This window comes from Salmo trutta, chromosome 20 (genome assembly GCF_901001165.1).
Source record: "Salmo trutta chromosome 20, fSalTru1.1, whole genome shotgun sequence".
NCBI lineage: Eukaryota > Metazoa > Chordata > Actinopteri > Salmoniformes > Salmonidae > Salmo > Salmo trutta.
Window position 1 is genome coordinate 31676934 of NC_042976.1, and position 144179 is coordinate 31821112.

General features: G+C 42.2%; 5 protein-coding genes and 2 long non-coding RNA genes across 9 annotated transcripts in view; 4 read left to right on the top strand and 3 right to left on the bottom strand.

The window, feature by feature from the left end:
- Positions 1 to 5679: 5679 nt before the first annotated feature.
- Positions 5680 to 11579, top strand: LOC115156362 (mucin-5AC-like). The gene is made up of 12 exons (XM_029703839.1): positions 5680 to 5882; positions 6210 to 6280; positions 6617 to 6743; positions 6959 to 7091; positions 7279 to 7443; positions 7660 to 7728; positions 7831 to 8067; positions 8250 to 8990; positions 9024 to 9543; positions 9859 to 10958; positions 11046 to 11166; positions 11321 to 11579. Exons 2-12 carry the CDS (start codon positions 6229 to 6231, stop codon positions 11524 to 11526), a joined length of 3471 nt encoding a protein of 1156 aa, XP_029559699.1. The 5' UTR covers positions 5680 to 5882; positions 6210 to 6228; the 3' UTR covers positions 11527 to 11579.
- Positions 11580 to 12486: 907 nt separating this feature from the next.
- LOC115155870 (cellular repressor of E1A-stimulated genes 2) lies at positions 12487 to 14694 on the top strand. Its single transcript, XM_029702873.1, has 4 exons — positions 12487 to 13028; positions 13202 to 13371; positions 13503 to 13616; positions 13762 to 14694. Exons 1-4 carry the CDS (start codon positions 12594 to 12596, stop codon positions 13901 to 13903), a joined length of 861 nt encoding a protein of 286 aa, XP_029558733.1. The 5' UTR covers positions 12487 to 12593; the 3' UTR covers positions 13904 to 14694.
- A 427-nt stretch (positions 14695 to 15121) lies between these two features.
- On the top strand, positions 15122 to 75490 carry LOC115155869 (alpha-1,3-mannosyl-glycoprotein 4-beta-N-acetylglucosaminyltransferase A). The gene is made up of 17 exons (XM_029702872.1): positions 15122 to 15277; positions 15785 to 16363; positions 56513 to 56680; positions 57238 to 57378; positions 62528 to 62661; positions 64236 to 64282; positions 64391 to 64504; positions 65298 to 65373; positions 66790 to 66904; positions 67260 to 67390; positions 67478 to 67585; positions 67802 to 67876; positions 69512 to 69630; positions 70519 to 70597; positions 70864 to 70924; positions 71098 to 71210; positions 71345 to 75490. The coding sequence occupies exons 2-17, from the start codon at positions 16270 to 16272 to the stop codon at positions 71369 to 71371; spliced, it is 1602 nt and encodes a 533-aa protein (XP_029558732.1). The 5' UTR covers positions 15122 to 15277; positions 15785 to 16269; the 3' UTR covers positions 71372 to 75490.
- LOC115155871 (uncharacterized) lies at positions 72496 to 83341 on the bottom strand. The gene is made up of 2 exons (XR_003868161.1): positions 83065 to 83341; positions 72496 to 72697 (listed from the first exon to the last, which is right to left on the bottom strand). It is a non-coding gene; the product is annotated as an uncharacterized LOC115155871 (long non-coding RNA).
- LOC115155872 (uncharacterized) lies at positions 75593 to 81189 on the top strand. Its single transcript, XR_003868162.1, has 3 exons — positions 75593 to 76039; positions 79505 to 79689; positions 79814 to 81189. It is a non-coding gene; the product is annotated as an uncharacterized LOC115155872 (long non-coding RNA).
- A 2286-nt stretch (positions 83342 to 85627) lies between the features above and the next one.
- si:dkey-4e7.3 (nuc_hydro_CeIAG domain-containing protein) lies at positions 85628 to 93775 on the bottom strand. The gene is made up of 7 exons (XM_029702874.1): positions 93649 to 93775; positions 91196 to 91293; positions 89997 to 90187; positions 86819 to 86998; positions 86636 to 86747; positions 86387 to 86523; positions 85628 to 86294 (listed from the first exon to the last, which is right to left on the bottom strand). The coding sequence occupies exons 1-7, from the start codon at positions 93744 to 93746 to the stop codon at positions 85947 to 85949; spliced, it is 1164 nt and encodes a 387-aa protein (XP_029558734.1). The 5' UTR covers positions 93747 to 93775; the 3' UTR covers positions 85628 to 85946.
- Positions 93776 to 102918: 9143 nt separating this feature from the next.
- The window catches only part of LOC115155874 (type I inositol 3,4-bisphosphate 4-phosphatase), a 47315-nt gene continuing 6054 nt past the window's right edge, over positions 102919 to 144179 (bottom strand). Inside the window, exons 2-24 of one of the 3 annotated variants that reach the window (XM_029702876.1) lie at positions 132481 to 132790; positions 132296 to 132340; positions 128880 to 128998; positions 128318 to 128434; positions 128124 to 128203; positions 127889 to 127997; positions 127413 to 127503; positions 123766 to 123913; positions 118712 to 118842; positions 116382 to 116486; positions 115205 to 115313; positions 114319 to 114502; positions 113532 to 113822; positions 113248 to 113398; positions 112626 to 112781; positions 112451 to 112489; positions 112118 to 112290; positions 106700 to 106823; positions 106219 to 106486; positions 104055 to 104152; positions 103832 to 103944; positions 103484 to 103638; positions 102919 to 103153 (exon numbers count right to left, since the gene is read on the bottom strand). In XM_029702876.1, coding sequence (XP_029558736.1) covers positions 103021 to 103153; positions 103484 to 103638; positions 103832 to 103944; positions 104055 to 104152; positions 106219 to 106486; positions 106700 to 106823; positions 112118 to 112290; positions 112451 to 112489; positions 112626 to 112781; positions 113248 to 113398; positions 113532 to 113822; positions 114319 to 114502; positions 115205 to 115313; positions 116382 to 116486; positions 118712 to 118842; positions 123766 to 123913; positions 127413 to 127503; positions 127889 to 127997; positions 128124 to 128203; positions 128318 to 128434; positions 128880 to 128998; positions 132296 to 132340; positions 132481 to 132586 — 3045 coding nt within the window. In that variant the 5' untranslated portion in view covers positions 132587 to 132790 and the 3' untranslated portion in view covers positions 102919 to 103020. Of the gene's footprint in view, positions 103154 to 103483; positions 103639 to 103831; positions 103945 to 104054; positions 104153 to 106218; positions 106487 to 106699; positions 106824 to 112117; positions 112291 to 112450; positions 112490 to 112625; positions 112782 to 113247; positions 113399 to 113531; positions 113823 to 114318; positions 114506 to 114807; positions 114826 to 115204; positions 115314 to 116381; positions 116487 to 118711; positions 118843 to 123765; positions 123914 to 127412; positions 127504 to 127888; positions 127998 to 128123; positions 128204 to 128317; positions 128435 to 128879; positions 128999 to 132295; positions 132341 to 132480; positions 132791 to 144179 lie in introns of all 3 variants that reach the window. The other 2 variants (XM_029702875.1, XM_029702877.1) reach the window with 2 other exon arrangements.

The window sequence follows — 144179 nt, forward strand, 5'->3', positions numbered from 1 at the left end:
TTCTTAAATCTTTTCTTTTACTTTTAGATTTGTGTGAATTGTTGTGCATTGTTAGCTACAGTTGAAGTCGGAAATTTACATACGCTTAGGTTGGCGTCATTAAAACTCGTTTTTCAACCACTCCACAAATTTCTTGTTAACAAACTATAGTTTTGGCAAGTCGGTAAGGACACCTACTTTGTGCATGACACAAGTAATTTTTCAAACAATTGTTTACAGACAGATTATTTCACGTATAATACACTGTATCACAATTCCAGTGGGCCAGAAGTTTACATACACAAAGTTGACTGTGCCTTTAAACAGCTTGGAAAATTCCAGAAAATTATGTCATGGCGTTAGAAGCTTCTGACAAGCAATTTATTATTGTTTTTTACCTTTATTTAACTTGTCAAGTCAGTTAAGAACAAATTCTTATTTTCAATGACAGCCTAGGTTCAAACAATAGTACGCAAGTATAAACACCATGTGACCACGCAACCGTCATACGGCTCAGGAAGGAGACGCGTTCTGTCTCCTAGAGATGAAAAGTGCAAATCAATGCCAGAACAACAGCAAAGGACCTTGTGAAGATGCTGGAGGAAACAGATACAAAAGTATCTATATCCACAGTAAAACGAGTCCTATATCGACATAACCTGAAAGCCCACTCAGCAAGGAAGAAAAACCACCATAAAAAAGCCAGACTACGGTTTGCAACTGCACATGGGGACAAAGATCGTACTTTTTGGAGAAATGTCCTCTGGTCTGATGAAACAAAAATAGAACTGTTTGGCCATAATGACCATTGTTATGTTTGGAGAAAAAATGGGGAGGCTTGCAAGCCGAAGAATACCATCCCAACCGTGAAGCACAAGGGTGGCAACATCATGTTGTGGGGGTGCTTTGCTGCAGGAGGGACTGGTGCACTTCACAAAATAGATGGCATCATGAGGGAGGAAAATGATGTGGATATATTGAAGCAACATCTCAAGACATCGGTCAGGAAGTTAAAGCTTGGTTGCAATGGGTCTTCCAAATGGACAATGACCCCAAGCATACTTCCAAAGTTGTGGCAAAATGGCTTAAGGACAACAAAGTAAAGGTATCGGAGTGGCCATCACAAAGCCCTGACCTCAATCCTATAGAAAATTTGTGGGCGGAACTGAAAAGGCATGTGCGAGCAAGGAGGCCTACAATCCTGACTCAGTTACACCAGCTCTGCCAGGAGGAATGGGCCAAAATTCACCCAACTTATTGTAGGAAGCTTGTGGAAGGCTATCCATAACGTTTGACCCAAGTTAAACAATTTAAAGGCAATGCTACCGAATACTAATTGAGTGTATGTTAACTTCTGAACCACTGGGAATGTGATGAAAGAAATTAAATCTGAAATAAATCATTCTCTCTACTATTATTCTGACATTTCACATTCTTAAAATAAAGTGGTGATCCTAACTGACCTAAGACAGGGAATGTTTACTAGGATTAAATATCAGGAATTGTGAAAAACTGAGTATAAATGTACTTGGCTAAAGTGTATGCAAACTTCCGACTTCAACTGTATTACAGCACTGTTGGAGCTAGGAACACAAACATTTTTGCTACACCCGCAATAACATCTGGTAAATATGTTTATGCTAATATTTTGGGGGATTTGATTTTGATTTGCTTGATGTGCAATCAGGTGAATGCATTAACATGTTTATCTCACAATACCAGAAGGATGACGCAAGTGAAGATTAGTCTAGTGCTGTAGGTTGGTTATCTTTGAATGCAGTAGGTAATCATTGGCATGTCTATCAGTTCAGTTTTTATAGCCCTGGTGTGATATGGTGCTATGGTGCGTGGCCGACTTTGAATCATTCTCAAATTCATTAGAGAATATCAATCTGAGTCAATCTGGTTAATGGTTCATGAGGAGAAGATTTTAAAGTATTTTTATCGTTAGCGTATGTGCTAAAGTGCATCTATAGGTACAGTGCGGAAATATTTGAATACAGCAACTATTTCTTCTCAAAACCATTAAAGAATGCTGAAATGAGTCTAAATACAAAATCTGTAGTGAATCTGACGTATGGTTAATGAGGAGAAGATGATCACAGATGATTATGAGCATTAGCATTACATAGGCAAAGAATTAGTTGCTAATAGCTTGTTTTTTGAGATATCAATACCAAATTCAGTGTGATTAATCTTATGGACATCCATGATAGTGTTGACAAGTGCCAAGTTGATAGGCCACTGTAAAGTGGATTCACAGTGGTATAAATAGACATGTAAAATCTGATTTTTGATTTGTCAGTAACTCAGCCATCTGACCAATCCCTTAGATTTTCTTAAACTAAGTTAAGACATATATCATGTGCCTACATTCCAGATTTGGTGTCATTTGGTCCTATGGTTCATGTAAGGAAGATTTTTAAAGTATTTTTTGCATATTTTTAGCTTTGAATACATCACTGTTATTTTCACAAACACTTTAGAGACTATTGTGATGAGTCCAAACTTGGAGTGAATCTGACTTTTAGTCCATGAGAAGAAGCTTGTTATGATTATTTTAAGTGTTAGCTTTACATAGTCAAAATAGTGAATGCTTAATAGTTTCCTTATTTGTTAAGATATCAATGCCAAACGTAACATGGTTCCTCATGGTAATGTCTCTGATGACCCTAAAATGTTTCAAGTTGATAGGCCATTGTGGAGAGGATTTACAAAGGATTTCAATGGACACGTAAATTAAACTGAGTTAAGAGATGTACCATGGAACAACTGTACATACTGAATTTTGTGTTGTTTGTACTTATGGTTCATGAGAAGTTTTCCAAAAGATGGAGGGAAATCTATCCTCACGTACCTTATCGGTCCGTGGGGCAAATTTGTTCAGCATGAGGAAAGACACCTATAGTTGAAGTCGGAAGTGTATGTAAACTTCTGACCCACTGGGAATGTGATGAAAGAAATAAAAGCTGAAATGAATCATTCTCTCTACTATTATTCTGACATTTCACATTCTTAAAATAAAGTGGTGATCCTGACTGACCTAAGACATGGCATTTTTACTAGGATTAAATGTCAGGAATTGTGAAACTGAGTTTAAATATATTTGGCTAAGGTGTATGTAATCTTCCGACTTCAACTGTACATACAACGTTTCAAGTCTCTAGGTCAAACAGTGTGGCGGATATGAGGGTTTAAGTGAGACACCTTATAACAGTGCCACCTATAGGCCAATTGGTGCCATTATTTTTTACTACGTTTTTTTACTCATGGCCTCAAGTTTCTGTGTGCCAAATTAGAAAAACATAGGGCTGAGGGAACATAGGGCTGAGGGAACATAGGGCTGAGGGAACATAGGGCTGAGGGAACATAGGGCTGAGGGAACATAGGGCCGAGGGAACATAGGTTGGGGGAACATAGGTCTGAGGGAGCATAGGGCTGAGGGAACATAGGTTGGGGGAACATAGGTCTGAGGGAACATAGGGCTGAGGGATCATAGGGCTGAGGGAACATAGGTTGGGGGAACATAGGGCTGAGGCAACATAGGGTGGACCTCCCCTCTTCTCTCCTCCCAACACAGTGGCTTGGCCACAACACTGATATGGACTGTGCTTACTGTAACTGTAAATAACTAAACTGTTTTATCAGGTCTGAAAGATCATGCAAAAGCTCTGAGCGATTGACGCGTGGACATGCAAATCCCCAGCGCCTCTATTTATTGTCCTAGCTATGACAACAGTTCAGTAGGTTAAATCTCCTACAGGCTCAATTGGAGTTCATTTTAAATTGACGCACCTGTAGAAGTTAAGTCAATAGCCCTTGGCAAATGAAGTGGAAAAGTACGGGCTCCAGGTGTTGATGACGCTAGCCCAAGGAGGGAACTTTAAACTCAGCTGAAAGCTTCTCATTGTTAACTGTTAACAGCACAGGGCTTCCCTGAAGCCTTTAACAACACACACACACACACACACACACACACACACACACACACACACACACACACACACACACACACACACACACACACACACACACACGCACTCACTCTATTTTTCTTCAAATCACACCCCTGTGTCTGTCTACGTTTGGCCCAGCCAACCCCAGTGCATTGTGGTCTTGTGGTGGTAATGTGTAAATGTACTATTTCCGTCTGCAGCTTTATTTTTTTCTCCCTCTCCTCATTTCTGGGCCTAAAATCAGGTTAGTGTTTCATAAGGAGCTTAGCGCAGTGGGCCACAGTGTGCTACTAATGTAATAGTCTCTGGCTTCTCTCTTGCTCTCTCGGTCACTCTCTCTCTCTCTCTCTCTCTCTCTCTCTCTCTCTCTCGCTCTCTCTCTCTCTCTCTCTCATTCTCTCTCTCTCATTCTCTCTCTCTCACTCTCTCTCCCCCCGCTCTGTCCTCTTGTCTCCTTTTCTGCATATGCTGCCCTCGGCATAGCTTGACCTTCTCTGTCCCTGCCTTTCTCTCTGTCTTTATTCTTTCTCTTACTCACTCTCTCTTTTACTTGCTCTCTCCTTTCACTCCGTCCTTATTCTCAGTCTCTCCCTCCCTCTATCTGCAGGTGTGGAGGACCGCAGCCTGAGGCTTTAAAGAAGGACAAAGCCTCTGCTGAGGGTGAGAACACAACGCTGTGGGAGAGAGTAGAGGAGAGAAGGAAGAGAAGGAGAGAGGGAGGGATAGATACAGTGCAGTAAGGGAGCCTGGTAGAACTGGGTAAGTAAACACAGGAATGTTAGACCCTGAGGAGATTTGGTGTAACAATGTAACATTATTTCAAGGATAAGTACTTTTAGATAGAGATGCATTATTAAATGCACTTATATTTGAGAATGGGCTTATGTTGCCCCATCAAATTGACTTTGGCTTACCGTGTCTAATTGCCAAGGTACAGCATGTGTACAGTGTACAGTATGCAGTACATTATGTACATCATGAGTTCAAATACTAGCCAATATTCTATGTGTGGGTTTGTGTACGACTGTGCGTGAGTCTGTGTCTGTGTGCTTGTATGATCAATGCATCTCTGCTAAGTTTTGTGTCGCTGGTTCTGGGACGTTGAACGTTGGGGATTCATCTACTGTTGTGGAATTGTGGGGTTGTGAAATCGTAGGGATCTCTATGCAATGTCAATAATCCTGCAGATTATCTTGATTTTCTGGTGCTGCTTTCCTTGGGCTCATTAGACGGCTCTCTGAGGATCTGTATGGTTTCTTTTGACCATATTTCTCAGGGGCCTTGTGGTATAGCGAGTTGTTCCACTTTTTAATCAAACTCCATTTTACACAGTGTATGCAGGCAGCAGCTGTTACATTGGCGGTCTGTGAAAATACTGAATATCAACCTATTCTCTAAAGCATATTCAATGTTATATTTGGGACATAGCCTCCCCCGTAGCCTCTCCTTTGACTATGCAACAGTAGTGTTTTTCAACTTGACCCATAGGTCAACTGAGCTCATGAAGACTCCCTGAGTCTCAATGGGGACTCAGGAGCAGTTTGAACTTTGCATGTTACTTCATAGCTTCATGCTGTCTGTCTTATCAGCCTCTGGCCATCGACCAGCAGCTCACACTGTGTAGACTTCAATACTTCACTAGAGAGCCAGGTTATAGGCCTCTAATACCAACATAGAGGGTGTGTTACCTGGGTCATCACAGACTGTACTTCACTGACACATGTGTGTCTGTCTGTGTGCCTGCGTGTGTGTGTGTGTGTTTGCATTTGTACGTGTGGTGGGTTTTGTGTGTGTGCACCTGTGTGTGTTAACTTAATAGATTTTTCCATCCCCATCTATTAGAGTTCCATTAACCATTTGTCCATCTGCTATACGTTATAAACAGTGATTCATCCAGGTATGGAGAAGTAGAGTGTGTTCTCACCCCACCTTCCTGACTAGCTGAAGGTAAAGTCTAAGTGCCAATAAACCTTTGCGCTCAGGTGGAGTGAGAGATAGTGTCCTGTTTGGGTGTGTTCTATCAGACTCATACATGTGCAGCATAGAAGCGTGTTCACAGAGACTAAAGCATGGCCAGAGAGTACTGAGTCTGAGCATTCACTCCATGGTAGAAAGGACATTCTGTATGTTACAACATCTCCGCGTCGCTCTTTCTTCTCTGACTGCTGGCTTCTCTGGCTATCTCTGCTTCCATTTGTTGGTCTGTCTGTCTCTCTGTTTCCTTGTTTTCTCTATTGATCCCTTTCTTTCTCTCTCTATATATTCCTCCTGCAGTGGTTGAAAGGAAAGAGCGATGGAGTCTTTTGCAGGAGATGCGGAGGGCAGCGCTGATGACCTTACAGGAGGTGAGGCACTGGAAAACATGGATAATGTTCAGAAAGCATGTAAAAGCTCAGTTAGTGTACATGTGTATCTATCTCTGTTATAAACATCTATTCGAGTGGGTTGGACTGAGTGTGTGTGTAGGAGTGTGAGTAGAGTGTATCTAACTAGGCACATGTTAGTGTGTGTGAGAGTGTGTCTGTATCTGTTACGTTATCTGTATTGGAGTGGGCGAGTCAGAGTGTGTGTCTGCATGAGTGTAGACAATGTGTCTGTATCTGTAGTGGTAAAAGCATGGATGAGTATCAATGAGAATGCATCTGTATGTGTGCGTCATGACCAAGGCCTGTATCCTCCAGGAAAGAGGAAGTCCAAGCTGAAGACCCTGAAGACACGTCTGTTTGGGAGATCCAAAAGAGAGACCAAACTCAGCCAGTCTACTGGTGATGTCACTGAGGCGGAGGGGCTGGGCTCAGCTGAGCATCTGTAAGTGTGTGTGTGTGTGTGTGTGTGTGTGTGTGTGTGTGTGTGTGTGTGTGTGTGTGTGTGTGTGTGTGTGTGTGTGTGTGTGTGTGTGTGTGTGTGTGTGTGTGTGTGTGTGTGTGCGTGCGTGCGTGTGCGTGCGTGTGTGTGTGTATATTTACAAATGTATGATTGATTCCATGACATTCATATTCCCTCCTCTCTCTGTCCTCTACCAGGTGTTCAGGCGTGTTGGGATCACGGGCGTTGTCACATGACAGTATCTTCTTGGCCGACCAGGATCTGTCTAATCCGGAGCAGCCCAGGGTTCTATCCCAGGAGAACGTCCAAGGCAGGATCAAAGAACTCCAGGTGAGTCTTCTTTCCGTGGTGTACCCTGGATCTAGACACATGCATGTGCATTTAAAGGCCCAACCCCCATTCAAAAGGAATCCCACACCTCATGAACCCTCGTCTTTCTGTGTAAATCAGGAATTGACGTCAATGGGTTACCAAGCAGATCTCAAGGTAGGTTTCTATATTATTTCTGATTGGCCAGATGAAGCTCCAGCAGCAGAACATGCGTCTAGGCCCGTCCCCAATGGTCCTGCCAATCAAACGTCCAGAGGACCTGGGGGGCAGCTCAGAGGATGATGGTCTGCCCCACAGCCCTCCCGAAATCTCCATGGGCGACAACAGACACCCCCGGGGGGCATCTTACAAGGTGAGCCTTTGTGCACCGCATCCTCAGGTACTGTCTTCATACTCTCTCCAACCTCCACCCTCAACAAACTCCTGCATAAAACCCTCCATACCTCCATTTTCTCTCAATGAGTCGGTATGTAACTGTATGTTTGCATTCCAGCAGTGCCAGTAGTTGAACTTTGCATTCCTCATCAGCCATTGTGTGTCAACCAAACCCTTCCCCATTCCTCCACAGTTCCCTGCCCCGCCCAGGCACCATAGCTCTCTGAGTTTAGCAGGAACAGGAAGTGAGGAGGAAGAGCAGGTAATACTGATTCCTGTTTGCGGGTCAGTCACTATATCACTTGATATCAACTATGAGTCGTTATAGATCCAAATCTTTATTCTGTGTTTTCTTTGTTCATAGGCCACCTCCCAACCCTTGTCCCATCCCCTCTCTCCCATGCCCAAACCTCCTCTTACCAGCTTTGTGCACCCCACCCCATCTGCCCCCCTCTCTGCCTTCTCCCCTGCCTCTCCTGCCTTGGATTTCAGCACTCCAGCCCAGTTCACCCCCTCCCTGGATAACTCTGCCGCCCGCCACCGTATGTCCATCAAGCCCAGGAACCAGAGGGCCAGTGCCAAGAACAAAAGGCTGACCATAGTGAGTCCTGCCTGGGCATACCAACTACACATGGGGCCCTTGCCTCTGGAACTCACACATAGAGGAAGGCTCAGGAAAGATCAAAATACTGGATACACTATTGCTCAATTATCTGTCTGTCTCTCTGTCTGTCTCTCTGTCTTGCTCTTTCTTTCTCTCTCTCTCTCTTTCGCTCTCTTCAGACTGAATCGAGACCACGCTCAGAGAGTCTTAACAACTTTGATCGGCCCTTGACAGAGGAGGAAGAGGACGGGCCTGCTATTACCGGGGGTAAAACACGTTTACGTTCTCACTCTACCCTGATCCAAAAGTTGGAGCAAGGGGGATTGACCACCCCCACTGCACCCCCAGAGCTGACATCCCTTAAGTCTGGTCCCATAGAGGCTGAGGGGTGCCCAAAAACCTCCACCTCCACCCCAACCCTGCCCTGCAAGCCCTCTCCACAGGAGCAACCCCATCCTGGGGTTGCTCTGAGACCAGTGGAAATTGTGCCAGGCAAACAGCCACAGTCCTCCTCTGTGACCACAGTACAGGACCTGAGATACACTTCACAACAGCAGACCCTGAAACTGTCCCTGGGAGACCCCAAGCCCTCAGCCCCGTCCCAAATCAAGAGGGACGTCCTGAGCAAGAGTGGTGTGAAAGATTCAACCCCCAGCACCGAGGGTAGCCTCAAAGAAAACCCAGTCCCGGCCGCCCAGCCCGCAGCTAGCCTGGCCTCAGTGGTGGATCTCAGAACATCCTCTCTGAGGTGGAAACCAGAGGCTTTGGCTGCTGGTCAGGGTACCACAGAGCCACCTGCTGGGCAGGAGGACGCAGGTCAGACAGAGCCAAGTCCAGTCTCTGGATCCTTCCGCTTCTCCATCAACTCTGCCAGGGAGCGGGAGAGACCCAGGACGGGAAGTGGTGGTTTCTTGGGAGTGGTGGAGCAGGCTGGGGCTGGGGCTGGGGCGAAGAGGGAGGGGAGGGAGAAGGGGACAGAGGTGAAGTTGATCTCCTCAAACGCCAGCCAGAGGGGGCAGGAGCAGCATGGGGGCAGGCAAGAGGGAGCCAAGCCCAAAGAAGAGGAGTTGACTGCCAACGATATCGGGGAGAAAGTCTCGGAAGGGGAGGAGGTGGAGGAGGAGAGCAGGGAGGGAGTGGAGGAGGCAGTGGAAGCAAAGGAGGAGGCACAGGAAGAGGAGGAAGAGGAGAAATCGGCATTTGGCGTGAAGCTTCGCTCCACCTATCTCTCTCTGAGGGTCCGGGCGGAGTCAGCCACCAGCCAATCAGATCTTAAGATTAACCGTGAAAGTCAGGAGGTGGGTGCTCTCCCTCTTACCCCTTACACCCTTTCCTCAAAACCCACCGGGCTTGAGGAGCTACAGGACACCCCGCCAACCAACTCAATGCCCAAAAAGCTCCATACAAACACCTGGGATGCCCCAACAACACTGTCTTCACCCAGGGGGAGAGCTGGCTCCCTCAGAGAACCAGGTGAGACTCCCTCTCTGAAAAGGATGAATATTCAGCCATGTGGGTAAATAATGAACATAATATACAGTATGTCATGCATTTACTGGATAGGGATGTCAGTGCTGGACTTTGTCTCCAAGCTACACTTATACAGAATATATCATCTCTATGTTATCAAGGGCGTTAACCAATGAAGGAGATATGCTACACTAGAATAAAAATGACAGGTTACACCAGAATGATAGACTTATTTCTCTGAGGGAACGTTGTGCTTGTTGTAACACCATGACAGTACTATGTGTCATCATGTGAATGTGTCTAACCCCATGTCTACAGTAACCTCAGCCCAGCCTACCCCATCACCTCTCACTAAAGAGGTCCAAACCACCCCAGCTATCCCTAAGGTGGTCCAAACTACCCCTGTCCCAGCCATGGAAGCCCACACTACCTCTTCAGCCACTCAGGACCCCACGACTGGCCCCCAGGCACCCCCCAAGGCTACCGTATCCTGGATGAGCATGGCATGGGGGAAGACCAGGGGCCTCCAGCAGCTCTTCACCAGCAGTCTACCCAGAGAGTTCACCGGCATGCAGTCCCCAACTCAACCGCAATGTCAGACTACAACACAACCACAGACGTCGTCACTGGCTCAGATCATGACACAAACTCAGAGACAGAATGCAACACAACCACAGACACAGACGACAATGCCACCACAGGCTCAGACCGCAGCACAACCACAATCACAGACCCCAATGCAACCCCTGACTGCTAAACTACTGCAGTCACATAATTCAGCACAACCACCACAGACAGCCGCACAAACACCCACACAGACCACAAAACAACAGCAGACTGACAAAACACCACAGACACAGAACACAACACAACCACAGACAGTGACCCAACCATCAACACAGAACACAAAACCATCAACACATGTGTCAAACCAAACCAACACTCGGGCAGCACAACCAACCACCGCCCCTCAACCGCTAGCACAATCTACCCTAAGTTCTGTGTCTCGGGTGACCTCACCATCCAACCTACGAGCAACCCAGCACCCCCTGCGCTCCACTCCACAGACCCAAGCCCAAGCCACACTACGATCTGCCCCAATAGGTGCCACTTCCACTCAGCCCCTGGCCTCGTCTTCCCTCTCTTCAAGCCCAAGCTCCACACCCAGCCAGCCCCCCTGGAGCACACGAGGTCACAACCCTACCCCTCAGCCCAAACCAGCCTTAGCCCCAACAACAACCGCAGCCCCAGTCCAAGCCACAGTCCCAGCACTAGGGAGAGGTGAGAGGAGTGAGAAGAGTGAGGAGGCGGCTGTGCCAACAGAGAAGTGGGTGGACCGGGACAGGCCAGGGACTGTGGGAGGGAAGGCAGCCTTTCTGGAGAAACGGGCGGAGTGGACCCCTCTTGCTGGGAGCAAGGTAACCACTTCTCTCACACATCATCTGACAACAGAGGTGTCAATCAAACAGAGTTTAATTTCACTCTCACTCTCCTCCCCCATACAGGTGGAGCTCAGGAGAACGAGGACCCCACCTGAGTCTCAGCCCACAGCTGAATCTGCTGCTCCTTCCAAAACGCCACCCACTCACAGAGACACTAAAGTTGCTAAACTTGATGGGAGGCCAGGTACAGAGATGTTAATTAAATTGGATAGGTTGAAAAAACGACTGAATTATATGTTATAGTTACAACATTTTATAAATGTTGCTACGGTTGTGTATAGTTAAGATCTTGTTAATTTCTATGGTCATTACCGTCTCTCTATGTCTTCCTCTCTCAGAATCAAGCCCAACCAAAGTGGTAGGCAGGCTTGCAGACAGAGAGCACAAATGGCTGAGAAAGAACATGGCAACGTCGTCATCTCCTTCATCATCACCTTCGTCATCATCCCCCCTGCAGACCATCTCTGACAGCGGGGGGCAGCCATCTTGGATGGAATTGGCCAAGAGGAAGTCAATGGCCTGGAATGACAAGACCATGGACTGATAGAATGAGAAAGAAAGAAAGAAAGAAAGAAAGAAAGAAAGAAAGAAAGAAAGGGGAGAGGGATAAGGAGAGAGAGAGGGAGCGTTAGGTGGGGGGGAATATAGAGATAGGGAGAGATACAGAAAGAGAGGGGGAGTTCCTTATTTTAATGCACTTATTGTTAGTTGCTATAGACAAGAGTGTCTGCTAAAATGACTCAATTGCAAGTTGTGAGAGTGGTAGAGACGGAGCAAGACAGAGGGAGAGAAACAGCAACAACAGTAGTGATGGGAATGTAGAGCGAGTGAAGGACAAAGTGAGATGTTGAGGTCATTGAAGTGGAATTGAATTGACCTTGGAAGCAAAAGCTATAGGTTAGCTGTAAAATCTGCTTCCCTTGAATGTACAGGCTTGCTTTGTTTGTGATTTTTTTGTATTGTATGTTTGCGTATGGGATGACCATGATGTAGAATGGTTCACTATCTTTGAATTCTTACGTTTTCTGTCTCTCTTGGTTTTGATCCAAACATATTTTTGTCCCAAACACTGGGCTTATGTTAGAGATGGGAAAAATATTATTGATATATTGTTTGAATAATATTTTAATTATATCTCAGAAATAAATAATGTATAAGATATTTATGAAATTAATAAATGCTTATGTATGTGACTAAATGCCCCAGTGTTGTTCTAACTATTTATCTGTAATTGTTTATGATGAATAATAAAATTACAAATGTTTTCTGTCAATGCACAGAAATATGAAATTTGCCAAACCAAATTTAAAGCAGCATGTATGACTCTTGTTCAATGTCTATTGCAAAATACCATAGAGGGGGAGTAGGATAGTAATAGTTCTGGCCTGAGAGAATTTCTCAATCCAGAAAGGAGGGCAACATTCCCCCTGTTATTCCTTGGCGTGCCAGAGGGTGGCGCTGTGGCAATTCTCGTCTACCAATGTTGTACCTTGTGGCTCCGCCCATTCCTCTCCTTGTGTTATGAAAACACCACAGACACACGTGAGTCAGTAAACACAAACATAGACAGAAGGACGAACTGGAGAAGGAAAGTAGATATCCAGCAGTTTGATGAAGTCACATCATCTTTCCCTGGCATTATTTGCCGCGCTACTGTGCCTTTGTGAGAGCTACACTCTCAGAAACTCAGTATCTTGGGCTGTCGCCTCCAACGATGTCGTGGTGGAGGGAGAGCTGGACGCCGTTTCCGAGGAGGAGGTCGCCCCCGCTTTGCTAGTGGACAACAGCGGGCTGTGGAAACAGGCATACCCGCCCTCCGTGTTACGAAATGGTGCGGAGAAGCCCAAAGAAACCGTCAAATCGAAAAAGGAGGATGCAGCGCCCGTGTCATCTGCGTCCAGGGTGTTCTCCTATCGGATGGAGGGAGTGAAAGCGCCCGCCAGTGCCCCCTCACCTCCCCCGCATCAGGAGACGGCGAGAACCGCCAGATACATGGCCCACTACAGCGACTGGGGACATCTCGCCACCATTTCCACTCAAGACAAGGTACAGTAAAGCTTGTAGACCTACTTAAAGTGCCCTCTCCTCAGCATTGCAATTGCTCCATGAAGCACGTTAGCACTCAATGTACTATTAAGCCTTGTTTTCAGACCACAGCCAGGTAGTCTGAAGCCTGTATGTATGTACCTGTGTATAACAACTTTATTTTGTATCCTCAGATTAAGGGCCTTCCTTTCGGGAATATATTCTCGGTCAGTGATGGCCCAATGGACAACAGTACAGGAGTTGTCTACTTCTACGTCACTCTGATGGACAACTCTGTAGCAGACCTGAGAAGCTTCCCATTCGCCTCCCTCACCTTTTCAGAGGCAGAGGGAGACTTCTGCAGGTAGGACTGAGTGTCACCCACCTCCTTTTCTTGGGTGGGTAATCTTGGATCCCCACCCAGTGCTAGGTTGAAGTGGCACATTTCAAGTCTTGCTGTGTGTGACGGTTACACATTGTGCTCTGTTCCCACAGGCAGCAGGTGTATGATCCTGAGGACCCACGCTGTGCCAGACTGACCCTGACAGGCAAGATGGTGGAAGTGGGCCCAGAGGAGGTGGAGTTTGCCCAGGAGGCCATGTTCTCTAGGTGTGTGCATGTTAATCACTCATCCTCCCTGAACATGTTCTGTGTGTGTTTGGCTGTCCAATTGTCTCTCGCCAGTAAGGAAGTCAGGGATTACACATATCCTGCATGTTTAGTGTGTGTGTATAATGCTGTCCTCTCCCCCCAGACACCCTGTAATGAGGAAATGGCCAGTGGGACACAACTGGTTCTTTATGAAGCTGGAGATCAAACAGGTCTGGCTCCAGGATTGGGTTGGAGGGGTGTCACTCATTCCCCTGGAAGACTACTTTAAAGCCACACCCTACTGAGAGGAACTTCATCCACAGTTTATATTCATTTACGGCACAGTGCCAAATATGACACGTGTACCAATACAAGACAGGGTGTTAGCATCTCTAGGTGCCACAACAGCTGTCCTCTGACCATATTCATCACCACTCAAACACATAACAGAAAGGTAGGATCTAAAAGCTCTAGTTCTGGAATATTTTGAAGAGAAATGGGGGGGTGGGGGTGTTCAGTTCTAGATCTTCTCTAGGCTGAGTGTGTGTGGTCTAACCATGGTGCATGTAGAGGTAACAACTAAATGTAAGATGTCCCCCATATCAACCAGTTTGCATTAACTGATTAAAGTGCTTCCACAATGTCAAGGGAAAGCTTCAACAGAATGTGAATATAAAGACCAGTAGCTATAGATGACTATAAGCAGACACTGGAGATTGTTCCTCTTTATGTAAAGATGTTGAATGTACAGAATGATTTATTTGCTTTGAACATGTTTTTCCAATGCTACCACCAAGCTTTCTCACCATCTTCTGTTCAACAGCTAGACAATGACAAATCAACAATCCACTTAAAGTAGACTCATCTGGTGGACAATAGATCTTGACTTTGATATTGAATGTTGTTGAGTGCCGCACACTGTCAAGTCACATTTCTATTTTATGCTGAGTCTGAAGAAAACAGCTTTTAAAATGTAAGTGTCAATGACATTGTGCATGATCTAAAGCAGAAGTTTAATTAATGATACATTGATATAGATTGTAAAACTGAGTACATGCAATGTTGGGAACATAATACAAATGATTTGGTCAAATAATTGAAATGTCTTCAGTCTTTCACTCGCTGTATTTTTGAAGCATTGTGTGTCTTGGTGCTTATGTGTTTTCTACCAGTAAAGCTGATAGTGTTCTATTTTTTTAATCATTAGGTCACTTAATTTAGGTATGCTCTGCATAATTATGCATATTTCTCTAGCAGCTGTAGAATGATCGTATGAACGCAAGGTGGCGCTCTTTAGACATAAAAAAAACGATAATCCACAAAATAAACGCTGGACCCATCAGTCCTGAAGTAGTGCTTCATATATTTAGTTATAAAAAAGGTCGCGTTTTTTTTACCAACGGTATATTTTCACATGTTGATGCTGAAGAGAGGCGTGTGTTTTACTCGCGCATCCCATGAATTCTGTGCTGCGCAAGTTTGCGGTGTGTTGATACTCCGCAACAAACGGCGCCTCGAGTGGGCGGCGCCTCGTGCATTGGCAGACGGTTGGCGTCGCCTGACAGAATGTTTTGTAGATAAAGGAGTTTCCCCCCTAACCAATGATTATTCGTGACAAAACACGAATTTGGTCAACTTCGAGTATACACATATTTCAGACTGCAACAGTGTACCAGAGGGTAAGTGTAGCAAACGTCGTTTTTAATTGTTAAACTGCCATTTAGCAATGTATCACGTAGCTAACGTTAGCTAACCATTTCATGTTCAAGAAGCGTCAATAGTATAACCAGCGTGGGGGTCTTATCAGACAGGTAACTTAGCTAGCTATGTATTAGCCTGCCAGCCGCTCGTGTAGGTGTAATTTAGTCAGTGTCTTAATGAATCTATTTAACCTTATCTTGGATAAGAGCGCCTTCTAAATGACTCAAATGTAAATACGATACTAGTTTAAGGTCTATGGAGAAGCCCAGCCACCACATTGGTCTGGTTCCTAGAAAAGACTAGCCCTAACTCTTACCCTCTAGCTTCTAAATGTGCCAGCTACAGTAACGAGAGAACGTTAGTTTTTTTTCTTCAGTGTTTGCGGCTTGTTAACTTTGATAAGTGGAAAAGAACGATATCTAGATGAATGCAGATGTTCTCTTAGTTTCAAACCAGTTGATTCTGCTTACTCTTGCCATCCCCAGAATCACCAGAGTGCAGAAGTTCAAGGAGGCGTATCGTCAACATTAAGGTTCAGGATATTTAATCTTCCGTTTCTCCATCATTTGGACTGCCAGAGTGGAGGTGAATAAGCATACCGCCCGACCATGCTCACATCACGGGGAGATTCAGATTGTAGAACGAGCAGAAGCCTCGGTGTAGGAAGGGTTGCCTCGTGACTGACCACCCCCAAGCGAGAGGGAACGATAGCTCGACAAGTCACTCACTCACCGAGACTGCACTGTGAGTGTGGACTCATTGCGACAGACCGGGAACGATTAGGAAAGACATCATCCACCTTTAAAGCTAGCCCAGCTGCTCAAACCTCCTCCGTTCCTCTCCCCGTTCCTACCCGAGGCGAGGTACTGTATGTACGCACCTCTGCCTGGATTGAAAACCCTGAAGGCAGTGAGAGAGGCACGCCGGCCCCGGGGTCCCCGCGCTTCGTTGAGAGAATCGCTGAAATGAGATGAGGCTCAGAAATGGAACGGTTGCCACTGCTATCATTTTCTTCACGTCGTTTCTCAGCCTGTCTTGGTACACAGCCTGGCAGAATGGCAAAGGTAAGCAAGCGAATGCTGTTGTGTTAACAGCTAGTGGCTAGCTACCACTGGATTACTGTAAGTCAATAACTGACAGCTGGCTAACCTAGCTAGCTAACGTTTTTGACAGCTGTTTATGACTGGTAGATGGAAAGCAGGCTGGCTAGCTAGCAACACATTTTATAACTGAACTTACTGCAGTGACAGAGATGGATAGACGGACGAACAGACAGGCACGTCATATGAGGGTCTTGTTGGCTGTCAAAAAAATGTTTAGGTGGTTTGAGGGTATTTTATGTTTTTTAATAATTAGTTATACATTTACAAGTAGTGCGTGACTCTAAGGTGTCCACATACTTTTGGTCATGTACTGTATGTGGACACATGCTTGTGGAACATCTCATTCCAAAATCATGGGCATTTAATATAGAGTTTGGCCCCCCCTTTGCTGCTATAACAGCATCCACTCTTCTGGGAATGTTTTCCACTACATTTCTTTTATTTTATTTTTTTATTTAACCAGGTAGGCCAGTTGAACAAGTTCTCATTTACAACTGCGACCTGGCCAAGCGAAAGTAAAGCATTGTGACAAAAACAACACAGAGTTACACATGGGATAAACAAACGTACAGTCAATAACACAATAGAATAAATCTATGTACAGTGTGTGCAAATGTACGAAATAATTACAATTTAGCATTAACACTGGAGTGAAGGATGTGCAAGTAGAGATACTGGGGATCAAAAGAGCATAAGATCACAATATGGGGATGAGGTAGATGGGTGGGCTATTTACAGATTGTCTGTGTACAGTGATCGGTAAGCTGCTCTGACAGCTGATGCTTAAAGTTAGAGAGGGAGATATAAGACTCCAGCTTCAGTGCTGTTTGCAATTCGTTCCAGTCATTTGCAGCAGAGAACTGGAAGGAAAGGCAGCCAAAGGAGGTGTTGGCTTTGGAGATGACCAGTTAAATATACCTGCTGGAACGTGTGCTACGGGTGGGTGTTGCTATGGTGACCAGTGAGCTGAGAAGGTTTGGCTTTACCTAGCAAAGACTTATAGATGACCTGGATGACCAGTGGGTTTGGCGACGAATATGTAGCGAGGGCCAGCCAACGAGAGCATACAGGTCGCAGTGGTGGGTAGTATATGGGGCTTTGGTGACAAAACGGATGGCACTGTGATAGACTACGTCCAATATGCTGAGTAGAGCGTTGGAGGCAATTTTGTAAATTACATCACCGAAGTCAAGGATCGGTTGGATAGTCAGTTTTACCAGAGTATGTTTGACAGCATGAGTGAAGGAGGTTTTGTTGTGAAATAGGAAGCCGATTCTATATTTAATTTTGGATTGGAGATGCTTATTGTGAGTCTGGAAGGAGAGTTTAATCTAACCAGACGCCTAGGTATTTGTAGTTGTCCACATTCTAATTCAGAACCGTCCAGGGTAGTGATTGTAGTCAGGCGGGCAGGTGCGGGCATCAATCGGTTGAAGAGCATGCATTTAGTTTTACTAGCGTTTAAAAGCAGTTGGAGGCCACGGAAGGAGTGTTGTATGGCATTGAAGCTTGTTTGGAGGTTTAAGTGTCCAAAGAAGGGCCAGATGTATACAGAATGGTGTCGTCTGCGTAGAGGTGGATCAGAGAATCACCAGCAGCAAGAGCGACATCATTGATATATACAGAGAAAAGAGATGTTGGCACATTGGTGCAGAGACTTGCATCCATTCAGCTACAAGGGCATTAGTGAGGTTGGACAATGATGTTGGGTGATCTGGAAAGCTTGTGTGGCCTACCGCTAAGCCATTGTTGCTTTAGATGTTGCCACTTCACAATAACAGTTCTTACAGTTGGCAGGGTAGAAATTTGACAAACAGACTTATTGGAAAGGTGGCATCCTATGACTGTGCCAAGTCTTTGAGCTCTTCAGTAAGACCATTCTACTGCCAGTGTTTGTCTATGGAGTTTGCATGGCTGTGTGCTATTTTAAACTTTTTTTTATATATACCTGTCAGCAACGGGTGTGGCGGAAATAGCCAAATCCTAGAATTTGAAGAGGTGTCCACATACCTTTGTGTATTCAGTGCCCTCGGAAAGTATTCAGACCCCTTGACTTTTTCCACATTTTGTTACGCTATAGCCTTATTCTAAAATTGATAATTATTTCCCCCCCCACAATCTACTCACAGTACTCTGTAATGACAAAGCAAAAACATGTTTTTCGATTTCTTTTGCAAATTTATAGAAAATATAAATCTTAAATATACAATTTTCTCAGTACTTTGTTGACGCACCTTTGGCAGCGATTACAGCCTAGAGTCTTCTTGGGTATGGCACTATAAGCTTGGCACACCTGTATTTGGGGAGTTTCTCCCATTCTCTGCAGATTCTCTCAAGCTCTGTCAGGTTGGATGGGGAGCTTTGCTGCAAAGCTATTTTCAGGTCGAGTTCAAGTCCGGGCTCTGGCTGGGCCACTCAAGGACATTCAGAGACTTGTCCCGAAGACACTCCTATGTTGTCCTGTTGGAAGGTGAACCTTCACCCCCAGTCTGAGGTCCTGAGCAGGTTTTCATCAATGATCTCTCTGTACTTTGCTCTGTTCATTTGTCCCTCATTCTTGACTAGTCTCCCAGTCCCTGCCGCTGAAAAACATCCCCACAGCATGATGCTGCCACCACCATGCTTCAATGTAGGACTGGTGCCAGATTCCTCCAGATGTGACGCTTGGCAATCAGGTCAAAGAGTTCAGTTTTTGCTTCATCAGACCATAGAATCTTGTTTCTCATGGTCTGAGAGTCCTGTAGGTGCCTTTTAGCAAACTCCAAGCAGGGGAGTCATGTGCCTTTTACTGAGGAGTGGCTTCCATCTGGCCACTACCATAAAGGCCTGATTGGTGGAGTGCTGCAGAGATGGTTGTTCTTCTGGAAGTTTCTCCCATCTCCACAGAGGAACTCTAGAGCTCTGTCAGTGACCATTAGGTTCTTGGGCACCTCCCTAACCAAGGCCCTTCTCCCCCTCTAGGAAGAGTCTTGGTGGTTCCTAACTTAATGCATTTAAGAATGGAGGCCACTGGGTCTGAATACTTATCTAAATAAGATTTTTCTGTTTTTTATTTGTAATACATTTGCCACATTTCTAAACCGGTTTTCACTTTGTCATTGTTGGGTGTTGTCTAGATTGAGAAGGAAAGGTTTTTATTTGATACATTTTAGAATAAGACTGTAATGTAACAATGTGTAAAAAGGAAAGGCGTCTGAATACTTTCCGAATTCACTGTGTATAGTGTACATTCTAAGTAATTTCAATGGTCTTTCTCCATTCTGATTTGTTTTTGGTTGAATTGAACAGTGTAAAACATTTCCTGCACTAATTTGAGATCATTTCCACACTGCCATGTAGGGCTGCACGACATGGGCAAACAATCTAGGCTTTATTCTTTTACTAATTGTTGCAATTGTGATTTTTGCTTTCAATTTAGAGCGAAACACTTGGGTAAATTGTTGGAATCATGGAGATATACTGAACAAAAATATAAACTTAACATGCAACAGTTTCAAACATGTTACTGAGTTCATAGAAGGAAATCAGTCAATTTAAATAAATTAATTTGGCCCTACTCAATGGATTTCACATGACTGGGCAGGGGTGCAGCCATGGGTGAGCCTTGGAGAGTGTAGGCCCACCCACTTGGCAGCCATGCCCAGCCTATCAGTCAGTTTTTAACCACAAAAGGGCTTTACAGACAGAAATATTGTGGATGTCTTGGGCTGGCGTGGTTACACGTGGTCTGCAGTTGTTAGGCCAGTTGGATGTCAAATTCTTTAAAATTACTTTGAAGGCAGCTTAGGGTAGAGAAATGAACATTAAATTCTCAGGCAAGAGCTCTGGTAGACATTTGTGCAGTCAGCATGCCAATTGCACACTCCCTCAACTTGAGACATCTGTGTCATTGTGTTGTGTGGCGCAACTTCATGTTTTAGTGGCCTTTTATTGCCCCCAGTACAAGGTGCACCTGTGTAATGATCATGCTGTTTAATCAGCTTTTTGATATGCCACACCTGTCAGGTGAATGGATAATCTTGGCAAAGGAGAAATGCTCACTAACAGGGATGTAAAGAAATTGGTGCGCAAATTGAGAAACTTTTTGTGCGTATGGAACATTTCTCGGATTTTTTTAATTTCAGCTCATGAAACACGGGATCAACTCTTGTACATGGTACGTTTATTTTTGTTCAGTGTAGAATGATTATTTTAATTCTATAATAAGGATATAATAGTGAGTAGAGGTCAACCGATTATAATTTTTCGATACCGATTATTGGAGGACCAAAAAAAGCAGATACTGATAAATCGGACAATTAATTTTTTAAAATATATATTTGTAATAATGACAATACTGAATTAACACTTTATTTTAACTTAATATAATACATCAATAAAATCAATTTAGTCTCAAATAAATAATGAAACATGTTCAATTTGGTTTAAATAATGGAAAAACAAACTGTTGGAGAAGAAAGTAAAAGTGCAATATTTGCCATGTAAAAAAGCTAACGTTTAAGTTCCTTGCTCAGAACATGAGAGCATATGAAAGCTGGTGGTTCCTTTTAACATGAGTCTTCAATATTCCCAGCTAAGAAGTTTTAGGTTGTAGTTATTATAGGACTATTTCTCTCTCTACCAATTGTATTTCATATACCTTTTGACTGTAGGATGTTCTAATAGGTACTTTAGTATTGCCAGCCTAATCTCGGGAGTTGATAGGCTTGAAGTCATGAAGAGCTGCTGTCCAACGCAGTAAAGTGCTGTTTGAATGAATGCTTACGAGCCTGCTGCTGCCTGCCACCGCTCAGTCAGACTGCTTTATCAAATCATGGACCTAATTATAATATAATAACACACAGAAATATGAGACTTAGTTTCCGGATTTAACCATATTAATGACCTATCATTTCAAAAACAAAATGTTTATTCTTTCAGTGAAATACGGAACCATTCGGTATTTTATCTAACGGGTGGCATCCATAAGTCTAAATATTTCTGTTACATTGCACAACCTTATGTCATAATTATGGCAAATTAGTTCGCAACGAGCCAGGCGGCCCAAACTGTTGCATATAGCCTGACTCTGCGTGCAATGAATGCAAGAGAAGTGACACAATTTCCCTAGTTTAATATTGCCTGAACATGAATTTCTTAACTAAATATGCAGGTTTAAAAAATATACTTCTGTGTATTGATTTTAAGAAACTAATTGATATTTATGGTTGGGTACATTTGTGCAACGATTGTGCTTTTTTTCGCAAATGCGCTTTTGTTAAATCATCCCCCGTTTGGCGAAGTCGGCTGTCTTTGTTAGGAAGAAATGGTCTTCACACAGTTCGCAACGAGCCAGGTGGCCCAAACTGCTGCATATACCCTGACTCTGTTGCACAGAACGCAAGAGAAGTGACACAATTTCCCTAGTTAAAAGAAATTCATGTTAGCAGGCAATATTAACTAAATATGGAGGTTAAAAAAATATACTTGTGTATTGATTTTAAGAAAGGCATTGATGTTTGTGGTTAGGTACATTGGTGCACCGACAGTGCTTTTTTTTTCATGAATGCGCTTGTTAAATCACCCGTTTGGCGAAGTAGGCTGTGATTCGATGATGAATTAACAGGCACCGTATCGATTTATATGCAACGCAGGACAAGCTAGATAAACTAGTAATATCATCAACCATGTGTAGTTAACTAGTGATTATGTTAAGATTGATTGTTTTTTATAAGATAAGTTTAATGCTAGCTAGCACCTTACCTTGGCTCCTTGCTGCACTCGCATAACAGGTAGTCAGCCTGCCACGCAGTCTCCTCGTGGAGTGCAATGTAATCAGCCATAATCGGTGTCCAAAAATGCCAATTACCGATTTGTTATGAAAACTTGAAATCGTCCCTAATTAATCTGTCGACCTCCTGATAGTGGGTGTTTTGAATAGTGTTTTTCATTACAATGAATGAAAAAAATGTCAGGGAGGAGTTATTGTGACAGGGTAGAAACCTAAGTGTTCCCTAGGGAACCCTGTAATCTTTGGCTGCGTTGAATGTTTTCTCTTAGCTACTTCATGTAGCTAACATATTCATGCTTCCCGTATTCCTCTTTGATTTAGAAGGTACTGTTGCATAAACAACGTGCTGATTTCGGTCTACAACATCACTGGTTTTATCAGGCTTTATAGCTAGTTACGTTTGCTCTGATTCAGTACATTTTATTAGCTACTTAGCTAGCCAGCTAACTAGCGATTTGCATTGGCGTCTAACAAGATTTAGGCCCAACTTGCTAAGAGAAGACAAACTAGCCATTTTTTGTAGATGTAAGAAACAAACTAGTGTAATTATAGAAAGCTAGTGGATTTATATTCAGAAGTGAAACCAGCATCGCTGTCATCAACATTGTTGTTTGTGCTGCATTGACCATGTGGACTGAATGCAAGTGTCTCGTGGTCAAGCAACAGAGGTCCTTGAGTGATGGGACGGGGCTACGTCTGTGTGGAAAGCGGCATGGAGAGAGGGATGACAAACGTAGCGGAGTGAAGAATAAAAATGGACTTTACACACGGCATATCACATTTAACAAATCGAACATTAAAAGACCATTTAAAGAAGGTAAAGTAAAACCCGAAACTGGTCCGTGCATCAATACCGGTATATTGTAAAATACGGTATACCACCCAGCCCTATTCAAAACTGGATATTGACACAGATGGCTATGTAACAGGTTCCTCTTTGTGCAAGGGCTATAAATGGCAACCATCCCTATACTATCACACGGGGGACATAGCCAGTCAGACGCGATCATTTCTATGGATAGCTGTGTAAGAATAGCAGGTTATTCAAGCCAGATACAGCAAAGCTATGAAAATCCACAGCCATTGAGTTTTGCATGCAAGCTAGCGTGCTGGGGACAAAATCAATGCTCATGTATTTTGACAGATTATCATTCAGCAGTCAATTATTTCCTGGTTTGACTCGTCTATTTATTGATTAGAAGCAATTTTACATGCTCCGCCATGACTGCTTGCTGCTCATTAAAAGTGTGTTTGGTGTGTGTGTGTTTGTGAAAATGTAGCTGGAATCTTAACATACTACGTCTTCTGTTTCCCCCTCCCTTCTCTTTTGCTTCACTCTCTCTTTTCGCAAATAACGAAAGCAACGTGGTTCATAGGGGTGTTCCTTCCAACTAAATGCTTCTGTGGTTACTCATCACAAAACTCAGTTACAGAAACACACACACACACACATCCAATACTGTAATATGTATCTGGTCCAAGGTTAACTCAGTCCAGTGTGGGAACTGAAAACGGTTATATGGGTGGCAGCGGCTTGTTATCAGCAGAGTGTAAATTTAATTTTGACCTTTTTAGATAAATTCCAAGGCCTCACAGTGATTTAGTTTTTTTTTATAAGCTCAATGGTATCATAGCTACACAGCTCTCGAGGGAATCAAGTGCTTTTACTGCCTTAGCTAGGTCAGGCCAGCAGTGTTTCATCGCTTGGATCAAAATGAAGGACAAATTGGGTGTGTAGTGTACCAAAGCAAGGATGTAGGCTAATACTAAGGATTCTTATGTACAAGGAAGGATTGTACATCATAAAGCACCACTCCTCTTTTCATGCTTCTGTTGGTACCACCCTAACTGTTTAAATTAAGCTTGTATGGAGAGGGCAGGCTATTCCAAATCGCGTGTATGAGAGGTGTGGCTCATTGTGAAACCAAATACGGTTTGTTTTGTAAATGGGTTGTTCCGTTTAATTTCAATCTCCTTATGACTGTACCCCTTTTTAGATTTAAACAACCATTTTAAAGCTTTCAAACAGTTAAACTATTTTATAATTTATTGAAGAAACTAAATGATGATTTTCACAGTACATGACCAAAAGTATGTGGACACCTGCTCGTCAACCATCTCATTCCAAAATCATGGTCATTATTTTGGAGCCCCCCCCCCCCCCCCCCTTCTGCCATAACAGCCTCCACTCTTCTGGGATGGCTTTTCACTAGATGTTGGAACATTGCTGTGGGGACTTGCTTCCTTAAAGCCACGAGCATTTGTGAGGTCGGGCACTGATGTTGGGCGATTAGGCCTGGCTCACAGTCGGTGTTCCAATTCCTCCCAAAGGTGTTCGATGGGGTTGAGGTCAGGGCTCTGTGCAGGCCAGTCAAGTTCTTCCACATCGATCTCGACAAACTATTTCTGTATGGACCTCACTTTGCGCATGAAGGCATTGTCATACTGAAAAAGGGAAGGGCCTTCCCCAAACTGTTGCCACAAAGTTGGAAGCACAGAATCACCTATAATGTCATTTGTATGCTGTAGCGCTAAGATTTCCCTTTACTGGAAATGAGGTGCCAAACCATGAATTATAATTTTTTTTTAAATCCCCAGACAATTATTACTTCTCTACCAGACTTTACAGTTGACACTAAGCATTGGGGCAGATGGCTTCTTTCCTTGCATCTGGCAAACCCAGATTCGTCTGTTGGCCTGCCAGATGGTGAAGCGTGATTCATCGCTCCAGAGACTGTTTCCGCTGCTCCAGAGTGCAATGGCGGCAAGCTTCACACCACTCCAGCCGACGCTTGGCATTGTGCATGGTGATCTTAGGCTTGTGTGCTGCTGCTCAGCCATGGAAACCCATTTCATGAAGCTCCCGACGAACAGCTCTTGTGCTGACGTTGCTTCCAGAGGCACTTTCCAGAGGGAAGAAAATGTAGCATTTTTAAAGCTAATTTCCCGCAATTCTACACATTTTGCATGGGGCAGAGATTTTTTGTTGTTGCTGTTTTAAAGCAATTCTATGCCTTCTTCCATGTCTTGTGTGTTTGATACCAGGGGTCAAAGCCCAAAATATGTACAAAAAAATATATATTACACACACGGTACCAGTCAAAAGTTTGGACACCTACTCCGAAGGTTTAAAAAAAAATAGTACAAATATTTTCTACATTGTAGAATAATAGTGAAGACATCAAAACTATGAAATAAGACTCATTTAGTAACCAAAAAAGTGTTAAACAAATCAAAATAGCTACCCTTTGTCTTGACAGATTTGCACACTCTTGGCATTCTCTCAACCAGCTTCACCTGGAATGCTTTTCCAACAGTCTTAAAGGACTTTCCACATTTTTGGGAGGTTACTCCATGATTCCATATGTGTTTAGATATCTTCACTATTATTCTAGTGTGTGTGTGTGTGTGTTGATATAAATATTCTTTTTTTCCCGGGACCTGCGCTCTGTATTGATCCCGTTCTGGGTACAGATCTGGTCCATGGTCCACCAGTTGAGTATGGAGAATCTTAAGGTGTTTGTTGTGCCCGCCATCAGTTGAGACACGGCATACTCTTAAATACAGGGTGGGTGTCTTTTCAATCATAGAAATAGAATCAGACCACTGCAGTTTAGCTGGTACCAGGGTTGGGCGGTATCCAGATTTTCATATGGTCATACCGTCTTTCTCTCAACCCCTGATTTACAGTATTACTGGCTTAGTACGTAAGGTGGTGCCAAAACATGCAAAAAAAACACCCTTTGGGCTTCTATTACCAGAATGCTAACAAAATAAGCACACGTAATAGCATATTTCCATGGAGGCTGCTATCTAAATATGCTAACGATTGCAAACTGTTAATTTTTAGCAAAGAAAGGCAGTACAACTCATAAAGTTGTGCGTGTATACACTACCGTTCAAAAGTTTGGGGTCACTTAGAAATGTCTTTGTTTTTGAAAGGAAAGCACTTTTTTTTTGTCCATTTTTAAAATAACATCAAATTGATCAGAAATGCAGTGTGGACAATGTTGTAAATGACTATTGTAGCGGCAGATTAATACAAATTTAAAAAATAAATAAAAAAAAAAAGGAATATCTTCATAGGTGTGCAGAGGCCCATTATCAGAAACCATCACTCCTGTGTTCCAATGGCACGTTGTGTTTGCTAATCCAAGTTTATCATTTTAAAAGGCTAATTGATCACTAGAATACCCTATTGCAATTATGCTAGCACAGCTGAAAACTGTTGTGCTTTTCCCCGAATAAGAACAGACTGCCGAGTTTCAGAAGAAAGTTATTTTCTGTCCATTTTGAGCCAGTAATCAAACTCACAAATGCTGAAGCTCCAGATACTAAACTAGTCTGAAGAAGGCCAGTTTTATTGCTTCTTTAATCAGCATAACTGTTTTCAGCTGTGCTAACATAATTGCAAAAGGGTTTTCTAATGATCAATTAGCCTTTTAAAATGATAAACTTGGATTAGCAAACACAACGTGCAAATTGGAACACAGGAGTGATGGTTGCTGATAATGGGCCTCTGGACGCCTATGTAGATATTCCATTAAAAATCAGCCGTTTCCACTACAATAGTCATTTACAACACTGACAATGTCTACTCTGTATTTCTGATCAATTTGATATTTTAATGGACAAAATTGCTTTTCAAAAACAAGGACATTTCTAAGTGTCCCCAAACTTTTGAACGGTAGTGTCTATAGATAGGAGCTACCAAATTTCATTTTTGGTGAGTTTGAACATGTATAACGTGACCCCTGTCAATAAACAGTTGGACTCACCTGTTCCCACTTTCTCCAGTTATGCTCTTTACAAACATGTGACTGGCTCATCTGTTCTGGGGAACTACGGTAAGCTTCATAATGTGACCGGTGAATTGAAGAACAGTCTGCTTTATCTTAACGTATTGCACAAGTTGACTGCAGGTATTTACTTAGAAAGGAGCTGCACATTATAATAGTTATGACGGTATTGGTCAAAACCATTCATGGCAATTTCCAAATACCCCGGTATACCGCCGAAGTCCAGCTGGTATGTCACTGAAATATTGAATTGAACTTCCAATTATTAACACCATAATGGCTGCTGGTTTACCCTCTGTCAAAGTTTTATTTAAGTAGGAATATCTATAATTTTATATTTCTATGATTTCAATAGGTTTAATATAGAGGATTGACAGTATAATTTAAAACGGATATTCACATTCAATTCAACATTGTGTGGACTCAACCATCTTTGATACCATTTGAAAGTTTACAATTATCATCCAAAGCGAGACACCAAGCCTGTATTCAAGAGTATGCTGTGTCTCAACCAAGGGCGGGCACAACACAAACACATCAGATTATGTAAAATAGGGTCTAGGCCACAACATATTTGAAAATAAAAGTTTGTGTTTACGCGGTAGGGTATGCGAACAGCAGGTCTGGGACAAGGTAGCACGTCCGGTGAACAGGTCAGGGTTCTATAGCCGCAGGCAGAACAGCAGAAACTGGATTAGCAGCATGACCAGGTGGACAGGGACAGACACGAGTTATCAGGCCAGATGGTCGAGAGAGAGAGGGACAGACACGAGTTATCAGGCCAGATGGGAGAGAGAGAGAGAGAGAGAGAGAGAGAGAGAGAGAGAGAGAGAGAGAGAGAGAGAGAGAGAGAGAGAGAGAGAGAGAGAGAGAGAGAGAGAGAGAGAGAGAGAGAGAGAGAGAGAGAGAGAGAGAGAGAGAGAGAGAGAGAGAGAGAGAGAGAGAGAGAGAGAGAGAGAGAGAGAGAGAGAGAGAGAGAGAGAGAGAGAGAGAGAGAGAGAGAGAGAGAGAGAGAGAGAGAGAGAGAGAGAGAGAGAGAGAGAGAGAGAGAGAGAGAGAGAGAGGAGAGAGAGAGAGAGAGAGAGAGAGAGAGAGAGAGAGAGAGAGAGAGAGGAGAGAGAGAGAAGGAGAGAGAGAGAGAGAGAGAGAGAGAGAGAGAGAGAGAGAGAGAGAGAGAGAGAGAGAGAGAGAGAGAGAGAGAGAGAGAGAGAGAGAGAGAGAGAGAGAGAGAGAGAGAGAGAGAGAGAGGGAGAGAGAGAGAGAGAGAGAGAGAGAGAGAGAGAGATAGAGAAATAGAGAGAGAGAGATGAGAGCCTAAATCAACCATGATTCACCATAGGACAGGCTATTAGCCCAAACAATGGGCTTATTGCAGATGATGTGGGGGGGGGGGGGGGGGTGGGGGGGGGGGGGGGGGGGGTGGGGGGGGGGGGGGGGGGGGGGGGGGGGGGGGGGGGTTCGGGTGACACTGTGGACCTGTCCAAAGTTACTCCCGGACAGGGCCAACCCAGTCAGGATATAGCCCTACCCACTTTTCCAAAGCATAGCCCCCACACTACCAAAGGGATATCAACAGACCACTAACTTACTACCCAGAGACAAGGCCAAGTATAGCCCATGAATATATCCACCACTGTACAAGCCCGAGGGGGTGCAAAACTGGACAGACAGGAAGATAACGTCAGTGACTCAACCCACTCAAGTCGTGTATAGTGAAGAAGAGAAAAAAAAATAAAAAAGCCTGCTACAACATGGGAGAGTGAGCAAGCCTGTGACTAAGCCCCTGTAATGGGATCAGAGGCAGAGAATCCCAGTGGGGAGAGAGGAGCCTGTTGTTGCAACCGTTGTCATGGTAACCTGACAGCTGCATGTTCTAAATTCCTCAATTTTAAAGGGTAGGAAGCATGTTTTTATTCCAAGTAGCAACAGTGTGGTCAAAGAAAGACTTAGGTAACCAGATCGTTACTGTTACTACGCACATGGTTATGTTTTATTTTTTTAAACATATTTATTCATTCATTTCCGGGTATCTTTGGAACTACCCACAATCCACTATTTCTACTTTATGCTACCTAGTTTCTATGCTAGCTCAAGCTGTCTAACATTAGCCACACCTCATGCTCCTCAGACTTTGTGCCTATGTTATCTAGTGTGAACCCCGGGATGCTCTGTGGCCTTCTTGCCGTGGGCTCAAAACGAAATAAAATTATACCTTCTTGATCTAATTGTGTAATGGTGGTCCCTCGTTTGCTCCTTTTGTTTTGTCAACTTTTCGGCATGTTCTCTGAAGTAGGCTTGGAGTTTTGTAACTTTTCCCACCTTGGCTTCCACCTATAATGGCAAAGCGAAAACTTAATTGTTTTAGTGTGTGTGTGTGTGTGTGTGTGTAAATATTTTTTAATAATATGTAAGTATTCAGACCCTTTGCTATGAGACTCAAAATTGAGCTCAGGTTCATCCTGTTTCCATTGATCATCCTTGATGTTTCTACAACTTTATTGGAATCCACCCGTGGTAAATGTATTGATTGGACATGATTTGGAAAGGCACACATCTGTCTATATAAGGTCCCACAGTTGACGGTGCATGTCCGAGCAAAAACCAAGCCAAGCTTCGGAATTGTCCGTAGAGCTCCGAGACAGGATTGTGTCAAGGCACAGATCTGGGGAAGGGTACCAAAAAATGTCTGCAGCATTGAAGGTCTCCAAGAACACAGTGGCCTCCATAAATATTAAATGGATTAAGTTTGGAACCACCAAGACTCTTCCTAGAGCTGGCTGCCCATTCCTCTGTGGAGATGGGAGAAACTTCCAGAACAACCCTCTCTGCAGATTGCCCAGACGGAAGCCACTCCTCAGTAAAAGGCACATAACAGCCCACTTGGAGTTTGCTGAAAGGCACTTAAAGGACTCTGACCATGAGAAACAAGATTCTCTGGTCCAATTAAACCAAGATTGAATTCTTTGCTCTGAATGCCAAGCGTTACGTCTGGTGGAAACCTGGCACCATCCCTACGGTGAAACATGGTGGTGGCAGCATCATGCTGTGGAGATGTTTTTCAGGGACTTGGAGACTAGTCAAGATCGAGGGAAAGATGAACGGAGCAAAGTACAGAGAGATCCTTGATGAAAACCTGCTCAGGACCTCAGACTGGGGGTGAAGGTTCACCTTCCAACAGGACAACAACCCTAAGCAGACAACCAAGATGACACAGGAGTTGCTTCGGGACACTTTTCCCTGATTTTGGTTTAAATTGAAGTTATACAATTATTTCTGTTGCATTTTACATTTTGGGGAATAGACTGGCTTGCCGGGTATCCTATTTTATTACACCACCCCATTTTCCCACATGACTTCGGCGTTCTGATCAGGAGCAAAAACAATTGAAAAGTGAGGTAACTTTGCATTGGGACTTGATGCGTATGCTAATCCATATGTTATGTTTATGCTACCTACCATTTTAAATTCAGACCTTCCACTGCTTTAATTTCTTCACATTCACAACAGGAAGTTAGCTGCAACAGGAAGCAGCTTGCCATAGCCTACTTGTAAATTTACGTTTTCCTTTTACTGTGAATAAAAAGTTTGCTTCTCAAAACGTTGTCAGATATGTTCTGGTAATTATATGAGCTGACTAGACGTCCGTTGTTTATACAGGTCCTAAGAAACATTAAGACTAATCAAATGTATTTTCAAAAGAATAGAATAGCATATTTTGAGTTTGATCCATGTTGGATGTGGTCACCATCGGGCGCTTTCTTGTCTTTCAAACTCCAACATTTATTTTGGCTGAAGACGGCCTACTAGTGAAAGTTAAACGTATGCACATTAAGCAATTTATTAGCTAAATATAAGGGCCTTTAATTATTTACCTAATCAATAAAAAAATATTAAATAGCAGTGTGCTACACTGCATTCCCCCAGGCTAAATGCCAAAGCATTTTTGTGACAATGGACAAGAACCGCTCAAGGACAGAACTACTTAAATTTTAAATTGAGAGAGTAAATGTAGCTCATTTCTGTGACGCTTTGTGGTTGCCGAGGACAAGTTTGATGTCAGACAACAATAGAATGTAAATTTAATTAATGCGTGCCAAAGACGTTAAGGTGAAAGGCAACGTTTATACTGAGGGGTTGGCAGGACTTCTAAATACATTACCGCAATCATGACTAAGTTGGTTGGCGGAAATAAAAGTATTAAGAAAAGGCAGGAAAGTTGGCGGAATGGTAAAATTGTCCGAAGAATGTCATAGTATTAAAGTTATAAAGTAAGTTACTTTCTTACCACTTCTACCATAGGCAAATGGGTCTTGACAGTTTTTTGTTTTTAAATCAAAAGGGATGCCAAAAAGTGGAACGATCCTAATGTCAACCTGCTGTAGGCCTAAGTGCTGTGCTCCCATTGAGAAGACACAACCCACGCATGATGTGCTGTAGCTTATGTTATGACGTGTCACTAAAAATAGACATTCTCTAACAGCAGGAAACCTAATTTAACACGGTTTTTCTGACTTATCGTGATCACAGTCAGTTAGTGTCAGTGAGGTGTTACGAATTGTTTAGGCTGATTTGTTGGTATGATACATGGAAGTAGAATGAGACTGTATTAATGTCTGTGGTATGCTAGTGTATTTCCTTGTTCTGGAATGTTTTTGCAGTCCTAGAAGAGAAAGTATCTACCAGGCATTGATTCAGTGGGTTAAGATCAGAGAACGGGCAAACGTTAATTTCCATCTAAAACACCATCTTTGAGGAAGAGGTTTGTGAAGACATCTATTGACACAAGCTCTGGGGTTCAGACACTCCCTTCAGTAGAAACTTAACTGTTGTTCATTCTTTACTCTGTAATGTTACATGGTGCTGTTCTGAAATATTGAAGGGATTCCACACAAATATCAGAAATCCTCACAAATTAAGAGTGAGACACCCAGGAATAGGCCTCAATCATGCACTGCATTTTGTTTTAAAATATTTGGTTGTCATAGTTACTGGAATGAGGAATGATTATAAAACTGCATTACTGCATGCATTCTTCCACTCAAGCACCCAACCTCGTGCGTGCATGGCATGCGTGGGTTTACTGTTTGTTTGTCTGCGTTTCAGAAGGAGGAACACAGACGGGCAGGCAGATAAACGTCTCCCCAAATGTCAGCCAGCGGGACGTTGAAGAGCAGCGTTGTGGCACAAAGCTTTGCATTCATAAACACTCGCTGGCTGCTCCCGTTGGCCCAACAGTCAGAATCCATAGCAAAGCTGTGCTTTGGATCAGTGTCTCTTGTGTATCTCACATTCAGACCAGTGAGGGCTGTTGCTTTGGTACTACAGTAGTGTTGCTCATCCTGCCCAGCACCACTCCCCGGGATTTTATTTTTATTTTACCTTTATTTAACTAGGCAAGTCAGTTAAGAACTAATTCTTATTTTCAATGACGGCCTTTGAACAGTGGGTTAACTGCCTTGTTCAGGGGCAGAACGACAGATTTTTACCTTGTCAGCTCGGGGATTCGATCTTGCAACCTTTCGGTTACAAGTCCAACGCTCTAACCACTAGGTTACCTGCTGCCCCAATGTTGCTGACCTGTCCCTCAGATGGGTCACTGACATCCATTTAGTTTCAAGTTCTTTTGAAATGCTAGTTTTAATGGAAGCGGCCGGTCCTCCAAGGTGGAAGAACCATAGCGTGGCTGTCCCTGGTATGCGTAAGGTTAGCAGACCTAAAATGTACACCTGCCAAATGCGGGTAGATTTTGGCATTGGCGGGTAGGCTGTCTATTTCACAAGCCACGTTGGCAGGTGGTCAGGGCTCCACAGTGAGACAATTTCACTCGCATTGTGAATAAAATGGTTACGTACGATCACATTTAGTAAAATAAATGCTGCAGTAAATGTTTTCAAAGTATTTCTGCCATTTTTGTTTCATAGCTGGTAAATTAATCGCACAGTCAAAGAATTACAAATCCTATATTACCCTATTCCACTTGCGCTGCAACATTGCCTGGCTGGAGGTTGTGCACACATGAAGAGCTGCGCACAGGCAGAAAAGTTGGTCTAATTTACTTGAAATGAAAGTCTACTGAAGTGAGACTTTGTCCTTGTGTTTCTTGGCTCTTTGTACTAAACAAGAATGTAAACGCAACATGTAAAGTGTCAGTACCATGTTTTATGAGCTGAAATAAAAGATCCCAGAAATGTTCCATACGCACAAAAAAAATTATTTCTCGCAAATGTTGTGTACAAACTTGTTCACATCCTTGTTGGTGCGCATTTCTCCTTTGCCAAGATAATCCATCCACCTGACAGGTATGGCATATCAAGAAGCTGATTTAAAAAGCATGATAATTACACAGGTGCACCTTGTGCTGGGGACAAAAGGCCACTTAACTGGTATATTTTGACACCAATAAACCCATCCATTAAAAAAATGAATTTAATATATGTCAATCTAGCAAACCAGGCAACTAAAACCAACTTTATAAACAACTAGGTTCAATGATAAGATAGCTAACATTAGACTATAACTGTCAATGCAAATGGAACTGAGATATAAATTACGTTAGTACACAGATCATACACTTAACGTTATCTAGCTAACAGTATGCTTTAACTTGGATGAGCGCTTCTCTCCCTCTGTCATGGATGCCATGGTTGCCCTTGGTTTTAAGATGTAATCCCGAGACAGGCGTTTTATACAACAGCCTTCTGTGTTTTCTTTTCGACTCCCTCATATTTGCAGTCAAACACCAGCATTTTCTCCATATCCTTAACTATCATACTCTGCTTCCACCAGGCATTCCACTGATTTCAAAACTCGGTCCTCCAGAAAGTGGAGAGCAAGAGTTGTGGAGTTCATGATATCTTTAAAAAGAGCAGCATTAGAAAGTATTACCTACACATGCTGAGCAGCTCATGTTATAGACAGAAGCGTGCTACATGGCAGACCAATCCAAACTCATCTCTCAGCATGTCTAGCCCACTCATTATCTCAGCCAATCATAGCTAGCGGGAAGGTTCCTGTATTTTTCCGTGGCTAAACCAACTAGACTCATTTTAACAATTGCATTCATATTTGCAGATGGCATACAATTTTGTTATTAAGGCACATGAAAGTTCACATTCCAGAAGGCATTTCTGCCCAAAAATTCATTTTTTTTGTAATTTCTTTTTTACGTTCAAATGCCTCCTGTGAAGTGACGTACGACACATGCCTAGTTTCTTGAACCGAGTCACATTTTATGGCGTGAAGGGTAGATACACGGAGTATCCAAGTAAGCCTAAAGAGTTTGTTTTACGATGCATCCCTTCTTCTTTTACTCTCACACCCCTTCCTGTCTTTGAACACGAGGTTTATAGAGACAATCTTTTTTCTCTGCCGAATCTTGCCCTCTTTTGCTAGTCTTCGACTTCATCCCCCTCAAGGTCTGCCTCCATCACTCTATCTTCATCTCAAGGCCTCCTCTTTCCTCTATCTAGTGTCTTTCATCCTCCCCCTCTCTCTCTCTCTCTCTCACTCAGGGTGCTACTTTCTGTCATTTCCGTTTCAGTGTGGGTGTTCAGTCAGCCACAGGCAATGAGTCACTCTGAAAGTGAAGTGTTTGAATGGTCAGTGTTAGTGCATGCAGAGAACACTGTGGGAATGGTGTGGATAGACCTTGATGCTAACTGTGTCTGTATGCGTGGCTTTAGGCCTATGTTTCTTGGATTTTTGGGGGGGACTATGTTTTTTAGTGTTTTGTGTGTAAGCATTTTGGTGACTGCTGATTTTGTGTGTGTCGGTAATTGCAATCAGAATTGGCTGTCTAAGTAGTCAAGCAGCCTACTGGATGACCCTCAAGAATGTGCACTTCTCAGTGCAAGATCTCTGAATGTAGGACTGCAAGATCTCTAACAGAAGTTCTTCTCAGCAGTTTGCTGCTCTATTGATTGGTCTCTTATTGTGTAGGAAGAGACCTTGCCAATGGAGGTCAGTGCAGAACATATGGGTGAACAAGTGCTCGGTGGGAACAGGTCTGAGTGCTGATATCTGGGGTCTGTGCTTAGAGTTGGCTGGGAGACAGGAGGCTCTTGTCAAGACCTTTGTCCTTCAGTAAAGAGTGTCAGGAAGGAAAACATCACTATTATGCTTATCAACACATTTGAGGATAAAAAGGAATCGTGTTGAAATAAATCCCCTCCCGCTCTGCCTTTCTACCTTTCTACCTCCATTCTCTCCTCTTTCTTGTCTCTCTCTCGCCGTCTGTGGGCATGTTTCTCTTAGCAGCGCTGCTCTGTCGTTCTTTCGTCAGTTCATTGCAAACACAATGGTCCCAAAATAGCCGGAGAAAGGCGTGGTTATGGTAAACGAATGCTACTGACTCGGGAGATAGTGTGGGGGGGGGGGGGGGGGGCAGGAATTGTGCTGCCCTTGGAAAGAGGCAGAGACGGAATGAGAGAGCATTGTGTATCTCTTTTTGTACTTTTGTGGTCTGTAATGGGTTGTGTGGTGTATTTTCTGACTGAGGGAGAGGGACTCTTGCCAGAAACTTCTAAGATGGACCAAATGCAGAGGAAGCGCGAGAGAGACAGTGATGAGAAGGGCCCAGAATATAGGAGGGAGAGAAGGAGAGGGAAGGATTGCGAGGGGGAAGAGTGCTGACCGGAGCCTTGGTCCTGAGACACTGGTGAAGTGTTTGCCTTGCTCTTTAGGATGAGGGTAGACCCAGACACACCAGGTTTTTTTTTTCTGGATCAATATGAGGCTTAAGTGGTGGGCCGGCCCATCGGTGCAGCTTGATACATTTTTGGGGGGGATCATTTTAGAGGTGTAAAGTGGTTTTCTTGGGGGGGGATATTGATGACAATTTCCTGCAATTCTACAAATTTCTCCATGAAGATGAGAGAAAATGTTGCAGTTTTAAAACTAATTTCCTGCAGTTCTTTGCATTTTGCCATGGCTAACGCAGTGTTATTTTGCTTAAGCATAATAACAATCAATACTGCTAAATTCATTTTCAATTCTCCCTGACCAGGGCCAGCGCGCCCATTTCTTTAGCTCTAGGCAAGATCAACATATGCCTCCCCTGTGTCATGCATGGCATGGCAGCGCAGAACGTGCGCGACACGTAATAAAGATTTGGAATGGATTGATAGACTAGAATGTGTATCATGAGCAAATGGTGCATTTCAGTTGAACATACTTATTCAGTAGCACTTGGGTTGCCAACTATTCACATTGGAGAGTTACAATGTTGCAACCGCTAGGCAGCCAACTGCCTATAGTAAGAAACAGTTGTAACTAATTATAAGCCACGTATAGCCACAACACCACGATTGTTCAAGTTTCAAAAATCAGATTGATTGACATAATTTAATATTCCAGTACAACTGTAAAAAGAGTGCGATATCATTTGAGCTTTGGAAACAAGTGTTTTGATAAATGCATGGCGGGCCTCATTTTTCTGGAGAATTGTAAAAGAAGCTTAGGCCCTATTCCTGCTGCGAGATATGAAGGGGAGTCTGAGGAGTGGGGTGGTGAGAAATTCTACTTTTCAATTCACATTAGGTCCCTGCCTTTCGCTGTGGCTGGCAACATGACATTCTTGATCAGCAGTAAGCACAAACTGTTAAATGACAACCCTTCTAAAACACAGTACACTATTGAATAACGCAACCAAACCATATTACTCTTGAATAATGCAACAAATCACAAGCATGTATGTGCAGACAATTAAAGGGTTTATTTTCTGTCTATGCTCATTACATTTTAGCTTCAAGACAAAAGCACAGTTTGTTGCTATAACAGCATAGCTGTGTTCGAATATCCAAACTAACATATACAGTGGGGGGGGGGGGGGGGGGAGTATTTGATCCCCTGCTGATTTTGTACGTTTGCCCACTGACAAAGAAAGGATGTCTATAATTTTAATGGTAGGTTTATTTGAACAGTGAGAGACAGAATAACAACAAAAATATCCAGAAAAACGCATGTCAAAAATGTTATAAATTGATTTGCATTTTAACCTGTTAGGGCTAGGGGGCAGTATTTACACGGCCGGATAAAAAACGTACCCGATTTAATCTGGTTACTACTCCTGCCCAGTAACTAGAATATGCATATTATTGGCTTTGGATAGAAAACATCCTAAAGTTTCTAAAACTGTTTGAATGGTGTCTGTGAGTATAACAGAACTCATATGGCAGGCAAAAACCTGAGAAGATTTCATGCAGGAAGTGGCCTGTCTGACAAGTTGTTGGTATTCTTGCCTCTGTTTATTGAAGACTGAGGATCTTTGCTGTAACGTGACACTTCCTACGGCTCCCATAGGCTCTCAGAGCCCGGGAAAAAGCTGAACGATATCGAGGCAGCCCCAGGCTGAAACACATTATCGCTTTTGACAAGTGGCCGATCAGAGGACAAAGGGCTCAGGCGCGTGCCCGAGTCGACCCCATGCTTTATTTTCTTTCGTCTGTTTACCTAATTGCAGATTCCCGGTCGGAATATTATCGCTTTTTTACGAGAAAAATTGCATAAAAATTGATTTTAAACAGCGGTTGACATGCTTCGAAGTACGGTAATGGAATATTTCGATTTTTTTTTTTGTCACGAAATGCGCCGTGCGCGTGACCCTTATTTACCATTCGGATAGTGTCTTGAACGCACGAACAAAACGCCGCTGTTGGAACATAACTATGGATTATTTGGGACCAAACCAACATTTGTTATTGAAGTAGAAGTCCTGGGAGTGCATTCTGACGAAGAACACCAAAGGTAATCAAACTTTTCTAATAGTAAATCGGAGTTTGGTGAATGCTAAACTTGCTGGGTGTCTAAATAGCAAGCCCTGTGATGCCGGGCTATCTACTTAGAATATTGCAAAATGTGCTTTCACCGAAAAGCTATTTTAAAATCGGACATATTGAGTGCATAGAGGAGTTCTGTATCTATAATTCTTAAAATAATTGTTCTGCTTTTTGTGAACGTTTATCGTGAGTAATTTAGTAAATTGTTAGTAAATTCGCCGGAAGTTTGCGGGGGGTATGCTAGTTCTGAACATCACATGCTAATGTATAAAGCTGGTTTTTGATATAAATATGAACTTGATTGAACAAAACATGCATGTATTGTATAACATAATGTCCTAGGGTTGTCATCTGATGAAGATCATCAAAGGTTAGTGCTGCATTTAGCTGTCTTCTGGGTTTATGTGACATTATATGCTAGCTTGAAAAATGGGTGTCTGATTATTTCTGGCTGGGTACTCTGCTGACATAATCTAATGTTTTGCTTTCGTTGTAAAGCCTTTTTGAAATCGGACAGTGTGGTTAGATTAACGAGAGTCTTGTCTTTAAAATGCTGTAAAATAGTCATATGTTTGAGAAATTGAAGTAATAGCATTTCTAAGGTATTTGAATAACGCGCCACAGGATTCCACTGGGTGTTACGTAGGTGGGACGATTTGGTGCCACCTACCCTAGAGAGGTTAATGAGGGAAATAAGTATTTGACCCCCTCTCAATCAGAAAGATTTCTGGCTCCCAGGTGTCTTTTATATAGGTAACGAGCTGAGATTAGGAGCACACTCTTAAAGGGAGTGCTCCTAACCGCAGCTTGTTACCTGTAAAAAAGACACCTGTCCACAGAAACAATCAATCAATCAGATTCCAATCTCTCCACCATGGCCAAGACCAAAGAGCTCTCTAAGGATGTCAGGGACAAGATTGTAGACCTACACAAGGCTGGAATGGGCTACAAGACCATCGCCAAGCAGCTTGGTGAGAAGGTGACAACATTTGGTGAGATTATTTGCAAATGGAAGAAACACAAAAGAACTGTCAATATCCCTCGGCCTGGGGCTCCATGCAAGATCTCACCTCGTGGAGTTGCAATGATCATGAGAACGGTGAGGAATCAGCCCAGAACTACACGGGAGGATCTTGTCAATGATCTCAAGGCAGCTGGGACCATAGTCACCAAGAAAACAATTGGTAACACACTACGCCGTGAAGGACTGAAATCCTGCAGCGCCCGCAAGGTCCCCCTGCTCAAGAATACATATACATGCCCGTCTGAAGTTTGCCAATGAACATCTGAATGATTCAGAGGACAACTGGGTGAAAGTGTTGTGGTCAGATGAGAACAAAATGGAGTTCTTTGACATCAACTCAACTCACCGTGTTTGGAGAAGGAGGAATGCTGCCTATGACCCCAAGAACATTCCCTGTGGCTCAGTTGGTTGAGCATGGTGTGTGCAACGCCAGGGTTGTGGGTTCGATTCCCACGGGGTGCCAGTACAAAAAAATATATATAATAATAAATGAATGAAATGTATGCATTGACTACTGTAAGTTGCTCTGGATAGGAGCGTCTGTTAAAATGTAAAATGTAACCATCTCCACCGTCAAACATGGAGGTGGAAACATTATACTTTGGGGGTGTTTTCTGCTAAGGGGACAGGACAACTTCACCGCATCAAAGGGACGATGGACGAGGCCATGTACCGTCAAATCTTGGGTGAGAACCTCCTTCCCTCAGCCAGGGCATTGAAAATGGGTCGTGGATGGGTATTCCAGCATGACAATGACCAAAACACATGGCCAAGGCAACAAAGGTTTAATGTGCTTCTCAAGAAGAAGCACATTAAGGTCCTGGAGTGGCCTAGCCAGTCTCCAGACCTTAATCCCATAGAAAATCTGTGGAGGGAGCTGAAGGTTCTAGTTGCCAAACGTCAGCCTCGAAACCTTAATGACTTGGAGCAGATCTGCAAAGATGAGTGGGACAAACTCTCTCCTGAGATCCAATTTGTAAGTCGCTCTGGATAAGAGCGTCTGCTAAATTACTTAAATGTAAAATGTAAATGAGATGTGTGCAAACCTGGTGGCCAACTACAAGAAACGTCTGACCTCTGATTGCCAACAAGGGTTTTGCCACCAAGTACTAAGTCATGTTTTGCAGAGGGGTCAAATACTTATTTCCCTCATTAAAATGCAAATCATTTTATAACATTTTTGACATGCGTTTTTCTAGATTTTTTTGTCGTTATTCTGTCTCTCACTGTTCAAATAAACCTACTATTAAAATGATAGACTGATCATTTCTTTGTAAGTGGGCAAACGTACAAGATCAAATACTTTTTTCCCCCACTGTACTGTATACTACGTAGTATATACTATTAGGTCATTTTAGTGTACTGTAGACAAACGGTATCCTTTCAGTTGAGCGTGTCTACCAGAAGTTGATGTTGTTGCTATGCAACCGCTTGCTTGTTAGCATAACAAATGACTACCTAAATGTTAGAGGTCGACCGATTTTTTTATTTTTATTTTTTTATTACATTTTTTTAATTGGCATGGCCAATTAATTAGGGCCGATTTTTCAAAATCGAAAATTAGCCTTTTTGGACGCCGATTACATTGCAATCCACGAGGAAACTGCATGGCAGGCTGACCACCTGTTACGCGAGTGCAGCATCAAAAGGACCTTGTGGCTGCAAGGAGCCAAGATAAGTTGCTAGCTAGTTCTGATTGGTTTTTTTTATAAGATAACTAGTGATTATGTGAAGATTAAACTTACCTACACATGGTTGATATTACTAGGTTAACTAGCTTGTCCTGCGTTGCATATAATCAATGCGGTGCCTGTTAATTTATCATCAAATCACAGCCTACTTCAACTTCGCCAAATGGGTGATTTAACAAAAGCGCATTCGTGAAAAATGTACCTAACCCTAAACATCAATGCCTTTTCTTAAAATATTTTTTTGTAACCTGCATATTTAGTTAATATTACCTGCTAACATTAATTTCTTTTAACTATGGAAATTGTCATTTCTCTTGCATTCAGTGCAAGCAGAGTCAGGGTATATGCAATAGTTTGGGCCGCCTGGCTCGTTGCGACCTGTGAACTAATTTGCCAGAATTTTGCATAATTATTACATAACGTTGACGGTTGTGCAATGTAACAGCAATATTTAGACTTAGGGTTGCCACCCGTTTGATAAGATACGGGACGGTTCCATATTTCACTGGTGGAATAAACATTTTGTTTTCAAAATTATAGTTTACGGATTTGACCATATTAATGACCTAAGGCTCGTATTTTTGTGTTTTTTATTATGATTAAGTCTATGATTTGATAGAGCAGTCTGACTGAGCGGTGGTAGGCAGCAGCAGGCTCGTAAGCATTCATTCAAACAGCACTTTACTGCGTTGGCCAGCAGCTCTTCCCAATGCTTGAAGCACAGCGCTGTTTATGACTTCAAGCCTATCAACTCCCGAGATTAGGCTGGCAATACTAAAGTACCTATTAGAACATCCTATAGTCAAAGGTATATGAAATACAATTGGTATAGAGAGAAATAGTCCTATAATTTCTATAATAAGTTTTAGGTTGTAGTGAACTGGGAATATTGAACCACCAGCTTTCATGTGTTCTTATGTTCTGAGCAAGGAACTTTAACGTTAGCTTTCTTACATGGCACATATTGCACTTTTACTTTCTTCTCCAACACTGTTTTTGCCTTATTTAAACAACTGAACAGGTTTAATTATTTATTTGAGACTAAATGGATATTTATTTATGTATTATATTAAGTAAAAATAAGTGTTCATCGTTCATTCAGTATTGTTGTAATTTTTTTAATATATATATATATATATATATATATATATATATATATATATATATATATATAAATATATATATATAAATATAAAAGAGAAATTTGCCTTTTTTAATTTTTACATTTTGTATTTTTTATTAAATATTTTAGCGTTTTCAAAAATGTTTTATTGTATTTTAATTTTACTCCTTTTTCTACTTTTAAAATACATTTTTTATTTTTTCAATTTCTTAAATTTTTTAAAAGTTTTTTTAGAATGTATTTATTAATTTTTTTTAATCGGCATCGGCGTTAAAATCATAATTGGTTGACCTCTACTAAGACATCTTACGAATTCAATCTGGGGTGCCAGAGGGCGCTCTGGGCATTTGTAAATGCCTTTTGGGCAACTCCAAGCGGGCTGTCATGTGCCTTTTACTGAGGAGTGGTTTCTGTCTGGCCACTCTACCATGAAGGCCTGATTGGTGGAGTGCTGCAGAGATGGTTGTTCTTCTGGAAGTTTTATCCATCTCCAGAGGAACTCTGGAGCTCTGTCAGTGACCATCTGGTTCTTCAAATTGTATTGGTCACATACACGTGTTTAGCAGATGTTATTGTGGGTGTAGCGAAATGCTTGTGCTTCTAGCTCTGACAGTGCAGTAATATCTAACCGTTTCACAACACATACCCCAAAAAAACATGTAAATATAAGTTGGATAATTCATCCATTCCTATCTATCAGAGCGGCATTGGACTAAGAGAGTACAGTATATCCATGTATGAGATGGGTGATGCAATATTTACAAACAATTAAAGTGACTAAGATACTGTAGAATAGTTTACAGTACAGTTTACACACATGAGATGAGAATGCAAGATATGGAGACATTATTGTGGCCAGTGATTCCTAATCTGTCTATAGGCAGCAGCCTCTGATGTGCTGGAGATGGCTGTTTAACTGTCTGGTGTAGTATAGAATACAATATATACACAATTTTTTAAAAAGTGACTTAAGATACTGTAGAATAGTGTGGAGTGCAGTTTATACATATGAGATGAGTAATGCTAGACACGAAACATTGTTAAAGTGGCTAGTGATCCATTTCTAAAAGTGGCCAGTGATTCCTAATCTATGTCTATAGGCAGCTGCCTCTGATGTGCTAGTGATGGCTATTTAAGTCTGGTGACCTTGATGGAAGCTGTTTTTCAGTCTCAGTCCCAGCTTTGATGCACCTGTACTTACCTCGCCTTCTGGATGATAGCGGGGTGAACAGGCAGTGGCTTGCGTGGTTGTTGTCCTTGATTGTCATTTTGGCCTTCCTGTGACATCGGGTGCTGTAGGTGTCCAGGAGGGCAGGAAGTTTACCACCGACCAACTTCTGGAGAGCTTTGCGGTTGTGGGCGGTGCAGTTGCCGTACCAGAAGGTGATACAGCCCGACAGGATGCTCAATTGTGCATCTGTAAAAGTTTTAGGTTTTAAGCCAAATTTCTTTAGCCTCGTGAGGTTGAAGAGGCGCTGTTGCGCACACTGTCTGTGTGGGTGGACCATTTCAGTTTGTCAGTGATGTGTACGCCGAGGAACTTGAAGCTTTCCACCTTCTCCACAGCAGTCCCATCGACGTGGATGGTGGGTACTCCCTCTGCTGTTTCTTGAAGTCCACAATCATCTCCTTTAGTTTTGTTGACGTTAAGAGCAGTTACTTTCCTGGCACCACACTCCCAGGGCCCTCACCAACTCCCTATAGGCTGTTCCATTGTTGGTAATCAAGCCTACTACTGTTGTCGTCTGCAAACTTGATGATTGAGTTGGAGGTGTGCTTGGCCACGCAGTCATGGGTGAACAGGGAGTACAGGAGGGGGCTGAGCATGCACCCCTGTGGGGCCCCAGTGTTAAGAATCAGTGAAGTGAAGGTGTTGTTTCCTACCTTCACCACCTGGGCAACCCGTCAGGAAGTCCAGGACCCAGTTGAACACTGCAGGAGTCAAACCCAGGGATTCAAGCTTGATGATGAGCTTGAAAGGTACTATTGTGTTGAATGCTGAGCTATAGTCAATGAACAGCATTCTTACATAGGTATGCCTCTTGCCCAGATGGGACAGGGCAGTGTGGTGGCGATTACATCGTCTGTGGATCTAAGACATCGGTGTCCGCCACGTGGCTGGTTTTCCCTTTATAATCCGTTATTGTCTTTAGACCCTGCCACATGCGTCTCGTGTCTGAGCTGTTGAACTGGGACTCAACTTTGTCCCTATACCGATGTTTAGCCTACTTGATTGCTTAGCGGAGGGAATAACTACACTGTTTGTAGTCTTCTAGCCCTGGTTAAATGCAGTGGTTTGTGCTTTCAGTTTTGCGGGAATGCTCCCTTTTATCCACGGTTTCTGTTTGGTAGGTTTTAATAGTCACAGTGGGTACAACATCTCTTATGCACTTCCTGAAACTCGACTAGTCCTCATATTAGGCCCTCCCCCACCTTCCTGTTTGAATTTCTGCCTATAGGAGAGGAGGAGCAAGATGGAATTGTTGTCCGATTTGCCGAATGGAGGGCGGGGGAAGGCCTTCTGGAAGGTAGTATAGTAATGGTCGGGGGTTTTAGCAGCGCCGACGGAGATGGCAGCATCGCGACTAGTTCTTAAGGTTCTTGGTCACCTCCCTGACCAAGGCCCTTCTCCTCCGATTGCTCAGTTTTGCCGGGTTGCCAGCTCTAGGAAGTCTTGGTGGTTCCAAGCTTCTTCCATTTTTAAGAATGATTGAGGCCACTGTGTTCTTAGGGACATTTTTTTGGTACCCTTCTCCAGATCTGTGCCTCGACACAATCCGGGTTTCGGAGCTCTACGGACAATTCCTTTGACCTCATGGTTTTGCACTGACATGCACTGTCAACTGTGAGACTTTTATATAGACAGGTGTGTGCCTTTCCAAATCATGTCCAATCAATTGAATTTACCACAGGTGGACTCCAATCAAGTTGTAGAAACACCTCAAGGATGATCAATGGAAACAAGATGCACCTGAGCTCAATTTCGGTGTCTTAATACTTTTGTAAATAAAGTGTTTCTGTTTTTATTTTTAATACATTTGCATGGGGTATTGTGTGTAGATTGAGGAAAACATTTAATCCATTTTAGAGTAAGGCTGTAACATTGTGTAGGCTAGGCTACCTAGGCCTTTTTAATCCCATATTATTGACTGGAATTAACCACTGTATTATCTTTTTAATTACAGATGCAATGGCCAACACGATGCAACCCTACATACAGCAAGCTCAGCCCAGTTAGTGTTTGTCCAATAGCATTTGTCTGTTTGTGTAAAGGGGTTTCATCCTCTCTTGGGCCAAGAGTTTATTTCATTATTTTGTTATTTTTTAACCATCTGACCTGATTAGGAAACATAATCTGTTCCCATCATAGCCCATATATATATATATATATGGGCTATTTTTTTTTTGCTGATTTATTGCTACAACTACGGTCTGGAGTTAGGTTATCCTACTACCAGATAAGGAAAAAACTCTATGCCCCAGGAACAATTCCCCCCCCACCACATGGTGGGGATGGGCTTCCATAGTTTTAGGAGGCTCGGTGCAGTCGGCAGCTACTGCGACAATTTAAGAATGTATCTTCGACATTGTAGCAAATCTCTACAGATTACTTTTAGCTGGATCCACTAGCTAGCCGAACCTTTTTTAACCTACTTCCTACGAAAAACTAAAGCAGGAATTGGGGGCTGTGTATACCACACCAGGTAGAGCCTGTGATTGGCTGACCAGGGAACACATGACACTAGCCAGGTGAGCGTTGCCCCTAGCAAGATAGGTGTGAATTGCCCTCTGCAGTAGGAATAGTCAGGGGGTGGCATCAGTGCTCACCTACAGTGCCTTGAGAAATATCTCATTTATGTAATCATTCACACCCCTGAGTCGATACATGTTAGAATCCCCTTTAGCAGCGATTACAGCTGTAACTCTTTCTGGCTAAGTCAGAGTTTTGCACGCCTGGATTGTACAACATATGCACATTATTCTTTTGAAAATTCCAGCTCTATTAAGTTGGTTTTTGATCATTGCCAGGCACCCATTTTCAAGTCTTGCCATAGATTTTCAAGCCGTTTAAGTCAAAACTGTAACTAGACAACTCGAACATTCAATGTTGTCTTGGTAAGCAACTCCTGTGTACATTTGGCCTTGTGTTTTAGGTTATTGTCCAGGTTTTCCTCTAGGATTTTGCCTGTCCTTAGCTCAATTCCATTGATTTTATCCTAAAACTCATTAGCAATGTTCCCTCTAATTTTTACTGGCACTGAGCAAATTTCAGGTCTGCTGAGCGTACACTTGACCATTGTGAAAGTGATGTGCAACTTCCAGCATGTGTTTACTGTCGACACTGAGGCTGTACCCGCTTTAAGTTAGTTTTAACAGTGGCTTAGTAGGCTACTGTAGCGATTTGATCATAATGTATGCCTACCAGAGTCGCCTACCATCAAAAACAATGGAGAAAATCCATGGAAATAGCTGTTCTATCGTTCAGCCTACAGTAACAACCAATGTGTGGTGTTCAAAGTAGACCTGCATTCCATGAGACTTTTGAAACAGACACGCAGGGCTTGACATGCACATGTTTTTCCACAGGTCCTTCACACAAGGTGACTGAGTACTGTTGTGGTGTTTGATGCAAGAAACCACTTTGCAAAATAAAATGCTTTATTGTTCTCAAACCATTTCAGAGAATCAGACAAATGATGCTACCATTTGCCTATTGGCTACTTAGCTTATTCAAGACTGTCTCAAAGTACAACACTGCCTCTTTATGATAAAACAAAAGCTTTTTACTTGACCTGCTTTACAAAGATGTCTAGAATCAATTTTTATTTGTCTCATGCGCCGAATACAAGTGTAAATCAAATCAAATCATCAAATCAAATTTATTTATATAGCCCTTCGTATATCAGCTGAAATCTCAAAGTGCTGTTCAGAAACCCAGCCTAAAACCCCAAACAGCAAGCAATGCATGTGAAAGAGGCACGGTGGCTAGGAAAAACTCCCTAGGAAAAACTCCCTAGAAAGGCCAAAAACCTAGGAAGAAACCTAGAGAGGAACCAGGCTATGAGGGGTGGCCAGTCCTCTTCTGGCTGTGCCGGGTGGATATTATAACAGAACATGGTCAAGATGTTAAAATGTTCATAAATGACCAGCATGGTCAAATAATAATAATCATTGTAGTTGTCGAGGGTGCAACAAGCACGTCCGGTGAACAGGTCAGGGTTCCGTAGCCGCAGGCAGAACAGTTGAAACTGGAGCAGCAGCATGGCCAGGTGGACTGGGGACAGCAAGGAGTCATCATGCCAGGTAGTCCCGAGGCATGGTCCTAGGGCTCAGGTCCTCCGAGAGAAAGAAAGAAAGAAAGAGAGAGAGAGAGAGAGAATTAGAGAGAGCATATTTAAATTCACACAGGACACCGGATAAGACAAGAGAATACTCCAGATGAAACAGACTGACCCTAGCCCCCCGGCACATAAACTACTGCAGCATAAATACTGGAGGCTGAGACAGGAGGGATCAGAAGACACTGTGGCCCCATCCGATGATACCCCCGGACAGGGCCAAACGGGCAGGATATAACCCCACCCACTTTGCCAAAGCACAGCCCCCACACCACTAGAGGGATGTCTACAACCACCAACTTACCGTCCGAAGACAAGGCCGAGTATAGCCCACAAAAATCTCCGCCATGGCACAACCCAAGGGGGGGGCGCCAACCCAGACAGGAAGACCACGTCAGTGACTCAACCCACTCAAGTGACGCACCCCTCCCATGGACGGCATGGAAGAACACCAGTAAGTCAGTGACTCAGCCCCTGTAATAGGGTTAGAGGCAGAGAATCCCAGTGGAAAGAGGGGAACCGGCAAGGCAGAGACAGCAAGGGCGGTTCGTTGCTCCAGCCTTTCCGTTCACCTTCACACTCCTGGGCCAGACTACACTTAATCATAGGACCTACTGAAGAGATAAGTCTTCAGTAAAGACTTAAAGGTTGAGACTGAGACTGAGTCTGCGTCTCTCACATGGGTAGGCAGACTATTCCATAAAAATGGAGCTCTATAGGAGAAAGCCCTACCTCCAGCCGTTTGCTTAGAAATTCTAGGGACAATTAGGAGGCCTGCGTCTTGTGACCGTAGCGTACGTGTAGGTATGTACGGCAGGACCAAATCGGAAAGATAGGTAGGAGCAAGCCCATGTAATGCTTTGTAGGTTAGCAGTAAAACCTTGAAATCAGCCCTTGCCTTAACAGGAAGCCAGTGTAGGGAGGCTAGCACTGGAGTAATATGATCAAATTTTTTGGTTCTAGTCAGGATTCTAGCAGCCGTATTTAGCACTAACTGAAGTTTGTTTAGTGCTTTATCCGGGTAGCCGGAAAGTAGAGCATTGCAGTAGTCCAGCCTAGAAGTAACAAAAGCATGGATTAATTTTTCTGTGTCATTTTTGGACAGAAAGTTTCTGATTTTTGCAATGTTACGTAGATGGAAGAAAGCTGTCCTTGAAACAGTCTTGATATGTTCTTCAAAAGAGAGATCAGGGTCCAGAGTAACACCGAGGTCCTTCACAGTTTTATTTGAGACGACTGTACAACCATCCAGATTAATTGTCAGATTGAACAGAAGATCTCTTTGTTTCTTGGGACCTAGAACAAGCATCTCTGTTTTGTCCGAGTTTAAAAGTAGAAAGTTTGCAGCCATCCACTTCCTTATGTCTGAAACACAGGCTTCTAGCGAGGGCAATTTTGGAGCTTCACCATGTTTCATTGAAATGTACAGCTGTGTGTCGTCCGCATAGCAGTGAAATTTAACATTATGTTTTCGAATGACATCCCCAAGAGGTAAAATATATAGTGAAAACAATAGTGGTCCTAAAACGGAACCTTGAGGAACACCGAAATTTACAATTGATTTGTCAGAGGACAAACCATTCACAGAGACAAACTGATATCTTTCCGACAGATAAGATCTAAACCAGGCCAGAACTTGTCCATGTAGACCAATTTGGGTTTCCAATCTCTCCAAAAGAATGTGGTGATCGATGGTATCAAAAGCGGCACTAAGATCTAGGAGCACGAGGACAGATGCAGAGCCTCGGTCTGACGTCATTTAAAGGTCATTTACCACCTTCACAAGTGCAGTCTCAGTGCTATGATGGGGTGTAAGTGTAGACCTTACAGTGAAATACATACATACATGCATGCATACAAGCCCTTAAACGACAATGCAGTTTTAAGAAAAATAAGTGTTTAAATAATTAAAGAGCAGCAGTAAAATAACAGTAGCGAGGCTATATACAGGGGATACTGGTACAATGTGCAGTGGCACAGGGTAGTCGAGGTAATTGAGTTAATATGTACAAGTAGGTAGTTATTAAAGTGATTATGCATAGATAAACAGAGTAGCAGCAGTGTAAAATAGGGAGGGGAACAATGCAAATAGTCTGGGTAGCCATTTGATTAGCTGTTCAGGAGTCTTATGGCTTGGGGGTAGAAGTTGTTAAGAAGCTTTATGGACCTAGACTTGGCGCTCTGTTAGTGCTTGCCGTGCGGTAGGAGAGTGCACAGTCTATGACTAGGGTTGCTGAAGTCTTTGACCTTCCTGCCATTGTCCAGGATGGCAGGAAGCTTGGCCCCGGTGATGTACTGGGCCATACGCACTACCCTCTGTAGTGCCTTGCGGTCGGAGGCCGAGCAGTTGCCATACCAGGCAGTGATGCAACCAGTCAGGATGCTCTCGATGGTGCAGCTGTAGAAATCTTTGAGGACCCATGCCAAATATTTTCAGTCTTCTGATTGGAAATAGACTTTGTTGTGCCCTCTTCACGACTGACTTGGTCTGTATTGGACCATCATAGTTTGTTGATGTGGACACCAAGGAACTTGAAGCTCAACCTGCTCCACTACAGCCCCGTAGATGAGAATGGGGGCGTGCTCGGTCCTCCTTTTCCTTTAGTCCACAATCATCTCTTTTGTCTTGGATCACATTGAGGGAGAGGTTGTTATCCTGGCACCACACGGCCAGGTCGCTGACGACCTCTATAGGCTGTCTCATTGTTGGTGATCAGGCCGACCACTGTTGTCATCGGCAAAATTAAGGATGGTGTTGGAGTCGTGCCTGGCCATGCAGTCATAAGTGAACAGGGTTGTCGGGAACAGCTGATGCTCTCATAAATGCTTCAGTGTTGCTTGTCTCGAAGCGAGCATAGAAGTAATTTAGCTCGTTGGGGTATGTACGTACAGTCACTGTGGGGACGAAGCCAGTGACTGATGTGGTGTACTCCTCAATGCCATCGGAAAGAACCCCGGAACATATTCCAGTCTCTGCTAGCAAAACATTCCTGTAGCTTAGCATCGTGTCATCTGACTACTTCTTTATTGACCGAGTCACTGGTGCTTCCTGCTTTGGTGTTTGCTTGTCCACTTACCAACCTGAAGATCATTGACATCATGATTTTTCAGTTGTCTTGAAAGCACCATAAGTCGGTCGCGTGAACTATCCCTTGTTATAACATCTTTGGTCTGACAGACACTTACGTGACAACCAGAATGCATTGTATGATATCAACAAGCATGGTGCCACACATGGCTGTTAAATAATTTAGCATTAGCTCATCATAATCATTACAACATTAAAAAAAAAAGTGTTTTACACACGTGTCCTGTGTCCACTGCAATCTATGCAAGAATCGGAATGCATGTTTTGTCATCAGTACTTGAAAAGGTGAATAACACAGTTCATACATGCATACATACATGCATACAACATACGTGTGTGCTACAGCAGAAACGACAACACGATACACAGAAAATAAGCCACTTACTTTGATAGGATTGCACACGTGTTCAAAGTCCAATTTGTAAGGAAAACAACTCTGAAGGCAATGTGGGCGCCAGCCAGAAAATGTGCTGGGGGAAAATGTTTGCAAGGCCTGTTCTGCCTAGAGATGCGCAATGTCTTCATACTTGATCTGGGGAAACACTAGCGAAGTGCTTTGGCTCTCATTGAAGAGAAGTTTTCCATTTCAGTAAAGCCTCAAACGTAAATTGTCCGCAACGGTGAAATGGGCTACTTATGTGAATTAACGAGAAGGTGGAACATACCTCAATTCAAACTGTTAGAAAATATTTTTAAATTGAGAAGTTGAAACAGCCTATAGATAATTAGCAGGCAGTGTGCCTTGGTTTGAGGGCAGCATGGGTTAACTGTCCTGTTGCATAACAGTCATATTTTGGAACAGTGAGAGCATTCTGACATCACGCGCATGAGAACTCACACAGGGGTGGCGGTTAGAGATATTTTTGGAACTTGTGCATGAAAAGGTTAAAATCAAGTTAAATATTATTATTGCACACAGTCAATGCAACTAATTTGACTTGTTAAGCAAGTTTTTACTCCTGAACTTATTTAAGCTTGCCATAACGAAGGGGTTGAATACGTATTGACTGAAGACATTTCAGCTTTTCATTTTTTAAATGAATTTCAAAAAATATAATTCCAGTGACACACTTTCTATTCAATCCATTTTGAAATTCAGGCTGAAACACAACAAAATGTAGAGAAAGTCAAGGGGTGTGAATACTTTCTGAAGGCACTGTACTTTATATCTGGTTTAATTCGTTTTAAGTTTAGACTGAGTGTGGTTTTTTTTATTTTTACATGCACTGGTCTCAAATCTTGATGAACAAGTGTCCACAGTCCCTCAGCCTAACTAACGCTCCATTTTCTCATGATCTTCCTCTTCCCAGGTTGTCTGCTCTTCATTCTTCTCTCCTGTTCCCATTTGCCTCTGCATTCCCCACTAACAGGACAATTGTCACAGTTTTAGGGTTTTTCTTGTCCCCTGCTGACTACATGGGCAGCATTGGACACACACACCACCACCACTTTCCTTTAATGCTGCTCCCTGACTGAACTGTCAATGTTTCCTACTGCTCTCTTTCTGTCTTATTTAGCCTGTCTCTGATCTTACTCAATCAGCAATATGGACCTGCCTTGCCTCATAGTGATGTAGTAATTTCCTCTCACTCATGGTCACGCCTGGGTGATGTTCATTTTATAGTGCACAAGTCCATTGGCTGGTATAGCGTTTGTTTGTGGATGAAGGGAGATGTAAGATGGGGACAGAGAGCAGGGTGAGAAGTGTAGAAGGAGCAGGGACAGATGGAGGGCTACTGAGTGTGTTTGTGTGTGCGCCAGCCTTGAAAGGGCAAATGATTTTGGCATGGTGACACGAGAGGGCATTACTGGCACACGCCAACCATGTCACATCTATGGGGGGATTAGAGGGAGAGATGGAGTGAGTGCGAAGTAGAGCTGGGACAATATACCGAAAAATTGCTAAATAACAGTTCTGCAGATGTCTTTGTTCTAAAACCATTATTCGGTCAACAGTAATAGCCTATGCATTATGTTGATTCCTGCTATAAAATGATCTGCCTGTCTTCATTTCGCTGTTGGCTGCTGTGTGAGCGAGCCACTCTCACTTCCTCTTCCCACTGTGCGCACGGAGGAGGGGGAGAGATTCTGAGAAGCTCAACCATTTGACCATTGCTCAAAATGTTTTCAAAACAACTGCTGAGAAAGATGGGCATGTGAGGGCTCACGATATGGGCAAAATATCATGTCACAGAATTCTTTGACTTTTTTAAATGTTTTTGAATAATAAAAGTTCGGAATTTGCTTTGAGTAGTGTGTGATTTTGTTTTAAACTGTTCAATTCAACCCCCCCCCCCAAAAAAAAAAAAAATCTTCATTTTCTGCACTCATTTGAGAGCATTTCCACACTGCCACATAAATTCACTCTGGCTATCTACTCCGATTTCAGAGCACTCTTGTCTGAGTGTACCAGAGCGCAGAATAAGTTATGAATTTACGAACACACAACCTGGTTAGATATGACCGGTGCCAGTAAAGGTTGGTAAAAAAAAACATAATTAAATTGTAACGTAAGTTAGTCACCAATGCTCTAGATAACAGTTGATATTTAAGGGGAAAACCAGAGGGAGGTGGTAAGCAGTTGGAGTACATGGTAAGTAAAATGGTCCGTGAGGTGTACTCTCATTCTGGAAGTAGCTAGCCAACTTTAGCCAGTTAGCTTGGGTGCTTGACTGCCCTTGTTAGGTCAGAACACTCGGATCAACCCTACTCCTCGGCCAGAGCGTCCAGTGTGTGCTCTGAACGATCCGAGAGCAAAATGCTTCGAATTTACGCACTCTGGCATTCCAGAGTGAATATACAAACACACCCTTGGGTGAACTGTTGTTGTCATGGAAATAGAACGTTAATTCTACACTTAATGTATGTATGTATGTATGTATGTGTGTGTGTACACACGCACGTTTAAGTGTTTGACATGACAACGAATCAAAATGCCAGGGAGAAGTTATTGTGACAGGTTAGGAACCAAAGTAAGGGTGTGTTTCCTAAGGGACCCTGTAATCTTTAGCTACATTAAATTTATTTTCAAGTAGCCAACATATTCATGCTTCGCCTATTCCTCTTTTGATTTAGAAGATACCGTTGTACAAACATGCTGATTTAGGCCTACACCAGCACTGGTTTCAGGCTATATTAGCTAGATACGTTTGCTCTGACTCAGTACATTTATTAGCTAACATGATTTAGCCAAAACTTGCTAAGAGAATACAAAATAGCTGTTTGCAGATGTAAGAAACAAACTAGTGTAATTATAGAAGCTAGTGGATTTATGTTAAGAAGCGAAGTGGAAACAGCATTGTTGTCATCAACATTATTGCTTGTGCTGCATTGACCATGTAGACTGAATGCAAGCGTCTCGTGTTAAAGCAACAACAACAGAGGTCCTTGAGTGATGGGACGGGGCTACGTCTGTGTGGAAAGCGGCATGGAGAGAGGGATGACTAACGTAGTGGAGTGAACAATAAAAATGGACGTTACACACGGCATATCACATTTAACAAATCGAACATTAAAATACCGTTAAAGGTAAAGTAGAAACCCAAATCGGTCCATGCATCAATACCGGTAGATTGTACAATACGGTATACCGCCCAGCACTAGGTGAGAGAAAGATTTAGGGCTGTGGTTTAAGCTCTGTCAGGAGTCTTGTTCTTGGAGGCTGAAACAGTAGAGGTGTGTGTGTGTGTGGTGGGGGTGGGGGGGGGGGGGGGGTGATTCTCTGTGGCAGCGTGTATAGGCTGTATCACTTATAGCGTCAGAAGATCAGCCCGCACTGGATCGACACACCTCTACACTCAGGGGAACACGGTCAGAGATCAATAACCACAACTACTGCAGTGTGTGTGACGTGTGTCTTCTGTGCGAGTTTTGCAACGGCAACCTGTTCATGCTGTGTGTTTTAACCTCAGAGGGATTGACTGACCCGTTGTGCTGTCGGTCAGTTGATTTAGCTTTCACCTCCACATCAGATGAGATGGAGACATTCCATTATATTAACCTGGGGATAAGTGGCTTTGAGACTGATTTGACTGCTCTTCTGTGTTCAGCATTCTCTCTCTAGATTTCTGTCTCCTCCCTCTGAAATGACTGACCTACTTTAAGAAAATAGCTTAGGAACGTGTTGCCGTGCTCCAGGGAGAAAGATCACAGCCGCAAGGCATTGTGGCATGGCAAGGAGGTTGTAGGTGCACCTCAACTGGGAGACAGTCACTCAGACGTGCGTCACGTCAACTGCTTTCCCCTTCACACATTCTCCATTTTTACTCTATAATGGGTATGACCCACCAAAAAAAGCAATAATGGATGTGTTGATAGATTTTTATTTATTTTTATTGTGCCAGTCTCAACGTGTTGTATGGGAACTCCTGTCCATATACAGGGTGTTGCTGTGAAGGCTAAGATGAGATATTTGGAGAGGGGGTGTAAAATGGTTTGAGAATCAATTGACCTGATGAGAACTTTGGTGAGATGCCTGGTTCTCAAGATGAAGGACACTTGGAGAGAGGGATAGTGAGAACATTTCAGCGTGAAGTTAACTCGGCCACCCACATAAATACTGTCCCACACACTAAAACTGCACAAGTACCTCATCAGCACTCATGAACACACCGTCAGCAGCATAAATCAGTGAGGGGTATGGAGGTCACACACACACACACACACGAGGTCAGTGTCACAGTAGGAAGTAGGTGCGCAAAGTAAGCAACGGCATTTTGGGAGTGTGTGGTTCATGTTGCTAGTAGCCTATGTGTGGTAGTGATTTTGACTGCACATCATAAAGCCTGGTATTTTTTATATATTTTTTCTTCTCTTCACTGCCAACAAAGAGGTGTGGGGTTGTGTTATTGATCCTATCAGAGACTGAATAACTCCAGGAGACTGAGTGACTTGATCCTGTCTGTTAGGGTGGTGTGTTCTCTCATTGTGTGCTCCGTCTCAGAACTGGCAGTTTCTTCAGCATTTCCTCCTTAGCGATTCCACTTACTGTTGATCCTGGGTGGCCCCCTGTGCATGCTTCCTCTCTGGGGTTAAAGGGGGACAACCGGCCAGGGAGGGGAAGGAGGGAGGACGAGAGGGAGGTAGAGCGAGGGTTGTGGAGTGAGTTTGGGTGTGAGACCAGATACACACAGCAATGTCATGAATCTAGACTAATTGTGTACTGTAAAACTTTCACTAATAGCCCAGGCGTTTTATATGCTTCAATCACTGAACACAACCGGCTATAAACACAACTGGAGTTTATTAGAGATCGGCTTCTATTTGAGCCAGGCGTCTGTTTCCTTAATGCACACAACTTTAGTCAATAAAATGTTGAAAGACTACCACACTGTTTATTGTGACTGGTATAAACATAACAACAAATCCATTGCAGATCAGACTTGCAAAGACTAGGCTGCCTATCATACACCCTCGATTTTGTGCTTCAGCACCATAGTCTCTCGTTCTGCCTTGTATCCCCTGTTGCAGCAAGATCAAAGCAGATAGACTTCAGTATTCAATGTTAGTCCTGGTCCCCAGGATGTCGGGGGATGTCTTTAATACCACCCACTAGGGGCAAGCTAACCACGTTTTACTTTATGCTTAACATCAAGTTTTTTCCTGTTTTAACAACCTTAGGTAGAGGGGGAAAGAGAGCTGGATAGATGGAGTACTAGGAGGAGTGAGAAGGAGAGTGAGGTAGAAGAGAACACGAACACACTTGTGTAGGCACGCACAAATAACTACTGTACATTGAGACGTTCACATTTCCTCATTGCCGTGTGTGATCTAGATTCTTGAATGAATTCTGTAAGAGCGTTGTCTTAGTGGAGCTAATCCTCCTCGCGTGTTGCTTAGGAAGGTTGAGGTGCACACTTGCATTTACGCACACATACATATGTGTGACCCGTTTTCAGGAAACTAGGCGCATGTCACAAGTCGCGACTTCACAGGAGAGACGTTTTGAACGTAAGCATTTTTTTAAAATCAAAATGAGTTTTGTGGCAGAAAGGCTTTCTCGAACATGTGAACTTTCTTGTGCCTTAATAACAAACTTTATATTAATGCACACTTTTGTGTATGCACGCAAACAAAGACAGTGTGTAACAGGCTGGTTTCTCAGTAAAACCCAGGCATGAGCACTGCATCATTAACCTCTAACAGCAGAGGTTAATTCCAGTAAAATTACCCCTCTCAATCTCCTCCTTTCAACCACAACCTCCCTCAATTTCCTCATAACATCCCCCTTCCTCCCTCTCACCAGTCCAGATAACAGTACCAGGAACAGGGTTTCTCATAACACCTCAGTATTTCCTAGAAATGACACCACTGTCTACTACCACAGCACTAAGGGGGATGTATACTGCCCCCACAGTTTGTAAAGAGTCTTACAACACTTAATGCTCTATTTTGTATTAGAAATTGTTACATGACTATTAGCCTACACTGGGACACAGTGAGATTTAATGTTGGAATAAAGAGCAGAAAACTAATCTTTCCCCCCTCTCTCTGTCCCTATAGAGAAGTTGGTAGCGTACCAGAGGGAGTTCCATGCCCTGAAAGAGCGCCTCCGTGTGGCCGAGCACCGGACCCTGCAGCGCTCCTCAGAGCTCAACAACATTCTGGAGCAGTTCAGACGGGCCATCGCTGAGACCAACGGCAGCAAGGACGCTCTCATCAACTTCTCAGGTAGATGTATACACACACCCAATATATTTTACTATCCTTGTGGGGATCTAAAATTGATTTCCATTAGAAATCCTATTTTCCCTAACTTTAACCCTGAACCTAACCCCTAAGCTTAAAATAGCCTTTGCCCTCGTGGGGATGTGGGAGATGTCCCCACGAGGGAGAATTTTCCTTGTTTTAGTATCCTTGTGGGGACTTTGGGGGATTTCCGATTCCCACAAAGATAATAATACAAGCACACACAACACACACAGGATGGATCTACATTCACTAGTTTCAAGTCACTGATCACAATATACTCCCACATCAAGAAACATGCAAGCCGAATCCCCCCCCTTTTCTTAATTGGGAACTCGGTTTGAGTAGACTGGATCATTCAGTTCTCTTATCGAATAGTATCTGTCCCCTCACTCTGACTGCTGCCCTCTGGCTGTGGTCCACCTCCATCCTACCCAGCCCTTTAGTAATGCTGGACTAGAAGTAACATGAACCTCTAACCACCCCACCACCAACAACTATTCTACCAACTCTGATTCCTTCTTGTATTGTTATGACAGATGAGACGCAGAAGTTGCTGAAGGAGCTGGCCAGTAGGAAGCCCCTTCAGGTGCCGAACATCTACCACCACATGCCTCACCTGCTCAACAATGAGGGCAGCCTGCACCCCGCTGTCCAGGTGGGCATGGGCCGCACTGGAGGTGAGACACACACACACACATATATACAGGCGCATACACATTTGCTCGCTCACATACAGTACCAGTCAGAAGTTTGGACACACCTACTGAAATCCTTAGATCAGAGAAAGCCTGCAGGTCCTGATCTTTTGGATCCCTGCTTTTTAAATCTGGCAGCTGATTTCATAGCTGAACCACTTACATATCTGTTCAATCTAACCCTGGAATGTAATGAAATTCCAAAGATCTGGAAATCAGCATTTGTCCTACCACTTTTAAAAGGGGGAGATCCAACTCTGTTAAATAATTATAGGCCAATCTCAAAGCTGTCACCCCTGGTGAAAATACTTGAAACCCTTGTGAGTGAACAGCTAAAAGTTTTTATTTACTAACTGTATTTTATCAATGTATCAATCGGGCTTCAGGAAGAAGCATAGCACAATTACAGCAGCCATGAAGGTTTTAAATGATATCACTGAAGCCCTTGACAAAAAACAGCACTGTCTCACTTTTTATTGATCTCTAAGGCTTTTACATTTACATAGGCTTTTGATATAGTTGATCATGATATACTGAGGCAGAGATTGTCGAGTGTAGGTCTTTCAGAGCATGCAGTTGCATGGTTTGCTAACTATCTGTCTGATAGATCTCAGTGCACTCAATTTGATGGGCTCATGTCTGTTTGTAATGGTGTGCCCCAAGGCTCTGTACTTGGTCCTCTCTTATTCACTATTTATATAAATAATTTAGACAAATGTCCAAAATGCGCAACTTCATTTTTATGCTGATGACACTGTTATTTACTGTTGTGCCTCGTCTCTTACAAAAGCTTTCCAGAACTTGCAAACTGCTTTTTATACTGTTCAACATACCTTGTGTCAATTGAAGCTTATCCTCAATACTGACAACTAAACTAATGGTGTTTTCTAAAGCAAGAAATAGACCTCTGAACTTTTCACCTATTATTACCTGTCAGGGCATTGAGATTGAGACTGTAACCACATATATATATATATATCTTGGAATTTTAATTGATGACGGCCTCTCTTTTAAATTGCATATTCAACAACTTACAAAAAAAATTGAAGCTGAAATTGGGATTTTATTTTAGGAATAAGGCCTGTTTTTCTTTTGAAGCCAGAAGGAGGCTAGTATCAGCTACATTTATGCCTTTACTAGACTATGGGGATATTTTATATATGAATGCTTCCGCTCAGTGTTTGAGATCAATTGACACCCTTTACCATGGCACTTTGAGATTTATTTTAAACTGCAAAACCCTTTGTATACCAGGGTTGGCTGGCCTTCTCTAGTCACTCGTAGGCTCAGTCACTGGTATACTTTTATTTACAGAGCCATTTTGGGTTTACTACCATTTTATTTGGGCATTTTTATTGTTCAGAAATGTGGTGGGTACTCTCTTCATTCGCTGGACTTTATCCTGCTAACTGTTCCAAATGTCCGAACTGAGTTTGGTGAAAGGGCTTTTATGTACTCTGCGCCATCGTCTTGGAACGCCTTACAAAATACTTTTAAACTGGAAGAACTTGTCCCGATTTGGTGTTTTTAAATCACTGATGAATGATCTTGAGACTGATTCCCTGACCTGTCAATGTTTTTCATTTGCTGTTTTTGATTTTGTTATACTCTTGTGAATTCTATGGTTTTTACTAGATTATTTGTAGTTTTTCATGTTTGTCTGTAATTTTTGTAATGACTTGGTGCTGCCTATCTTGATCAGGACGCTCTTGAAAAATATATTTTTATATCTCATTGAGCCCTTGCTGGTTAAAGGTTTAATAATAAATTCAATGGGTTTTTTTTCTTTATTTTTACTGTTTTCTACATTGTAGAATAATAGTGAAGACAAACTATGGAATCATGTAGTAACCAAAAAAGTGTTAAACAAATCAAAATCTATTTTAGATTTTTCAAAGTAGCCACCCTTTGCCTTTGACAGCTTTGCACACTCTTGGCATTCTCTCAACCAGCTTCACCTGGAATGCTTTTCCAACAATCTTGAAGGAGTTCCCACATATGCTGAGCACTTGTTGGCTGCTTTTCCCTCACTCTGCGGTCCAACTCATACCAAGCCATCTCAATTGGGTTGAGGTTGGGTGATTGTGGAGGCCAGGTCATCTGATGCAGCACTCGATCACTCTCCTTGGTCAAATAGCTCTTACGCAGCCTGGAGGTGCGTAAGAGCTATTGATACGCCATCCCATCTGCTTTGCTCTTAGTAGGACTATCGCTGCAGAATGCTCTGGTAGCCATGCTCCTTAAGAGTGCCTTGAATTCTAAATAAATCACAGACAGTGTCACCAGAAAAGCACCATCACACCACCTCCTCCATCCTTCCCGGTGGGAACCACACATGCTGAGATCATCTGTTCACCTACTCTGCCTCTCACAAAGAGAGGCAGAGGAACCAGGCAGTTGGAACCAAAAATCTAAAATTTGGACTCGTCAGACCAAAGGACAGATTTCCACCGGTCTAATGTCCATTGCTCGTGTGTCTTGTCTCTTCTTATTATTGGTGTCCTTTAGTGGTTTCTTTTCAGCAATTCGACCATAAAGGCCTGATTCACGCGGTCTCCTCTGAACAGCTGATGTTGTGTCTTCCTTTCCTGTGGCTGTCCTCATGAGAGCCAGTTTCATCATAGCTCTTAGTTTTTTTGTGACTGCACTTGAAACTTTCAAAGTTCTTGACATTTTCCTTATCAACTGACCTTCATGTCAAAGTAATGATGGACTGTTGTTTCTCTTTGCTTATTTGAGCGCTTCTTGTACTTAGCTCGATTTGGTAAAATACAATTTTCTTCGCCTCCACAAGTCCTCAACTGGCAGCTTCATTAAATAGTACCCGCAAAACACCAGTCTCAACGTCAACAGTGAAGAGGTGACTCAGGGATGCACTTGCTGGCAGTTTGGAACAAACACACAACACTATTTTGTTTCTCCTTTGTCTCATCAAAGCCCAGTGACGGACTCGGAGACAGAGGAAGACAACAGTTTTTTGGTGTTGTGTGTGTAACCTGTGTGTCCTCTGTGGATGCAGACAGGTCTTTATGAAGGCTTGTTGTCTGGTTTGTCTCTGAGGTAGAGGCTCTGATCCTCTCAGACTGTCTGTTGAGATACTGTTCTTTTGTTGCTGTTATTTGCTGATTTTAGTTTAGGGTCAGAGTTGTTTATATGTCTGTGTTCTGGCGTGGTGTGTGTGTAGGGGGGGGTCATAATGCATGGAAACTTGTTGCTCTGCGGCTGCTCTCCTGACAAATCAAATTTTATTGGTCACATACACGTATTTAGCAGATGTTGCGGGTGTAGTGAAACGCTTGTGTTCCTAGCTCCGGCCGGCAGTGCAGTAGTATCTAACAATTCAGTTAGTATCTAACAAGTGAACAATAACTTGGTTTAGGGTCAAGAGCGCCCTACCTGCCGCCCTCTCTCAATCTCCCCCTCTCTCAGTAAGTCTTTTTAATTTTCTATCCTTCCTCATTCGCTTTCTGTTTTCTTCCTCAATTTCTCTCTTTGTGAGGGTGTGGGACATTAAGGTTATTTATAGCAGTGCAAATTGGGACATCAGAGAGCGAGAAGGAGAGAGATCATATCTGAGAATGGGAGTAGGAGTGACTCTCTCTCCAGCCTGTCTTTTAGGCATGACTCATAGGGAACATCTATTCATAAGTGTTCAGGTTTTATTTTGGTAAATTTGTCTATCGTTTTGTATAATTGTGTGGGAATGAGTGATTGCCATGTAGCGGCCCACGGGTGGGTTTTATTTTGTCCCCTAAGTTGTCTTAGTTCCAAAAATGAAATGTTCAGGCCCCATGACCATCCGCTTAAGAAAGAAATTGTCCCGTGGCTGAATCTAGTTGATGAACCCTTGTCTAGGATCTAAACTCAAACGCATCACTCCTCTCTCTACCAGGCCTTACTATACACCCATGGACACACTGCCCCCCCCCCCCCCCCCCCCCCCCCCCAATTCTGTCTCTGCGCAGACGTCAGCTCACCAATCACCATTTACTTCTCTGTCAGAGGAGCTGAGGCCCAGATGAATGTGATGATCAGGGTTCTGTTCAGGGGGGTTGAGTGATGGCATGAGAAGAAAGAACTGGAGGGATGGTTTGTGTTTCCCCTCCCTCATTGTCCCTTTAGCTTCCCTTTGCACTTGTGTCCTCCCTCTCACCATCACCTCTCTCTCTCTCTCTGCCTCGCACTCTTTTCTAGGTCTTTTTTCCTCTCCCTCCCACTCTCTCTCCTTTCATCTTCAACCTACTTTCCTGGTCCTGTGTGTGTCTGTGCTGTTCTCTGCTGTGTGGAGCGACACAAAGCAAAATGAGGATTGATTCGCCACGCTGCATGGATCAGTCCACCACTCTTTCATCTCAGTGTCTCTGTGTATTGTCTTCCCCGACCGTTCCCCCTTATTTTCCCATGTTTGCCCTAGAGCTGCTCTCCATATTAGCCCCATAATAGAGATGGGAACACCCACACACTGTAGGCATGTGAGGCTCTGTACCATAGTGCTACAGTCACTGTTTGTTACTCCCTGTTCTCATTCTCACTCCTGGTGCAAATGGATATTGTTTTGGGGAGAAAGAATACATGTGAATGTTTTCCTTTTTTTCTGCCCCACAATTTGAATATTTGGAAGGCGAACATCCCACGCTCTCCAGTCTAAAATAAGAAAGAGGGTGGGAGCGAGGGAGTACATTTAATGTGGTCCTCAGTGAGAATGAAGAGCGGAGTGCTATCGAGTACCACATACACACACCCCTGTTTCCCAGCGAAAGGGATCCCTGGGCCTATTGTGTCTGTGGCACAAATAGAGTGATATGTCTGTACTACAGTCTTCCATTCCAGTGTGGTTTTCAGTGAATCTCCCTGTCTAAGGTACAGAACCGTCTCTATTCCCCATTTAGGACACATACAATAGGACTGATAGCCAGGATAATAACAATCTGCTGTTTCACCCATCTCCCTTGCTCTCTCTGTCGCTTTCCTTAGTTGAACTTCTGCCCTCCATGAATTGAAAATGTTTGTCTTCTTGTAATACAATGTGACTTAGGAGTTACCACATTTAACACGTCCTGTTCTCTGCCTGTGTGTTTCTTCCTCTATGGTCTGACCCTGTTCTTACCCGGGGCCTCTCATATCTGCCTAGTCTCCATGGTGATGGGTATTCCTACCGTAAAGCGGAAAGTGAAGTCGTACCTGGCCGAGACTCTGCACTCGCTCATCGACAAGCTCTCACCTGAGGAGAAACTCGACTGTGTCATCATAGTCTTCGTTGGAGAGGTGTGGGGAAACGCATTCTCACACTCGCAACTCACTATATATATTGTGCATGACACAATTTTTTCAACAATTGTTTACAGGCGGATTTTTTTCACTTATAATTCACTATCATAATTCCAGTGGGTCAGAGGTTTACATACACTAAGTTGACTGTGCCTTTTTATACAGCTTGGAAAATTCCAGAAATGTCATGGCTTTAAGCTTCTGATAGACTAATTGACATAATTTGAGTCAATTGGAGGTGTACCTGTAGATGTATTTCAGTGCCCCTTTGCTTGACATCATTGGAAAACCAAGACCTCAGGAAAAAAATGGTAGACCTCCACAAGTCTGGTTCATCCTTGCGAGCAATTTCCAAATGCGTAAAGGTGCCACGTTCATCTGTACAAACAATAGTATTTAAGTATAAACACCATGGGACCACGCAGCCGTCATACCGCTCAGGAAGGAGACGCGTTCTGTCTCCTAGAGATGAACGTACTTTGGTGCGAAAAGTGCAAATCAATCCCAGAACCGCATCATTGGACCTTGTGAAGATGCTGGAGGAAACGGGTACAAAAGTATCAATATCCACAGTAAAACGAGTCCTATATCAACATAACCTGAAAGGCTGCTCAGCAAGGAAGAAGCCACTGCTCCAAAACAGCCATAAAAAAGCCAGACTACGGTTTGCAACTGCACATGGGTACAAAGATCATACTTTTTGGAGAAATGCCCTCTGGTCTGATGAAACAAAATAGAACAGTTTGGCCATAATGACCATCGTTATGTTTGGAGGAAAAAGGGGGAGGCTTGCAGGCTGAAGAACACCATCCCAACCATGAAGCATGGAGGTGGCAACATGTTGTGGGGGTGCTTTGCTGCAGGAGGGACTGGTGCACTTCACAAAATAGATGGCATCATGAGGAAAGAAAATTATGTGGATATATTGAAGCAACATCTCAAGACATCAGTCATGACGTTAAAGCTTGGTCACAAATTGGACTTCCAAATGGACAATGACCCCAAGCATACTTCTAAAGTTGTGGCAAAATGGCTTAAAGACAACAAAGTCAAGGTATTGGAGTGGCCTTGACCTCAATCCTATAGAAAATGTATGGGCAGAACTGAAAAAGCGTGTGTGAGCAAGGAGGCCTACAAACCTGACTTACACCAGCTCTGTCAGGAGGAATGGGCCAAAATGTACCCAACTTATTGTGGGAAGCTTGTGGAAGGCTACCTGAAACGTTTGACCCAAGTTAAACAATTTAAAGGCAATGCTCTCAATACACTCAAATTGTATGTGAACTTCTGACCCACTGGGAATGTGATGAAAGAAATAAAAGCTGAAATAAATCATTCTCTACTATTATTCTGACATTTCACATTCTTAAAATAGTGGGAATTTTTACTAGGATTAAATGTCAGGAATTGTGATGAACTGAGTTTAATTGTATTTGGCTAAGGTGTATGTAAACTTACGACGTCAACTGTATGTATGTATGTGTCAGTGTTTGTTTATTTATTTATTTATTTATATACATATATATATAAACACTGTGACATGCAAATAATATTATATTCTGTCTTTGCAGATGGACACGGAATACGTCCAAAGCGTGGTTACTGGACTGGAGAAAGAGTGAGTGACATCACTTCCTGTCTTTGTGATGTTTCCTGTCTGATAATCCCACTGGCGGTTTAGTGAGAACAGAAGTAGGATGACAACGTGTGCATGTGTCTATCCCAGGTTTTCTACAGAATTCAGTTCAGGTCTGTTGGAGCTGATCTCTCCTCCTGCCAGCTACTACCCAGATCTCAAAGAACTCAAGGAGACTTTTGGAGACTCCAGAGAGCGGGTCAGGTGAGAAAACACACAAAGTAAAACAATCAACATTTCATTCTGTAAAGAATCCATATAAGTTCATCTTCAATTTGTGACAAACGTTGGCAAACGGTCAAATAACAGCCGCATGCTGTCACGTCTGTACCTCTTCAGCCGCTCTCCACTGCTCACACCCCAAAATTGATTTGTTCTGGTTATTTGTCGTTGATATGCCACGTCCGGTGGGCATTGCCATTGACAATACGGGGAGAAGGAGAGAGGAGAGGGGGATGAGCTGTAAGGGGTGGGCCAGGTACTCAGTATTCCACAGGCATCCCTCAAAGTGAGCTCAAGGTCGACTGCACCCCTCCCTATCTCCTTCCCTTCTCCCTGCCTCCCCCTTCCCCCCCACCCTCCTACATTGACTGTGCTGTGGAAACCTCTTTCTCCATCTCTCTCTATTGTTGCTCTCTCTGCCGCACGGCTCGCTCTCGCGTGTGGGGGTTGATGAAGAGCTGATGTTTTGGAGAGTAAACAATCTTTGAATTTGGTCTGATGTGTGCTTGTTGTGTGCTGCCCTTTGTTAGCGCTTGATTATATTTTTGCGGGCTCATTGAATATTTATGAGAAGCTCACTGGAATCCCTGCTGCTGAGGTGGAATGAAGAACAATGCAACTCATTAGCGTGGGTGTGTGTGTGTTTGTATGCGCTTATGCTGGTCCCAACACCGTTCGTCAGGCAGTGATGTGCGCAGACCTGCTCCCTCCAGTCACCAGTTATTTAGTAACCGGGTATGAGGAAATTATTCATCATTGTGTGTTTGTGTTGTAGATGGCGGACCAAGCAGAATCTGGACTATTCCTTCCTCATGATGTATGCTGTGAGCAAAGGAGTCTACTATGTCCAGGTGTGTACGTCCTTGGAACACAGACACATTCTGCCCCTACTAAACCTGCGTTCCCATGGCAACCTGTTGGAACGTGCCCGGCAGGAGCGGTGTTTGTCTGGGGCAGAGCTGTAGTACACCTTGTACCAACACACTTCAGCATCATAGGGTTTGTTACCACGGAAACACTGGTGAGCCGGCAGTTTGGAACAGGGTGTGCCCAATTTGGACGTGTTCTTTACATTGCACGAGGCCATTTGCCAGTCTGTGTTGGTACAAGGTGTACATACTGTGTCTGTGAGAGTTGGGTAGCCCTTTTCCCTTAATGAATGTAAAGATCAGACATACTGTACAGGTTGTTGTATGTCTTCTATCATACCATCTGCTGCTCCCTTCCTCTCTCCCATTGATGACAAACACACATACACTGAGTGTACAAAACATGAACAACATCTTCCTAATATTTTGCCCTCCGAACAGCCTCAATTCGTCGGGGCATGGACTCTACAAGGTGTTGAAAGCGTTCCACAGGGATGCTGGCCCATGTAGACTCCAATGCTGCCCACATTTGCGTCAAGTTGGCTGGATGTCCTTTGGGAGGTGGACCGTTCTTGATACACACAGGAAACTGTTGAGTGTGAAAAAGCCAGCAGTGTTGCAGTTCTTGATACTCAAACTGGTGCACCTGGCACCTACTACCATACCCCATTTGAAAGGCACTTAAATATTTTGTCTTGCCCAATCACCCTCGGAATGGCACACAGACAATCCATGTCTCAAGGCTTAAAAATTGTTCTTTAACCGGTCTCCTCCCCTTCATCTACACTGATTTGAAGTGGATTTAACAAGTGACATCAATAAGGGATCATAGTATTCACCTGGTCAGTCTGTCATGGAAAGGTGTTACATTTACATTTTTACATTTTAGTAATTTAGCAGACACTCTTATCCAGAGCGACTTACAGTAGTGAATGCATACATTTCATCCATTTTGATGTATTTTATTATTATTTTTTTTCATACTGGCCCCCCGTGGGAATCGAACCCACAACCCTGGCGTTGCAAACACCATGCTCTACCAACTGAGCCACAGGGAAGGCCTGTGTTCCTAATGTTTTGTACACTCAGTGTATAATGAATCAACACGTTGGATCTCATCCTCTATTAACCCCTTCTGTCGTCCTTCTGTTTTGGTTGTTTTCATTTTCCATCATGTGTTCTCCACTCGGGAGGAGTGGGCAGAGGTACTGAATGCTGTCAATGACAGTGTAGTTCAGTCTATTGTAGGCCGTAGACATCATACATCATATAGAAAGTAGCTTAGTGAGAGACTTGTGTGGTGTTCCATGTTTGTCAGCTGTTTGTGTGATTAGTAGATGACTAGATGTGATGGCCGAACCCCTGCTCACCAGCCCCCCCCCCCCCCTCTCCCTCCAGTTGGAGGATGACATTGTGGCCAAGCCCAACTACTTTGCCACCATGAAGAACTTTGCCTTGCAGCTCTCCTCCGAGGACTGGATGATCCTCGAGTTCTCCCAGCTCGGCTTCATCGGTAACACGCACGCACACACAAACAAACTCTGGGCATTTAGCAACCCTCTAACAAGCTATTAGTCAGCAATTAATGGTCCTTAACGAACGGTCACTGAAGCTTAACGAGGAATCCTTGACCCTTAACGAACACTGACTGTCAGTTAAAAATGAAAAAAAGTCAACAAACATCAGGAGACTTTTGGAGTGTAAAAAAAAAAAAAACTGAGCAAGGTTTGAATAGCCAGCCCACTGGTTTTCCTTCTCTCTCTCCCTCCTTCCCCTCTTTTTCACCTTCCTTTCCCTCGATCTCCATTCCCCATACCCCCCCTCCTCTTTCCACTCTCCCTCCCCATCTACCTTTCTCCTTCTCTCAGGTAAGATGTTCCAGGCTCCAGATCTCAATCTGATCGTAGAGTTTATCTTCATGTTCTATAAGGAGAAGCCCATTGATTGGCTACTGGACCACATCCTCTGGGTCAAAGTGTGTAACCCGGAGAAAGACGCAGTACGTACACACCCTGTTTGGTTGTTTGTGTGTGTGGTATCTTAATCAACTCTTGACTCTCTCTCCATCTTCCCTTTCTCCCTACAGAAGCACTGTGAGCGGCAGAAGTCGAGTCTGCGTGTGCGGTTCAGGCCCTCTCTCTTTCAACATGTGGGGCTGCATTCCTCTCTGGCCGGAAAGATCCAGAAACTCACTGTGGGTCATAAACCTCTATCACACTCCCTCTAGATCACTCGCCCTGCATCAGCCTTTGATCAAATTTCCTGTACCATATTTCCTAAATACCCCCAATCACTACCCTGATATGTCCTCAACCGACCAACTCACGGCCATTATACTAGGCCATGCTGACTTCCCCCCCTGGTATGACCACTTCCTGTCATCTCTGCTGGTGTCTCTCTTCCTGTTTAGGATAAGGACTTCCTGAAACCCTTGCTCCATAAAATCCACGTGAACCCGCCTGCTGAGGTGTCCACGTCTCTCAAGGTACATCACCTTTAACCTCTATGGGCTACGTGGGACGCTAGCGTCCCACCCGCGGTACACACTATCAACAGCCAGTGAAATATCAGGGCGGCAAATTCAAAACAACAAAATGTCATAATTCATATTTCTCAAACATAGAACTATTTTACACCATTTTAAAGATACACTTCTCCTTAATCCAACCACATTGTCCGATTTTCAAAAAGGCTTTACGGCAAAAGCATGAAGTTAGATTATGTTAGGACAGAGCCTAAACAAGAAAAACCACAGCCATTTTCCAAGCAGGAGAGGCGTCACAAAAACCAGAAATACAGCTAACCTTTGACGATCTTCATCAGATGACACTCCTAGGACTCAATGTTACACACTACATGTATGTTTTGTTCGATAAAGTTAATATTTATTTCCAAAAACCCCATTTTACATTGACGCGTGATGTTCAGAAAATATTTTGCCTCACACTTCCGGTGAATGAGCACAACAATTTATACTCATCATAAACATTGATAAAATATTAAACTGTTATTCAAAGAATTATAGATAAACATCTCCTTAATGCAACCGCTGTGACAGATTTCAAAAAAGCTTCACGGGGAAAGCACACTTTGCAATAGTCTGAGTACAGCGCTCAGAAAACCAAACCAGCAATACAGATACCCGCATTTTGGAGTAATCTAAAAATCATAAATGGCATTATAAATATTCACGTACCTTTTTGATCTTCATCAGAATGCACTCTCAGGTATCCCAGGTCTACAATAAATGTTGTATTGTTCGATAAAGTCCATAATTTATGTCCAAATACCTCCTTGTTGTTTGCGCGTTCAGTAAGCTACTCCAAATGTAGGAAGCGCGACGGAAAGTCAAAAAAAGTTATATTTACGTTTGTAGAAACATGTCAAACGTTGTATAGCATCAATCTTTAGGGCCTTTTTAACATAACTTCAATAATATTCCAACCGGACGATTTCAATGTCTTGAAAAATGTTATGGAACACAGCTACCTCATCACGTGAATGCGCGCCACTGAACTCATGTCATTTTCTGAGTCACCAACTTCCCGGCCTTCTTGTTCACTCTCTGTTCACTGCAAAAGCCTGAAACAAGGTTCTAGACTGTTGACATCTAGTGGAAGCCTTAGGAAGTGCAAAATTAACCCTAAGTCACTGGGTGTTAGATAGGCAATGACTTGAAAAGACTACAAGAATCAGATTTCCCACTTCCTGGTTGGATTTTTCTCAGGTTTTTGCCTGCCATATGAGTTCTGTTATACTCAGACATCATTCAAACAGTTTTAGAAACTTCAGAGTGTTTGCTATCCAAATCTACTAATAATATGCAAATATTTGACTTGGGCCCGAGTATTAGGCAGTTTACTCTGGGCACGATTTTCATCCGAAAGTGAAAATACTGCCCCCTATACCTTAAGTTAAAACACAAATGTCTACCTTGGCCTTATGAGTTGAAAAATGTATATTGTTTTAACGCCTGTTTCATTATTGGCTTTTTATTTCAATAAGGTAGTATGTCCGGTATTGAGTGTTTGGAATGTGTTTTAAAAGTTTGATTTGTATAATTATTTGCAAAGTGTACTGAAAGGTTTTGAGTGCATTTAGCTAATGTTGTGCTGTGTAGGTGTACCAGGGCCACACGCTAGACAAGACCTACTTAGGAGAAGACTTCTTCTGGGCCATCAACCCTACTGTTGGAGACTACGTCCTCTTCAAGTTCGACAGGCCCGTCAGCATAGAGAGGTGAGGAGGGAGTTTGTGTGCACGCACGCTTTGTGTGTGTCATTTCTGAGAGGGAAAAGGGAGGGCGTGCCCCACACACTCTTCCACAAGCTTTAGCGTGCCTGTCTCTCTGGGGCTCAGTGTGCTAATGAGTGTTCTAAAATAAGAATTCCCAGGACTGCCGCGTAGGAGAGGGAGAGAGATTCACGGAAAGAAAGAGCGGAATGGTTTGGAGGGTGAAAGGAAGGGCTAAGAAAGGGATGTGGAAGAAAGGGCTAGGTGAGGGGATGTGGAAGAAAGGGCTAGGTGAGGGGATGTGGAAGAAAGGGCTAGGTGAGGGGATGTGGAAGAAAGGGCTAGGTGAGGGGATGTGGAAGAAAGGGCTAGGTGAGGGGATGTGGAAGAAAGGGCTAGGTGAGGGGGTGTGGAAGAAAGGGCTAGGTGAGGGGATGTGGAAGAAAGGGCTAGGTGAGGGGGTGTGGAGGAAGGGGCTGGGTGAGGGGGTGTGGAAGGGATGAATGAGAAGAAAGAGGCAATAGAGGTGTTAGAAGTCAGGGAGTTTCAGAGAGACAGAAGGAGAGACCAACTCATCACTGTTTCATGTGTAGTGTTTCTGTTCACAGCAGTCCGTGACCTCTCTCCAGTGTTGGTGTCTGGGCTTGATTTGCACCTGTTAGCCATGTGATGTGTGACAAGATTCATTAACAGCTTAAGTGGAGGGGTGGATGTGTGTGTGCCCGTGTGCTATTGCTACCTCAGGCTAGTTTAGACTTGTCACATGTGTCGTTCTAAAAGCACAGCACATTGTGTGACAGGACGGTGTTGCGTGTAAGGAAGGTGTGAGTATGCGTATTCATGAGTGTGCCATGGGACGTGAATATGCATTAATAGGTGTTGTGTGATTGGCAGGTTCCTGTTCCGCAGTGGGAACCAGGAACACCCTGGGGACAGGATAGAGAACACCACCGTAGAGATACTGCCCTTCTTGGTAAGACGACAACATTCAGATGACGGTGTGCAATGATGTGTAAACAGAGGCAGGGCACTTGTCTGATTTGGTTTATTGACCGATCACTCAATGTGTATCGATTTAGTTATTGACAAGATCATGAGCATTGCCTGCTCCAATCAATATCAGTGCAGGAGGCGGGAGATGAGCACAGTGTGTAGTTTTCTGTATGTTAGCGTTAACAAGGCTCTCTACCTAGTGTATGCAGAACATTACACAAATAATCCCAAAATGTCTGCCTGAAGGAAACTGGACCAAAGACCAAAGAGAAGTACAAGCGAACTGAAGACGGCTACTACAGAATCGGTGAGTGGATAAGCACCAACCCTCCTGTCCTGTTAGCTTTCTCTACTCAGAACGCACCCTGATCCCATTACCCACTCGCATTTTTCCTGCCACAGACTGATAAACAATGTACAAACTCAATTCCAGGTCTTATTCCCCTTCTCTTATTCCCCTTCTCTCTCTCCCCTCCTTAGGTCAGTTTGAGAAGGGTGTGGCGGAGGGGGCTGTAGACTCCTCCTTCAACCCGGTGGTGGCGCTGCGTCTCTCTGTCATCAAAGACTCTGCTGTCTGGGCCATCCTCAGCGAGGTCAGCCAATCACACAGCGTCATCTGTCTTTTATCAAATGTATCTATTGTTCTATGTACCCAGGGTAATGTTATCCTGTATAACGACAGGTGTATGTGTGTGACATGTCTGTGTTCCTCTGTGTGTCTCTGTAGATCCACATAAAAAAGCTACCAGGCTGACATAAGGCGGGGGGCCACAATCCAGGCCCCCGGCCCCGGGGTGCTCGCAGACGCGCCTAAAACTTACTTACCAGGGGCCCTCTGGCAACCAGCAGTGACATCCTCAGAGCGCACCAGAGCCACTCCTCTCAGGGCTTCCGTCTGAGGACACTCTCATTCAATCTCTCACTCGCTCTCTCACTTACGCTCTCTCTCACTTGCTCTCACTCTTGCTCTCCTCTCACTTGCTCTATCTTTTTGCATAAATGTGAATACTACTGTACAAAAAAGAGACGTTTAAAATATCAGAAGGAATTGGGTGTGTCCTGCAGAATTCCGTTCCCAGCTCTAACAGTTGAGGTAACTGTGTGTTACACAGAGGGCTTGTGACTCGGAGAGACTGACCTGATGTCACCCAAACACTGGTGCAAAGTAGGTGCTCACTGCTCCATGTGCTCTCTACCATCCCCATCTCTGGTCTGGTACACTGGGGTATTGCACTGTCACTGGAGCCACAGTAGAGCCCCCTGCTGGTGACTGAAGAATGTCTAATTAGCCTCACGGACCTGTTGCTTTTTGTTGTTTTCCACAGGGTTGTGTGTTCTTGCTAAACAGCAAGTAATAGACCAAGTAAGTTGTCAGTCATCTTATGGTGGAGGATAACTGCCTTTCTTTTAAGGGAATTACAACGACGATGGCAAACAAAATGTGGTTCCCGTATCTTTAAAGTGACAGGTCTGCCAAGCTATCTCTTGATGAAGAATGCTCTGGGTAAAAGTAACCTGTAGGCGCAGATCTAGGGTCAGCCTACCTGTCCCGGTCCCAACCCTAACCATTCTAGGGCAAAAATCTGAAACCTACATTACCTAAGAGCTGTGTCTGGGACAGTTTAATCCTATTCATTATTAAATGAATAATCTTGGTGACTGAAGGAAACCATATTTATCATTCTACTTCGTTTGACAGGAAGCCAGGCTGAAAGACCTGTGTCCTTTTAGTGGTAAACCAATCACTTTGGCCTGGACTTTGCTTACCTGAAGGGATATTGCTATATTGATGATATTATTATTATTATTACTACTATGACAATGATCTATGAAGGTGAATTAATTTATTTGAAATAAATCCATAATTTGTACAAGAGGTTAAAAGTCAGAACTTGTATTTTTTATTCTGTGAAGCGTTTATACTACAGTAGTTATGTGCCTGCACCTGCTCTTTTTGTTCTGAAAATGAATAATTGTTTTCACAGTGCGGCTTGGTGTTCCATGTTCTCTGTCTGCTGGTTGGTTCAGATAGAGGTTGGCTCCAACTGCTGGTCCAGAGTCCGTTTTTGGATGACCTTTCCTAGACAGTCAAAGTTAAAATGAGAGATGTCAGAACAGTCCTTAAAGCTAGAACCCTTAATTGAAACATTAAGTTCAACCTGCCTCTGGTAAAAAAAAAAAAAAAAATAATTTAAAAGGCTGAGATTGGCCTGGAGAAATGTAACCACTCTCAAATTCATAGACAGAGGACTGACCATCCAATATATCAAAATGATAGATTTAACCAAGTTTTGATGCTATAGTGTTTGTTTACAAATACATTGTTTACTAGCATTGGAGTAAAACAAGCTTATGTTGGGTTCTGATGGGGTATGACTGTTGAACTAAGCTCATGAGGCATTTATGTTATATTATTCACGAATCAATGTGTGTGTATATATATATAATCTCATTCATTTATAATTCCAAAAATGGATGTAGCAAGTTTAAGCCACAGATACTGGCCGAGGCTGTGCTAGATCAGACCCAAGTGCCTTAAAATCCTGCTCATCCGAGAGTCTGAACCTGAATGGCTCTGTTCCAAACCCTTCACTCCCTCCCTTTCCTCTGTCCTACATAGGGGTGTTGACTCGCCCTTGGAGGTTTGAAATGCTATAGGTCCTTACAGAATACGTGATACTTGATTGACAGATGGCTACACAGGGGTAGCGGTTCCACCATAAATCACCACCAATTGTACAGTGTGCCCCATGTTTACCGTCAGCAATGGGGGGATATATTTTTTGGGGACATTTTATTTTCTGTAAATTGGGAAGGAATCTCTGTAAACTGATGATCAAATGCTATTTAGAAAGTTGCACTGAATTTGTTTAATGTTCTATACTTTTTTTGGTGTGTTCTCATTTACCATCTCCAATGGATGTCATTTCACACTTCTGACATCCTCATGAGTTCTACCCCATGTGACACCTGAATCTGTCCAATCTGAGACTGCTGGTGGTTGTTGGACAGGATATGTCGACTGCTGTACTTTTTCTATGTGCCATCTTGTTGCAGAGGGCTGCATGCAGACAGCCAGGCTCCACTTGGAGTGGCGTCTTATTCACTGTAGATATACAGAAAAGCAACTTGCATTGTCTAAACGTCCTATATGCTCTTTGCCTTGTTTCAGGATAGGTCAAAACTGTTTTTTCCATAGTAAGAGATTTTATGAAGGATTTTTTTCTACCAGAAATCCATCCACGTTTGAGAAGATGGTGATCGGTTTATGTGCATGCACACACGCGTCCAATTCTAAATATCCCCCTAGCCCCAACCCCTCAGCACTTAATGTTGATCTAGAAGGGTTGGACAGCTATAAGGAACAAATCCCATCTACACTATAAGAGCAAGGTGGTGCTATTGCTAATTCCTACCCAATCCTTTTTTTGTTTGTTTCTTTGTCCTAGCTAGGATACAGACTAGGGGTCGATAGAGCCCCACAGTGGAGGAGTCATAAAACCTAGCGGTCAAACAGGGAAATAGTTCCAATCGTTTTTCCACCATTTAATTTTTCCCATAGGGGATTCTAGAAACACTTAAAGGGTTGTGTTTCGTATAGGCTTACCCTGGTGTGACGTTTTGATAGCCATGTAAATTTCTCGTCCAAGGTGATTTTTTTTTTTTTCTCCAATATATTTAGGCTCTATTTACTTTGAAATTTGAAAATGATAATTAGCGTCAAAACAGACGTCACGCAAAACTACAAATCTCTGTAAGCTCCTGCATGTCATCTCTAGCTGATACCTTTTGCTAACAGGTGTTGTGTAAATGTAAAACTTGCGCAATACCGTTCAGAGTTGTCCATTTAAAGAAATTAATCAAATGTATTCATTACTACATTTAGCTAACATTAGTTAATCCAGAGAGCCTTACCTTTGACTCGAATTGGCAGTCTCTTGCAGATCATGGCATTTGTAGTTCTTTATGTTGGCCACATTGGCAGCTAATTAGCATTTCGATTTTGGGCGTAAAAACACAAGCAAATATATTGATAAGTCATCTTGTCCTAGAGATATTTACACTGTTATCAAAATGTCACGTCAGGGTAAGCCTACACGAAACACAGCCCTTAGTGTTTCTAAAATTTCCTATGGGGAAAAATGATTGGAACAATGTCCATGTTTGACCGCTAGGTTTTATGGATATTATGACGCATACTGTGGAACACTATTGGGATTTGGGCAAAACTTTCGAAAGCTGGACACTTTGTACCAGGTTTGCTTCTTTGTAAATGTTTGTTATTGATGGTGTGTGTGTGATTTGATTGGTCAACCAACCACCTTTGCATGGAGCTGGCCCCTCCCCTGAGCCCCCTGGTCAAACCAGATCCTCGCTCACACCTGGGGCTTATGTAAAGAGTGCAACATTCTAGAACCTTCGGATAGAAATGTATTATTTAGATCTGATACTCTAGAACTGCGAATCGTGCCAGATCTATACATTACTTCGCCAGAGCGTTGCAGATAAATGTATTTGCGACTTCCTGAGTAAACTCCTGCCATTCATGTGGAGGATGGCTGGGGCAGAGGGGAACGCAAACTGTGGGTGTGCCTCAGTAGTTTAAATTGGGTTCCTTTCGTCTTTGTATTTTGCCCTTCATCCACGCTTATTGAAGACTGTATATAAAAGCAATATGGAGGATGCCTGCCTAGACCCTAGGAGTGGATGAAGGATAGACTACTGCGACAGTAAGGCTCTCCCACCCCTGTCTGTCTCCACCTACTACTCCCCATCAGTCCATGTGCCTTCATGTACATTAGTATGTCTGCCTCTGCTTTTGACATGGATGTACATTCTCATCATTTTAAATAAATCAAACTTGTTGAAACAATTCATGCCCATCTGTTTTCTGCCTTAGTTTCATTATTTCAAGTAATGTAGTTGCTGTTTTGACAGGAGAATGACTCATCACCATCAGCCACACATCCATGTGGAACCAGCCAGTTTCAAATCAATGAGATGGCATCAACATGTTGGAGACTCAAAGTTGCTATATTTGAATTCTCCTTGCCGTCGTGCTCCTTTCGGTGTTCTGTGAGCCTTGAGTGGCCCCTAGCAGTAGACTTGGAAAAAGTACGTTACAATACCAAACTTCTTTTTAATTTTTTTTTTACAGGAACTACAAACACTCCCAGCATGCATATAGTTCACTTCCGCATTCCCAGGATACTTTGCGAATCAAAGATGGTGGCTTGCATAACAACGACCGTGTCAAATAGTATTTTCTTATACATTTCTTGCGTAATTGATCCGATAGTTGTCTTAAATGTAAGTACAACAAAATCCCTAAATGCTACGAGGACAGAGGATGGTAGGGCATGCATGCTTTGGAATCAGGGAGGACACCAACGCATGTCTCCAACACGACTACGTTGTAAAGGTAACGTTACCGTTAGGAAAGCCTAAATGTGGACCAGGCTGCTAGCTAACGTTGACAGTTTAACTTGTATACCATACTTTTTTTAAAGCGTAGGCCTACTATTAATTGTGTTGGTTGGCTAAGCCACACTTCCATTGCAAAGTGCACAGCTTTCTGCACCAGCCTGACTAATTCTAGTTATGTATGGTGTCATTTCCGAGCCAAAAGTCGAACGAGCACTAGATGGGGCGCGTGAGCAAGATGAAACGTCATCGATCAAACGCTTGAGTCGAGCGAGAAGAGGACGGGTTCAGGGAGCGTAGACCGGTGTGGTGCGCGCAAATTACATTTGAGAGTTTACGAGTGAGTAGAACTTCATTCCCGCACGTATTAAATGAATTAGAGAAGATATTTTTGTTAACCTGAAGAAATATGTACTACATGTCAAGATTCAGAAATTACTGCACTCTCACAAATACGGTGGTGACTACCAACTCATCTTATGCCTTAATTAAACAACTCTGCACATATGTATCGCTCCACTTTCCTCAAACTCCAGTGTCATACTTTTTTGTTTACCCTTTTACCAATGTCTATGGGTTGTACAAGGATTTTAATTTGGGACTTTGACTCCATACTAGAGGTCGACCGATTGATTTTTCAACGCGACACCGATTATTATATTCCCAGGTAAGAAGTTTTAGGTTGTAGTTATTATAGGAATTATAGGACTATTCTCTCTATACGATTTGTATTTCATATACCTTTGACTATTTGATGTTCTTATAGGCACTTTAGTATTGCCAGTGTAACAGTATAGCTTCCGTCCCTCTCCTCGCTCCTACCTGGGCTTGAACCAGGAACACATCGACAACAGCCACCCTCGAAGCAGCATTACCCATGCAGAGCAAGAGGAACAACTACTCCAAGTCTCAGAGCGAGTGACGCTATTAGCGTACACCCTGCTAACTAGCTAGCCGTTTCACATCGGTTACACCAGCCTCATCTTGGGAGTTGATAGGCTTGAAGTCATAAACATCGCAATGCATTGCGAAGAGCTGCTGGCAAAACGCACGAAAGTGCTGTTTGAATGAATGCTTACGAGCCTGCTGCTGCCTACCACCGCTCAGTCAGACTGCTTTATCATATAATAAACACACAGAAATACGAGCCTTAGGTCATTAATATGGTCGAATCCGGAAACTATCATCTCGAAAACAAAACGTTTTTTTCTTTCAGTGAAATACGGAACCGTTCCGTATTTTATCTAACGGGTGGCATCCATAAGTCTAAATATTCCTGTTACATTGCACAACCTTCAATGGTATGTCATAATTACGTAAAATTCTGGCAAATTAGTTCACAATGAGCCAGGCAATGAACTCAAGAGCAGTGACACAATTTCATGTTAGCAGGCAATATTAACTAATTATGCAGGGTTAAAAATATATACTTGTGTATTGATTTTAAAGAAAGGCATTGATGTTTATGGTTAGGGACATTGGTGCAACGACAGTGCTTTTTTTGCAAATGCGCTTGTTAAATCATCACCGCTTGTCGAAGTAGGCACCGCATAGATTATATGCAGCACAGGACACATTAGATAAACTAGTAATATCAACCATGTGTAGTTAACTAGTTATGTTAAGATTGATCGTTTTTATAAGATAAGTTTAATGCTAGCTAGCAACGTACCTTGGCTTCTTGCTGCCCGCGCATAACAGGTAGTCAGCCTGCCATGCAGGCTCTTCGTGGAGTGCAATGTAAGGCAGGTGGTTAGAGCGTTGGACTAGTAACCAGAAGGTTGCAAAAACGAATCCCCGAATCCCCCCTGAACAAGGCAGTTAACCCCCGTTCCTAGGCCGTCATTGAAAATAAGAATGTGTTCTTAACTTCTCTAGGGTAGGATGTGCCCGTAGTAAACTGCCTGCTACCCGGGCCCAGAATGTAGGTTATGCATATTATTAGTAGATTTGGATAGAAAACACTCTGAAGTTTCTGTTTGAATGATGTCTGTGAGTATAACAGAACTCATATGGCAGGCAAAACCCTGAGAGAAATCCAACCAGGAAGTGGAAAATCTGAGGCTTGTAGTTTTTTAAATTAATTCCTTATTCAAACTACAGTGACTTAGGGGTCATTTTGCAGTTCCTAAGGCTTCCACTAGATGTCAAGTCTTTAGAACGTTGTTACAGGCTTCTACTGTGACCTGGAAGGGAATGACAGTCATTTCAACCAGGTGTCTGGCTGAGTGCCATTAGATCATTCATGCGCGTGGCCGTCAGCGGGAGGGGCATTCTTTTTCCTTTCTGAAGACAAAGGATTTGTCCGGTTGGAATATTATCGAAGATGTATGATAAAAACATCCTAAAGATTGATGCTATACATCGTTTGACATGTTTCTACAAACTGTAGTATAAGTTTTTGGACTTTTCGTCTCAACAAAATGCGCGAGCATGGCGCATTTGGATAACTTGTCTGAACGCGCGAACAAAACGGAAGTATTTGGATATTAATATGGACATTATCGAAACAAAAAACAAACATTTATGGTGGAACTGGGATTCCTGGGAGTGCATTCCGACGAAGATCATCAAAGATAAGTGAATATTTATAACACTATTTCTGACTTTTTTTGACTCCAACATGTCGCCTTTCTATAATGGCGGTTGTTGTTCTCTGAGCGCCGTACTCAGATTATTGCAAAGTGTGCTTTCTCCGTGAAGCTTTTTTGAAATCTGACACAGCGGTTGCATTAAGAAGAGGTGTATCTATAATTCTTTCAATAACTGTTCTATATTTTATCAACGTTTATGAGTATTTCTGTAAATTGATGTTCTCATTCACCGGAGGTTTTGGGAGGCAAAACATTTCTGAACATTACACGCCAATGTAAAATGGGATTTTTGGATATAAATATGAACTTGATCGAGCAAAACATACATGTATTGTGTAACATGAAGTCCTATGAGTGCCATCTGATGAAGATCATCAAAGGTTAGTGATTCATTTTAGCTGTATTTCTGGTTTTTGTGACGCCTCTCCTTGCTTGGAAAATGGCTGTGTGGTTTTTCTTGTTTACGTGCTGTCCTAACAATCTAATATTATGCTTTCGCCGTAAAGCCTTTTTGAAATCAGACACTGTGGTTATATTAAGGAGAATTTTATCTTTAAAATTGTGTATAATAGTTCTATGTTTGAGAAATTTGAATTATGAGATTTTCGTTGTTTTGAATTTGGCGCTCTGCTATTTCACTGGCTGTTGAATAGTGTGTCCCGCAGGTGGGACGGTCACGTCCCACATCTGACTTGCCTAGTTAAATAAAGCTGTAAAAAATACGGCAAATCGGTGGCCAAAAATACCGATTACCGATTGTTATGAAAACTTGAAATCGTCCCTAATTAATCGGCCATTCCGATTAATCGGTCGACCTCTACTCCATACTAAATCTAATTCCATCTCCTGTGTTGTTCTGCCCTCTATAGATTAAGCTGATGCCTGACTGAAAACCTGGAGATCTTCACTGGTTCTGAGAGGTGACATGGCCACAAACAGTACCTGGGACACCTTCTAGGGATACTGCTTTATAGAGGACAGCCAGAGGGTGGTCAAGACATCGGCCGCAACGTCATTTTTTGTGTGTCTGCTCTGCTGCACCTGGGAGTTAAAGGTATGGCACCACACTCTCAACAGTCATGTATGCTTAAACATACTTGTATGCTCATTTATTTGTTTCTTAAAGCGGCAATCAGCAGTTGAAACAATAACAAAGCGTTCTTCTTGCCCCTGTTTAGTAAAAAGCTGAGGAATGGGGCTGGAGAAATGTAACCGCTCTCAAATTCATAGATAGCGTTATGGATGCAAGGACTGATCATCGCGCCGCCTCCTAAAACCCCCATAAGAGGAGATGACCCAAAGTTCCTTGCCTAAGACCTCCTCCAATGGGTTTTGCGAAGGAAGTGAAGAGTTGAGCAGAGATTCATTGGGACAGGGCTAATGTCATTGTTTTAGGTGGAATCTTATGTCAAATGATACATTTATTCTGTTCGCACTTACTGTAAATCTTTGTTCTACTTTGTGCTCTTTCCTCAGATGGCTCTGGCTTGCTGATAACATCTGCTCTGATGAGACTCATTTTACATTTTAGTCATTTAGCAGACGCTCTTATCCAGAGCGACTTACAGTAGTGAATGCATACATTTCATATATATCATACTTTTTATTATTATTATTATTATTATTTTTTTTTTTTGTGCTGGCCCCCCGTGGGAATCGAACCCACAACCCTGGTGTTGCAAACACCATGCTCTACCAACTGAGCTACAGGGAAGGCTACAGGGAAGACTCCCTATGCAATTTGACTCTATTACTGACTATTCAATAAAACTTCCAATGTCAACTATAAATAATTTTAGATTCTGTCATTGATAGATAATAGTAGTTCCTAATCAGACAATTACTATTTTAAAAAATCTGTTTTCCTCAGTGCAATGTTTGGTGAATGCATGGTGTTTTGTTCTCAGCCCTCCTTTGAATGCTGTGTCTACTGATTCAGTGCTCAATGACCACCTCCATCACTGCAACGGATTGCCTGGTCTGCTGAGAGGGTCATTGGCTGTTCTGCACGACTCGAAGGCAAGGAAGTGGGCTGGAAAGTTCATTGCCGACCCCCTCCACCCCCTCTTCCAAACATTCCCCTCTGGCAAAACCTCCCGCCACAGAACAGTTTCTTCCCCTGTGCCATGGCCCTCACCAACTGTCCACCTGGTCCTCTCATCCATGGACTTTGCACTATTCATCCACAGACTATCATCCCAAAACTGCACATTGCTCTTTGCACTCCTATTATATGCATCATTTAGCATATTTGTTTACATTTTAGTCATTTAGCAGACACTCGCATCCAGAGCGACATACAGGAGAAAATAGGGTAAAGTGCCTCGCTCAAGGCCACATCTACAGATTTTTCAGTCTGCTCGGGATTTGAACCAGCGAACTGGAAGAACAGCCCAATGCTCTTAACCAGTAGGCTACCTGCAGTTTAAAGTGTACATATTGTATGTGGATATTTTATTTTTGTCTGTATATTCTGTTTGTGGCAGCACCCTTTCAGTCAAGTTCCTGTACATGCAAATGTATTTGTTGAATAAAGCTGATTCAGTTTACATTGTATTATTTGTGATTGGTTATGTACTGGATGAAGGTAGAAGATTCCCTTTTGCATTTTCAAATAGTTACAAAAAAAAGCATGTGCTGTGTGTGACCTTCGTTAGGCTTAATACCCAAAATATTGTCTCCTGCCTGCAATTAGTCGACTCTTCATGGTGTTAGAACAGCTGACCGCTTTTCGTTTTGCTGGCTAATAAGTAATTAGCTAAGTTTAGCAAGTACATTCCACTCAACGTGACTGCCTAAGTGAGTGAATGGTGGGGAGGGTTTGGGGGGGTGTGTGCGTTGATAGAGCAAGGTATAGTGTACCTATTATAATTTATTTACCAATTCATGTGGTTATCAAGCTGCTGGGTATCCCAAGTAGTCGGGTTGAGCACTAAGTGCCTTCCCTATAGCTCAGTTGGTAGAGCATGGTGTTTGCAACGCCAGGGTTGTGGGTTCGATTCCCACGGGGGGCCAGCACAGGGGGGAAAAAAAAAAAAATTTAATGTATGTCGCTCTGGATAAGAGCGTCTGCTAAATGACTAAAATGTAAACTACATTATCTAACTCAACAGACGGCTTTGCAGTGTATCGCAAACAGAAGGCTTGTGATAGCCTATCACAACGCTCGACTAGCCAATGGTAGGAATGTGTTACTTTGTCCATCACACCAGTGATAGTGGCCAATCTAAGGTGTCTAGACTGTAAGCACGCCCAACCATCAGACTGAAATCCAAAGGTCAGGGTTGCAACGTTCGCGGTTTTCCTGAGAATTGGATACTTTGAAAACGATGCCGCGGGTGAAATGTATCGCTGGAGGGTTTTTGTGCTACTTTTAAATTGCACCGCGATCGCCATTCCATTTCTCTTTAAAAACAAATCTATATATTTCACTGTTACCTGCTGACTATGAGGCAGTGATCAGGCTGTAACTGAGTGAGTGAATGAATGGTGGGTAGGGCTTGAGGGGTGTGTGTGTGTTGATAGAGCGCTGCAGCAAGGTATTATAATTGTTGGGTTTTATTTCACTTATTATATGTGATGCATTACCATTTACAGTAGATGTAGGCCTAAGTATGAATGGACTGTAATGCACTAAGAGGTTTATATTGTATTAACATAGATTGAGCAACATATAATAGACATGACTAACTGGAGGGTTGCTGGCTAGTAGGAGTGTAGGCTGAGTAGACTCGTGACACACACACACAATGCCTGGTTGTGGGGCCGCTCAAGGACAGGTGTACGGGAGGGGCTGGTAGAATGGAAGATAGCTGTAGCACAAAAACAGAAACTGTCCTAACTGTAGCATAAAAACAGGCACTGTCCTTGGGTGTCTGACTCTCGGGTACACACATGAAGATAAACTAGAAGACAACTATGCCTGGCAACAAAGATGCGTCTAGAGGCTGGGACCAGCCTGCACGCCAACGATAGGCTGGAGTAAGTCTAAACCACACCCAAGCCTCTACTATGACAGGCCCTCAGGGAGAGGGATCTAAGTCTGTCAAGAAGTATTTAAAGAAAAACTTGTGATGTTATTCCAGTTCTCTGTCTGCCCTGCGTGGTGACACAGCGAGCCCGTATATACGAAACATCATATTTACCATAAATGTGTTTGCATTAATTAAAGTACAAAGAAATCAGAAGTTACTATGTGCTGACTATTTTGTTCCGATACCAGATTCGAATTCACGCAACTTTAACATAATTTATTTCCTAACTAATGTGGTTATCAAGCTGCTGCGTTTCCCAAGTCGTTCGGCACTTTGCAGTGCATCGCAAACAGAAGGTTCGTAATAGCCAATCACAACAACACAATGGCAGAAATGTAGCTTGTTCGTCTATCACACCAGTGAAAGTGGACAATCTAAGGTTTCTAGACACTCACCCGTCTGTAAACCCGCCCTCCATCAGACTGAAATCCAAACCAAAGGTCAGGGTTGCCATGTTCTGCTTTTCCTGTGAATTGAGATACATTTTTCAAAGTATTGGTTGTCATTGCGGCCGCGGTGCAATTTAAAAGTAGCCCAAAGAGCGTAACATTCGTTTTTTGAAATTCGTCCAAGTGTTTCTTGAACAAAGATTTTGAGATCCTCAGTCCAACAAACATCACTCAAACTCTCCTGTCGGAGAGTGTAGTTACGAACATGTGCAGACAGGATTTGTTTGCAATTATAAACTGGGTGGTTTGAGCCCTGAATGATGATTGGTTGAAAGCATCAGACCATGCACCACGGGAATGACTTTTTTTTACTGTTTTAATTACATTGGTAACCAGTTTATAGTCATAAATCACCTCAGGTGGATGTCTTATATGGCCAATATACCACTGATAAGGGCTATGTCTTAAGACAGCCCTTAGCCGTGGTATATTGGCCACCTCCTCTGGCTTAATTGTTTATTCATAGCAGTCAAAACAAGTAAAATTATCTGGAGTGTTTAATAAGGGCGATTTATCTTTTCTCTTGTGACATATTCTTAAACTCGCAAGAATTATAATTTTGATGGAAAACAGAATGTTGCTTCTTAGCCTATGCTGTTAAAAAGTACGTTGGTATTCCTTAATTCTAGAGCACTGACTTTCCGACCTGGAGATCACTGACGTCATGATTTGACATCGTATTTTTGAGTTCCCAGTTGTTTTGAACGTGTCATTAGTAGTAGTAGTAGTAGTGGGTAAGCTTTTTGTATTAATGCATATATGTTGTGTGGTCAATGTAAACGGTGAGAATGATCAAAAACATGACACCAGTCTTGGTAAAAAAAAGAAGTGTTTAGCTAACCCTGTGTTGTCTGTTTTTGCAGGGGGAGATGTCAGTGTCTGAAGGAGGGCCACTGTAGTGCATTGCAGACCTATTTCTTGAAGTGCAAGAGATCCGTGATGAGATCATCAGTGACATTAATTCAACACTTAATCCTTATGTATGGAACTGACTAGTTTCTGATCTCCCTCTATTTTCTACAGCTAGAAGTTTTTACTTAACACTTATTTTTCTTAAAACTGCATTGTTGGTTAAGGGCTTGTAAGTAAGCATTTCACCATAAGGTCTACAGCTGTTGTATTCGGCGCATGTGACAAATACAATTTCATTTGAGATAACAGGTCTAGATTCCGGGGCAGGAAAGGCTACTAATGGACCAACGTTGGAAATCTCTGGAACAATGACAGCACTGAAATTATTAATTGTAAATAGTAGTTAAACTGACTTAAATGGGTCAGTATGGGGATTGTAATTTATTATGCTAACTTCACTTGAGAACTTGATTGAGGTTGTTCTGTAGAGAAGATAGTCAGTGATGTAAAGTACTTAAGTAAAAATACTTTAAAATACTAATTGTCGTTTTTTTGGGTATCTGTACTTTACTTTTGATATTTTTGGCAACTTTTACTTCACTACATTCCTAATGAAAATAATTTACTTTTTACACCATACATTTTCCCTGACACCCAAAAGTACTTGTTACATTTTGACAGGAAAATTGTCAAATTCACACACTTATCAAGAGAACACTCCTACTGCCTCTGATCTGGTGGACTCACTAAACATAAATGCTTCGTTTATAGATTGTCCTGAGTGTTGGGGTGTGCCCCTGGCTATCAGTCAATAAAAAATAACCCTGTGCCGTCAGGTTTGCTTAATATAAGGAACTTAATGAACCATATTCTTACTTTTGATACTTAAGTAAATTTTTTAAATTCCATTTACTTTTGTACTTAAGCATATTTAAAACCAAATACTAGACTTTTACTCAAGTAGTATTTTACTGGGTGACTCACTTTTACTTGAGTCATTTTCTATTGAGGCATCTTTACTTTTACTCAAGTATGACAACTGAGTACTTTTCTACCACTGGATATAGTGATCAAAGAATGTTTAGTAGACTTTTTTCCTCCTGCCATGATGGGTAGAAACTAAAGTGTTGCTGTGAATAGGCCTACCACAATTCCAACTAAAGACATTTGCATGTGTGTGGGAGAACTCTATGCTGGGCTGTACTTCTGCTTCCATGATCTGCAATGAGCAAACTTCCAGAAACTCTAAAGCAGGGGTGTACGGAGGGAAGAAATGTATGAAATGTATGCATTCACTACTGTAAGTCGCTCTGGATAAGAGCGTCTGCTAAATGACTAAAATGTCAAATGTGTATTCCTTATGGAAAATGTTTAGTTTAAGAACAAAATGGTAACAGAACGAAACGGGGAGGGACCTACCTGAATTTGTCTAATGGAAACTCTCCTAAACGGTTTCGGTTGTGAAACGTTTTGAAATAGAATTGGCGTAATGATTACACCCAGGACTGTCCTCCCCCTTGACTGCTCTGAAGATAGATTTCTAAATTGTGCATCTGTTTTGAACAACTGGGTGTAATAAATGTATCAATAAAACGGATGAAGTGTTGCGAATGTGCTTGTGACATAATGGAGTGTTTAATGCACACGACTGCTGGTATGAGTTGTAATTCAATCGATTTATTTAAAAATGTTTATCTAAATGACAAGGCATGATTCTTGACATCAGTGTGAGCTGACAATACAGTAAAAGGGAAAAGGGTTGCACAACTGAATGCATTTAACCGAAATGTGTCTTCCACATCTAACCCAACCCCTCAATCAGAGAGGTGTTGGGGGCTGCCTTAACGTCCACGGTCTTGGGGTGACTGGATGAGGTTGGAGTTGTCACTTTTCCCTGGTTACGGTCCCCATAGAGCGTTCCCGTAGTTGTTTGTTTACTTCTACAGTCTAGTGGTTAGCTGTAGCAGACCTAGAGATTACTTCAGAGCATCCATCATCATCTGCTCAAACCTCACCATGTTCACCTTCCTCATGACGAAGGCCTTGTGAGTCTTCTTCAGCATGCCCAGTGTGTCCAGGATCATCATGCCACGCGTGTGTGTGCCCGTCAGCTCCACGCTCACCGCCATGTGGTCGCTCTCGGTGACAAAGGTGTTGTCGATGGCTGCCGCCATGGCGTAGGAGTCACATGACACAAAGCCCATGCCGTCAACCATCTCCGCCTGGGCGCGCTCACTGTGCGACACCTCCATACTGTGGCGGAAGATACGGGCCATGAAGCGAGCCTTCTCTGACTCCTGGGCCAGCCAGTCATCACACCACGACTGTCAGGTGGAACCAGAATAGGAAAACAACATCAATCATAATGTGGAAGGTAGTGTTTCATCATCTATTGATTACATGAAATGAATGTTACCCAGGGCAGCTTGCTGTAGCAGGTGAACTCCCAGCTGGCTATGTAAGTGGGACACAGGAAGTCATTCAGTACGATGTAAGCTGCTTCCGGGTCGGCAGCAAAGTTAAACTCTGCACACACTGTGGTGTTTCCTCTGGCTGAAGACAGGTACCACATTATTAAAACCTATGGCAATCGACCCATTTATCTATTTACCATTAGTATACTAGATAAGTTGATCTTCTGAAGCAAATAAATCATAGCCCTTACACTCTATGTTGCCTCCCATGATGTAAAGGCCTTTAAGTTTGCTGGGGAAGGATGGCTCCATTCTTACAGCCAGAGCTAGGTTGGTGAGCGGAGCCGTGGCCACCAGAGATACCTGGGAGAAACACCTGTATTTACAACAGGGACACACACATATTCAGTAGCCTGCGTCTACTGCTCTCTCACCTCTCCAGGGTTTTCGTTGACTATCCTGATCAGTGCAGATACCGCTCCTTCCATCTGCAGCATGTCCAGCCCCGGAGCGTTTGGGTCTGGAGCATCCCCCAACCCGTCCTGGCCATGGAAGTTTCCTGCACTGATCACATTCCCCAGGATAGGCTTGGCAGCACCACGGAATACTGGGATCTAGAACACAGAACAGAGGTCAGAACCCTGAATGCAATAGTTTCAAATTGCAACATTTATAGTATTCCCTCTACACTTTCACTTGCTATGAATTCAAGAGCCCGTCTTATGTAAGTGGGCATCCCAAAACACGGAGTCAAAAACTAGTCTGGGTGCCAATCTGTTTCTTAAACCAACTACTTTGTTTTTGTCATGGCAACATTTGATGTAAACTCCAGCCTCTTCACAATGATGCTCTGTCTATGTGCTACTGCTGTAAACAGAACATTATGTCAAATCAGATCTCAGTTTCCAGAGCTCTAGAATTGGGTAGAGCTCCACAGTCATGTGTCTGAGACAGAACAAAAGTGTATTGTCAAAGAGAAGAGCGAGGTCAACAGACTTTCATCGCATCTCTTCCCCTCTGTGTAAGGGTATGCATACATTAGTCTATATACCGAATGTACAAAACATTAGGAACACCTTCCTACATTTGCGTTTGCCCTCAGAACAGCCTCATTTCATAGGGGCATGGACTCTACAAGCTGTCAAAAGCGTTCCACAGGGATGCTGGCCCATGTTGACTCCAATGCTTCCCACAGTTGTGTCAAGTTGGCTGGATGTCCTTAGGGTGGTGGATCTTTCTTGATACACATCAAAAAGTGTTGAGCGTGAAAAACCCAGCAACATTGTAGTTCTTGACACAAACCGGTGCGCCTGGCACCTACTACCATACCCCGTTCAAAGGCACTTAAATGTTTTGTTTTGCCCATTCACCCTCTGAACGACACATAGACAATTCATGTCAAAATTGTATCAAGTCTTAAAAGTAATTTTTTTAACTCGTCTCCTCTCCTTCATCTACACTAGAGGTCGACCGATTATGATTTTTCAACGCCGATACCGATACCGATTATTGGAGAGACAAAAAACCCCGCTGCCGATTAATCGGCCGATTTTTAAAATGTATTTATTTGTAATAATGACAATTACAACAATACTGAATGAACACTTATTTTAACTTAATATAATACATCAATAAAATCAATTTAGCCTCAAATAAATAATGAAACGTATTCAATTTGGTTTAAATAATGCAAAAACAAAGTGTTGGAGAATAAAGTAAAAGTGCAATATGTGCCATGTAAAAAAGCTAACGTTTAAGTTCCTTGCTCAGAACATGAGAACATATGAAAGCTGGTGGTTCCTTTTAACACGAGTCTTCAATATTCCCAGGTAAGAAGTTTTAGGTTGTAGTTATTATAGGAATTATAGGACTATTTCTCTCTATACGATTTGTATTTCATATACCTTTGACTATTGGATGTTCTTATAGGCACTTTAGTATTGCCAGTGTAACAGTATAGCTTCCGTCCCCCTCCTCGCTCCTAGCTGGGCTCGAACCAGGAACACATCAACAACAGCCACCCTCGAAGCAGCGTTACCCATGTAGAGCAAGGGGAAAAACTACTCCAAGTCTCAGAGCAAGTGACGTTTGAAACGCTATTAGCGCGCACCCGCTAACTAGCTAGCCATTTCACATCGGTTACACCAGCCTAATCTCAGGAGTAGATAGGCTTGAAGTCATAAACAGCGCAATGCATTGCGAAGGGCTGCTGGCAAAACGCACTAAAGTGCTATTTTGAATGAATGCTTACGAGCCTGCTGCTGCCTACCATCGCTCAGTCAGACTGCTCTATCAAATCATAGACTTAATTATAACATAATAACACACAGAAACACGAGCCTCGGTCATTAATATGGTCGAACCCGGAAACCATCATCTTGAAAACAAAACGTTGTTCCTGTTACATTGCACAACCTTCAGTGTTATGTCATAATTACGTAAAATTCTGGCAAATTAGTTCGCAACGAGCCAGGCGGCCCAAACTGTTGCATATACCCTGACTGCGTGCAATGAACGCAAAATGACACAATTTCACCTGGTTAATATTGCCTGCTAACCTGGATTTCTTTGAGCTAAATATGCAGGTTTAAAAATATATACTTCTGATTTTAAGAAAGGCATTGATGTTTATGGTTGGGTACAGTCATGCAACGATTGTGCTTTTTTCGCAAATGCGCTTTTGTTAAATCATCCCTGTTTGGCGAAGTCGGCTGTCTTTGTTAGGAAGAAATAGTCTTCACAGTTTGCAACGAGCCAGGTGGCCCAAACTGCTGCATATACCCTGACTCTGTTTGCAAGAGAACTGACACACTTTCCCTAGTTAAAAGTTAGCATGTTAGCAGGCAATATTAACTAAATATGCAGGTTTAAAATATATACTTGTGTATTGATTTTAAGAAAGGCATTGATGTTTATGGTTGGCGCAACGTGTACCTAAGCGATTATATGCAACGCAGGACAGGCTAGATAAACTAGTAATATCATCAACCATGTGTAGTTAACTAGTGATTATGATTGATTGATTGTTTTTTATAAGATAAGTTTAATGCTAGCTAGCAACTTACCTTGGCTTCTTACTGCATTCGCGTAACCTCGTGGAGTGCAATGTAAAACAGGAGGTTAGAGCGTTGGACTAGTTAACCGTAAGGTTGCAAGATTGAATCCCTGAGCTGACAAGGTAAAAATCTGTCGTTCTGCCCCTGAACAAGGCAGTTAACCCACCGTTCCTAGGCCGTCATTGAAAGTAAGAATGTGTTCTTAACTGACTTGCCTAGTTAAATAAAGGTCTAAAAAGGCCATTCCCATTAATCTAATCTACACTGATTGAAGTGAATTTAACAAGTGACATCAATAAGGGATCATAGCTTTCACCTGGATTCACCTGGTCAGTCTCATGGAAAGAGCAGGTGTTCCTAATGTTTTGTACACAATGTATAAGCTTTACCATTAAATGCACTTTCTATATATTGTGATGATATAAGCACATTCCCTGTATCCCATTGGGTGCTTGTTTACTTCAACAAAGATGTCAAGACAATTTTAGCGAAATAAATGATATAAATCTAATTGAAAGGGACTTACATTGTCTACCAAAGATTAATAGCACTATACCTCCAATCTGTTGCAGGCTTGGAGCACCCGCAGCGTGTTCTTGCACACGTTCTCCACATTGGTGTTGCCATGGACACAGGTGATGCCCAGGACCTCTACATAAGGGGTGGCCAGTGCCATCATGATAGCCTGAGCATCATCCACCCCACAGTCCACATCCACCAGCAGCTTCTTACTACTCATACTGGAGCCTGAGACACAGAACACAAGGAAAGATCAAATAACCTAGCCACTATGATACATTAACACAGGGACAGATCAAAACGTATAACCTAGCCACTATGATACATTAACACAGGGACAGATCAAAACGTATAACCTAACCACTATGATACATTAACACAGGGACAGATCAAAACGTATAACCTAACCACTATGATACATTAACACAGGGACAGATCAAAACGTATAACCTAACCACTATGATACATTAACACAGGAACAGAAATATTGGATTCAATCTTAAAATTGGTCAATGTTTCTAAACTGAAACACCCATTAATATTCAATTTGCAGTCTGATCCAAGCTTTCAATAAGTAGCCTAGTCATGTTTTTTTGTTTAAACTTAAAAGGTAACTGAGGTACTGTCATCTATACACTGATGTATTTATTCAAGTTGAACAACCTCTCACCCAACGGGATAGCATGGTCAGACCATGAACGTGACAATGGAACAACACACGTTCCTTATTACATGCATGGTCTGACTGCTGTCTCGCTGTGTTCTGATCAGGCTGTGTTCTAGGCTCCAGTATGAGTCCATTAACCTCTGATCTTTTTGCCTGTCTCACAAGCAGGTTAGCACTGCAGAGTGGTCACTAGCTGACACAGCCACAAAGTCATACAATCTGAAAACATTTTGGTTTTCATTAATATTTACTTTACAGCTGGCCTATCTAAAAGGAAAATCACTCAGTTCTGCCTCCAGGACAAGACTCACGGCAATAAAAGCAAACCTGCATCTCACAATCTCTCTCAGCAGTGTCTCAATATGTTCACACCTGTCCAGGTATTGTGAGATCTGATCATCTGCAGGTATTGTTGCACAATTGCAATAAAGAGTACATCGACCGTACCCATATTGTTCAGTGGCCTGGGATTTAGAATTACAGTGAAGTGGGACAGCATAATCACACAGGACCCACCGACAATCATATGAAGTGTGTACATGACATCTTAGAATAGAGGTACAGCCTACCTGTAGTTGAATAGAATAGGACTGGGCTGTGTCGGTGTGGACAGGCTGCTACTCCTCTTGGCCTGGCTAACAAGTGACCGTCACATGCAACTGGGAACCTTTGAGCGGCCAGGAGGGTTGAGAAAGAGAGGGAGGAGTGAAGTCAGTGACTATAAACTAGAGGAGAACTTGCCTAATAAATCAGACTGAGAAACCAATTGTTGGTGTACAGTTAAACAAGCCACTGCAAAAACGTGGAAAGTTTCCTTACAGGACAGAATGTTTAATAAAATGACATTTCAACTTACTCTACCGGTTGTCTGAGCGCTTGGTCCTTCAGTGGGATGAAATTTCAGACAAAATATCCCCAGGATAAGTATTATTTAACCACTGGTAGTGTATCACCTGGCACATGGGCAAAACCATGTAAACACCTGCAAGACTTCGGTATGCATACATCGGGAGCATGCGCTTCTGTCTTGTGCATGTGCCTTCGGTCATGAGCAAACACATCTTGATTGCTACAGACAGAGACTTGTGTTTTGAAGTCGGTTTATTAATACTTTCCTGTGGATATTTTGTCTAAAATTTTGACCCACTGAAGGATCAACTCCACGGACAATCTTCAGTTCAAATATAATTGTATTCAACATTTGTTTTTTTTCTATGTAAATCGAATGTGTCGCCACAATCGGGACTAGAGAAGAACAAGACTGAATGAATGATCATGCAGAAGTCTGAATGGCTTGAATTCCTGTATAATTTGCAATCTGCTACAGTATAGAGTTTTATTGTGTAAACACATCAATATTATTTAAAGCTGCAATACGCAACTTTTTAGGCAACCGAACAAATTCACATAGCTATTTTCAATGCTTGGCTTTAAAAAGCAACAAATCCCTTTGAAAACGCCCTGTGGCATTGATATGAGTCAGTTATTCTAGTGTCAAAATTGACTATAAAGTGTAAATTGGATAATTTTGGTAATAAAGTCAGTCTCGTCTAAAACGGAGTTTGGAACTTCACTGCGTCACAAAGGGTAAATGCAGGTTGGGTTTTGATTTGTTCATTTCCCCACTAACATGGGGTGAACAGCTGTGGTGACTTCTCTATCCAATAGCATAGTGAGACGAATGTTACACAAGCTATTTTTTTAAACTTGAGCCTCTGAATTTGGGGAATATTTATGGAACCATTTGGGTCTTTGCATGTCAAAAAATATACATATTTGCCGTGTCAAATAACACGGAACCCATATCGGCTGCGCGCGTGCGCCATCGTGCATACATTTATTTTGGCCCCCTACACGACACGCAGGTTACAAACTCTGAACCAATTACATTAATTTGGGGACAGGTCGAAAAGCTTTAAACATGTATGGCAATTTAGCTTGCACTTGCTAGCTAATTTGTCCTATTTAGCTAGCTAGCTTGCTGTTGCTAGCTAATTTGTCCATTGATATAAAACACTGAATTGTTATTTTACCTGAATTATTATTATTATTTTTTTTAACCTTTATTTGGGGAAAAAAAATGTATTGGGTATCGAGTAGACTGATACCCCATTTCATGGATCCCCAATCCTTAGGAAAAGCTGTACAGTACAATATGAATGTCAATACACAAAATAGGCTGACTGGGGAAGTGATTTCACAGTCCTGCGATAAGAGCTACAACACTAACATTTGCATAAACTCTTCACAGTTGTGTTCTGAGGGTGTCACCGAGTAGACTGGTAACCCATTTCATTGTTTCACATTCCAACCTTGTTTAACATTATCCAGTCTAAACATGGCATAACTTCACCAATTGTAACCTTCTGCGTCACTTTCAAATAGGTACTTTTATTTTGAAGGCAAACCGCAAATTCCACTATTGTGCCTAATCCTTATTGTATCTAGCTTCACAACACAACCCGGTCCGGGCGAGCCTCACTAGCCAGCTGGCTGCTTATAACGTTAGCTTTGGGCAACAGGGTTAAGTTGCTGACTAGCTAATTATTTTAATGAACTGGATTTCAATAGGTGAACAACAAGTGGCAACCTAGTTAATACTTACTCACAAGGATTCCTAAAATCATTGTTAAGGATAATGAAAATGACTGCAGTTTCTACTGGTCATTGTTTTTAGGCTGGTTGTATTGGTGCTAGCTATGTACCAAGCTAAAGCTAGCTACCCCAGAAGTTGCGGTCGAACAAATGCCTTATTACCATCGCGGTATTGTAAACATATCGTTCGTGGCCAGTGTGTGTTTGTAGTCTACTTTTTTGCACAGCTTTGACAGTGCTACTGATAGTGGTGGCGCTTGGTTTACACGTGCAAATTCATCACACACCACATTCTAATAGAATTGTGTCATATCTTTTTTGACACGTAAAGATGTTGTGTCCCAAAGTTATGGCATAAACTCTATCCATAGGCCTCTCTATAAATTAATATTCGTAATGTTTTAATACAAAATAAATGTATATGCACCTGCTTTCCGCTAACCTCCTTGGTGTATGTCTACGGTAAAGATGAACACACTCCAATGCACCTTCAACATGTAATCTCGATAATCTTGCCGCCGTCATAGGCCTTTCTCTCGTTTCCGGGTTGGGCAATCCGTGCGCTGCATCCCAATATGGCGGCCGGAGCGGTGTTTTTTTTGTAATTAAAAAAAAAAAAGTTTACCACAGATCTTTATTTAACTTGTTGTAAATAACAGTAACATGCAAAACAGTAACATGCAAAACATAAACATAACATAACAGCCAGATGGAATCCAAAGAAATTAGAGAAAATAAAAAAACTATTATATCAAATCAAATACAGACATATATCGAATACATTTTTTTGACATATTGTTTTGTATACGTTTTAAAGATTCTAAGTACTGTTCCAAATCAGATAAAAAAATTAAGAAAAGGGGCTTTTTCTTCATAAATTTTGATTTGTGGATGAAAGATTTTCATAATAAAATAAGGAGATTTATGACATACTCACGTTAAATTGTGGAATCAGTGTAGTAAAATAATATGTCAAACTTAGTAATATCAATGGTTGTATGCAATTTGCGGCTAAGATATAGTTTTACATCAGTCCAAAATACTTCACTATATAAACAATTACAGAATAAGTGTTCAATAGATTCAGTTTCTAGTTCACAAAAACTGCATTCACTGGTAACGTCAAATATATATTTAGAAATCAAGCTATTACATGGATAGAATCTATGGATTATCTTAAAGGAGATCTCCTTTACTTTATTGGTCACCATAAATCTGTGTGGAGTGAGCCAAGCACGGCGCCAGTTTACATCAAACGATGAAGCCCAACAAAATATCGCAGAGGGAATAGACTTCCTGTAGAAAATATCCCTTATTAAACGATTGTTGAATTTCGTATCTAGTAGACCAGTGCCATACAACTGAATATCGCTTACAATCGGAGATATTCCAAAATATGCATTATTCTGAAGTAAAGTTTTTATCCCACTAGGTATAGCTTTAATAACAGTGTCATATTCCTTGCATGAAACCTCAAAGTTGTATATTTCCATAAATTCTCTCCGTGTAAATAGATTCCCACTGTTATTCACCAATTGGCTGACAAGAACAATGTTTTTCGAGAACCATTTATGGTTAAATAACATCTTATTTCTATGTAATATTGACCCATTGTTCCAAATAAAACATTTATGAGGTGAAAAGTTGTGTTTATACAACAAAGCCCAGCACATTAAAGCCTGCTTGTGAAAAACCGCCAGTTTCACGGCCGGAGCGGTGTTGCCAACATTTTTTCAGGGCAAATTGCTAAAGGCAGGTTGATTTGTTGCTAAATGACGTTGTGATGTCATTGCGTGATGACGTAATTCTGCGTCATTACGTATAATACACAATAACGTTACTCAAATTAATTGGGTATCCCTGCAAAAAATATGATTTGACATTTGTTCAGGTACAGACTCCCACTCTTTTCTGTACAATTTTGATTGAGACATGTTGATTGATGTTGTAAGTTCTGTTCAAGATCAAACATTCGTGACCAACTATATTCATTGGGTTTGGCTCGTCGAACCCTTACGACTGCTGCAGTCAGCCAACAATGATTTGCAATTTGCTGAAATTGCTGCTGGCTGTGGACGAGCTGGGCGCCTGCTGGTGACGTCACTCACAATGCACTTTTGCAGCCAGGCACGTGTGTCATTTAGAGGGAAAATGCAAGCATTTTAGCGTTTGAGTCACTTTAAACAAGTTGCTAATAGTTCCAAATACATTATTAAAAGTAGTTACATTTGTTGCTAGATGCTGTCTGAAAAGTTGCTAAATCTAGCAACAAAATTGCTAAAATGGCATCACTGGACCGGAGTCTGGGCAAGTGGGTTTGTGGAAAGGAGTAGGTGTGTCGAAAGGCTACTAGGTATCCCCACATACTGGATCAAGGTGACATCTAGATGGTTATCAATATTAGTTATTTCTTGTGTTTTCTCATAATAGAGGAAAAATGGCAGGCACATAGATACAACACCAGTGCACTGGTCGACTTGTCATGCAGCCCAATCAGCCACGCAAAAACCCTTCGGGTGAATGGTTGAGCCTTCTAGAGTGTGTGACGTCATACAGATGCTCTAAAGAGCCATCTGTGTTCTTATGCTGTGTTCAAAACAACTGGGAACTCGGAAATTGCAGTGCAGACTTCAGTGCTTTCAAGAGAACTAGGAAAACGAGCTCCGACTGGGATTTTTTTGGGGAAACCCAGCTTCAGCTTGATCCCCAAATGAATTGGGAAGTAAACAAAAGCACCAGTTAGCTACCAATCTATTTTAGTTTCACTGTCCGAGCATTCAAAAAACGAGCCCACTAATTGTTATATTTACCTTTCCACAAACGATCTGGTACGTGTTCCGCGATATGAGAAAGTTAACCCAAATGTATCAAAGAATAGGTCATGAGTCCATGAATAGTTAGTTAATGGCTGCTACCTGGCCAGTGAACTAGCTAGCTACATTTCAGTAATTAGCTATCCTCCTAAACACAGTGATCAGTGGACAAACTGTAGTTGAAGAGTTGAATATATTTGTCTGAAAATGAACTAGTCGACAGTTATTGTTGCCCATGGTGTAATGTCTAACCAGTTGGCTAATGTAGCTTGTGTGCCCCAGCAAGAAAATCCCAAATTCTCACTCAAACCGAAGGTAGAACTAACAAAGTGTCACACCCTGATCTGTTTCACCTGTCCTTGTGATTGTCGCCACCTCCTCCAGGTGTCACTTGTTTTCCCCGGTGTATTTATCCCTGTGTTTCCTGTCTCTCTGTGCCAGTTTGTCTTTTATGTCCAAGTCAACAAGCATGTATTTCCCGTGCGCCTGCATTTTCTATTCTCTTTTTGCTAGTCCTCCTGATTTTGACCCTTGCCTGTTTTTGGACTCTACCCACCTGCCTGACCATTCTGTCTGCCTTGACCACGAGCCTGCCTGCCACTCTGTACCTCCTGGACTCTGAACTGGTTTTGACCTTTTGCCTGTCCACGACCATTCTCTTGCCTACCCCTTTTTGGATCAATAAACATCTAAGACTCCAACCATCTGCCTCCTGTGTCTGCATCTGGGTCTCACCTTGTGTCATGATACAAAGAGTCACTGACAACAAGCAAAATGAAACAGGTTGGGTTTTAGGAGGGGTTCTGAAAGACACTCAAGGGGTGTCCACTGAAAGTTGACTAGCAACAACAGCTGGGGCTTAAGTCACCCACCATGAGCACCAACAACATTTGCCCAAGAAGAGGCAAACAAAATAAAATCCACACCAAACTTAAAGACAGGAAGCAAATCAAAATGATAACAGGAAAGATCACAAAGGATTTTTTAAATTTTATTTAGAAATCAAATCGGGAGAGTCAACTAAATGTGTTTTCTATCTACATCTCTCAAGCCAACTGGAGCACTGGGCTGGCCACTCTTATATATCACCTGGGCCAGCGCAGGCTTCCCTGTGGCTCAGTTGGTAGAGCATGGTGTTTGCAACGCCAGCATGGTGTGTGCAACGCCAGGGTTGTGGGTTCGATTCCCACGGGGGGCCAGCACAAAAAAAAATATGCATGAAATGTATGCGGCTCACAATTGGCCCAGTGTCATCCAGGTTAGGGATTGGCTAGGGTAGGCCGTCATTGTAAATAAGAATGTGTTCTTAATTAACTGACTTGCCTAGTTAAATAAAACACTGGGCCATGATTACAGACACCTGTGTGTTCTTATAAACTAGTGACCCCCAGTGTTTGTCATTATAACCCTGATGAAGACAGCTTGTCTGTTGAACCGTTGGTTATTAAATGATTGTATCTGAGCTCCTAGAGTGTGCGGCTCTCCTTTTCCTTTCCAAGTGTTCTACTCCGCTAGCCAGCACCTCAGCTAAACAGGTGTGCTACTCCGCTAGCCAGCACCTCAGCTAAACAGATGTTCTACTCTGCTAGCCAGCACCTCAGCTAAACAGGTCTTCTACTCCGCTAGCCAGCACCTCAGCTAAACAGGTGTGCTACTCCGCTAGCCAGCACCTCAGCTAAACAGATGTTCTACTCTGCTAGCCAGTACCTCAGCTAAACAGGTCTTGTACTCCGCTAGCCAGCACCTCAGCTAAACAGGTGTTCTACTCCGCTAGCCAGCACCTCAGCTAAACAGGTGTTCTACTCCGCTAGCCAGCACCTCAGCTAAATAGGTGTTCTACTCCGCTAGCCAGCACCTCAGCTAAACAGGTGTTCTACTCCGCTAGCCAGCACCTCAGCTAAACAGGTGTTCTACTCCGCTAGCCAGCACCTCAGCTAAACAGGTGTGCGTTTCTTTCGCCTCCAGTCTACTGGGTGTCAACATTTAAATACAAGACAGAACAGCCACCTTTTTTTTGGTAAATATACAGTACTAATTCCAGGGTTTCTCTTTATTTTGTACTATTTTCTACATGGTAGTATAATAGTGAAGACATCAACACTATGAAATAACACATAGAATCATGTAGTAACCAAAAAAGTGTTGAACAAATCAAAATATATTTTATAATTTTGTGATTCTTCAAAGTAGCCACCCTTTACCTTGATGACAGCTTTGCACACTCTGGCATTCTCTCAATCAGCTTCATGAGGTAGTCACCTGGAATGCTTTTCAATTAACAGGTGTGCCTTGCTAATTTGTTGGAATTTCTTTCCTTCTTAATGCGTTTGAGCCAATCAGTTGTGTTGTGACAAGGTAGGGTTGGTATACAGAAGATAACCCTATTTGGTAAAATACTGTCAGTGATTTATTTAGAATTCAAGGCACACTTGACCAGCATGGCTACCACAGCATTCTGCAGCAATACGCCATCCCATCTGGTTTGAGCTTAGTGGGACTATCATTCGTTTTTCAACAGGACAATGACCCAACACACCTCCAGGCTGTGTAAGGGCTATTTGACCAAGAAGGAGAGTGATGGAGTACTGCATCAGATGACCTGGCCTCAACAATCACCTGACCTAAACCCAATTGAGATGGTTTGGGATGAGTTGGAAGGAAAAGCAGGCAACAAGTGCTCAGCATATGTGGGAACTCCTTCAAGACTGTTGGAAAAGCATTCCCCTATTATTCTACAATATAGTAAAAATAAAGAAAAACCCAGGAATGAGTAGGTGTGTCCAAACTTTTGACTGGTACTGTATATATGGAAGGACATTTATCCTTCAGCGAGAGCAAGCATGCTAGCTAGCCAGATACATTTCTGTCAGTAGCTATCCTTCTAAATGCGATGGTCACTGGATAAACTATGATGTGAACATTGATGGCTGAAAACGAATTAGTAGCCAGTTGTTGTTGCCCATTGTGGAATCATATCTAACCCACTGGTTCCTGAAGGCTATGTCCCCATGAGCTCCCGAGTCTCGCTAACGTTAGCTAGCGTTGCAAATGATAATTTTTCTAACTAGCTGAGCTGTTTTATAAGAAAATTTCTGATATGAATCAAACACTGTACCTAGCTAGCAAGGCCTCCTGGATGACAATGCCATTGCTAGACCCGGGAGCTTTATTAGGGATAGTTTCCCTGGGACAAATGCATTTGTGGTACAATTCCCATTTAGCATTTCTGGCACAAATCCCATTCAAGTCATGGGACCGCTATAAGACATTTTCTCCCATAATTGTCAAAACATCTATAAGTGACTTATTGGAACTTCACAATCAATTTTAGATCGTTTCGGATTATTTGGACATGATACACGAATAATGCTAATATCGGTCTCATGACTTGAATGGCATATATGCCACATATGCTAAAACGTTAGCATGTGGAAACAGTGCCAGGTAAACTAACCAAATCATCGATTGCTGTCATACCTTGTCCATAGACTGCTTACAGGGTAAGGAAACCAATGTGTCATTTTGTAATTTGGGTGAACTATCCCTTTAAAGAGGCGTGCGTGTGCGTGTGCGTGTGCATGTGTGTGTGTGTGTGTGTGCGTGCGTGCGTGCGTGCGTGCGTGCGTGCGTGCGGACAAACAGACATAGACAGACAGAAGATAGAGACCCGAGGGATACTTTACAAGTGTCACACAGGAATTGGTGAAACAGTTTAATGCTCTCAGCTCAAGTTACTAAGGAGAGTTAATGAAAGCACATTTTACAGCAAAGCCTGTACCTATACAGATGTTCCTACTTGAAAGTGTGTGGTTCAATAACATTCATTACATACAAAGACAAAACAAATGTAAAATGAAATGAATAAAATTTTGGCAGCATTTTGGCTACTTTTTTCAGCAATTTTCAGTGCATCAGCATCAAGAATATTTAGCAAAATAACGTTTAAACAAATGTTTTGAATGTCTCTGTAATGGAGAATAAAATCTATAAGTAGACATGGAAACAGAAGCCAGTGAAAGGTTCACAGTACAATTTAACACAAAACAATGTCCATTTTAAACATTTTATGCAGTGTAAAAGTCCCTTATTTCCAAAAGTACAATAATAATGTGAAGATTTTAAATGTAAGATTCTCTATCTACATGCATTCAGACACTTCCTTTTCACTCCATTGGTTGTAAAATGAATAAGCCAGTGTTGTGTTTTGGTCCTGTCGTGAAGTCAACCAGGAGCTCTTTTAATAAGAGATGAGATGAACTCACAGAGAATAGCTGCAGACATACAATAGAGCAGGAACTTTCTTCATGTTTCTTATAACACTGTTCCTTACTCTAAGCTAATATTCTAGTTTGGCTCAGTCTATAGTCCGATGTAAAGAAAATATGCCTACCATCTAGAACCTGGATCTGCATATAAACAACTTCATGAACAGAGAGGGGTTGGGGGGGAGTACAAGATTTGGATACTATATTCCTTTTCAGGTTAATAAAATCTACACGCGTGTGAGCATAGAATTTAATTGTGTTGTTTTTGGATTAAGTTTGCTGTGTGTAAAATCTATCCATGCTTGCATCTTATATAGTGGAGCATTGTACCATGCACTCAATGACAAAATCTAAAACTTTAAACAAACTTGTAGCGGCAAGTAAAAGACTAACCTTGACCACTGTAACTGTATATGCCTCTCAGTAGACTACCAAGCCTTGCATACACAATATCTTTGCTGCAAAACTAAAACACAGGATACTGGCCCTCTACTTTACACGAACCCTGTCCATGAGATGTATTACCAAATAGAAAAGGGATAACAAAACAACATTAGATGGAAAGTCTTCATACATCAGAGATACAAGTATGTCTATGTCTGATCTCTGTATATCATCAGTTCTCTGTGCTTGTTGTAGGAGTGGAGTGTGAGAGCAAGTAAGATCTTGATGCTCTGCATACAAAGGTTTTGTTCTTTTTAAATGTACTTGAGTTGAATTTTCCCTTTGAAGTTCCATGAGAGACGGTGGTTAGAACACGGGCCTTATGATAAGAGCTCACATTTTGGTTGAATGCATTCAGTTGTGCAACTGACAAGGTATCCCCTTCCCCTTTCCCTTTCTAAATAAAAACTAAAACAATTTGAAAAGCTGTTCTTAAGTTGTTGTTGTTGTGTGTATAGTGGTTGTCATAACATAACGGAGTAATGTGTCTAATCGCAAAAGAGAGTGAACTGCTATCAAACAATCTACCACAGATAACATTAAATCATCAACAGGGATGCAGCACTATATATACAGTGAGGGAAAAAAGTATTTGATCCCCTGCTGATTTTGTATGTTTGCCCACTGACAAAGAAATGATCAGTCTATAATTTTAATGGTAGGTTTATTTGAACAGTGAGAGACAGAATAACAACAACAAACAATCCAGAAAAATGCATGTCAAAAATGTTATAAAATGATTTGCATTTTAATGAGGGAAATAAGTATTTGACCCCTCTGCAAAACATGACGTACTTGTTGGCAATCACAGAGGTCAGACTTTTCTTGTAGTTGGCCACCAGGATTGCACACATCTCAGGAGGGATTTTGTCCCACTCCTCTTTGCAGATCTTCTCCAATTCATTAAGGTTTCGAGGCTGACGTTTGGCAACTCGAACCTTCAGCTCCCTCCACAGATTTTCTATGGGATTAAGGTCTGGAGACTGGCTAGGCCACTCCAGGACCTTAATGTGCTTCTTCTTGAGCCACTCCTTTGTTGCCTTGGCCATGTGTTTTGGGTCATTGTCATGCTGGAATACCCATCCACGACCCATTTTCAATGCCCTGGCTGAGGGAAGGATGTTCTCACCCAAGATTTGACGGTACATGGCCCCGTCCATCGTCCCTTTGATGCGGTGAAGTTGTCCTGTCCCCTTAGCAGAAAAACACCCCCAAAGCATAATGTTTCCATCTCCATGTTTGACGGCGGGGATGGTGTTCTTGGGGTCATAGGCAGCATTCCTCCTCCTCCTCCTCCAAACACGGCGAGTTGAGTTGATGCCAAAGAGCTCCATTTTGGTCTCATCTGACCACAACACTTTCACCCAGTTGTCCTCTGAATCATTCAGATGTTCATCGGCAAACTTCAGACGGGCATGTATATGTGCTTTCTTGAGCAGGGGAACCTTGCGGGCACTGCAGGATTTCAGTCCTTCACGGCATAGTGTGTTACCAATTGTTTTCTTGGTGACTATGGTCCCAGCTGCCTTGAGATCATTGACAAGATCCTCCCGTGTAGTTCTGGGCTGATTCCTCACCGTTCTCATGATCATTGCAACTCCACGAGGTGAGATCTTGCATGGAGGCCGAGGGAGATTGACAGTTCTTTTGTGTTTCTTCCATTTGCGAATAATCGCACCAAATGTTGTCACCTTCTCACCAAGCTGCTTGGAGATGGTCTTGTAGCCCATTCCAGCCTTGTGTAGGTCTACAATCTTGTCCCTGACATCCTTGGAGAGCTCTTTGGTCTTGGCCATGGTGGAGAGTTTGGAATCTGATTGATTGATTGCTTCTGTGGACAGGTGTCTTTTATACAGGTAACAAACTGAGATTAGGAGCACTGCCTTTAAGAGTGTGCTCCTAATCTCAGCTCGTTACCTGTATAAAAGACACCTGGGAGTCAGAAATCTTTCTGATTGAGAGGGGGTCAAATACTTATTTCCCTCATTAAAATGCAAATCAATTTATAACATTTTTGACATGCGTTTTTCGGATCTTTTTGTTGTTATTCTGTCTCTCACTGTTCAAATAAACCTACCATTAAAATTATAGACTGATCATTTCTTTGTCAGTGGGCAAACGTACAAAATCAGCAGGGGATCAAATACTTTTTTCCCTCACTGTAGGGGTAGTTGCTTTTGTGATGTTGTTTTTATTTTATGTTGTTGTTGTTGATGTTATTTAGTCCATTTCCCCTTCTATTGGCTACTTTAAGAGATGGGCAGCTGGTCTGTCCAATCAGGTCTCTACTTTCCCATAGGTGCCCTCAGGTGGGCGGTACTGTTTTGGAAAGGCCTTCAGCTGGAGGGAGTTGAAGGCGTATTTACGACATCCTACATTCTTCATGGTGTTCTCTCGTCTGCAGCCCTCACTATTGGGAGAAGGAGATGAGAAGAGAGAGGAGGGGAGGGTAAAGTAGAAGAGAGAAGAGAGAGGAGGGGAGGGTAAAGTAGAGGAGAGAGAAGGAGAGGAGAGAAGGAAATGGGGAGAGGAGGAGAGAGAAGGAGAGGGGAGGGGAGGAGAGAAAAGAGAGGAGAAAAGAGGGGGTGATTGGTTAAAAGGTAAAAGGAGATGAGTTAGAGGGTATATGAAAATATGAAGTTATTATAAACATTGACATAATTCTTCCTTTCCTCAAATTTTACATGATAAATGCTACATCTTGTCTCGTTTTGTTCAGGCAGTTGTGTGGCCAGCTGACCTGCGCATGCAGTCAAGGGCCTGGGAGAAGACCTGTGGGGCCAGTCCGTGCTCCTGCTGGAGGATGAGACACTGCTCCAGGGTTAGAGACATGGCTGTACGGTCTTTAGCACTCTTACAGCTGGTAAAACGCACTCCGTTCAGACGCCGACAAGCCTGGGGAGGGAGAGACAGGGAGAGAGAGAGAAAGAAGAGGGGGGCAGAGGAGAAAGGGTGAGGAGAGGAATGTAGAGAGTAGTGGAAGGAATGGGGAAGTATAGAGAGTCAGGCAAAGACTTCAATTCATTCAGTTAGCGATAGAAGTGTATTGCGGAGAGAGAGAAAGAGAAGAAGGAGAGAATGTCTCTACCTCCGCTGCCTGCCACAGGATCTCTACGTTCTTGCTCTTCCTGGCGTTGATGTTCTGACTCAGCAGCTTTAGCAGCTCAGGCAGGCTGGTCTGACTACGGATACAAGGGAGGCCTGGAGAGAGAGAGGAGAGAGGAGTATCATTGCACTGACGTACATTTTAAGAACCAGGTTGTTAACCATTTTATTAGAGCTTGAGGTCAAGATGATGCTGTGTGACTCACAGTCCTCAGGTAGGACCTCTTTAAACTGGTCATAGTATGAGCTGAGACGAGCCATATTCTCCATGTTAATCCCCTCCTGGAGAGACGTGTCTCCAAACCTATAGACACATAGATGGACAGATGGACAGACAGATTGGATTGTTCTTCAGGGGGAATTGTACTGCTCATTAAGCAAAGCTACAACACATCAGAATTTCTTACAGTCTATAGGGAGTAGACCTAATGTTCTCACAGTCTCCATCATTGGCATCGTTGAGAAATTACCATAGCATTATTTGCAATCATTTCTAGTCTGTTCTGGCAAATCTAATAAACACGCTTTGAAAACACACAATAACCAGACGCTTGTGATTATTCGAGGTAACCATCATCACTTATATGGTATTACCACAAATGGCAGCTGGCTGCCATTGCCATGGTAACACACCTCCTGACTACCCTCTCTCTTCCATTGTGCTTCTGTCCTCTCCTCCCTCCACCTCTCCTCTTATCCAGGGGCGGAAAACCTGGGGGGGACGGGGGGGACACGACCCCCCCATCCTTGGAAAAATATGATTTGTCCCCCCCAATATATCACTGAAACATAGCTATGTAATTTAAATAAGATTAATAATACGCAATGAAAGCAATTGTGCTGATTATAGACACTTAATAGCGCGTTTTTAAGTTTCAAAAGATTGCGACCCCCCCACCCTTTGCCTCACAATGTTTTGATCCACTGCCAGTTCCTTAGTTGGCAAGGTAACAGAGGGGTCGTATCTACTGTCTGAAAGGCACTCAATGAATGTAACTGAAGTGAGGTTAATCCAGTCAATCGCGCACACACACTAGCTGAATATGCAGAGCTAGCGCGCAAATATTAACTATTAAGCTAGCTAGTACCTATTCCATTTATGTGGCCTCGTCAAAGATGGAATCTTTGCTATCATCAATTTATTCCAAGATCAGCATGCAGATGATGTAAGTTAGTGCTTCAAAGTCCCTGCGATAAGGTTAGCGATAAACTGAAGTCCAAACTGAACAGAACTACACTCTCTTCTACCATTGTCTTAAATATATTTAATGGTCTCGTTGCAAAAGCTAAATTGTCGCAAGGGAACTTTTATTTATTTATTTATTTTATTTCACCTTTATTTAACCCGGGTAGCAAAGATTATAGCAAACACCACTGAAACGGAATTGGTGCTCTCTAGCTTTGCAAATTCAGCTATTGTTGGAAGCCAGCCAATATGAAACAAACTATTACAATTACAAAAGGTTGCAGCATATGTTGTGTAAATGGTGAACTCATACAGCTGTCAACTCTTGTCATTTTAATCCGTTTCACATTTGCTAGCTACCTTCTAGATCGAAGCCCAAATAGAATGATAAAAGATAAGATGATAGAAGCCCATCTCCTACTGTAAATAACCTACACACTGTGTGTGTGTGTAGCCAGCCAGCCAGCCAGCCAGCCAGGTAGAAAAATGGCAGAAAAATAAAAGACGGACATCAGAGTATTTTTCAGTACACCAAAACGCAAAGTAAGAACCCTAGTAGCCTAATATCTCAAAGACTAGTTGATAAAATGTTCATAAGAATGAAATGAAATTCTAATGGAAATGTTTCACAATGATGTCATTAGGCAGAGCAGGCAACAGATGCCACACAGACAGCAGAGTTGGGGACAGATATGCAGGGACAGACTGGCAGAGACAGGGAGTCTCAGGTAAGTTTGTTGAGTCTTTGTTTGGCAACATTCTGAAAGGTTCTCAATTTTTTTGACTTGTAAAATAGGAACATAATTGGAAAATGCCATGGATAGCCCCACTCTCAACTTAAACTGGTGACTGAACTAAGATTTGTTAAAGGCAATGGTATTGCTGTTGTGATTAGTTGTGTAGTTTTGGGTTCCGGTAGTTAGGAGTACGGCAAACACCTTATTTCTTTGGTTCCTCAATATACATTTACCACATTACAATGTAGGCTATGTGTTACAGCACTACTTTTGGTGTCCCCCTCAGGAATTGCTCTTGAGAAAATTTCATGTAATTGTCCCCTCCAAAGTTGATATCAGATTTTCGCCCCTGCTCTTATCTCCTTCAATCCTCTTATAACCTCTCCCACTCTCCTTTCCCCTCCTTGTCTCTCATCTCTCCTCTTCTCTCCTCTCTCGTTTACTCACTTCTCGGCTAGTGTCTGCTGTTCATTGATTCCCACATTGAAGAGAACAGGCTGAACCCTCAGCAGCATTCCATTCTGGATCTCCCGCGGCAACGCATCAAACATCGCTGCTGGTAACGGAACCCTGACATTGAAGCCATCCCGGTTCCCGGTGATGACAGGCAACATATCTGGGCCGAAGACCGAGGTTGCCTGGGTAACCTTAAAAGTGACATTTCGCAGGTCCATCACACCAACACTCATGTCCTCCAACATGGCCAGCTCCTCCCCTTTAAGATTGAAGAGAGTAAGGGGTAAGAGTAGGTTTCAGTTGTCATATTTGAAAATCTATAAATAAAGTATAGAAAATGAGTAGGTTTCAAATCAACATATTTGTGTGTGTATTCTAAGACATAAACACAAGAATACACACACACACACACACACACACACACACACACACACACACACACACACACACACACACACATACAGCAGGTTACCGTAGGTGCTGAGCAGGCCCTCATACTGGACTAGCAGGCCGATGATGTGGAGCTGCCTGAGGAAGCCATCGTCATGGAGACAGTTCCTCAGCTTGATGATGAAACCACAGATCAGAGCTGATAGCTACAGAAGGGGAAACACCAATACAACTATTCATCACCTATATAATCACCAATACAACTATTCATCATCAATACAACTATTCATCACCTATATAATCACCAATACAACTATTCATCATCAATACAACTATTCACCACCTATATAATCACCAATACAACTATTCATCACCAATACAACTATTCATCACCTATATAATCACCAATACAACTATTCATCATCAATACAACTATTCATCACCAATACAACTATTCATCACCAATACAACTATTCATCACCAATACAACTATTCATCACCTATATAATCACCAATACAACTATTCATCATCAATACAACTATTCACCACCAATACAACTATTCATCACCTATATAATCATCAATACAACTATTCATCATCAATACAACTATTCATCATCAATACAACTATTCATCATCAATACAACTATTCATCACCAATATAATCACCAATACAACTATTCATCACCAATATAATCACCAATACAACTATTTATCACCAATACAACTATTCATCATCAATACAACTATTCACCACCAATACAACTATTCATCACCTATATAATCACCAATACAACTATTCATCACCAATACAACTATTCATCATCAATACAACTATTCATCATCAATACAACTATTCATCATCAATACAACTATTCATCATCAATACAACTATTCATCACCAATACAACTATTCACCACCAATACAACTATTCATCACCAATACAACTATATAATCACCAATACAACTATTCACCACCAATACAACTATTCATCATCAATACAAGTATTCATCATCAATACAACTATTCATCATCAATACAACTATTCATCACCAATACAACTATTCACCACCAATACAACTATTCATCATCAATACAACTATTCACCACCAATACAACTATTCATCACCAATACAACTATTCACCACCAATACAACTATATAATCACCAATACAACTATCCATCATCAATACAACTATTCATCACCAATAAAACTATTCATCATCAATACAACTATTCAACACCAATACAACTATATAATCACCAATACAACTATTCACCACCAATACAACTATATAATTACCAATACAACTATTCATCACCAATACAACTATTCATCACCAATACAACTATTCACCACCAATACAACTATTCACCACCAATACAACTATTCATCACCAATACAACTATTCATCACCAATACAACTATTCACCACCAATACAACTATTCATCACCAATACAACTATTCACCACCAATACAACTATTCACCACCAATACAACTATTCACCACCAATACAACCATTCATCACCAATACAACTATTCATCACCTAAATAATCACCAATACAACTATTCACCACCAATACAACTATATAATCACCAATACAACTATTCATCATCAATACAACTATTCATCACCAATACAACTATTCAGCACCAATACAACTATTCATCATCACTACAACTATTCATCATCAATACAACTATTCATCATCAATACAACTATTCATCATCAATACAACTATTCATCATCAATACAACTATTCATCATCAATACAACTATTCATCATCAATACAACTATTCATCATCAATACAACTATTCATCATCAATACAACTATTCATCACCTATACAATCACCAATACAACTATTCACCACCAATACAACTATATAATCACCAATACAACTATTCATCATCAATACAACTATTCATCACCAATACAACTATTCAGCACCAATACAACTATTCATCACCAATACAACTATTCATCACCAATACAACTATTCACCACCAATACAACTATTCACCACCAATACAACTATATAATCACCAATACAACTATTCATCATCAATACAACTATTCATCATCAATACAACTATTCATCATCAATACAACTATTCATCACCAATACAACTATTCATCACCAATACAACTATTCATCACCAATACAACTATTCACCACCAATACAACTATTCATCATCAATACAACTATTCATCACCTATATAATCACCAATACAACTATTCATCATCAATACAACTATTCATCATCAATACAACTATTCACCACCAATACAACTATTCATCACCAATATAACTATTCACCACCAATACAACTATATAATCACCAATACAACTATTCATCATCAATACAACTATTCATCACCAATAAAACTATTCATCATCAATACAACTATTCACCACCAATACAACTATATAATCACCAATACAACTATTCACCACCAATACAACTATATAATCACCAAAACAAATATTCATCATCAATACAACTATTCATCATCAATACAACTATTCATCACCAATACAACTATTCATCACCAATACAACTATTCACCACCAATACAACTATTCACCACCAATACAACTATATAATCACCAATACAACTATTCATCATCAATACAACTATTCATCATCAATACAACTATTCATCACCAATACAACTATTCACCACCAATACAACTATTCATCACCAATACAACTATTCACCACCAATACAACTATTCATCACCAATACAACTATTCACCACCAATACAACTATATAATCACCAATACAACTATTCATCATCAATACAACTATTCATCACCAATAAAACTATTCATCACCAATACAACTATTCACCACCAATACAACTATTCATCACCAATACAACTATTCACCACCAATACAACTATTCACCACCAATACAACTATTCATCACCTATATAATCACCAATACAACTATTCACCACCAATACAACTATATAATCACCAGTACAACTATTCATCATCAATACAACTATTCATCACCAATAAAACTATTCATCACCAATACAACTATTCACCACCAATACAACTATTCATCACCAATACAACTATTCACCACCAATACAACTATATAATCACCAATACAACTATTCATCATCAATACAACTATTCATCACCAATAAAACTATTCATCACCAATACAACTATTTACCACCAATACAACTATTCATCACCAATACAACTATTCATCACCAATACAACTATTCACCACCAATACAACTATATAATCACCAATACAACTATTCACCACCAATACAACTATTCACCACCAATACAACTATTCATCACCAATACAACTATTCACCACCAATACAACTATTCACCACCAATACAACTATTCACCACCAATACAACTATTCACCACCAATACAACTATTCACCACCAATACAACCATTCATCACCAATACAACTATTCATCACCTATATAATCACCAATACAACTATTCACCACCAATACAACTATATAATCACCAATACAACTATTCATCATCAATACAACTATATAATCACCAATACAACTATTCATCACCAATACAACTATTCATCATCAATACAACTATTCATCATCAATACAACTATTCATCACCAATACAACTATTCATCATCAATACAACTATTCATCATCAATACAACTATTCACCACCAATACAACTATATAATCACCAATACAACTATTCATCATCAATACAACTATTCATCATCAATACAACTATTCATCATCAATACAACTATTCATCATCAATACAACTATTCATCACCAATACAACTATTCATCATCAATACAACTATTCACCACCAATACAACTATATAATCACCAATACAACTATTCATCATCAATACAACTATTCATCATCAATACAACTATTCAGCACCAATACAACTATTCATCACCAATACAACTATTCATCACCAATACAACTATTCACCACCAATACAACTATTCACCACCAATACAACTATATAATCACCAATACAACTATTCATCATCAATACAACTATTCATCATCAATACAACTATTCACCACCAATACAACTATTCATCACCAATATAACTATTCACAACCAATACAACTATATAATCACCAATACAACTATTCATCATCAATACAACTATTCATCACCAATAAAACTATTCATCATCAATACAACTATTCACCACCAATACAACTATATAATCACCAATACAACTATTCACCACCAATACAACTATATAATCACCAATACAACTATTCATCATCAATACAACTATTCATCATCAATACAACTATTCATCACCAATACAACTATTCATCACCAATACAACTATTCACCACCAATACAACTATTCACCACCAATACAACTATATAATCACCAATACAACTATTCATCATCAATACAACTATTCATCATCAATACAACTATTCATCACCTATATAATCACCAATACAACTATTCATCATCAATACAACTATTCATCACCAATACAACTATTCACCACCAATACAACTATTCATCACCAATACAACTATTCACCACCAATACAACTATTCATCACCAATACAACTATTCACCACCAATACAACTATATAATCACCAATACAACTATTCATCATCAATACAACTATTCATCACCAATAAAACTATTCATCACCAATACAACTATTCACCACCAATACAACTATTCATCACCAATACAACTATTCACCACCAATACAACTATTCACCACCAATACAACTATTCATCACCTATATAATCATCAATACAACTATTCACCACCAATACAACTATATAATCACCAGTACAACTATTCATCATCAATACAACTATTCATCACCAATAAAACTATTCATCACCAATACAACTATTCACCACCAATACAACTATTCATCACCAATACAACTATTCACCACCAATACAACTATATAATCACCAATACAACTATTCATCATCAATACAACTATTCATCACCAATAAAACTATTCATCACCAATACAACTATTCACCACCAATACAACTATTCATCACCAATACAACTATTCATCACCAATACAACTATTCACCACCAATACAACTATATAATCACCAATACAACTATTCACCACCAATGCAACTATTCACCACCAATACAACTATTCATCACCAATACAACTATTCACCACCAATACAACTATTCACCACCAATACAACTATTCATCACCAATATAATCACCAATACAACTATTCATCACCAATACAACTATTCATCATTAATAATAATAATGTCCGATGTAGAACATTAATCATACTAATATAATTGTGTGTGTGGGTGCGCGTGCACACGTATCTGTGTACGTATGTGTGTGAACGCATCTTTGTGTGCATTTCTGTGCATCTCTCTGTGTGTGTGTGTGTGTGTGTGTGTGTGTGTATGTATATGTGTGTGTGTGTGCGTGCGTGCATGTGTATGTGTGTGTGTGTAAACCCACCGTCTGGCAGAAGACCACATCTCTCCTGTACTGTAGCGTGAGGCTCATGGCGATGGTGGGAGCACTGTCCTGCATTAGGAGGAACACCATGGACTTCTTAGCCTTGTCACTCATCAGAGACACACACTCTGACAGGGTAGTCAGGAGAGGGTACAAGGCCTCAATCCATTCACCTGGTAGAGAAAGGAGAGAGGTTATACAGTATATCTATACACACGCACATACGTATACACACACACACACACACACACACACACACACACACACACACACACACACACACACACACACACACACACACACACACACACACACACACACTATTGTTCTTACCTGGGGAGGGCTTTTCCTTTTCTACATCTGGGCTGCTGTCTAAAGGGGAGATAATAACAACATATTTATTTTAAAGACAGAGTGCTGTGTGCATTTGTGAGTGTATGTCTGCTAGTTAAAGAATAATACAGAACAATATTACAATATGGAGGAGTCAAACTGGACATGAACCTACAGTGCTGTTGTCTTTCATGGTTTGACTGACATGTGATGGTCAGATAAGGGAATGATGACAATGAGGATGATGATGATGATGGAGGAAGAGAAGAAGAACGAGATGAAGATGACGATTCTGGCTGTATCCAGAAGACTTCTCTGTTTCCATGGATACCTCAAGGGATTCACACACATTCCCTTTTATCCCCTGACCTACTCATCCAATTAACCAATTAAATAATACATTAATCAACCAATCAACCAATTAAAAAATACATGAACCAACCAATCAACCAATCACCCAACTAAACAATACATTAATCAACCAATCAACCAACTAAACAATACATTAATCAACCAATCAACCAATCAACCAACTAAACAATACATTAATCAACCAATCAACCAACCAATCAACCAACTAAACAATACATTAATCAACCAATCAACCAATGAAACAATACATTAATCAACCAGTCAATCAATTAAACAATACAATAATCAACCAATCAACCAGTCAATTAATTAAACAATACATTAATAAACCAATTAACCAATCAATCAGTTGACCTATTTTACTTTAACAGCTGCCTAATTTCAGTCAGTTAATTTGACTGTATGAAGTGTGCGTGCGTGTTTACCTTTCTTAGTAGTGACATTGGTCTGCTGCTGAGCGTCCAGGAACACATCCTCACTGCTGCTGTCACTCTGCAGCCTGTCTTTGGCCAGCAGTCTGTCCACCCTCTGGATCACACAGTCCAGACTCTTATCCACATTCAACCATACCTTCCCCTGAAGGGGGGTTGAAAGCGACAGAAAGCGAGAGGGATGAAAGATTAAATATGAAATACACTTTCTATATAAATTCTATACAATATTGTTGTTATTCTCAATTCTTAAACAAAATATATCAATGTCATCTTACCCAGTTCTCCTCATGCCAGTCAGCCTGTAGGGAGGAGCGCTTGTCTCTCCCCCCCTCTCCTTCCTGGTATACGGAGTGGCGAGGGGAGATGGAGTGGCGAGAGGGGGAGGTAGAGTGGTGAGAGGGGGAGGTAGTGTGGCGAGAGGGAGAGCGGGATGGAGAGGGTGAAGGAGTGAGGGATGAGGGGGAGGGAGTACCCTTCTGGGAAATGTATTCTGGACGGGCGGCAGAGAGGGCCAGGATGGCAGAGGACAGCAGCTTAGAGTCACAAACTGTCACCAACTGACGAGTCTGGAGAGGGGGAGAGAGATGGAGGAGAGACAAGGAGAGGAGGAGAGAGATGAAAGAGAGACAGGGAGAGGGGGAGAGATTGAAGAGAGACAGGGAGAGGAGGAGAGAGATGGAGGAGAGACAGGGAGAGGAGGAGAGAGATGGAGGAGAGACAAACAGAGGAGGAGAGAGATGAAAGAGAGACAGGGAGAGGGGGAGAGATTGAAGAGAGACAGGGAGAGGAGGAGAGAGATGGAGGAGAGACAGGGAGAGGGGGAGAGATTGAAGAGAGACAGGGAGAGGGGGAGAGAAATAAAGGAGAGACAGGGAGAGGGGGACAGAGATGTAGGAGAGACAGGGAGAGGAGGAGACAAGGGATATATAATAGTGTGTATTAATACAGTGAAATACATATTGATTGTATAGATAGATACATGTTTCAATGCTTCTCTCCCCTCTGTCTTCCCCCTCTCTCCTTCTCCCTCCCCGCCTGCCTCCCTCTCTACCCCTCTCATACCTTCTCAGAGAGGATGGCGAGGGTTCTCTCCAGAGCGTTGGCTGAGCGTTCCTTGGCAGCGCGGGACAAACGTTCGGTGTAGTAGCACACCTGGGTCTTCAAGGTGTTGATCTGACCAATCAGCTCCTTCGCTCTTACCACGTCCTGAGGCAGGTAGGCCACCGGCTTAGAGCCAGACCCAGCACTGCTGGTAGGTGGGTGTTTATGTGTGTGTGTGTGTGTGTGTGTGTGTGTGTGTGTGTGTGTGTGTGTGTGTGTGTGTGTGTGTGTGTGTGTGTGTGTGTGTGTGTGTGTGTGTGTGTGTGTGTGTGTGTGTGTGTGTGTGTGTGTGTGTGTGTGTGTATGAGAGGGAGAGAAAGAAAGAAAGAGAGAGAGAATGAGAGAGAGATCAGGGTGAAAATGTGCTGGTTTAAAACGATGTAATACAGAACACAAACAAACACATCCACTGAGACTGCACACATAAACGGAGCAGGTGACAGATCTCACCATTCCTCCTCATATGCGCTGATCAGAAAGCAAGCGAAAAGGAGACATTTCAAACAAAGGTTAGAAATCAAAATTAATGATAACAATTAAATCATGAACTCATGTATTTGGCTATAGCAGGGTTTCCCAATTGATTTTATTTGGCTTCCCATGTTTTCTAAGCAAATAAATATTAATACACGTTTTCGGTGTTGGACATAAAAGACTGTAAAATCACAAGGAAATCAGCTCAAAGTTATTTTAATTGAGGAAATCTCGAAGAAAAAAAAAAGGTACAAAAAATGTTTTTGTCAAATACTATATTTGTTGGAGTTTTTGTGGTGAATTTGCAGTGTACAAATGATTCAAAACGCTGTTCAGGTCCCCCAACCATACACTCAAGAAAATATGGTCTCACTGTTTCCTAGCGTCCTCAAACTTGTGGATGAGTTTCCGGAGACCACAGTGCTTAAAGCCTTGGTGGTGGGCTGCTGGAGCACCTATAGTCACTACGTCATAGGTCCTATCTGGGAGAGGAGAGGAAGGGAGATGGAGGGAGGAAGAGGGAGGAGGGAGATGGAGGGAGGAAGAGGGAGGAGGGAGAGGAGAGATGGGAGAGAGGGAGGAAGAGGGAGGAGGGAGAGGAGAGGGAGTTGAAGGGGTAGAGAGCACCTTTAGACAAATAGATATAACAGGTTCCCTACCATAGAGTCTGATAGATATAACAGGTTCCCTACCATAGAGACTGATAGCTATAACAGGTTCCTTACCATAGAGTCTGATAGATATAACAGGTTCCCTACCATAGAGTCTGATAGATATAACAGGTTCCCTACCATAGAGACTGATAGCTATAACAGGTTCCCTACCATAGAGTCTGATAGATATAACAGGTTCCCTACCATAGAGTCTGATAGATATAACAGGTTCCCTACCATAGAGACTGATAGCTATAACAGGTTCCTTACCATAGAGTCTGATAGATATAACAGGTTCCCTACCATAGAGACTGATAGCTATAACAGGTTCCCTACCATAGAGTCTGATAGATATAACAGGTTCCCTACCATAGAGACTGATAGATATAACAGGTTCCCTACCATAGAGACTGATAGCTATAACAGGTTCCTTACCATAGAGTCTGATAGATATAACAGGTTCCCTACCATAGAGTCTGATAGATATAACAGGTTCCCTACCATAGAGTCTGATAGATATAACAGGTTCCCTACCATAGAGACTGATAGCTATAACAGGTTCCCTACCATAGAGACTGATAGATATAACAGGTTCCCTACCATAGAGACTGATAGATATGACAGATCCCCTACCATAGAGTCTGATAGATATAACAGGTTCCCTACCATAGAGACTGATAGCTATAACAGGTCCCCTACCATAGAGTCTGATAGATATAACAGGTTCCCTACCATAGAGACTGATAGATATAACAGGTTCCCTACCATAGAGTCTGATAGCTATAACAGGTTCCCTACCATAGAGTCTGATAGATATGACAGGTTCCCTACCATAGAGACTGATAGATATAACAGGTTCCCTACCATAGAGACTGATAGATATAACAGGTTCCCTACCATAGCCAGACTCTCCTTGTACTCTCATCCTCTGGACGTGTAGGTTAGTGGGGATAAACTCCAGCTTCTTCTCTGCTTTCAGAGTACTGGACTTAAAGGAGGGACCTGTAAGAGGAGTAGGATGGATGATGATGCCAACTATTGTACTTTTGCATATTGCTGATGGTCTCTTTCTGTATGTTACTGACGCATTAGTGATATTAAATATTATATTATAGTGCTAACAGTGCTAATGTAGCAGGTTTCTGATATATCTGTAGTGACATGTTATAGCATATCATTGCATAGCCCTATAAATTGTACGCCAAATTCATTATATTTTATATAAACTTTAACATTTGGACATTGTCTTTTTTATTTATGTTATGAATATGTTAGATGACCAAATGTAAAAGTTCATATAAAATACCATGAATTTGGCATGCCATTTATAAGGCTAATCATTGCAGTCAGTGGCGACCCGTCATTCAGGGCAGGTTGGGCAAAGGCAGCTCCAAAATGCAGGTGTTTCAGCCTATCTCAGTGCTTTCTGTGGTGGTGGGGCAAGCCAGCAGAAAATACGGAGCGTTGCGCCGTGATTGGCTCAGTGTTCTGTCACTCAACGGGACACTACGTCACCGCCAAGTCTATTCTAGCCCCTTGGGTGATGCCATAGAGTTACATTAGAAGTGCCTATCCAAGAAGGCTCAAGATCATTGGCCACAGATAAAATGACGTCAAATCACTTCATATGTACAATATCTTTGATTGGACTGATCATGTCAACATCATACTTTCAAAATCTTAGCTAGCAGTCATCATCATGAATCAAGTCAATCTGCTGGCAAATCCTTTTTATCCTTGTCATATGAATATAAATAATGAAGATAAAACGTATCAGTGCTCATCGGCCATTGGACATAAACATTACACAACAAGTTGGAAATCGTAAATTCAACAATGAGTGGTTTGGAAGGAATCAGTGACAGTGGCTAACTGCAAAAATTGCAAAGCAATCACTAGCCTGATATTCAGTGGAGTGGCTGTGTGGTCCTAAATCTGGGATTAAGGGGCTCTTTTCCAAGTTTATGATGTTGAATGATAAACATTCATGAAGCATGATTTGTGCCTCGCTCAAAACAACTGTTAACTTGTACTGCGAAAACTTGACTTCAGTGAGTTCAAGACAACTGGGAAGTTGGAAATAAATTAGCTCTGACTGGGAAAATACGTTTTAAACGGTCATCCAACTCGGAATTGTAAATCCGGCCTCTTTCTAGAGCTACAACCTGAAAATCAATGACGTCATCATGATTCAACCTTGTTTTTTTTTTGGAGTTCCCAGTTGTTTTGAAAGCACCATAAATCCAGAGAATGCCAGACTTTGATGACAAAATTTTCCCACGAAGGACATCTGCGCCACCTTCCTGTTCAAGTGAGTACATCACAAGGTGAGTCCAAAAATGTATTGTACTGTATGCTACTGCATAAATTATGTAATATGCCAGGGAGATATGTATACTGTAGCTAAGAAAGTAATACTAAGTGTATGTTGTGTAGTAAGCTGTTAGTAGCCCATGTGCCTCACCCTAATAATTTGCTCTATTTACGCCTCTTACTTTCACCTACTGTTCTGACTTGGTGGTGCACATGTAGCCTATAACCTGTTTTAGAGAAATGTAATCATCAAATATTGTAAGAGCTTTCATTGTCTGCTTATATGCCCCCTTTATTTATCTTACAGTTCTGACTTGTTGTACAGGGAGAACACTGTTTTGAATTCTGTTGGTGTACATTTCAAAAGTGCTGAACAAATATCTATATTGACTACGTCCATCCTAGCTCGCTCATTAATGTCTTAATCGAAATAAGGGATGGCCTCTTATCCGCTTGTAGTCCCCTTATGCCATAGTTTGTACATCTTAATTGTCATTAGAAACCACATTTGTCAGCCATATCAGCTATGTTTTTTTAAAAGGCAGTAAATGAGGCTGAATGAGGCTCCGCTGATAGCCAGGTGTAGCAGTGGTAAGGTGTTGGGACTGCTGTTGGGAGGGACTCTGCTGTTGGGACAGCTTTATGTAGGCCCTAACAGTTTGTGGGCACTGTTTGTCACCGTTATAGTGCAATTCATGTATTGTTTTGTGTTGTGTTGTGTAATGGTTTTGCTGGCATGCATCCCCCCCACCAAGATTTACATGCTAAAATCATCCCTGATTGCCGTGTTGTTAACACTTGTACTAACAACACTGATATTAATAATATGTTTTTAAAATGTTTAGGTGCAGTCCAGCAGGATTGTTGTGTTTTCTGGACTGTTGGTGTAATGTTCTATAAAGTATGGCGCTAACCTTTATATTCGTGTAGGTCGCCGATGGTCTCCTGGTAGCTGAGGATGATGGTCTGGTACTGAGCAATAATCTCCCTCCTCAGGTTCTCCCAACATGGAGACAACTCCCCCAACTCCTCCAGTTCACACACCCTACACACACACACACACACACACACACACACACACACACACACACACACAAAGTAGTACACTGTAAAAGTAAAAAGACTCAATACACCATGATTGTGTAGTGAAACCATGGAAAGTAGCGCACCTAACCTGAGATCTGATGTTTGAATGTAGACCCAATGGAAGTGTTCTGATACACAGAAATTGTTTTTAAACAAAATATAAGTACTCTCAAAAACCCAAAGTGGTTCTTCAATCTGAATATTGGTGTTTTTAAGAGAATGTTGTGAAAACACTTTTTGGGGTTTCAGTGCATGTAAAAGGGAGCATCAACACACTAAATTATCATGTACAGCACCAGTCAAATGTTTGGACACACCTACTGATTCCAGGGTTTTTCTTTATCTGACTATTTTCTGCATTGTAGAATAATAGTGAAGACATCAAAACTATGAAATAACACATATCATGTATCATGAATCATGTAATAACCAAAAAAGTGTTAAACAATTCAAAATATATTTTATATTTGAGATTCTTCAAAGTGGCCACCCTTTGCCTTGATGACAGCTTTGCGCACTCTTGGCATTCTCTCAACCAGCTTCATGAGGTAGTCACCTGGAATGCATTTCAAATAACAGGTGTGCCTTGTTAAAAGTTAATTTGTGGAATTTCTTTCCTTCTTAATGAATGTGAGCCAATCAGTTGTGTTGTGACAAGGTAGGAGTGGTATACAGAAGACTGCCCTGATTGGTAAAAGACCAAGTCCAAATTATGTCAAGAACAGCGCAAATAAGCAAAGAGAAACAACAGCACATCATTACTTTAAGCCACGAAGGTCAGTCAATATGGAACATTTCAAGAACTTTAAGTTTTTAAAGTGCAGTCGCAAAAACCATGAAGCGCTATGATGAAACTGGCTCTCATGATGACCGCCACAGGAAAGGAAGACCCAGAGTTACCTCTGCTGCAGAGGTTAAGTTCATTAGTTAACTGCACCTCAGATTGCAGCCCAAATAAATGCTTCACAGAGTTCAAGTAAGAGACACATCTCAACATCAACTGTTCAGAGAAGACTAAAGGACACCAATAAGAAGAGACTTGCTTGGGCCAAGAAACACCGGTGGAAATCTGTATTTTGGTCTGATGAGTCCAAATTTTGGTTCCAACCGCTGTGTCTTTGTGAGATGCAGAGTAGATGAATGGATGATCTCTGCATGTGTGGTTCCCACCGTGAAGCATGGAGGAGAAAGTGTGATGGTGCTTTGCTGGTGACACTGTCAGTGATTTATTTAGAATTCAAGGCACACTTAACCAGCATAGCTACCACAGCATTCTGCAGCGATATGCCATACCATCTGGTTTGCGCTTGTTTTTCATTTGTTTTCCAAGAGGACAATGACCCAAAACACATACGTGGGAACTCCTTCAAGACCATTGGAAAAGCCTTCCTCATGAAACTGGTTGAGAGAATGCCAAGAGTGTGCAAAGCTGTCATCAAGGCAAAGGGTGGCTAATTTGAAGAATCTCAAATATAAAATATATTTAGATTTGTTTAACACTTTTTGGGTTACGACATGATTCCATATGTGTTATTTTACAATGTAGAAAATAGTAAAAATAAAGAAAAACCCTTGAATGAGTAGGTCTGTCAAAACTTTTGACTGGTACTGTATATGCTCCCAGTCCCTGGCAAGGTGTTGCTCAACGCTTTATTAAGTGGTGTAATAATAATGTAATAATAGCGCAGTTTTACAGGCTCCTAACCAACTGTGCTATTTTGTTTGTTTTTCCGCATTGTTTGTAACTCATTTTGTACATAAAGTTGCTGCTACCGTCTGTTATGACCGAAAATAGCTTCTGGACATCAAAACAGCAATTACTCACCATCCAACTGGAGGAAGATTTTTTCATTAATGAGTCAGGCGGGAAGAATATACTGCTTTCCGGAGAACAGGCCCAAAACCCCATCATTAGCGTGAAATGGCGGAGATACCAAGGGAAAAGGTTGGGGTGCCTTGTTAGGATTCGTATGCGAGTGAGTAAATCGCCATTACCATCGGTTCTATTGGCCAACGTGCAATTACTGGAAAACAAACTAGATGATCTACGGTCGAGACTATCCTACCAACGAGACATTAAAAACTGTAATATATTATGTTTCACCGAGTCATGGCTGAACGACGACATGGATAATATAGAGCTGGCTGGGTTTTCCGCGTATTGGGAGAACAGAGAAGCTAAGTCAGGTAAGACGAGGGGCTGTGGTGTGTCTATTTGTCAATAACTGCTGGTGGGCGATGTCTAATATTAAAGAAGTCTCTAGGTATTGCTTGTCTGAGGAAGAGTACCTCATGATAAGCTGTAGACCGCACTATCTACCAAGAGAGTTCTCAACTATATTATTCGTAGCCGTCATTTACCACCACAAACTGATGCTGGCACTAAGACCACACTCAACGAGCTACATAGGGCCATAAGCAAACAAGAAAATGCTCATCCAGAAGCGGCGCTCCTGGTGGTCGGGGACTTTAATGCTGGCAAACTTAAATCAGTTTTACCTCATTTCTACTAGCATGTCACATGTGCAAACTGAGGGAAAAAAACCTATACCACTTTTACTCCACACACAGAGACGCATACGAAGCTCTCCCTCACCCTCCATTTGGCAAATCTGACCATAATTATATCCTCCTGATTCCTGCTTACAAGCAAAAACTAAAGCAGGAAGTACCAGTGATTCTCTCAATACAGAAGTGGTCAGATGACGCGGATGCAATGCTACAGGACTGTTTTGCTAGCACAGACTGGAATATGTTCCGTGATTCATCCAATTGCATTGAGGAGTATACCACCCCAGTCACCGGCTTCATCAATAAGTGCATTGACGACGTCGTCCCCACAGTGACCACATGTACATATCCCAACCAGAAGCCATGGATTACAGGCAACATCCGCACCGAGCTTTATCTTTCAGGAGCGGGACACTAATCCGGACACTGATATAAAATTCCACTATGCCCTCAATCGAACCATCAAACAGGCAAAGCGTCAATACAGGACTAAGATTGAATCCTACTATACCGGCTCTGACGTTCGTCGGATGTGGCAGGGCTTACAAACTATTACGGACTACAAAGGGAAACACAGCCACGAGCTGCCCAGTGACGCAAGCCTACCAGACGAGCTAAATGCCTTCTATGCTCGCTTCGAGGCAAGCAGCACTGAAGCATGCATGAGAGCACCAGCTATTCCGGACGACTGTGTGATCACGCCCTACGTAGCCGATGTGAGAAGAACTTTAAACAGGTCAATATTCACAAAGCCGCTGGGCCAGACGGATTACCAAGGAGTGTACTCAGAGCATGCACTGGCAAGTGTCTTCACTGACATTTTCAACCTCTCCCTGACCGAGTCTGTAATACACACGTTTCAAGCAGACCACCATAGTCCCTGTGCCCAAGAATTTGAATGTAACCTACCTAAATGACTACCGCCCAGTAGCACTCACGTCGGTAGCCATGAAGTGCTTTAAAAGGCTGCTCATGGCCCACATCAACACCATCATCAAACCCTAGACCCACTCCAATTCGCATACCGCCGCAACATATCCACAGTTGACGCTATCTCAGTCACACTCCACCCTGCCCTTTCCCACCTGGACAAAAGGAACACCTATGTGAGAATGCTGTTCATTGACTACAGCTCAGCATTCAACACCATAGTGCTCACAAAGCTCATCACTAAGCTAAGGACCCTGGGACTAAACACCTCTCTCTGCAACTGGATCCTGGACTTCCTGACGGCCATCCCCAGGTGATAAGGGTAGGCAACAACACATCTGCCACGCTGATCCTCAACACCGGGGCCCATCAGGTGTGCGTGCTTAGTCCCCTCCTGTACTCCCTGTTCACCCACGACTCCAACACCATCATTAAGTTTGCTGACGACACAACAGTGGTAGGCCTGATCACCGACAACGATGAGACAGCCTATAGGGAGGAGGTCAGATACCTGGCAGTGTTGTGCCAGAACAGCAACCTCTCCCAAAATGTGAGCAAGACAAAGGAGCTGATCGTGGACTACAGGAAAAGGAGGGCCGAATACGCCCCCATTCACATCGATGGGGCTGTAGTGGAGCGGGTAAAGAGTTTCAAGTTCCTTGGTGTCCACATCACCAACAAAGTATCCTGGTCCAAACTCTGGTCCACGACAACAGCTTTCCCCCCTCAGGAGACTGAAAAGATTTGGCATGGGTCCTCAGATCCTCAAAAAGTTATACAGCTGCACCATCGAGAGCATCCTGACTGTTTGGATCACCATCTGGTATCACCATCTGGCTCGGCAGCTGACCGTAAGGCGCTACAGAGGATAGTGTGTATGGCCCAATACATCACTGGGGCCAAGCTTCCTGACATCCAGGACCTATATACTAGGTGGTGTAAGAGGAAGCCCCAAAAAACTGTCAAAGACTCCAGTCACCTAAGTCATAGACAGTTCTCTCCCCTTGTTTTTACACTGCTGCTACTCACTGTTTATTATCTATGCATAGTCACTTTACAAATTGCCTCGACTAACCTGTACCCCCGCACATTGGCTTGGTACCGGTACCCCCTGTATATAGCCTTGTTCTTATGTAATTTTATTGTGTTACTTTTTATTTTTTACTTTAGTTTATTTTGTAAATATTTTCTTAACTCTATTTATTGAACTGCATTGTTGGTTCTATTGTTGGTTCTATTCTGTTCTATTTGGCGCATGTGACAAATAACATTTAATTTGATTTGTTACACACGCCATGTAATGTTTAAAAATCTCTCAGGATGATGTGTTTCAATACTCCAACAGAGTTAATATTTTGTCTCCTTCACCTTGGTGGCAGCTCAGTTGCCATTAGTTTTTGCGTTACAAAGCACTTCATTTTAACAGTGTATAGCAGCGTACCTGACAGCGTCCTCCTCCAGCAGTAGTTTGACAAACTGCCGAGGGATGTGTAGAGAGAGGACACTCTCAGCCATCTGCTCCAGGATACGTAGGTGGTTCCCGTCCGTGGTGGGGAAACGGTACATACGAGACATGGTGCCACCAAACACTGACAGCACAGCAAAACACTAGTCAATACATCAATTAATCATTCATTACATCATTTATTAAATGCATTTATTTGATTTAACCCTTATTTTTCCAGGTAAGTTGACTGAGAACACATTCCCATTTACAGCAACAACCTGGGGAATAGTTACAGGGGAGAGGAATGAGCCAATTGGAAGCTGGGGATTAGGTGGCCATGATGGTATGAGGGTCCAGATTGGGAATATAGCCAGGACACCAGGGTTAACACCCCTACTCTTACAATAAGTTCCATGGGATCTTTAGTGACCACAGAGTCAGGACACTCATTTAACATCCCATCCGAAAGACAGCACCCTACACAGGGCAATGTCCCCAATCACTGCCCTGGGACATTGGGATATTTTTTGTAGGTCAGAGGAAAGAGTGCCTCCTACTGGCCCTCCAATACCACTTCCAGCAGCATTTGATCTACCATCCAGTGACCGACCAGGACCAACCCTGCTTAACTTCAAATGCAAGCCAGCAGTGGGATACAGTGTCATAATTCCTAAATCTGTAAACTGTCTGTATTGTTAGATTCTGGGTTAAACTTGGAACATTGTTATACTAGACACATGATACATCAGAAGTAATACTATAGTGTCTGATGAGTTATAGAGACTGGTTTTCACATCAGAAGTTAAATAGTTATCTGTAGGAGCCAGATGGCTTTGGAATGTGCTGGTTAGAGGAGAGGCAGTTAAGGGAGTGCTATAGGTGATATGGGTGGAGAACTTTGCATTAGGCATCAAGGGGGTTGAGGTCAGGTCAGGTCAGGTCACCTTAAGGGAGGAGGAACAGTTTATTATCCCATCACTTCGTCCTCCTGTCGAACCATAACAGATGTAAGGGTTGGAGAGAAGGAGTGCATCTAAATTGGAGTATATATATACTTGTGTTGGTGGAAACATGTTTTGTCTGAATGCAGCTGTATTGACCCTCTGGGAAGAATAAAACTTGGTTAAGCTTTCATAGTGTCCGTATAGTTTTTTACTCTGAGAATTAGAACCTAGGAGTATGCTATGAATAGAGAAGGACATACATACTATCTCATTAAAACACACACTTAAAGGGCAATTTCAACACTTTCAACCAAATGTTCATTATCTCCAGCACAATACCAGTGTCTACATATGTGAAAACAGCGCATTTCTATGTTTTGTGGAACAACATTTTTTTTAAAGGTCTACCCGATGACATCATCGAAAGTTAAAACATTTAAAAAAAATGTTTTAACACTTTGAGATTCACGGTGATGTGGGAATCAAATCAAATCAAATTGTATTTGTTACACGCACTGAATACAACTGGAGTAGACTTTAATGTGAAATGCTTGCTTACAAGCCCTTCACAATGATGCAGAGTCTTAACATATAAATAAAATAGGAGGAGGGTGTATGTGGAGGGTGTATGTGGACCATGTTAAGTCCTTATTTATTTCACCTTTATTTAACCAGGTAGGCAAGTTGAGAACAAGTTCTCATTTACAATTGCGACCTGGCCAAGATAAAGCAAAGCAGTTTGACACATACAACAGCAGAGTTACACATGGTGTAAAACAAACCTACAGTCAATAATATAGTAGAAAAATAAGTCTATATACAAAGTGAGCAAATGAGGTGAGATAAGGGAGGTAAAGGCAAAAAAAGCCCATGGTGGCGAAGTAAATACAATATAGCAAGTAAAACACAGGGAATGGCAGATTTGCAGTGGAAGAAAGTGCAAACTAGAAATAGAAATAATAGGTTGCAAAGGAGAAAAAATAAAAATAAATAAATACAGTAAGGGAAGAGGTAGTTGTTTGGGCTAAATCATAGATGGGCTATGTACAGGTGCAGTAATCTGTGAGCTGCTCTGACAGCTGGTGCTTAACCTCTCTAGGGTAGGGGGCAGTATTTGCACGGCCGGATAAAAAACGTACCCGATTTAATCTGGTTATTACTACTGCCCAGAAACTAGAATATGCATATAAAAAAAACTAAAGTTTCTAAAACTGTTTGAATGGTGTCTGTGAGTATAACAGAACTCATATGGCAGGCAAAAACCTGAGAAGATTCCTTACAGGAAGTGCCCTCTCTGACCATTTCTTGGCCTTCTACACTCTCTTTATTGAAAACTGAGGATCTCTGCTGTAACGTGACACTTCCTACGGCTCCCATAGGCTCTCAGAAGGCGGCAGAACTTTGAATGATGACTTTGCAGCCCATGGCTGAAAAACAGTAGCGCATTTGGATAGTGGTCGATCAGAGAACAATGAGACTGGGGGCGCGTGCACGAGACGACTCCATGTTTTTATTTTTTCGTCTTTGAACGAAAACAGGGTTTCCCGGTCGGAATATTATCGCTTTTTTAAGAGAAAAATCGCATAAAAATTGATTTTAAACAGCGGTTGACATGCTTCGAAGTACGGTAATGGAATATTTAGAATTTTTTTGTCACGAAACGCGTCGGGCGCGTCACCCTTCGTCACCCTTCGGATAGTGTCTTGAATGCACGAACAATGTCTTACTGACATTGAGGGAGAGGTTGTTGTCCTGCACCACACTGCTAAGTCTCTGACCTCGTCCCTGTAGGCTGACTCATCGCCATCGGTGATCAGGCCTACCACAGTCATGTCGTCAGCAAACTTGATAATGGTGTTGGAGTCGTGCGTGGCCACGCAGTCGTGGGTGAACAGGGAGTACAGGAGGGGACTGAGCACACACACCTGAGGGGCCCCGTGTTGAAGGCTGGGCCTGTGGTCAGGAAGTCCAGGATCTAGTTGCAGAGGGAGGGGTTAAGTCCCAGGGTCCCTAGTTTTGTGATGAGCTTGGAGGGGACTATGGTGTTGAAAGCTGAGCTGTAGTTTATTAACAGTATTCTCACATAGTTATTTCCTCTCTTGTCCAGGTGGGAGAGAACAGTGTGAAGTGCAATTGAGATTGCATCATCTGTGGTTCTGTTGGGGCGATATGCAAATTGGAGCGGGTCCAGGGTGTCTGGGATGATGGTGTTGATGTGTATCATGACCAGCCTTTCAAAGCATTTCATAATTACATATGTGAGTGCTACAAGGCGATAGTCATTTAGACAGGTTACCTTGGAGCTCTTGGGAACAGGGACAATGGTGGTCAGCTTTAAATATGTTGGGATTACAGACTGGGACGAGGATAGATTGAACATGTCTGTGAAACTGTCTCAATCAAGAAAATACCCTCCCTCTGGCTAGAAACTCATTGCCGGTTTTGAAAATTGCATTTTTTTATTTCTTTTTTTACTTTTAATCCTACCCTGTGATGTCACAGAGAAGCATTTTTTTAGGACCTTTGTTTTCTTTTTAACCACAGATTATAGAAATGTGCTGTTTTCACATACACTGTTTTGGTGCTGGAGATAATTAATATGAGGTTGAAAAGTGGCGGAATTGCCCTTTCAGACAAACACACACTTGCCAATAGAGAAACACACACTGACTGACACACACTGGAACACACACTCACCAGCCTTCAGCAGTGTGTCTTTGCACAGAGACGCAGACTTGGCCCTGATGTTCACGGACTCAGTCAGGCTATCATCCACTGGAAGAACCATCTGAGAAACACAAAAAGGAACAGACATCTTCATTGTATGATTCATCCTGGATACCCTTCACTTGAACAGTAACCTGAACCGACTGGCTGAATTTCTACCATGTGGATTTAACCTTTCTCCTTGTCCTTCTTGGCCACTCACCAAACAAGTGAAAGCAATATGGCTGTCCCTAGCTTGCCTCGAGCAGAGGACAGTGATCTGAACACAGACAGGTAAGCCAGGAAAGGGGAAAAGGTGCAAAGAATAATCCTACAAACATTTAACAAAGTAGGTCTACAGTACATACTCTGTGGTACATCGTCAAACAAATCAGATAATATGGTTATTACTAAGTTTTGACCTTACAGTCTTCCTTCCTCATTAAGAAGCAGACCAGGCTACTCACCCTGCCATTGATGGTGTCCTGCCGTGCGACAGGGGCTCTCTGCTCCCTCCTCTCCTCTATCTGCCAGGCGATGATGGTGATGTTGCCCATGCGCTCGTTCTCCGCTGACCTGGGGACAGACAGTAATAGGTGTCTCTACAGTACTTAGGCTCTTATGCCCATACCCGGCCCTACTACTTAACAATAGCTGAGGATGTATATGGAGGTTGTGTGTGTGTATGTGTCTGTGTGTTACCTGAGGGTGAGGTGGAGTCTGTGGTGTTTGTCCTGCAGCAGCTCCTTCACAGGGAACATGGCTGACCCTAGCAGGTACATCTGGGAGTGGAGTGTTTGATTAGTTTGGGGTTGAAGAGTTTGGAAAGTTGTGAGGTTTGGGCAGTTGAATGTAGTGGGGGAGTTGGAGTAGTTTTTGAGGGTGATATTTCGTACCGTGCCCTGGGAGCGGTCCTTGACGTCATACACAGATAGCTTGACCTGGGTCTGCTGAGTGATCAGAGAGTCCTGGAAGAACGCTATACTGCTCAGATAGATAGGATTACTAGTACCCTAGAGAGAGAGAGAGAGAGAGAGAGAGAGAGAGAGAGAGAGAGAGAGAAAGAGAGAGAGAGAGAGAGAGAATTCACTGACTGTAAGTCGCTCTGGGTAAGAGTGTCTGCTAAATGTAAAAATGAACAATTGCAAAGCACACTGGGTATTATTATTGGCCTTGTTTTGGGGGCAGAGCTCATTATAATCCTATCCAGCATGCTTTACAAGTGTTAATCTTTTTACATTTACATTTAAATCATTTAGCAGACACTCTTATCAAACCCTAAATCCATCAGCCTTCTGATACCAATGCAGGGTGAAAGGGGGCCACAAAATTGTGAACCCCTATAAAGAATGGTATAGAAAAGTTACAAAATACATTAGATTGTTCTTCAGAAGTAATTAAATATGTATTTTGAATACATGTAACAGAAATACTGCCCATCTCTGGGTGTGGTTCTACCTCTATGATCTCTGTCTGAGCATGTTTGGTCCAGAAGGCCTGGGGAGGAGTGGTACAGCTGACCGCCACAAAGCTGGTCGGTTTACGGTCCAATGCTGGGGTGATCAGCTCACTGCAAGCTGGGGGTATAACAGGGAAGTGAACATTAAAAGCAAAATCTGAAATCTCAATCCTGGCCCTAAAATAGGGATGGGGCTGGGGAAATGTAATTTGTTTAATTTTTTTTGTGTTATGATAAGTAAGACAGTTGTACTAAACTAATAAGGCATTTATAAGCTTTATTCTTCAAGAATCAATGGGTACTGTTTAGGGTTTCCATTTGACCGGCAACATTTTAATTGACTGGACATTTAAGAAATTTACTGGATCCGTATGCATTGGTTAGGGCGTCCGCCCAGAATGCTCAGAATGACATAAATCAAATTTAGAATATGGTCATTCATATTAACAGAACATGCAAGTTGAGGATACAACGATGTGCGGTCCTTCTTATCGATTTCTTATGTGCACTTTGAAAATCTTACGGCGCTTTAAACAGACCTCTGAGACTATCACAGAGCAGGTGCATTTATACGGAGACTTGATTACACACAGGTGGATTCTATTTATCATCATTAGTCATTTAGGTCAACATTGGATCATTCAGAGATCCTCACTGAACTTCTGGAGAGAGTTTGCTGCACTGAAAGTAAAGGGGCTGAATAGTTTTGCACGCCCAATTTTTCAGTTTTTTATTTGTTAAAAAAGTTTGAAATATCCACTAAATTTCGTTCCACTTCATGATTGTGTCCCACTTGTTGTTGATTCTTCACAAAAAATTACAGTTTTATATCTTTATGTTTGAAGCCTGAAATGTGGCAAAAGGTCGAAAAGTTCAAGGAGGCCGAATACTTTCGCAAGGCACTGTACAGCGGGTACCGGTACCGAGTCAGTGGGGGTACAGCTTAGTTGAGGTAATTTGTAAATGTAAGTAGGGGTGAAGTGACTTTGCATAGATAATAAACAGTGAGTAGCAGCAGTGTGCGTTGGCACCTTTCAACACCCCTCATTATCATATGTATACACGCAACCACTCACTTACACCACTGACTACTGATCACACACACCATTGTTAATTGTATTTACTTTACTTCAGTTAATAAATATATTTTGTTATTCTTTATCTCCACATTGTCTCCCTTTTGTTACGAACTTTGAGCCGGTTCGTGACACTGGTTATACTGTAAACTCTCCTTCCAGACTCACATTAAGCATCTCCAATCCAAAATTAAATCTAGAATCGGCTTCCTATTTCGCAACAAAGCCTTCTTCACTCATGCTACCAAACATAACCTTGTAAAACTGACTATCCTACCAATCCTTGACTTCGGCGATGTCATTTACAAAATAGCCCCCAACACTCTACTCAGCAAACTGGATGTAGTCTATTACAGTGCCATCCGTTTTGTCACCAAAGCCCCATATACTACCCACCACTGCGACCTGTATCCTCTCGTTGGCTGGCCCTCATTACATATTCGTCGCCGAACCCACTGGCTCCAGGTCATCTATAAGACTTTGCTAGGTAAAGCCCCGCCTTATCTCAGCTCACTGGTCACCATAGCAACACCCACCCATAGCACTTGCTCCAGCAGGTATATTTCACTGGTCATCCCCAAAGCCAACACTTCCTTTGGCCGCCTTTCCTTCCAGTTCTCTGCTGCCAATGACTGGAACGAATTGCAAAAATCACTGAAGCTGGAGTCTTATATCTCCCTCTCTAACTTTAAGCATCAGCTGTCAGAGCAGCTTACCAATTACTGTACCTGTACACAACCAATCTGTAAATAGCACACCCAACTACCTCATCCCCATATTGTTCTTTATCCTCTTGCTCTTTTGCACCCCAGTATCTCTACTTGCACATCATCATCTGCACATCTATCACTCCAGTGTTAATGCTAAATTGTAATTATTTTGCCAATATTGCCTATTTTTTGCCTTACCTCCCTGCTCTTCTACATTTGCACACACTGTACATAGATTTTTCTATTGTGTTATTGATTAAGTTTGTTTATGTGTAACTCTGTTGTTGTTTTTGTCGCACTGCTTTGCTTAATCTTGGCCAGGTCACAGTTGTAAATGAGAACTTGTTCTCAACTGGCCAACCTGGTTAAATAAAGGTGAAATAAAAAGTGAAATAAAAAATTAAAACATTGAGGAAGAGGCTTTTCCTGCGTCTTTTCTTCACGCAAATGACGGGGATCTGGGTCTGTTCCAGTGAAAGCAGTATATCCTTCTCGTTGGACTCGTTAAAGGAAACAGTTTGTTCCAGTCCGCGGTGAGTAATTGCTGTTCTGATGTCCAGAAGTTATTTTCAGTCATAAGAGACAGTAGCAGCAACATTATGTACAAAATAAGTTACAAAAGAAGTTACTGAAAAAACAAACAAAATAGCACAATTGGTTGGGAGAATGTAAAACCTCAGCCATGTTCTTCGGAGCCACACTTACTTTTCCTCAGCCAACAACACGTAACAAACAGCAAAATCACTAGCCTATGTCAATCTACTATAGTAGAAAAGTTTAGGCTACTTATTCTATTGATCAGCTTGTCGAGAAAGATATTGTTTATTCCAAACTCTGGGACAGATTCAAAATTCATACAACCAGTTGGCCTAGCAAAAGTCTGATGTAACAGATGAGAATGTTTAGCTTAAAATATTGATTAACTATTATTTCTTCACAATATAAGCGCAGCAATGTGCACAAGGCAGTAGGCTACGTGCGGGTGTTTGTTCCATAATGCAATTAGCAGCAAAACACTGTTGTCAAAAGGGCACTGCACATTCGAGCGGTTTCATGTGACAGAGATGAAAATATCCGTTACAAATTTAGAAAAAGGGGAGATCTAAATGGCTACTTTGAAGAAAGTTAAGACATGCCTCATAATATGTATTAAAACATTCAGGCCTCTTTCTAGAGCGCCGACTTTCCTACCTGAACATCACTGACATCACGATTTGACCTTTTATTTTTCAGAGTTTACAGTTGTCTTGAAAGCACCACAAGTTGTTGCAGCAGCAGCTCTTGCGCTGTCTTACAGCGTGTGATAAATAAGATAGCCTACATAACAAATATACTGTGCATGCGGCAATTTAATTCCATTAAATCATGCAAATTAACCTATAGACTGATAACCATGACCAGTCAAATGTATTTCCATCGACTGGTATTTCCATCAATGAATAGGCTAAAAAGTATAATTTTGTAATGGGACCCTGACAATTGACCAGCAGTAATTTTATTTATGGGTTTTTCCATTTTTTCAACTGGACAAAAGCCGGCTATTAACCGCTAACAGAAACCCTGGTACTGTTGTAAGTATCAAAGACAATTGAACCGGAGTGAGAAGATGACTTCAGCAACATCACTCACCCAGGCTGAACTCCAGCACTGGCTCATCTGGGTCCTGACTGTTACCTACAAGAACACAAGATATTCTTATTTATTTTTTTACAACTACAGCGACAAAAAAGGTAAGTTTATGCACATACTTATTTTCAGTGGGCAAACATACAGGAATACTGTTACTACGGTAACTATGGTAACATGGCCCTTACCTGCCAGAGTCAGCCCCATCATCTCAGCTGAGAGGTCAAAGGTGTTAGCCCGGTACACGGACCATGGCCGGTGACGCGGGCTAGCCTTCCCCTTCCCCGACATCATGGCTGGGGGTTAGGGGTCAGGGGGTAAGGGAGGTTGGAGAACGCGATTGTGGGTAAGGAGTGGAGGGGTGGAGGGGGTTAAGAACAAACACCACACGGCCTCCTCACACACACACACTCTCTGCAGATCAGATCCCTATGTGTGTTCTGGAAGGATCCTTTCCTGTGTGATTATCTCTTCAGTCTCTGGACTCTTAGTGTGGAGCTGGAGGGAGAGAGAGAGAGAATGACAACAAAGGTATTCGCCACGTCAACATAGAAAGTGAATAGATGGAGTGGACACACACTTCACCTGATCTTTATTTGACATCTACATTACCCTTCTCAGTTGAATTAAGCAGGCATTGTTACACTGGTGATGCACATACACTGTAGCTAAGGATTGTCATGAATAGAACAATGGCAATGCAACACAGCTACATCTCCTTTGTGCTATTCTAGTCAATTCTAGATATGTCAGGTCCATAATTATTGGCACTCTTGATAAAGATGAACAAAAAAAGACACTATAAAATAAGCTATATTGCATGCTCCAAAACGGGTTTATTATATTATTTTATACTAATACAATTGCTCAGACAACAAGTAATTTAAAAAAAATCTAGGGATCTAGGACCAGTGGAAGCAAAATAGCCCATAACATAAAATATCCACCACCATATTTTACTGTAGGTATGAGGTACTTTTCTACATACAGTTGAAGTCGGAAGTTTACATACACTTAGGTTGGAGTCATTAAAACTCGTTTTTCAACCACTCCACAAATTTCTTGTTAATAAACTATAGTTTGGGCAAGTCAGTTAGGACATCTACTTTGTGCATGACACAAGCAATTTTTCCCAGACAGATTATTGTTCACATACAGATTATTTCACTTATACATTTACATTTTTTTTTTTTTTTTACATTTTAGTCATTTAGCAGACGCTCTTATCCACAGTGACTTACAGTAGTGAATGCATACATTTCATACAATTTCATACATTTTTTTCCTGTGCTGGCCCCCCGTGGGAATCGAACCCACAACCCTGGTGTTGCAAACACCATGCTCTACCAACTGAGCTACAATTCAATGTATCACAATTATGTCATGGCTTTAGAAGCTTCTGATAGGCTAATTGACATCATTTGAGTCAATTGGAGGTGTACCTGTGGATGTATTTCAAGGCCTACCTTCAAACTCAGTGCCTCTTTGCTTACATCATGGGAAAATCAAAAGAAATCAGCCAAGACCTCAGAAAAAAAATTGTAGACCTCCACAAGTCTGGTTCAAACGCCTGAAGGTACAACGTTCATCTGTACAAACAATAGTACGCAAGTATAAACACAATGGAAACATGCAGCCGTCATACCGCTCAGGAAGCAGAGGCGTTCTGTCTCCTAGAGACAAACATCGGATGGGGCCACAGTGTCTCCTGACCCCTCCTGTCTCAGCCTCCAGTATTTATGCTGCAGTAGTTTATGTGTCGGGGGGCTAGGGTCAGTCTGTTATATCTGTCTTATCTGGTGTCCTGTGTGAATTTAAGTATGCTCTCTCTAATTCTCCCTTTCTCTCTTTCTTTCTTTCTCTCTCTCGGAGGACCTGAGCCCTAGGACCATGCCTCAGGACTACCTGGCATGATGACTCCTTGCTGTCCCCATTCCACCTGGCCGTGCTGCTGCTCCAGTTTCAACTGTTCTGCCTGTGGCTCTGGAACCCTGACCTGTTCACCGGACGCGCTACCTGTCCCAGACCTACTGTTTTCAACTCTCTAGAGACAGCAGGAGTGGTAGAGATACTCTCAATGATCGGCTATGAAAAGCCAACTGACATTTACTCTTGAGGTGCTGACTTGTTGCACCCTCGACAACTACTGTGATTATTATTATTTGACCATGCTGGTCATTTATGAACATTTGAACATCTTGGCCATGTTCTGTTATAATCTCCACCCGGCACAGCCAGAAGAGGACTGGCCACCCCTCATAGCCGGGTTCCTCTCTAGGTTTCTTCCTAGGTTTTGGCCTTTCTAGGGAGTTTTCCCTAGCCACCGTGCTTCTACACCTGCATTACTTGCTGTTTGGGGTTTAGGCTGAGTTTCTGTACAGCACTTTGAGATATCAGCTGATGTAAGAAGGGCTATATAAATAAATGTGATTTGATTTGAACATACTTTGGTGCGAAAAGTGCAAATCAATCCCAGAACAACAGCAAAGGACCTTGTGAAGTACTGGAGGAAACAGGTACAAAGTATCTATATCCACAGTAAAACGAGTCCTATATCGACTTAACTGAAAGGCCGCTCAGCAAGGAAGAAGCCACTGCTCCAAAACCGCCATAAAAAAGCCAGACTACGGTTTGCAACTGCACATGGGGACAAAGATCGTACTTTTTGGAGAAATGTCCTCTGGTCTGATGAAACAAAAATAGAACTGTTTGGCCATAATGACTATCAATATATTTGGAGGAAAAATGGGGAGGCTTGCAAGCTGAAGAACACCATCCCAACTGTGAAGCATGGGGGTGGCAGCATCATGTTGTGGGGGTGCACTTCACAAAATAGATGGCATCATGAGGATGGAAAAGTATGTGGATATATTGAAGCAACATCTCAAGACATCAGTCTGGAAGTTAAAGCTTGGTCACAAATGGGTCTTCCAAATGGACAATGACCCCAAGCATACTTCCAAAGTTGTGGCAAAATGGCTTAAGGACAATAAAGTCAGGGTATTGGAGTGGCTATCACAAAGCCCCGATCTCAATCCCATAGAACATTTGTGGGTAGAACTGAAAAAGTGTGTGCGAGCAAGGCCTACAAACCTGACTCAGTTACACCAGCTCTGTCAGGAAGAATAGGCCAAAATTTCACATTTCACATTCTTAAAATAAAGTGGTGATCCTAACTGACAAAAGACATAGAATTCTTACTAGGATTAAACGTCAGGAATTGTGAAAAACTGAGTTTAAATGTATTTGGCTAAGGTGTATGTAAACTTCCGAGTTCAACAGTATGCTTCCGTTTTTCAACGCCAAACTCACCATTGGTGTGCGTGGCCAAAGAGCTCTATTTTCATGTCATCTGACCATAGCGTTGGTCCCAATCCAAGTGCCAATGCCGTTTATCAAACTCCACACATACCAGTGGTGGATTTAGCGTTGAAAAACGGAAGCAGAAGCAGAAAAATACCTCAAAGCTACGATAAAATATGGTGGTGCATCTTTGATGTTATGGGGCTATTTTGCTTCCACTGGTCCTGTTGCCCTTGTTAAGGTAAACAGCATCATTAACTTTACTCAGTATGAGGACATTTTAGCCAAAAACCTGGTTGCCTCTGCCAGGAGGCTGACACTTGGCCGCAACTGGATCTTTCAGCAAGCCAATAACCCCACGCATTGATCAAAATCCACAAAGAAATGCTTAATTGACCACAAAATGTACATTTTGCAATGGCATTTCAGTCTCAGGACTTGAACCCCATTGAAAACCTGTGGTTTGAAGTGAAGAGGCCAGTCCATAAGAGCAGACGAAGGATATCAAGGATCTAGAAAGATTCTGCATGGAGGTACAGTCTAAAATCCCTCCCAACATGTTCTCCAATCTCATAAAATATTTTTGAAAAAGGCTCACTATCATTATCCTCAGAAGGTGACGGTGCTGGCGTATTGAAAACAGGATTGCCAATAATTGTGACCCCTATCTTTTTGAGATCTCTTTTATTACTTGTTTAACAAAATCTTGTTCTCTGAGCAATTGTATTAGTATAAAATCATGTCCCAATTTTTTGAGCATACAATATAGCTCAGTATTTGTATAATTTATTTATACAAATACTGAGTTATACACTGAGTGTACAAAACATTAGGAACACCTGCTCTTTCCATGACAGAGTGACCATGTGAATCCAGGTGAAAGCTATGATCCCTTATTGATGTCACCTGTTAAATCCACTTCAATCAGTGTAGATAAAGGGGAGGAGACAGGTTAAAGAAATATTTTTTATGCCTTGAGACAATTGAGACATGGATTGTGTGTGTGACATTCAGAGGGTAAATGGGCAAGACAAAATATTTAAAAGCCCTTGAATGGGGTATGGTAGTACTGTAGGTGCCAGGTGCACTGGTTTGAGTGTATCAAGTATTGCAACGCTGCTGGGTTTTTCACGCCCAACAGTTTATATGTGTATCAAGAATGGTCCACCACCCAAAGGACATCCAGCCAACTTGACACAACTGTGGGAAGTATTGGAGTCAACATGGGACAGCATCTCTATGGAACGCTTTCGACACCTTGTAAAGTCCATGCCCGATGCATTGAGGCTGTTCTGAGGGCTATAAAAATTCTTTTTTGCTAATCTTTATCAAGGGTGCCAATAATTATGGCCTTATGGTACTTGCCTTTAAGTAGTCTTACATCTATACTTTAAAGTTGACTTTCCATTCCGGTCTCAGTTGGAGCTCCTCTATAATTCATCGTTCCTGATTCCTAACAACACATTAAAATATTCAACAGCTCGGAGACAGGGAAGAAAACCAAGAAAACTTCCGCTTTCATGAACTGATGGGAGGGTTGAGTGTGATCCGGAAAACTCCAAACTCCAGAGCCCGGGGGGAAAGCGAATGTGTGTGAAGTTCTAGGAATCTTTGGATATTCCAAATGGAAAGCATCTGACAACAGTGAGTGAATGGTGGAAGATGAGGTACACTGTGATGGATAATCTGTGCCCAGTGGCGACTGATTTCTATTCAATTCAAATCATATCAAAGGGCTTTATTGGCATGAGAAACGTGTTTACATTAAAAAGCAAGTGGAATAAATAATAAACAAAAGTGAAATAAACAATCAGAAATTAACAGTAAACATTACTCACCAAAAAAATAGATATTTCAAATGTTATATTATGGCTATGTACAGTGTTGTAACAATGAAAATTGTTGTAGTACAAAAGGGAAAATAAATAGACAGATAAATATAGTTTGTATTCACAATGGTGTTTGTTCTTCACTGGTTGCCCATTTCTTGTAGCAACAGGTCAAAAATATTCCTAATTTGATGGCACACATTGGTATTTCACCTAATAGATACTGGAGTTTATCAAAATTTGATTTATTTTTGAATTATTTGTGGGTGTATGTAATCTGAGGGAAATATGTGTCTCTATGGTCATACATTTTTGAAGGAGGTTAGGAAGTGTAGCTCAGTTTCCACCTCATTTTGTGGGCAGTGGGCACATAGCCTGTCTTCTCTCTAGAGCCAGGTCTGTACATAGTCAAAGCTTTCCTTAAGTTTGGGTCAGTCACAGTGGTCAGGTATTCTGCCACTGTGTACTCTCTGTTTAGGGCCAAGTCGCATTCCAGTTTGCTTTGTTTTTGGGTTAGTTCTTTCCAATGTGTCAAGTAATGATCTTTTTATTTTCTCATAATTTGGTTGGGTCTAATTGCGTTGCTGTCCTGGGGCTCTGTAGGGTCTGTCTGTGTTTGTGAACAGAGACCCAGGACCAGCTTTCTGAGTCAATTATTCTCTAGGTTCACCTCTCTGTAGGTGATGGCTTTGTTATGGAAGGTTCGGGAGTCGCTTCCTTTTAAGTGTTTGTAGAATTTAACAGCTCTTTTCTGGATTTTGATAATTATCGTCCTATTTCTGCTCTGCATGCATTATTTGGTGTTTTACGTGTTTTTGCAGAATTCTGCATGCAGTCTCAATTTGGTGTTTGTCCCATTTAGTGAATTCTTGGTTGGTGATCAGACCCCAGACCTCACAACCGTAGAAGGCAATAGGTTCTATAAATGATTCAAGTATTTTTAGCCAGAACCTAATTGGGAAGTCAAATTTTATGTTCCGTTTGATGGTGGAAAAGGCCCTTCATGCCATGTCTCTCAAATTGTTCACAGCTTTATAGAAGTTACCTGTAGTGCTGATGTTTAGGCCGAGTTAGGTATAGTTTTTGTGTGCTCTAGGACAACGGTGTCAAGATGGAATTTGTATTGTGGTCCTGGCAACTGGGCCTTTTTTGAAACAGGGCCCAGGTCTGACAGAATCTGTGCAGAAGATCTAGGTACTGCTGTAGAACCTCCTTGGTTGGGGACAGAAGCACCAGATCATCAGCAAACAGTAGACATTTGACTTCAGATTTTAGTAGGGTGAGGCAGGGTGTTGCAGATGGTTCTAGTGCCCTCGCCAATTCGATGATTTATATGTTGAAGAGGGTGGAGCTCAAGCTGCATCCCTGTCTCACCCCACAGCCCTGAGGAAAGAAATCTTTTTTTTTTTGCCAATTTAAACCGCAAACTTGTTGTTTGTGTACATGGATGTTATAATGTTGTATGTTTTTTCACCAATACCACTTTCCATCAAATTCTATAGCAGACCCTCCTGCCAAATTGAGTCAAAGGCTTTTTTGAAATCAACAAAGCATTGTTTTTATTTGTTTGTTTATCAATTAGGGTGTGCAGGGTGAATACGTGGTCTGTCGTACAGTAATTTGCAAATTTGACATTCGTTCAGGAATTTTTTTTTCACTGAGGAGTCTGCTGTTAATGATTATGCAGAAGATTTTCCCAAGGTTGCTGTTGATGCATATTTTTTTTACCTTTATTTAACCAGGCAAGTCAGTTAAGAAAAACATCTTATTTTCAATGACAGCCTAGGAACAGTGGGTTAACTGCCTTGTTCAGGGGCAGAACAACAGATTTTTACCTTGTCAGCTCAGGGATTTGATCTTGCAACCTTTTGGTTATTAGTCCAATGCTCTAACCACTAACCACTACCTACCCCACAGTAGCTATTGGGGTCGAATTTGTCTCTGCTTTTGTGGATTGTGATTATTCCTTGGTTCCAAATATTGGGGAAGATGCCGAGCTGTGGATTATGTTAAAGAGTTTACGTTTCGCAATATTGAAATTTGTGTTCTGTATATTTTATCATTTCATTTAGGATACCATCAACGCCACAGGCCTTTTTTGGGTTGGAAGGTTTGTATTGTGTCCTGTAGTTCATTCAGTGTAATTGGAGAATCCAGTGGGTTCTGGCAGTCTTTAATAGCTGATTCTAAGATTTGTAATTGATCGTGTATATGTTTTTGCTGTTTGTTCTTTGTTATAGGGCCAAAAACAATGTTGAAATGGTTTATCCATACATCTCCATTTTGGATAGATACTGTAGCTCTAAAGTATGTTCCAATTTTCCCAAAAGTGTTTAGATTTTATGGATTCTTCCATTACATTGGGCTGTTTTCTGAAGTGCTGTTCCTTCTTTTTCCTTTGAGTATTTCTGTACTGTTTTAGTGTTTCACTATAGTGAAGGCTCAGGTTTTCTTGGTTGGATGGGTTTCTCAATTCTCTTTCTTAGGTTTTTGCATTCTTCATCAAACCAAGTTGTCTAAAATGGATTTAATTTGTTGTTGCCAATTGTTTTTTGGTAGGTTTCTACACCACACTCCTTCCATCTATAGCATTTTTTAATAGTAGGCAGTTATTTTGGCTTTGATTTCGCATGATTCAGTACTGCACTGTTCAGTAGACTGGGATTTTGCTGGGATCTGATAGGGGTGTCAGTGTGCTGACTGAGAATGCTCTGAGAGACTCTGGGTTGAGGTCAGTGATAAAGTAATCTACAGTACTACCGAGGGATGAGCTGTAGGTACCTACCGTAGTAGTCCCCTCGAAGCCTACCATTGACTATGTACAGACACAGTGTGCGACTGTCTGCAAAAAGTGCTAACATATGCAGTGGGCAGAGGCTGAGTTAGGGGAAAGCAAATCAACACTTCATCTTTCGTGTCAAAAAACTAATGTTGTTTGTCTAATTCTCATTATTTTGCCCAGCAACAGTTTACAGACAAAGACAGTACCCACAACGCACAAATGCATGCATGCACGAACACTCACACACACACACACACTTTTCCCCTAAATCAGCCTCTCCCCACCGCATATGTTAGTATTTTTTTGTGGGATCTCCACCGAATAAGGTAAATCTGCCTTCAGTTTTTGAATAACGTAAAGAACTCCCTGCGTCTTGATTCCATTGTGCCGCTGGGCAGTTTAGGAGTCTGTTAAATGAGAATTTGATCTGTTTTGATTAACTGTACAAATGTATTGTGATGGGGGGGGGTGTTCGTGTTGAATTGGTTGTCTTCAGGGCACCATTGAAAATGAGACCCTGGTCTCAATGGGCTCCCATGATGAAATGAAAATAACACACACACACACACACACATCCCAGTTTCCATGGTCCTAGCCAGGGAGAACACCTGCTACACACAGCATGAAAAGCAGGCCAACTCCCAGAATCCTATGCTTCATTGCTCCTTCCTCCCTCTCGGCATTAACCCTGTTTCAAAAGATAGGATGGTTCCTGGAAGTAATAACAGATCATCTGACTGGATAGATGAAAGAAAGTGGACACTGCTTTCACTTCTTGTTTACCATCAGATCAGTGAGTACTTCAAGGAAGGAAGGTGTCTTTTTTAAGTATTGGAAGAATGAAATCCCATTAATTATGTATCTATGTACTGCAGTATTTGCAACAAGGGTTGCTTTCGTTAATCAAAGATCACAGATCTAGCTACCAGAAATACTGAGTTGAGCTTGCCAGTTCCTTATTCTACACTAACATGGTGTATATATAAGGAGCTCTGTTTCTATGTATAAATATGTGTATTAATGACCGTTCGCTCACCTCTAATCAAGTGTGCACATTTGCATCCAATATGAATTTTGTCACAGAGGTGCTTACTGCTGCAGCATCTACATCTAGACAACTGAATGAAAACAGGAAACAGGAAACTCACTCTGTCGCCTTGCCCAACTGTCAAACACAAACGTACAACCATGTCCTCCTGGTCACAGACCGGGGGGGGAACTGTGACATTCTCTTTCCTTCGCTCTCTCGCTCTCTCTCTCTCTCTCCTTTTGACCTGAGTTGTTTTCAGGGCAGAAGAGCCCTCACATGCCCTTCATTTGATTTGCTCATTGCATAACCCTGTACAATCACATCAGTTTAAAAACAACTCTGTTTCCTTCTTTCTCCTCTCTCTCTATCCCTTTCTTGCAAAATGATCTCCCACACTCTCACCTTCTCTTCTCTACAGTATTGTTACCAGCTGATCAATGCGGTTCTGTTACACAACACACACTACTTCTGATTTCAGCAAGACAGAAGAGGCAGAACGGAGTGGTGGAGGAATATGAACCATAAACTGACAAGTAGAAGATTTTTACAGACAGGGGGAAGGCATTTTGAGTCAGAATCCCAGAGCACAGCCACGGAGGTGCTAGTCTTGCTTAGCCATGAGGTTTTAAAGTACGGTGACAAAAGTGACATGACTGACCTGGTCCACGTCTTACTGATATGCCGAGACACAACAACACATCAAGGATGTGATACATTTAGATAGAGGGTAAATTCCAAAATCCACAGTTCAACAACTTAATTTTTATTTTACTTAACTAGGCAAGAAGGTTAAGAACAAATTCTTATTTACAATGACAGCCTAGGAACAGTGGGTTAACTGCCTTATTCAGAGGCAGAACAACAGATTTTTACCTTGTCAGCTCAGGGATTCAATCTTGCAACCTTTCGGTTACTAGTCCAACACTCTAACCACTAGGCTACCTGCCGCCCCAACTTTACAGCTTTTCTTTTTCTAGAATGGAGGTAGCAGATAATGAAAAGATAACGTAACATAATAAAAGAAGAGAACATGAAAAAGATGAGATGCGAGAGAGAAGATAAAAAGAGAATGGAAAGAGTAGAAAAGAGAAAGTAGTGAGAAGTACTTCTGAGATAACTAATCTAACCTGAAAGGATCTTGAGCTCGCCCTGAGAGCAAACGTTTTCCTTTCCTGTGGCATTGACATTTCCTCTTACAGAAACTCCTGCACGAACACACACACAGGTGAGCGCATGCGCGTGCGCACACACACACACACATCTATACATACACACATCTACACACACCTACACATACACACACGTTCCTTCCCATCTGTCTTCCGGATCTGTTTATTGTCAGGTAAATAATATATCAGTACTGGGACAAAAGGGCACAGGAACTCAAGCTGAGCCTTTGTGTGTAAGGGCAGGTGGATGGGTATGTGTGTGTGTGTGCACATGCAGCTATTTGTTTGTGACTGTGTATGATACTTGTATAGAGACCCTCGTGTGTGCCTGTGCATCCATCCAGAGGGCTTCTGTGTATGCAAGTCTATTTTGCATACACACACACACACACACACACACACACACACACACACACACACACACACATATTCCTACTCATGAAAACATAAGCAGTCACAGAGAAGCGCACATTCACCATCATACAGACATAAAGACTCCTACCCTCCCAGAAAGGCTGCTCGTTTACCCATTCAATCACTGCCATGGTAATCTGGCAACTCCGTATGAAACCAGACAGTGGGCAATTAGCACCACTAGAAGTCTGGTAATGGACGCTGGTATCATTAGGCTGTATGAGTCATTGTCAGTGGGAACAGGCTTTAACACATTGTAATCCTCATAGCCTGGGCCCTTGGGGCTGTGGGAGAAGGACTGTGTGATGCCCCGTCTTTCTGGATCTGAGGCACAGCCATGGGGAGCCAATCAGGCATCAGACATCCATCACAAATTATGATGATGATGACTTGTAGTTCATTATCAGTGGATGTGGCCCAGCAGGAGGGATCAAACCCCACAACACTGGTGTGGCATCAAGCACCCTGCTCCAGGAGACTGAAACATCAGAACCATGGATATCTGACCCAACGCATCACTGGGGGCACACTGCCTTTCTTCCAGGACATCTACAGCACCCGGTGTCACAGGAACGGCAAGAAGATCATCAAGGAACTCAGCCACCCGAGGCACGGCTTGTTCACCCCGCTACCATCTAGAAGGTGGAGACATCACAGGTGCTTTAAAGCTGGAACCGAGAGACTGATAAACAGCTTCTATCTCCAGGCAATCAGACTGTTAAACAGTCATTACTAGCCAGCCTCCGCCCAGTACCCTGCCCTGAACCTTAGACACTGTCACTAGCCTGCCGGTACTCTAGCCTGCCGGTACTCTAGCCTGCCGGTACTCTAGCCTGCCGGTACTCTAGCCTGCCGGTACTCTAGCCTGCCGGTACTCTAGCCTGCCGGTACTCTAGCCTGCCGGTACTCTACTCTAGCCTGCCGGTACTCTACTCTAGCCTGCCGGTACTCTACTCTAGCCTGCCGGTACTCTACTCTAGCCTGCCGGTACTCTACTCTAGCCTGCCGGTACTCTAGCCTGCTGCCATATGTACATAGAGTCATTGAACATTAGTTACTGTAGACCCCTTTCCTGTAGTCATATGACCTAGTGGCCTAATGGGTGGAATGTTATTCATATTTTTCATCATTTCATAATTAATTAATAAACATTATTTGAAAAACTGGCAGAAAATCTGGTGTTTCTATGTCAAACCAATTTTGTTCTATTTCAGTCTTCTGTGACGTATATAAAGTGTAAATATTGGGATGCAAACTCAAAATGTAATACATTTCAACGTAAATTTTATCTGACATGGTACAGGTGTCTTATTTTTTTAAAGCCCATAACCATGCGTGTGAGGTGTATACTTTTGTTTCA

What these genes read in the sequence shown, in the direction of transcription:
- LOC115156362 (XM_029703839.1), top strand. Translation starts at nt 6,229, where the DNA reads ATGGAGTCTTTTGCAGGAGATGCGGAGGGCAGCGCTGATGACCTTACA. An exon ending in GCAGGATCAAAGAACTCCAG is followed by an intron (nt 7,092 to 7,278) that starts GTGAGTCTTCTT and finishes CTGATTGGCCAG; the next exon opens with ATGAAGCTCCAGCAGCAGAA. An exon ending in CCCGGGGGGCATCTTACAAG is followed by an intron (nt 7,444 to 7,659) that starts GTGAGCCTTTGT and finishes ATTCCTCCACAG; the next exon opens with TTCCCTGCCCCGCCCAGGCA.
- si:dkey-4e7.3 (XM_029702874.1), bottom strand. Translation starts at nt 93,746, where the DNA reads ATGACGGCGGCAAGATTATCGAGATTACATGTTGAAGGTGCATTGGAG. An exon ending in AGGAGGTTAGCGGAAAGCAG is followed by an intron (nt 91,294 to 93,648) that starts GTGCATATACAT and finishes GGCCGCTCAAAG; the next exon opens with GTTCCCAGTTGCATGTGACG. An exon ending in TCAACGAAAACCCTGGAGAG is followed by an intron (nt 86,748 to 86,818) that starts GTGAGAGAGCAG and finishes TGTTTCTCCCAG; the next exon opens with GTATCTCTGGTGGCCACGGC.
- LOC115155869 (XM_029702872.1), top strand. Translation starts at nt 16,270, where the DNA reads ATGAGGCTCAGAAATGGAACGGTTGCCACTGCTATCATTTTCTTCACG. An exon ending in GGGCATGGGCCGCACTGGAG is followed by an intron (nt 57,379 to 62,527) that starts GTGAGACACACA and finishes ATATCTGCCTAG; the next exon opens with TCTCCATGGTGATGGGTATT. An exon ending in GTTACTGGACTGGAGAAAGA is followed by an intron (nt 64,283 to 64,390) that starts GTGAGTGACATC and finishes TGTCTATCCCAG; the next exon opens with GTTTTCTACAGAATTCAGTT.
- LOC115155870 (XM_029702873.1), top strand. Translation starts at nt 12,594, where the DNA reads ATGAAGTCACATCATCTTTCCCTGGCATTATTTGCCGCGCTACTGTGC. An exon ending in CCATTTCCACTCAAGACAAG is followed by an intron (nt 13,029 to 13,201) that starts GTACAGTAAAGC and finishes TTGTATCCTCAG; the next exon opens with ATTAAGGGCCTTCCTTTCGG. An exon ending in GCAGAGGGAGACTTCTGCAG is followed by an intron (nt 13,372 to 13,502) that starts GTAGGACTGAGT and finishes CTGTTCCCACAG; the next exon opens with GCAGCAGGTGTATGATCCTG.